We start from the raw sequence: 144,179 nt of genomic DNA, 5'->3' as shown, positions 1-144,179 counted from the left end.
AGGAAGTGAGAAAACTCCATACTGTGCAGACTATCCAGCACATGAATAGTCCCACTGAAGCCAGGAGGCTAATGTCATGATTGGGTTGGCAAGTTTCAGGATCTTTACTTTCTATCTAGCAACCCCAGTCACCAGGCAAGAGGCCAGCTAACAGGGGAGTTTGCTGTGGGTATTTCCTTCATTTTTGTTTTAGCCCTTACTCACTTGTAAGCTTGCTGAGCACCAGCTGGTAAGGTAGAGGGAAGGAATGTATAGGTGCTAATAGAAGAATGAGTGAGATGACTGAAAGATGTCACAACGTATATGCCACCACAACTGCCAGCTCTTCCTTTGCCTATTTCTGTGCAGGTTCTGATCAGGGAGTGCCACTGACCTCTAAGCTAAGGCTTAGCCAGGTCTTTGTCTGGCTTTGTGGGGAATGCAGCCTATGTGTTCCTGCCAGAAACAGCCAGGCTTCTGGTGTGGAGGTGCCTCCTGGTAGGTTCTCTCAGGAACTAGGCAGAGGAGCTGCTGGAGCATGTGTGAACACAAGGACTTGGTCAACATGATGTACAAGGAGACTTCCAGGATTGTGAAAAAGGGCCAACCAGAGAAGCTACTGGAGAGCAAGGAAGACTTGGATGCTCAGGAAGGGTCATGGATGGGTATAATTTTTCATGAAGAACAAGCAGGAGAGGGAAAAAAGGAGGTAGCATTGCTCTATCTATGTAAGATATGTATTCTCATTTTAAGCTGCTGTATGAAGTGAGAGGGTAAGCTGGTTGAAAGTTCCCAAGTCAAGATAAAAGGGGAGAATAACAAGGCTGATGTCTTTGTGGGTGTCTGTTCTAGATCACCAAATCCAGGGGAGGAGGTTGATAAAGCCTTTTTTTTTCTTTTAAACAGCTAACAGAAGTATCCAAATTGCAGGACGTAACGTTAATGGGGAACTTTAATGTGACATCTGGTGAGAGGATAACACAGCAGCATGCAGGCAATGTACTGATTTTTCTGGAATGAGTTGGGGATAAGGGGATAATGTTTTGCTGCAGATGAAGGAGAAATCAGCAAGGAAGACAGTTCTCAGTTTGATGATTACAAACGGAGGAATTTGTTGAGATTGTGGCAGTGGAAGGCAATTTGGGTGACTGAGCATGAACTGATATAATTCAAGATCCTAAGGAAAGGAAGGAAGAAGGAGAGGAGCAGAATAAAGGCATTGGACTTGAAGAAAGCAGCCTTCCACAAACTCAGGCAACTGGTGGGCACAATCCCTTGAGAGGCAAGTTTGAAGGGGAAAAGAGTCCAGGAGAGATGGTTGTACTTTAAGGAGGCCGTATTCAAACCATAAAACCAGGCTATCTCAGTGCAAAGAAAGGATAAGAAGTGCAGTAGGATACTATCCTGGCTAAGCAGCAAATTCTTTAATGAGCTGAAACTCAAAAAGGAGTCCCACAAAAAGTGAAAATGTCATATTACTTGGAAGAAGCATATGAATATTGCACAGGCATGCAGGGAGAAACTTAAGAAGGACAAGGAACAAATTTAGATGTAGCTAGCAAGGGAAGCAAAAGGCAACAAAAAAGCAGTCTATATGCAAGAAGAGGAAGGCCAAGGAAAGTGCAGGTCCCTTACTGAGCACAGAGAGAAATTTAATTCCAGATGATGTAGATGATGATGTGTTAATGCCTTTTTTAGTTCAGTCTTTACAAAGAGTGTTACCATATGATGACCCCAGATGATAGCAGGTATAGGGGAGGAGAAAGCAGCCTAGACTAGTATGGAAGAACAGGTTGGGGATTACTTATTTTTTCAAGTCATCCTGAAGCAATTGACTGAGGTAATTGCAGAACCATTGGATAGTGTCTTCGGGCATGTCTGGCCATCAGGAGCAGTTCACTTCAGGGCTGCTCCTACCCTGCTCTGCTGCCCTGCACCAGCCAGGGGGAGCTCCAGGCTCCGGGTGCCAGCCTGGAGCTGGCAGGGGGCGGGGGGGCTAGTCCTGATTGCCATGTGGCTGCCTGGACAACTGTCACAGTCAGATGGAGATCGGGTCCTAACCTGATCTCCACGTGGCTGGGATGCAGCAGTCCTGGCAGCAGGGATAGTTCTAGCCATGTGGCAATTAAGTCCTGACCCCCACGTGGTGGGAAGAGAGCTGCCCCTGCAGCTGGCACAGTTCCCATCCCTGTATGGGGCTTTGCCAGGCAGCAGTGGGCCTCCCTCAGCATAATTTGTCCTGCCGGGCTCTCGCAAATGTGAGCCTTGATAATTTTTTCAAAGACTTTGCCAAGGATGGAGGTGAGACTGACTGGCCTATAGTTGCCCGGGTCCTCCTTCCTCCCCTTCTTGAAAATGGGGACCACATTGGCCCTTTTCCAGTCCTCCGGGACCTGGCCTGTGCTCCACAAGTGTTCAAATATTCCCACCAGTGTCTGCGCAATGACGTCAGCCAGTGCCTTCAGTACCCTTGGATGGAGCTCATCCGGGCCTGCCGACTTAAACGCATCCAGTTCCTCCAAGTGCCTCTGCACCATCTCAGGATCTACGCATGATAGTCTGGCGCCTTGCTGCTGCCTCTCTACAATCCCAGTGAGAGCCTCGTCCTGCCCCTCACTTAGGAACACTGAGGCAAAGAACTCATTGAGGAGTTCAGCCTTGTCCCCCCCATCCGTCACCAATTGCTTCTGCCCATTTAGTAGAGGTCCTATTCCTCCCTGGGCCTTCCTTTTGCTCCCTATACATCTAAAAAAACAATTTTTTGTTATCCTTAACTTGGGATGCCATCCTCAGCTCCATGGTAGCTTTGGCCTGTCTAACTGCCTCCCTACAAGCGCGAGCAGAGGAGGTATACTCCTCTTTGGTGATCTCTCCCTGTTTCCACTTTTTATATGCCCCCCTTTTAGCCTGTAGACTGCTCTGTATTTCTCTGGTCAGCCAAGGAAGCCTCTTGGCCCCTTTCCCCCTTTTTCCCCGCATCGGGATCGTCTCCCTCTGTGCCCAAAGGATCATTTCCTTAAGGCACAGCCACCCTTCCTGGGCTCCCATCTCTTCAAAACTCCTACTCTGCAGTGCGTCCATGACTAATTGCCTGAGTTCATTGAAATCAGCTTTCCTAAAGTCTAGCACTTTCACCCTACTAGTTACCTTACCCACTCGACGTCTTATGATGAATTCTATTATTTGGTGATCACTGTCCCCCAGGTGACCACCGATCTGTAGGTCCCCTACCATGTCATCCCCCGTTGCCAATACCAGATCCAGTAAGGCATTCCCCGTAGTGGGACCATGTACCTCCTGCGTCAGGTGGAGGTCCTGTACACAGGATAGGAACCTGTGTGAATGGTGGGACTTTGCTGTCTGCGTCTCCCAGCAGATGTCTGGGTAGTTTAGGTCCCCCATGACTACCGCCTCCTTAGTTTTTATGCTCTCCAAGAGCTGCCTCAGGAGCCCCAAATCTAGCTCTTCCCCTTGGTGTGGGGGTCTGTAGCAGACCCCTACTACCAAATCCCTTTCTCCTTGCCGCCCATGTAACTTAACCCACAATCCTTCTACTTTCTCCTCCTCCGATGCTGTTTTGATAAGGGTCGATGTATATCGCTCATTGACATAGAGCACAACCCCTCCCCCTTTCTTCTCCACCCTGTCCTTTCTGTACAGCTTATAACCCTCAATATGTACCACCCGGTCGTGGGAAGAATCCCACCAGGTTTCTGTTAGCCCTACTAAGTCATAGGTGTTTTCTGCAAGCAGGAGCGCTAGTTCATCCTGCTTGCTCCCCATGCTCCTAGCATTAGTGTATAGGCACTTGAGCCCTGTGACTGGTGCCTTTGTTGCCCCCCGGCTCTGATGCCCAAAGGGCCCCTTATTGCTTACCTGCTTATTGCTTACCTGTGCTGTACTGCTGGCCGCCCCATGGATTGCTGGTTCCCGATGTTCTTCTTCTTCAGGCTGGGCTGTCCTTGTGGGTGCCACGTGGTTTGGTGGTCCACGGCTCCCCCCTCCCTCATCTTCCCCTCCCCCTGATGAGCCTAGTTTAAAGCCCACCGGAGGAGATCTGCCAACCTAGAAGAGAACACACGCTTACCTTTGGGGGACAGGTGAAGCCCATCCCAACTGAGCATGTCCCTCGTCGTGATGTGCGGGTCATTGTCAAGGAAGCTGAAGCCTGCCTCGAGACACCATTGCCGAAGCCGCCAGTTGGTCTCTCTAATTCAGTTCTCATGTCGTCTTCCATGTCCACTTACTGGTAGGACAGAAGAGAATACCACCTGCGCACCGAACTCCCTCAGCACGCTGCCCAGAGCATGGTAGTCCGTCATCAGGTGATCGGGGTTTCTCCTGGACGCATCATTAGTACCCACATGGACTAGGACCATGGGGTAGTAATCGGTGGGCCGAATCACGGCCTGGATCATTCCTGTCACATCCCGAATCTTTGCTCCATGCAGGCAGTAGACCTCTCGTGTTGAGGGGTCCTGGCGACAAATGGGTCCATCCGTACCTCTCAGGATGGAGTCATTTATGACGATCACTCGACGCCTCCTCTCTGCATTAGATTAGTCAAATGCACAGTAAAGTGTCTTATGTAGATGCACCCTCTGAGAGTTTGTAGAGGGTCAGGTAAGGTCCTGTGTTTAAAAAGGAAGGAGGAAGATCCGGGGAATTACAGACCAATCAATCTGACCTCAGTACATGGAAAGATTATGAAACATTTAATCAACAAATGTGTTTCTAAGCACCAGAAGGAGAAGAAGGTGATTAGGAAGAGTCAATAAGGATTCATCAAAAGCAGATCATGCCTTACCAACCTCATTTCCTTCTCTGACAAAGTGATGGGCTCTGTGGATGGAGAGGAGATCAGTAAATGCAATATTCATTGAATTTAGAAAGACTTTTGATACTGTCATCCATGACATCATGAAGCTAAGGAAATACAGTCTAAATGAAAATACTGTTATTGTGTTCAAAGAATAGCCATCAATGGTTCAATGTCTATATTGAGTGGGGTCCCCCATGGGTCTGTCTTTCTGGTATTGCTTAATATCCCCCAGTAACAAGTTAGAGGATGGGAGTAACTGCAGGGTTAGCAAATTTGCAGATAACACCAAAATGGGTTTGGCATTAGACACTTTAGAGGACAGGTTTAGGATTCAGAATGGCTTTGGATAACTGGGAAAATGATCCAAGGACACTAAACGAATGGTCTGGCTAATTGAATGAAATTCAACAAGGACAAATGCAGAGTCCTACACCTGTGACAGAACAGTCACATGAACAAATATGGACTGAGGAGTGGCCTATTAGTTTGCAGTACTCATGAAAAGGCCCTGCAAATTTTATTGGACCATAAGCTGATTGTGTACCAATAGCGTGCTCTTGTTCCAAAAAAGCCAATAGCACACAGGGCTGCATTAACAGGAATATTGCTTGAAAGTTAAAGTGATTTGTCCCCACTATTTAGCTCTGATGAAGTTTCACATAGGGTACTGGGTCCCACACTTTAAGAAGGATGTGGACAGATTAGAGAGTTCAGTACAAAGCAACAAAATTATCAGGGACCTTGGAAAAAAGATTTAGGAAGAAAGGCTGAAAGAACTAGGGTTATTTAGTCTGCAGATTTACAAGTGACACTCCTGTCAGCATCCAGGATATGGTTAGTGGGTTTTTGTGGGTTTTTTTACAGCAAGAGTGCACTATTGGCTCATATTAAATCAATGGCTGACTGTAACTCCCAGGCACTTCTCTACAGTATTGCAGCCTAGCCAGTCATTCCCCAGTCTGTAATTTTGCATGCAAGTATTCCCAAGGGCAGGGCTTCACATGTTCTTGAATGTCATCTAATTGGTTGCCCACCATTTTTTCAGTCTGGTCAAGATCATTGTGGATCCTAGCCCTCCCTTCCAGAGTATGACTCCACGCAACTTGGATGATTCTGGCTTGAGCAGAGGGGTTGGACTAGATGATTTTCTGAGGTCCCTTCCTGCCCTATTTTTCTACATTTCTTAATTCTAAACAATTTGCAAAATACAGGGCATGTCTACAAGTTATTAATGCTGTAAAATACTGCGCAGTAAGCCTTTCCTGGGAGCACCTCTATACGTGATTCCTGTCGGGAGCAAATCTGCTCCCAGTGGCCACATCCAGATAAGTGCAGATATTTCGTTCCCCAGGGACAAGTAGCAGTGCCGCTGCTGCTTGTCCCTGGGGAATGCCTGTGCCACGTGCACTCTGGTGCGTGGCAGGTTAACCTGGGTGGGGTAGAGGAGGCTGGGGCCAGGAACTGTGCTGGCCCCAGCAACTGTGCTGGCCCCCGCAGCCTTACATAGGGTCCCAGGGAGCAGGGAAGTTGCAGTTGCAAGGATATTGCAGCTAGGAGCTCCTGCAGCTCCAGCTGGCCAAGATCTGGTTTAGGGTGGCATGCACTGCTGCCACATGCACTGCCCCACTTTTTTTCCACATGGGGTTTTTTGATCCCAGGATCTCCTATGGTCAATCCCCACCGCACTGCAAGGTAGCAGTGCAGGGAATGACTGAATGCATGGTGTGTGGTACCTCAGATGAGTCTGCAGTGCCACATCTCTCATGGCCATGCTCATCTGGATGCAGCCAATAGGAGCAGCCTGGTACAGGGCTGCTCCTACCCTGCTCTGGCCCCCTGCAGCAGCAGCTAGGGGAAGCTCCAGGCTCCCCCAGGGTGCTAGCCCAGGGGCTGGCAGGGAGCACAGGCCTGGTCCCCATGTACATGGGGACAGGAGAGCTCTGCCAGCTGGCTCCTTGCCTTGTATACATCGGGGGGAGGGCCTGATGTGCATGGGACTGGGAGACACTGTTGCTGCAGAGCTGTCTTGTCCCATGCACATGGGGACAAGCCCCATGCTCAGCGAGGCTTCCCTGTGCAGCTGGGGGTTGGCTGGGAGCTGTCCTGCTTCTGGGGCAGCTCCCAGCCAGCTGTGAACTGGGTGGGAATTTCTCCGCGCAGCCAGAGGCTGGCCTAGGTGCCGTGCTGCTTCTGGGACAGCTCCTGGCTAGTCCCCAGCTGCACGGGAAAATCACCCAGCCAGGAGCTGGCTAGGAGCTGCCCTAGAAGCAGGAGCTGGGGGGAGCCAGGAGCTGTGTAGTGTCAGAACCAGGGGAGTTCCCTGGTGTTGGGGCTGACAGGGAGCAAATTTGTCCTGGTCAGCATCTACACATATACTATTGTGCTGTATGTACTACGCAGTTAGTTTACAGGTAGTAGTTAACTATGCAGTAGGCTAATTTACTGTGCAGTAAATAGTGTGCACATGTAGACAGTGATGCTTTACTGCACAGTAGATTAATCTACCCAGTAAAACGTCTTGTGTAGACACACCTACAAAATATGAAAGTAAGAATTAGGATCCCCCAAATTTACAAGGGGGTTGGAACTCAGCCCTGCACAACAAGCTGAAGCCTCAAGGTCACTACGTCACTATGGATTTGGGTAGAAATGCTGCCTATTGAATGACCAACTAATATTTTCTGTAACACCCCATGCCGAAGGAATCATTCCATCTGGTTAGAAACCTAGCCAAGTGATATGTCTGTGCTGGAGGTGTTATGTTTGTTCTTGTGCTTAGTAGTGTGATGCTTGTTCTCTTCTGCTTTCCTGTCCCTAAAAATTAACTTCTTTATACAGGACAGCAACTGTGGATGTACGCAGATTTGGATGAAAGTTGGTCATCATAAATAATAAATTAATAAACAAGCCTATACACAACCTGCACATAAATTTGTATCAGTGGTCTCTTGTGTCTATCCAAGGGCAAGAAAGAAAATCTGCATAGATGACTTGCATCTAATTCTTTTCTGTCCTGTCAGAGATTTGTTAGGGCACAAATAAGGTTGTGCACTCCATGTCTGTCCCAGGGTGCTCTTTTCATGTTTCCTTTCTTAAGTGTCATAAGTCTTCATTTTGAAGCGTTGCCTCAGTTAAACCTCTTTGTGCATTTCTTGCCATCCAAAGAAATACTCCTTTATAGACATGGGATGCCCTCCCCTAGTGCCTGCAAGGTCACTGTATTGCTCTGTTTCAGATCCTGTGACTCTGACCCACAGGCACCATTAACTGACTAGTAATAGTAGTAAATAATAAGCCAAAGGTTGATTGGGCTAGAAGATATCTAACATACACTCCCCACAAATGATTATAGTTGTTATCTGTCCTATTTATCCCTTTCATTTGTCATTTATCTTCTTGACTGCAAGCTCTTCAGGGCTGGGACAGTGCTTAATGCATGTTAAATGCTACTGTGATCAAAATAATCAGCTGCTTTCAACCAAATGTTTACTACTTTGAACCGATAGCTTAAACCTAGTAAGAGATGTTACAGGACTTTGATACATTAGGATGTGTAATTTTAGAGTGTTCTATTCACGGGGAAAATGTAGCACTTGGCTTGTGGAGGTGCTCATTTTGTAAAATAATTTATAATTTATTTGTACAGCTTTGGGTGGAAACTTTAAAAACAATAGTCAAAACAAAACAAAACAGTGGGAAAAATGTAACCTGTCTAGATCTTCTTTTCACTTGGACTTTGACAACTTTCCCTGAGATCTCTTTATGTAATGCATAGGGAACATACGTAAGAAAAATACAGCATTTCTTCATAGACAGAAACTGACACAAATCAGTGAGACTTAATCTGAAACTAAACTAGTAGTTGGTCAAAAGTCAACTATTCTGAACTTGCCAGGCTACGATTTTTAAAATGTATATATATATATATTACTCCAAGTGTCAATAGACTTCAAAAGTGTTTTAGAAATAGGATTTCAAACTGTTTCTCAGCACACACTGGCTTGTGGGCAAAATTGAATTGATTTATTGCAAGCATTTTACCAGAAAAAAAATCATGCTGAGATATTTCTTCAACGGTGTCTTGTGATACGGATTCCAAGAGTGCTCATTATCAGATGTAGTCATTATAAACCTGGCATTGCCTTCTGATAAATGAAGTTATAGAAGCAATTTATTAGGAGCAAATGTTCAAAGCATAAATCAAATCTCAGTCAAATACTTAAAGATCAAGGTTTGAATGGAGTTTTTATAAATGTCTTTGAAGTGCTAAGAAAATAAAGGAATTGTGTCAAGTATCCTTACAATGGTGCAAGCGGCTATTTTTCTCACAAGAATTTAACGCCTTCTTCCCCAAACAAAGCCTATAAGCCAATTGAGGCTGCCAGGAGTTTGAGGGTAAAACTCTATACACATTTTTCAGCTGCTGGAGCACTTTACCTTTCAGTCTCCTGGTTCAGTCACACATCATGAACAGATATGCTCCTTCAAACCTTGTTCATCACCAGATACTTGGATAATTGTTTTTGTTAGGCTAATTGAGAAACATGAAATTGTCCTTCTTTTTAAGAACAGGATAAAGATGGTACAAAGATATATGGGTAAAAGGTCATATAGGCATGCAGGGGGCAGAGATACTCTGAGAGAGAAGCTCAAAGGTAAGATGTCTTTTAAGAGATACTGCTCCTGTAATAAATATCAGCAAATACCTGCTCCTGTATAGACCACTGAAGCAAACAGGCTCCCTGCAGGAACCACAGTCTGTCTGTACACTATGCTCTTCTCCAGCACCTAGAATGGGGTGGATTTAGACATCACATTAGTGCTATTGTCAATTCTTCCAATATTTGCAAGAATATAGCCAGCTTGTAGAATCAGGTAATCAGGGAATCTTGGCTGTTCACCTTCATTTTATAGAAAAAAATGTAAATGCTAAGACTTAGGAGCTAAAAGGTAAAACAGAACAACCTCTAACATAATTATTTAAATAATTATTTTGCTTTAGTGTAAATCAAGAATAATTTTACTGAAACCACTGGATTTGCCCTGCTGTAAAATAAGTGTAAGATCGGAACCAGGTTCAGTATCTGTGCAATACTCCATCCTGAAGTTGGATTGCTATTATAGATGGATTGCTCTGTTTTGCTTCCCATCCCATAGGTTACAGATCTTGTGCGTCAGAATAACAGAAGAAACTATACCGGTGGGGGTTTGCATGGTAGGGCCAGACAAATAGGTAAGCTAGATCAAGCCACACTGGTGATATCTGCTGCCCAATACAGTGACTGACCATCATAATGGCATCAAGGAACTGATGGTAGTCTTCCTGCTGGTTAAAGATGGTCATTTCAGCAGTGAGGGCAGATGATGCCAAATATGTAAGATGTTACTGGCAGACGTAGCTGATAAACCAGTGCTAGTCAATGGCTGAACTTCAAGTGCCATAGGGTACAGATCCCTCCAATAGGAAGACGTGATGTTACCAAACTGCATGAGCAGTGTCATTGGAGTAGCTCATTGGCACATTTGAGCAAATTTGAGCTACTGAAATGAGCAAATTTTTAGAAACTACCTTCCTAGCCCTTTCCAGTTGTACCTGCTTTTGCTATTCCACTGAGCTAAAGGGCACTGGAAAAGTGCCTGTGCAAGCTGCTGCCATTTCAATCCATTCACTTGGTGTCACAGCCATGACATCTTCTGAAGGTGAGGCAGTGTGACAGGCAGTGATGCTGAAAGTCACAGTCATGAACCCGCATGGAGGCAGCCCACATCACAATCACTGAATGTCTGAGGTGGAGGTTGTCAGCACCTCCCATAATCTGCTGGGTGACTGAGCATCTCCTTTTGGAAATGCCACTGCTCACCCTGAAAGGAGAGGATCTAGAATAGGTGCTCTTCAAGAAGCCTGTCCTTCATACGGGCCTGACCAGATAGCCATGGCTGGTGAGCTGTCTTTTTCATATATTAACACCAAGGAAGAAATATTGTTCTCTTAATGTAGCACTTGGGAAAGCCTTCAAATTGCTGGGTAGATCTGAAGCAAATTGGCCTGCTTGGAGGACAGCGCTTATAAGAAAACTGGACTGCTATAATATTGATGTTATTGAGTGAGATTTGGCTGATGACTAAAACTTTTTTGGTGAGGACAACTAGCTGAGGAACTGTGTTTCAGTAGCATCAGTTTAGCTCTTTAGTCTGACCTTTGTCAGGCAGGCAGTGGCTATGCAGTTCAGAAGATATCAGTGATAGACTGATGTACATGCATGCCCCTCCAGTGCAGGGATGAAACACTGTGTTCATAATATTCATGCACCAGCACTGTTTAGTGGAGAAGAGGAGAATCCTACCTGGAAGCAACTATCTCCATCACTCCCAAATCAGACAAGCTGGTTTTCCAGAGAGACCTCAATACGTATGTCAGGATAGATTTTTTCCACCTGGCATTGTATGCTGGGCAGGCAAAGCATTGGGTCTGCTAATGCTAGTGGCCATATGTTTCTGTAGCAGTGTCAGACATAAGCTGGTTATTACAAATATGGTTTTTGGCAAGCAGAAAATAGAAAGCTTCATAGATGCATTTGCAATCCCATCAGTGCCTCATTGACTACATTATTGTGAAGCAAAGAGACCTTAATAATGTCAAGGCCATTCAAGTCATGCAAAGATCTGACTGCAGAACAGACTGTCAGATGATTTGTTTAAAGCTAGCTGAAAATTCAGTCAAAATGTTACATAATTACAGAAAAGTTTCCAAAAAAACTAAAGATGGACTGGCTGAAAAGTGAACGGAGTTATATGAAAAGCTGACTTCTGTTTGGCTATGGCAAATAGCTCGAGGCCTCACCTGTTGCTACACTGCTATTTGGGACACTGTACTGTACCACTAAAATGAACCTAGCAGCCCCAGGCCCAGGATTAAGTAGAAGCAGATAACAACGTCATTCAAAAGTTGTCAGATAAAAAGAGGATGATTTGCTAATAACTTCTTAAATATCATGACCCCCTTGTCTATTAGGGATCTCCTGAAGTGCCATCTTATAACAGGATGCCAGTAGACTTGGATAGCTCCTTGCATGCAGACAGACATATGAGATTCAAGGAGAATGTCAAGTAGTAACACAGTACCAAACTTTAGAGATGTGTATTAAGCTTGAGGAGAGTCAGCTGCAGAAGTCACGAGCCATGCATTTACTGCAGCAGTGTGAATGGCACTGCAGGGAAGTAATTGAAGCTTTTTGTCACAAATTGGCCTGTTGAGTCATGCATGCACTCATCATACCACTACAAATCCTTCAATTGACATTCGATTGAGATAGATTGATTGACTTTACCTGCTTTTGTTGGATCATTCATAAATTCAGGTGACAGCTAACAATGATGACAATTTGATTTGCAAACAGTACTTGTAAAATAGCAGTGAATACTTAGACAATTTTAACACATATGTCTGGTGACGCCTCTTTTTTACTTAGTGTTTATTTTCTTTTGAAGGTTTCAAATAGTTTTTTTCTTCCTTTTCTCAGAGTACATGCAAACATGGCTGTTTACAGTCTGTGAGCAGCTTTACAACAGTCACTTGGGAGGAGAGAATGATCTCTCTTTATGCCCTTAAATTGTTGTGCAGATTTTGTCTTTTACACAGGAAGGCAAATCATAGTTCCCACAATGCAAGGCACTTCCTTTGTTTCACCCAGGCTGCATCTACCTGTGCATTTAAGTGCAACTAAATTTAATACACATTAAGCTAATGCGCCATAAGCTATTTTTGACAAGTGTCTACATGTGCAGAGACTTGGCACCAAAGTTAGCGCACTAATTTTAGTGCCAAGTCTCTGCAGACCTGCCATGTGCTGTTAGTGGCTGGGCAGACCTGGCACAAAAGTTAGTGCTGGGTCGCGTCTAACACATGCGCTAATGTGCTTTAACTAATTGCTTCTAAATTTGATACCTGCATTTGCAGGTATCAAATTTGGGCACAATTAGCTTAATTTCTCTATTTTAATGCGCATTAAGGCCATGCATGTGTAGATGCACACCTGTAATACACATTACATGCATTAGGCTAATGTGCATTAACACGTCTTATATAGATGCACCCTAGTGTCCCAAGAACTAAGTATGCTGCCTCTGCAGAGATCACATACTTTGATGGCCTAATGGGATGGACGCCTTATCTTTCATCTTAAGATTTGTTCTCTGAGGGAGCCAATATTTTTGTGGGCTGGTGCAGGAAGACATGTTTGAGGAAAAAGTAGACTTGAAACCTCTAAAAACTGAGTGTCTCAGTTCTAAAAGTATATCCACATATTATATATTTTTTCACATTTTACCTGAATATCAATATATTATCCTAAATAATACTAAATAATCTAATATATAGGGCATGGCCAGATCAGTTTTCACTACTCAGTGACTTGGCTGAAGTCTCTGCAGCTCAAACTGCCCTGTGCTCACAGACACAAAAAGCCATACTACCTCTGGAAACAATGCTAACTTTTGGTCAGTCTAAAATTAAGTACAACAAAGATCCTAGGTTCCCGAATCAATTTTGAAACTGTGACTTAGGCCCCAAGGCACTTCTGCCCTTTGGAAATTTGATCTCTTAAGCATGTGTTTGTGCACAGGTGAGCAGTGCCAGGTACGCCAGTGGAGCTATTCATCTGTCTACAGTTAAGTACATGGTAACCTCTTTGCAGGCTGAGATGCCATCGGTGTTTACCCACGTGATGCTACATGCAATACAGGAAGAGAAAGCTCAAGGTTAGTCATAAATCCAGATTTGCCATATGACAGCCCTCAGAGGTCATTATGGAGAAATTGAGTAAATCCTCTTCCACAGGCTGTTCCTGGAATAGCCACTGTCACCCTTGTAGATGTTGCTAGTAAAACAGACTTCCAGAGTCAAGTTGCTAGATGAATAAATGTTGTGCAACAAAAGATTAATCAGAACTGTGTTATTTTAAGTACCTAGGTTAAGTGCTCTAGGTAAGAGAGTAAATTGTTTTTTCAGAAAAACTGTTCATTTTAAAGCCTTGATGCATTTAGACTTTGCTGCTTATGAAATGAGGCAAAAAGCACTTGTGTTTGAGGTACTTTAACACTGCAGTGTTTAATTCCTAGGCCTGCTGCTGCCTAGTACAATCCTCTGCTCCAAGGTCAGTGCCCTCTTGGGTTAGGACCCAAGCTATGTTGGGGGAGGGAAGGAAGGAGCTCCTTACTTCATAATGCCCAGTAGTGGGTAAAGCACCTAGCTGAATGCAGAATCCTATCTAGCCTCAGTCAGATAGTTGAACCCATAGCCCCCAGGAATGCCCTAAGCATTATGCAAATTGAATGGACTTCCCTCTGGCTGTAGTTGTTTCACGTTGTATAAATAAATGTTTTATGGGAAGGGGCACATCTACATGAGATGCTGAACTGTGCATCTGCCTGTGTGCATTCTAACTGCACAGTAAAAATGCTTAATCATGAGTAAATTTGTTGATCTGGGGGTGAGCCCCTCCCTGCCCCCTAGCCCCTGCCCCTGCCTCTGCCCCCCTTCTCCCCGCCTGGCACACCTGCACTCCCCTGGCCTTGGGTTCCCCCCATAGCACACAGAGAAGCAGGAGACAGTACCAAATTTTATTGAGCACTCTGTGTCCCCACAGCTCGGTGGTCATGGGCCTCTCACACATCAAGGAGCAGGTTGATGCTAGCTGTGATGTCCTCCTCAGCTGTGCGGGGCAGGGATGTGTTGTGCAGCCACAGGAGCCTTTCAGGTGTCAGTGGAGGTTATGGGACACTGTCATATCTCAGGGTCCTTGCTCCCCACACTGTCATAGCTCAGGCTCCTGTACCAGGTGTGCAGGTGCACCTGGGACACCATGGCCGTCATCAGCAGAAGGCTGTAGTGGGCCCTTGGTCTGCGCAAACATCAGGCATGCTTGGGACACAGCGGCAGCACAGGGGGTGCCTCCTCAGAGAAGACCCCTGTAAGGAGGGTGGGGGCACAGGCAGCTCTTTGTCCCAGTCATCTGGGAGCCCTACTCCCTCCGTGCCTGGGTGCCATAGGCTAGATGCCAGCACAACATAGGGGTTGGCCTGCAGGAGGAGGATGGGGAGTGGGGTCTGGAGCCATGGCAGGAGCCTGGCCTGTCCCACCCTGGGAATGGGGCAGGGGAAACAGGCTGCCGATGGCCAGCACCCAGTGGCCTGCTGGCCCTAGGGGAACAACCAGGGACTGTTGACCAACGACCACCTGGGCTCAGGCCTGCCTGGTTGACTTACCATGGTTCCTGGTCACCTGTGTATGCCTGACCCCTGATTTGACACCGGGCAGCACACAACCCTTGGTATTGTGCATCTTATCTCTGAAATGTTGCAAACTCTCACAAAAGGTTTCTGTCTCATAGCTCTATAGGCACGGCAGCTGTGGGAGAGGAAGAGGCTGCCCTTGGCAGCCAAGATGTAGCCTCAGGATCATTGCCACCCATAGCCGGGGCACTGCAGAAGCGCTGGCTCCACCAAAGCAGGACCTTTGTCAGGCTGGACATGTTTAAATCAGTAGGTCCAGACGCTCTTCACCCGAGGGTGCTGAGGGAATTGGCAGGGGTTATAGCGGGGCCCCTGGCATGGCTATATGAGCACTTGTGGGGCTCTGGCCAGGTACCAGAGGATTGGAAAATGGCCAATATGGACCCCATTTACAAGAAGGGGAGAAAGGAGTACCCCAACAACTATAGGCCAGTGAGCCTTACCTCGGTCCTTGGGAAGACCTTTGAGAAAATCATCAAGGAGCACATCTGCAAGGGCACAGCAGGGGAGGTAATGCACAGCGGCAACCAACATAGGTTCATCGAGGGCAGATCCTGCCTAACTAACTTGGTTTCCTTTTATGATCAGGTCAGAAAGTCCCTGGATGGGGGCATCGAGGTGGATGTTGTCTTCCTGGACTTTAAGAAGGCCTTTGGCACTGTTTCCCACCACATTCTCTTAAAAAATACTAGGTGACTGTGGCATTGATGCCTACACAGTCAGATGGGTGGCAAATTGGCTAGGTGGTCGCACCCAGAGAGTGATGATGGACAGATCATTTTCAAACTGGAGGGATGTGGGCAGTAGAGTCCCCCAGGGCTTGTCCTGGGGCCTGTACTGTTTAACATCTTTATCAGTGATCTGGATGTGAGTGTGGAAAGCATGCTGTCCAAATTCACAGATGTCACAAAGTTGTGGGGTGAGGTGGGCACGCTGGAGGGGAGGGACAGAATCCAGCTAGATCTAGACAGGTTACAGAGGTGGGTGGGTGAGAATAGGATGGAATTCAATGCAGACAAGTGCAAGGTACTGTATCTAGGGAGAAGGAACCAGCAACACACCTATAGACTGGGGAACACCCTTCTTGTCAACAAGGTGGAGGAAAGGGATCTTGGAGTCATTGCTGACTCCAGGATGAACAAGAGCCACCAATGCGAGGAAGCGGTCAGTAAGGCTAACCACACTTTGTCGTGCATTTACAGATGCATCACAAGCAGGGCCTTCTCCTCTATGCGGCATTGGTCAGGCCACAGATAGAGTACTGCGTGCAGTTCTGGATGCTGCACTTCAAGAGGGATGTGGCTAGCATTGAGAGGGTCCAGAGGAGCGCCACTTGCATGGTCAGGGGGCAGCAGGCCAGGCCCTACAAAGAGAGGCTGAAGAGCCTGAATCTATTCAGCCTACACAAGAGAAGTCTGAGGGGGGATCTGGTGGCCATTTATAAACTCACCAGGAGGGACCAGTGGGAATTGGGTGAGGCTCTCTTCCCCTGGGCATCAGTGGGGGCTACTAGGAATAACAGCCATAAGTTGTTAGAGAGAAGGTTCAGGCTTGACATCAGGAGGCATTACTTTACAGTTAGGGCTGCCAGGCTCTGGAATGGACTCCCAAGGGAGGTGGTGCTCTACTACCTTGGGGGTCTTCAAGAGGAGGCTGGACAGATATTTGGCTGGGGTGTTATGACCCTGGCAATTGTGCCTGCCCGGGTTAGGGGGTTGGACTTGATGATCTGTTTAGGTCCCTTCCGACCCTAAGCACTATGAAACTACGACCCTTCTCCTGGATTGCTTGGTCATGGTGTTGGAAAAGCAGCTGGGGGATGCTTGGGCCTGGAGGGCAGAGGACGTGGCCCACCAGGACTTGTGGTGGGCAGAGGATGTCGCCTGTGGAGGTGTGGGATTGGTGTAAGGAGGTGTGGGAATGGCCAGACCAGGAGTTCTGGGTGTAGCTCCTAGCCCAGGAAGGCAAGCAGGTGGAGGCACTGTGGGGGGCAGAATACCATCCTGGCTCGAGCAATACAGGCTATGGATGACAACTGCCAGGTGCTGGAAACTGGTGGTCACCTTCATGCTGCCTGCTGCCTGGTCTGACCCTAGCTCTGCCTGGCCGCTGGGAGCCACTTGCTGCCCAGCAGCAGGCCCCTGCCTGGACCTGGAAGGAGGTTCTGTGCCAACTCCTGTAGCCAGGAGCCCCTAGCCTGGCACCCACCCTGGGTCCAGTGCCGCCCCCACCCTCCCTGCCTGGGCCCAGCTGTGCCACTTGCCCTGGCTCCACACGGGTGCACACAGAGCTTGAGTTGCCTGCAGGAGGGCCAGGACCACACACTGGGCCTGCTGACCCTGGACATGCCTGCTGGAGGGGGAGCTGCCCAGGCCAGGGGAACACTAACCATCATTGCCCCTGGGCAAACCTCCTGCCTGCTGCACTTGCTGTGGCATGGGCACCTGCAGGGAAGCAGCCAGAGGTCAGGCTGCTGGCTGCCTGCCCCCAGGCTCTGCCCCTAGTCGCCCTCACCCCATGGCTCCCCCACCCTGGGATGTCACACAAAGGACATTGTACATAGCTTTCACAGGGAAGACGTTTTTTTTATTATTGGTGGGTGATATGGGTGGTGGAGCGGCTCTGATGGGAAGGGAGGGGACTCTGTTTGTTGGGGAGGGAAAGGAGAGGGGGGCTCTGGTTGATGTAAGGAGAATAAAAACTTGTTCTTCTGAGATGTGTCATGGTGCTGGGGGTGCATAGGGGAGGTGGGGGCATGGGTGGCAGTGCAGGTGGGCTAGAGCAGGAAGTGCTGGAGGAAGTGATGCCCTGTTCCCTGCTGGCAGATGTGTGGCTCTCCTGGGGCCTTGGTGGGGGGTGGGGACTGCTGCTGCCACTGCAGGTGGTGCTCCCTCTGCCAGCTGTTCTCTGCACTCCATGCCTCCTCTGTCCAGACCTCATGGAAGAACTCCCCCCAGGCCTCACAGATGTTATGCAGCATGCAGGCTTCAATGATGACCTGGGGGAGGTGTCCTTGGTGAACTTGAGGTGAGTGTGCTGAAGATGTGCCAGCATCCCTTGAGGAGGCTGAAGGCACACTCCACCAGGGCATGGGTCTGGCCCAGGCAGCAATTAAAGTGGGCCTGGTGGAGGTCCAGGTGGCTGGTGTAAGGCTGCATGAACCAGGGCAAGAGCAAGTAGGTGGGGTTCCTGATGAGGAGGGGAGGGACCATCATGGCACTCAGCTGCAGGTCTGGCACCCCCAGCACAAAGGAGCTGCTCTATACCAGGCCCAGAAGGCCAGAGTTTTGGAAGAGATGGGTGTCATGGGTACTGCCTGCCCAGCCAACACTTACCTGTGTGAAGGCACCTCAGTGGTCCATGATGGCCTGGAGCACCAGGGAGTGAAAGCCCCTCTGGTTGTAATAGGTGTGGGGTGGTCAGATGATGGGGATGTGGGTCCTGTCCAGGGCCCCAGGGCACTGGAGGAATCCCATGGCATGGAACCCTGCCACCACCACCAGGAGGTTGTGCATGCAGAGCACAGTGACTTTCAGCACATTCTGGAGGATGATTCATACCTTCAGGATGGCCTCCCTGGCAGTGGCCTTGCCCACACCAAACAGGTGGCTGATGTACCACACGCTGATGGACATGGCTAGCTTGAGCAGAGTGAGGGCCAAGTGGGTGTCTGCAGGGAGGGGTGGCCACATGGTGGTGTGCTGCCACTCCAGGTGGGGCTGGAGCTACTCCAGGAGATCTTGAAAGGTGGCCTGGGTCATCTGGAATGCTTCCAGCCACTGCTTACTGTCCTAGGTGTTCTGGACAACATGCAGCCACCTGTCCTTGCTGGCCCAGTAGGCCCAGAGGTGGCAGGGTTGGAGGCCCAGGAGGGTGATGGTGGTTCTGTCGGAGGAATCCTGGAGCCCATCATAGGCATCAGTGGCAGGGTCTGGCTAGGCAGATGGGGTGGAGGTGGCAGGTGCTTGGTGGCAGACGTGGGATGGTATGCAGTGGGTGGGCAGGTGGCCGCTGTGTGGGGAGAAGCCAGGAGGGGTGAGATAGCTGTGGGCCACGTGGCAGTTGGCATAGTGGGCCAGCAGGGCCTGCACAGCGGGCCAGTGGCCAGCAGGAGTGTGGGGCGCTGGTAATCACTGCCAGGGGCAGGGGCTGGAGCAGCCATGCCATGGGGAGGTACAGAAGGTGAGGAGGGCACTGCAACATGTTGCTCCTGGCATGCTGCTCCTGGCCAGGGAAGAGCAGCGAGCAGGGCTGGCTTTTCAAGAGGGCTGCTGGCTGCAGCCAGAGTCTGGAGCTCCCTGCAATGGCAGCAGGGGCCCATTGCAGGGCCCCAGGAAGCAGAAGCAGATTGGCAGCAAATCTGCTTCTGCCTCTCTGAACATGTAGATGTGTGCCTGGCACAATTTACTCGTGAGTAATTTACTCATGAGTAAACTGGTGCCACATCAAATGCATGTGTAGACGCACCCAGTGGGTGCATCTACCTGTGCTATTAGTAAGAAGCAATAAACTCTGGTGCAGTTTGGGCTGGAGTCAGCTGCTCCTGGGCACATTTACATGTTTGCCCATGACTGCAGCAATGCGAGTGCTATCCTACAGCAGAGTTAATTAATTTACTATGTCCTTATACCAGCTGTGATGCAGAGCTAATTAGTCAACTCCACAGTAAAGCGCATGTATAGATGCACCCAGGCATCTACCTCTCAAGTACATCTACACCCTCTATTCATAGGGCCATAGTTTCAGTGTCTTTCTATTGTGTTGCCTGGGAAAACTTGTTCCTGCTCGAAACCAGGCAGAGCAAGGATTAAACCTGAATTTCCCTGGTGCCAGAGGAACACTTCAAGTAGTTTATGTTGTGGTGGCATCAGATCTTAAGTGGGCTTTATGCTGTGGTGGAAACTGAGAGGCCTATTTGTTAGGAGGCATATGAGCAGCAGTTTCAAGCATTGGCAATGTGTAGGGGGTGCACATGCACCCCCTGAGATTGCTGATACCCCCTGAAAGCGCCGTGGACACTGCCAGCAGCATCTGCAGGCACTCACCACTTGACACCCACCCCCCACACCGCTGACACTGCAGGTGGTTGCTGATCAGTGCTGGCCACTGCTGAGTGTCTGCGGGTGGTTGCTGACTGCTGGTCGGTGCTCACTGCCCCCTGCCGCCAACACCACTGCAGCCACCTGTGGGAGCACCCTGCTCCCTGCCACCATGTCCCTGCTGCTGCCACCGCTGCCACCGCCTGCGGACAGTCGCCGTGCCCCCCAGCCTCCAGGGGCACGCGTTGTTCATGGTTTCAAGGATGTTAATGGTGGATAAATTGTGAACTTTGACATCTAAGAAACAGACAAATGCCTAAGTACTAGGGCTGTGTGAAGCTTCGGGTGCTGATTCAATTCGGAGGAGACTCGGCCCGATTCAGTGGCCGAATCTCTGAATCCAAATCAGATCAGGGGACCAATTAAAAGGTCCGAATTGATTTGAAGCTCCCTGAATTGATTCAGAAAGATTCAGCAATTCGGGCAGTCCCCACTGGCTGCAGCAGGGAGCTGGTACCAGACTCCATGCTGGTAAGTAGGGGGTGGGGAAGGGGAGGCTGGAGGAGGGGGGAGGAGACCCCATCCCCTGCCTGCTCCCCCAGCCCTTCTGAGTGCCTCCCAACTCCTGCCCGCTGTCCCAGCCCTCTGCCTTCACAGGCAACCATTTACACTAGGGTTCCACAAATTGCCAGTGCAAATCCTCATAGAGATGTCTATACAGCAGAAAAACAGAAATGCCAAAAACACCCTACAACATGCCAAAGATAAAACAGGGGACGTGAGGGCATTGTCAGCTATTTCAATGGCAGAGAAGTAATTGGTGCTCAAAGAACCCTACGAAGCGGTGCCCCACACTACAGAAAAGGCAAAAGTCTTACAGTTTTTGCCAATATGACCTAAAGGAAAGAATTCCTTCCTGACACCAAGTTTGGTGATTGATAGGATCCTAATTGGAAAAGTCAGATGCTCTAGCCTGGAACCTATGAGTTTTCTGAATGCTGGCAGTGTGCCTCAGTCAAAAATCTCAGTTTCAGCTGGCAAATATCCAGGGCTTCAGCTGAAAGAAGACAGACCCAGAATCTAGTAGCATTTATGAGAGGAAAAAAATTCCTTCCTGGCCTGCGGTGGCAGCCCTGAAGCATGGGATTACTAGGTACTTACAAGTTTTGGTCAGTGCACCAGACAAGATTAAATTAATCACTATTTACAATGCTTACTTTTGGAGCACATGGTGTTTGGAACTCTTTGAAAAAGACTTATTTTACTTAAATACATTTTAATTTAATGTTATTGTCAAGATAATATTTTTTTTGCAGGCCCAGGGGGAGCAGTTTTCCTAGTTGTGACAACTTCCTATGGCTGACCTTTGGGACACACAGACTTGGCAATTTATGGATCACCTGAGAAAATGGAGGTCCCAGGACTAAGTTGTATCTGGCTGTGTGACTTTCCCTGCTGGTGACATGAAGGATAAGGTGGGACAGACTACTAAAGGAGAGAAAATGTAAATGAGAAAACAGTATGGAGACAGGCAGAATAGGTCAGACTGGAATCTTTGCCAGTCCTGCATCCCTGTGAAGAAGTTAAGGAAAAGAAGAGGTTAAGACATAAAAGAAAAAAACCAAGATATGCTCATATAAGTGATTTTAATATATTTATTTCCCTTTCTTGTTGTTTCGCTGACAGTCATCTTTATCAGTGCAAGTCTTGGGAAGGAGATGGGATGGGTAATCAAAATTATCCTTTGATAAAACAGCTGGCAACTGTGCACAGCTGGTCTACGTTTCTCTAGCAGCAAAGGAAGCTGGCTGCTGCCTGAACCAGCCCTTTGATTTAAAATGAGGCTTTCAGTTTGTGAACCAAAAATGTTTTTTGGGAGGCCTTTGAAAAGTCAGTCCTGCTGCTTACCAGTCTTTTTCAGTGCTCAACTGCTTGTGCTTAAGTTTTTCCTAATATCTACACTAAATCTTAGCTCCAGGTCATTGCACCTTGTTCAATGTACTTTTAAATGAACTCATGAATAACTCCCTTTCTAATTTCTGTTGTTACCTTCGGGTTTATAGCCTCTGATCACATCCTCCCGATTATTTTTTTCTTGACTATATAGATGCAGTTCCTGCAGTGGCTTACCATGTATATTCTCTCTCCATCTTTATATTTTTTGCTGCCCACCATATCATTTTCTAGTTTTCCCACTAACCTGCCTAGAATGTGGCTACAAAAGAATACATATTTTAAGTATACTAATATGAGACAGCATATTCTCCTGTAATAGTACTGCCCAACCCATCAGCATGGTCAAGTTTACACGTTTTCCTATATACTTAAAGAAAATATTAATTTGATTTTTTAAAAATGTATCATCTACTTTGGTTTGGAGGCTAAGCAGCTCTGTTTTGTCTCCATCCCACCCCCTTCTCGCCCCATAAATATTAAATAAATCACAAATTCCTTACACATCCAAAATTAATTATCCATTCTCACCTTATCACCCCCTGATGCCTTCCTCAAAGGCCTGGAAGATATGTTTTATAACATACCCAAAAGGTCAATGGATCTGGGTTCTAGCAAATCTTGATGTATCAGTTTCAGTCAAGTATCGTTTGAATAAAATGTTCTCCCAACGGCACCCTTCAGTTTAAATTAGAACGCTGTCAGCTCAGCAACCTCCACTACTTTTATGTGGCAAAGTACTGCAACAAGAGAGTGGTTGCCTTTCAGATAAGTGAACCGGTATTTTGAACCCTGAGGAAGTATAGATTGGATGTGATGTGCTTTGGGTAGGAAACAAAAGTAAGTAAATGGATTGTCATGGACACTACTTGAAGTTCTCAAATGGATTTTTCATGCATTATTTATTTATCACAAGTATTTATGATATGGCATTGGGGCTCTGGAACTTGCTGGCTGTACCCACAGCTGATGCCACTGCCTGCTTGCTGCAGTGGAAGTCCTTGTCTGGGTCCACAGCTGAGCTTCTGGGCTCCTGGCTAACTACAGCTTCAGCTGGGTTCTAGAGGGAGGGGAAGAGAAGAGAAGAGGACATAGCCTTTTATGGGTCCCCAAAACACATTAAGTGGCCCTCCAGCTGAAATAATTGCCCACCCCGTCATAGATGATTGGAAAAGAGTGCATATAGTGCTCCCCTTAAAAAAAAAAGAAAAGGAGGAAGATCTGGGGAATCTGACAGATCGGTCAGCCTGACTTCAACACCTGGAAAGATTATATAGAAGGTTCTCAAGGTATCTATGATGAAGCATGTAGAGGAGAACAATAATCAGGAACAGCCAGCATCGATTCACCAACAGCAAGCCATGCCTGCCCAACCAGATTTTCTTCTAGAAGGTTACAGATTCTGGATGAGGGAAGACCAGTGGATATGATATACCTTGACTTTAGCAAGGTTTTTGCACACTATTTCTCAATCCGATTGACAAGCTAAGGAAATAGAGACTAGATATGGGGTAGGCAACCCCCGGCATGGGTGCCAGAGTTTGGCACTCAAAAACATTTTGCTTGGCATGCACATCTCGGGGCGGATGGGGCTGCACTGCCACAATAAGGATTGGGCCCCTCGTGGCTCTCCCACCATCTGTCCCTGGCACGCCAATATCTTACAAGTCAAGGTCACAGGTGTTTTTGGCACTCTGACCAAAAACGTGGCTGACCCCTGGACTAGATGAAAGTACCGGAAGGTGGATTTATAACTAATTGGATCATTGTGCTCAGTGAGGAGTCATCAGTGCGCATGTCTACACGAGTCACTTAATGCAGCAGCATAGTTTACTGTGCAGTATGCATGTGTGTCTACACATGCAAATGCAAGTAGCAAATTTACTTTTGATTAGTAACGGCGCAGTAGTGCTCATGTAGATGCCTGACTGGGAGCAAATCTGCTCTCAGTCAGCCATCCACCAGGGGGCGGGAGATTGCTCCCTGCCCCCAGGAGCTGCATGCTCCCCAAGCCTCCCCAGTCTGAGATCCCGATCCTGAGCACAGAGCTGGTTGGGGAACAGGCTGGGAAGCTTGTTCCCTGATCAGCTCCATGAGCATGGACCTGGGTGGGGACCAAGATGGGGAGCTTTTTCCTGCTCAGCTCCATGCTTGGAGAGCTGAGCAGGGAACAAGTTTCCCAACTTGTTCACCACCCAGCTCTGTGCTCAGGGAGCTGAGCAGGGAACAAGCTCCTCAGCTTGTTTCCCACCCAGCTCCATGCTCAGAGAGCTCTCCAGCTTGTTCCCCAACCAGAGCTGAGCAGAGAACAGGCTCTCCAGCCTCTGCCCTGCATGCAGGATGGGGGCTGGGAACTGTCCTAGTCAGGGGCAGGTTCCAGCCCTGTGCTCCAACTGGGTGACTGAAGCATGGGGCTTGGAAAGAGCTGCAGGGGAGGGGTAGGTCCCAGCTCCCTGCCCTGATCTGCCAGTGGGGCAGTTAGCAGTGAGGTAGTTGCTAGCTGCCCCACCGGCAGATTGGGGTAGGGGGCTGGGACCTACCCCTCCTCTGCAGCTCTTTCCATGTCTCCTGCTCCTACTGGGGGAGCTGAGGCCAGGAGCTCCTTGGTGCCAGGGCAGGGGGACATTGTTTCTGCCCTGCCAGCAGGCAGCACCTGAGGGCAAGGCATAATGTCCCAGGTGTCTCCTGGCCCAGTGCTACCTGCCAGCCCCTGAGCCAGCACCCAGGTGAAGCATAGAGCTCCTTCTGGGGATTCATAGATTCATAGATGTTAGGGTTGGAAGCGGGGATGGCAGGGGCCCATTGCAGTGACCTAGGAAGCGGGAGCAGTTTGCTGCCATTAGCAGCAAATCTGCTCCTGCTTACCTGTGTGTGTAGATGCCTGCCCTGGAGTGTTTACTCATGAGTAGTTTACTCATAAATAAACTGATCCTGGAACAAATGCATGTGTAGATGTTCCCAGTTGCTCAATGTCTAGTTGAGATGAGGGATCAAGTGGCGTTTCTTACGGGTCTGTCCTGGGTCCAGTATTGTTTAACATCTTTATTAGTAACTTGGACAATGGACTGAGTGCACGCTTAGCAAATTTGTGGATGACACCAAGATGGGTGGAAGTGTGGACATTTCAGAGGGCAGGGCTAGGATCCAGAACGACCTGGATAGACTGGAGAAATGATCTGTAATCAACCAGATGAAATTCAACAGGGAAGAATGCAAAGTCCTACACTTAGAATGGAATAATTGCATGCATAAATAGAGACTGGGGAATGACTGACTAGGCTGCTGCAGAAAAGGACCTGGGGATATAGTGGACAATAAGTTGAATATGAGCCAGCAGTGTGCTCACTGCAAAAGGCCAACAGCACCCTGGATTGTATTAAGAGGAGTGTCACTGGCAAATCAGCACTCATGAGGCCTTACCTGGAGTACTGTGTCCAATTTTGGGTCCCAGACTTCAAGAAGGATTTGGACAGTTTGGAAACAGTCCAGCACAGAGTAACAAAAATGAATTAGAGGCCTGAAAAACATAACATATGAGGAAAGGCTGGAAGAACAAGAGTTATTTAGCCTGAAGAAGAGAAGATAGGAGTGGGATTTGATGACAGTCTTCAAATACCTGAAAGGTGATTATAGACAGGATGGAGAGGGGCTCAGTGGTCAGAGGGGACAGGACTAAGAGCAAAGGGTTCAAACTGCAGCAGAGGAAATTTAGGTTGGAAATTAGGAAGAACTTTTTGACTATGAGGGTGGTCAAGCATTGGAGCAAGCTACCTGGACAAGTTGTGCAATCTCCGTCCTTGGAAATTTTCAAAAGCAAGATGGACAAACACTTGACTGGGATAGTTTAGTCAGGGAAGATCCTATCTTGAGCAGGGGGCTGGATTAGATGTCCTACTTTTCTATAATCTTAAAATAAGGCTTTTCAGATATTTAAGTATTAATCTATAGTATTAGGAACATTATAAGCCAGATTCTGTGCCTCCTGTTTGGTTTTGTTCTACCTAAACCTTATTTGGACAGAAACACTATATAGAAGATTAGATGGGACTGCATGGCCCTCAGCATAAATTAGAGCAGGTTCAGTGCCATTCTAATCTTGTTCATCTGCAAAGCTCCCAGAGGTTATTCTTATAGCCTTGAATAACAAGATCATGCTATACAATCTGTGCTAGAAGCTGCTAGAAGGATAGTCTATTCCAATTCTATGCAATCAAAAAAATTCCCTTTGTTCTAGTTTATTTTCAAGTATCCAGGTCCCCTGACTAGATAACCCCCCTTTCCCAAAAGACTTGTAAGCATCTTAACATACAGTGCTCCAAATGGATCTCTGGTACATGAAATTCAAGTAGATGAAAACAAACAACATATTCAATTTCTAGATATTTTTAGATAGATGAATCTCTGCAATATATTATATTAAAAAGTTTTTTGTCACAAAATCCATAGCAGAACAAAATAATGGTAAAACAGGACTTCCAAAGAGCCCTAATGTTACAATAAACCTATTATTTCAGATCAGCCTTGTCAGTAAATATTTTAAAAAGATGGTAGTGGAGTTTAGTTTTGGGAATCAAAGTAGTAGGCACTTTGTCATAACTTTATTTTTTTTAAATTGGATATAAAAAGCTGAAAGGCTCATACATGTCTGTTGTGCATTAGCCAGGCATATTTTTTCAGGGTATTTTCAGAATGTCTTTGCAGTTCTTCAATATGTGAGCTTAAAAGTTCTTCAAATTCTTTTGCTCGATTCTCTTCTTCTTCAAAGAACTTTTCTGCTGCAGTTGTAGGGAAGGACATCTCAGGGGGAGACTTCACAACACAGAGAGCAGGCACAGTTAGTATGGATTTGCAAGTACAGCAGTCTTTTTACATTACTGAAGCTTAAAACAATTTCTTATCTTGAGTGATACAACTGGTAACTCTATGCATCTTTTTCTCTCTTTTCAGTAAAAGATAGATCAAGGCTATGCCTATGCTGCAGAAGTGGCTGCTGCTGTTTGAAATGCAGCAGGAGGGCTGAGGTAAGCAGACCTGCTGGTGTGGGCACAGCTCTGCTGGCAGAAGGAGTTTTTCTGTTGCTGAAGTTGCACCAGCTCCCCCCCACCCATGATAGAAATTGTGCCACCAGGAACCACTCTGCCGGCAGAGTAACATCTGTGGGGTGAGATCTTTTTACACTCCTAGTTGACTTAGCTTTGCCAGTATAACTTGGTAATGTAGACAGGGGTTTAGGCCCAGCTCCTGCATGGGTTGTGTTAGGCATGTAACTCCTATGGCAGTTAGACACCTAAATACCTTTGAGGATCTGGGCCTTCAGCTTTTGGAGTGTCATTGCAGATAATATTACCTTTTATTCTTTAATTTGGCTTTCTGACAATGCTCCATATCCTTTGGCCAGCCAAGGATCATTTAAGTCTCTGGTATAATTAAGGGAAGACTCAGGAAAAATCCACTGTTTGGAATTAACAGCATATATTGCAGCAAACTGGCCGCGTCTATGTGAGATGCTGACTGCGCAGTCATTTAGTACTTGTATAAACAAGTACTAAATGACTGTGCAATAGCCCAATTTACTGTGGAGTAGCACTGGCAAATGTCTTTTTCTTGATGCTACTACACAGTAGCCTAATACTACTGCACAGAAGTGTTGGGTCACAGTTGTTGCCATGCAACGCTACTGCGCAGTGGTATCAGGCTACTGCACACGCAGCAGCTCATGGAGACACAGCCACTGACTCTCATGTATATTAAAACTATTAAGTCTATACAATACCAACAGCTGGTAACCTCTATGAAAACCTTTACTTAAAACTTTAATATGGTATGGGTTACACGTCATTCACTACTGCTAAGTGAAGACTGAAAATAAAGGGGATTATTTTTGCCAGTTTCTGAGCCAGTCCTGAACACTGTTGCATCTTCCCTATAATTTTTTTGTTCTCATTACAGTACTATGGGATGTTTCCTGATAGCACACTAACAGCATCTACAATTTCATTGCAATGGATCTTTTCTAGTTGGACCTCTTTTGTCTGAAGTTGTATTCTTGCTCTTGCTGGATGTTATATATTCTAAGTAGCCCCTTTAAAATTTCCATTATTTGATGCTCATTTAGCAGCAGTGATTACTATGTAACAAACCAGGTTTTGGCTGAAAATGAAATGGGTTGAACTTACAGTTGTGTAAAGAAAAGCAGAGACAAAATTTTTTGCTGGACTTGGTTTTAAGGAATTTTCCTGAGGTTTTTGTATCAGTAACATAGTGAATTTTTAGAATACACAAAATATCAGAGACTAAATTAAATTATAACATTTTCCCTAAAGATCTGTTTAACTATTTATATAAATCCATTTTCAAACTATAAAGCATAAGGAAAATCTGCTGTAGCAATGAAGCCACAGAGAAATATAGTTTTCTGTGCCAGCTGCATTAGGAAGGGTTCTTAAACCATTTGCTGTAAAGGGTCTTAAAATAAGAATTCTGATGTAAAATAGGATTTTAAAGATTTTAACTTAAATGATAACTTAAATACTAGAAATTTGTGTGCATTGTCACTGGTCTTTCCTTCAATGCTAATGTATAATATCCTTTAGCTATGGCTGCTGGGTTATACCTAACATTATGAGAAGATTGCAGACACAACGGTAGACAATGTATCTTTGTCACTTTAAACAGTATATTGCGAACACCCTGTATACTAGGCCTGTGTGGCTGATTTGGAGGACAGTGATTTGATTTGGAGTTTCAGATCACTGTCCTGAATTGATTTGGCTGAATTAGATTCGGAGATTCGGCGCTGATTTGGAGAGATTAGGATCAGCTGGGGAAAGGCAGGCACAGCTGGGCAGCAACAAGTTCTCCCGCGGCTCCTCTGGCTGTGCCTGCCTCTCCCTGGGTGGGGGGAGCTGTGGGAGAAGCCCCTAGGGCTGCCCTGCCTAGCCCCAGCTTAGTCCCGGCACTTTAAAAAAAAGCAAAAAAAGCCCCACACTCACTGGCAGCAGGAGCAGCAACTGGGGCTTCTGGGAGCTCATGGCAGAGCCCCTCATGCAGCTCGGGGCAGTGGGGACAGCAGGGATCGCCCCCCCTCACCTGGCACCTGTGTGGCAACTGTCCCATGGCATGGGTTCAGCGCGGCTCAGCAGAGCGCTGCGCACTGTCTGGGAGCTGGGGCCACTAGGGCTGAGCGGTGCCAGGCTCCGGCTGACACGTGGAGCTGCCCCAGCTCCCAGGAGAATTAAACCATGGGCTGGGGAATCGAACAGGGGGCTCAGGAATTGTACTGGGGCAGAGGAATTGAGCCAGAGGCTCAGGGAATATTCAGGTCCCTGAACATTTCTCCAGTACCCAGTTTGATTCCCCAGTTCCCCGATCTTTCCTCCAGCTCTTCCTACAGGGCACAGGCTCCTGGAAGATGCATGATGACAGTAGGCTGCCACTGCCAGTTGGTGGTGGCTCTGGGCTATTTCCCCAGCTGGCAGCAGCAGCCTGCTGAAACCCCATGCAGATCCAGGGGCCGTGCCCCCTGGGAAGAGCTAGGGGAATGATCGGAGAGCTGGGGGATCGAACCAGGAGCTCTGGTTGCCAAGCCACGCTGCACCCACGCCATAGGGCAGCTGCCATGCAGGTGCCAGGTGGGGAAGTGGGGGAATCCTCGCTGCCCTGTGCTGCAGGGGGGCTCTGCCATGAGTGCCCAGAGGCCCCAGTCACCACTTCTGCAGCCAGCAAGTGCAGGGCTTTTTTTTTTTAAGTGCTGGAAGGCTGGGGATGGGGTCAGGCAGGGCAGCCCAGGGGGCTTCTCCTGCAGCTCCTCCGGCTGTGCCTACCTCTGCCCCAGTGCAGGGAGCCACAGCCCACAGGGGCTCTGCCCTGCTGCCACTTGCCAAGCTGGCATGGGGGTGGGGAGAGCGCGATGCAGGCTCAGTTAGCTCTAGGCAGCAGCAGGGCATAGCCCCTGCTCCCATTGCTATGGCACCCACATCAGCAGGGGCTCTGCCCTGCCACTGCTTCCAGGTGAGGTGGGGGGGGTGGGATGTGGGCGTGGTAGCACTGGGAGCGGGGGCTATGCCCTGCTGCCGCTTGCCCCCTTCTGCTTGGAACAAGCCGTACCCGCATCCTGCCTCCCCCCTCCCCACCCCAGCTGGGCAAACAGCAGCAGAGCAGAGCCCCCACTCCCAGAGCTGCCGTGCCTGCATTCTGCATCCCCCCCGTGCCCCTCCCCAAGTAATGAATCCCCCCACCCCAGCTGGGCAGCTTGTCCCAGGCCCAGCCCCAATCCCTCTCTCTCCCATACCCCTCTCCTTCCCCCTCCCCCAATCTCAACAGATTTACCAGCTGGAGGCAGCTGTCAGCTGCCTGTTTAGTCTATGGCTGAATCTTCAAATCAGCTGAATCTTTTTCCAAAGCTTTCCAAATCAATTTGGATGCTTTGAATTGATTCGGAGCTTTTACTTGGTCTCCCAATTTGATTCGGATTTGGAGATTTTGTCCCTGAATCGGTCCGAATCTCCTCTGAATCGAATCAGCTACTGAAGCTTCACACAGTCCTACTGTATACCTCTGTAGAGACTACAAGTTCAAAAAGAGGGTGTGCTGTATTGAAAAATGCTACCTGTAGCAGATGTTAACCTATCAGTATGTGATTTACTCCTGCCAGAAAGTCTGCAGGAGGTTTATTTTCATATTCTGAAGTTTTGGGGAGAAAATACTGTATTGATCTCATGGAGGAATTCTTCAGAGGCCTGAGGTCCAAAATGGCCAGCATGTCATTATTTCTCTTTATAACATATGAATCTTATGTCCTTTCCAAAATCTCTCTCTCTCTTTGGAACTGTTTCTATGGCTCTATTGTGTACAAGATAAGAGTACTGTATTTGTCATCTGCTGATGTTACAAAGGATCTTATTGATAGTATTGGTTTATTTTATTTTACTCTGAAGAAAAGATAAACTTGTCCCAAGGACAACAGGTTCTACTTAATATCTTACCTTGACCATTTTAAGTACACATTTTATGAGGCGGCTTACTCCTAGATAAGGGCTCACCCTCAAATACTGCCCAGCTTTGGGAATCCCCAAAACAAGAAACACTTTTAAGATTTGACAGTTTTCCAGATATCCAAGCCTGAATCCCCAGAACATGTAGCTAAGGCCTCTGAATTCCTGGAGCTTGGAGGAGGTGGGTCTTCATAGAAACACCTTTGTCTCCACTCTCCCTAAAATGCTCACTAACAAAATATTTGAAGGATATGAAAAATGTTTCAACTGAAACTAGAGATGCTTTTGGGACACCTCTTTGTAAATTTGAATCTACAACAAATCTGATTCAAGTGAAACATCAGTCCTGAAAAGCCCTTAAGGAAATCTAGTTTAAAGTAGATTTTATATTATGTTTATTCCCATCTCACTGTTGTTTGCATGATAGCTTCAGTTGAACAGTCCTCCACAGTAAGAAACTGCCGTTGATAATCTCAGCACTGTGGCTGCTGTATCCATATTTAATCTGAATGATGTGTTCAGCAAGAATAATCCTTTAGCTAGTATAAATGTGGCTTTTTCTAATGAGGTTTAGCTTTAGCTAGAGTAATGAAGAGTTTTTAGTCTTTGGATATAATCAGGTTTTGACAGGGATTTCCTGCTCCATATTAATCCACCTCTTAGAAACCAGGTAAGGAATCACATAGCTCTTTTCAACGTTGCAACTTTTTTGATGTTTAATTTCTTAAAAAAAACACAGCACCTAGGAAGTTAGGCTCAATTTTTGTGGTTAATTTGATGAAGTTGAGCTAAGAATCTGAGTTAGCTCACTCAAACCTCCTGCTTTATAGATTTTTTCTTTTTATGGGAGACTCTTTCATGAGAGGCTAAGAGACTGTGCTGTTTTTTAAAGAGCTGACTGTGAGCAGTATACTTCACCATTCCCTGTGTAAAACTACTAGGAGGGGGCATAAACCTTTGAGGGGGGATGACAGTATGTGGGAGATTCCAAGGACAGTCTGCTGGCATGGATCCTCTGTAAGGAAAACAGTACCACTATGTGGCTTTCTATAGGACTCCAGGGGCACTTGTACATGTCACATTTTTGCCCTCTCTTGAGCTGCAGTGGCATGACTGTTTGCATGAGTGGGTTTTCTGGATGCTTTAAAAGTCTTTCTGGTGCATTAAACTAAAACTCCTTGGACATAGTTTAGTTTGGCTCACCACAAATTAAAGTGTTGCACCCATGGATTTATTGCGTGCAAACACAAGGGCACCCAATGATGTGTAATAAGCCTCTTTGACCACCAGATGGTGATGAGACTTTTTTGTAGTTCACCCCTTTGTTCACCCTCTGCTGCTTTTTTCCCCCCCCTTGTGCTGTGTGCTGGCTCCCTGCTCCCATAGCTGTGTGGGGGGCCCTGGGCAGGCCTGGGAAGCAGTACATCCCACTCTCCTGTGGCATCAGCCAGGGATGGAGCCCACAGCTGCAGGGCAGGGCATGGGGTCAGGGGCCCTGGGCTGGAGGGGCAGTGCAGGACTGTCCCACTCTCCTGCAGTGTCAGTCAGGGACTGGGCTTAATTTGTTCGAAAACCTAGCATGTACAAACACTGATGCAATGCTCCAAAATAAACAAGTTTAAATTTTATAAACCTATTTAATTTAACAAGGATTAAACTCTGTGATTTTTATAGGCACCCCGGCACCTGAAAAGGGAGAAGAGGGAAGTCTATTTTTTAGAAAAGAAGAATTGCTTCACCCCATGTTTTCACATTGAGTGGAGAATGAATGCTGAGACTGTGTTGGAACAGTTGGAGAAGAATTACTGTGGTATCAGAAAGGCCATAAGAATTGGTCCTTCATGGCTCTGTACTTGATACAGGGGAATATTTGACTAGAGCAGGTGGGAGACTTACACCTAGTTCCATGCTACAGCTTCTGACCTGGTTTTAGTGGTGGGAGCTCTCATCTCGCCTACCCCACTGTCTCAGTTTAGGTCTTGCCTTGGGGTTGTCACTGTCTATAAATTTATGAACAGTCCATAAAATAAAGGCTTAAAATCCTTGTACGTGAAGTCCATAAAAGATTGAACTGTCCATAAAAACTTAAACTCTGAGCTTGATTGAAGATTTGTCATCATAATGAGGCCGGATGGAAGCATTCATGGATAGACAGAGTACAGCAGCATCACCTTGTGTCTGAGTGGGAGCACAGTTTGGCATCCTGCAGGAAGCTCTGTCTCAGGGCTTTGTGACCCATGGGAGCCTTCATAGTTTCTACCCTCCCCTAGCTACATACTGCCACTGTGTCCCATCAGCTGCTTGCTTGGATGGTAGACAGGACCACAAGGCCCTGGGCAGTCAGACACCAGCTGGGACAAGCATGGAGGCAGTGCATCTAAGACAGAGCTGCAAGGCAGGGAATGGGGAGAGGTAGTAGTTGGGGGTCCATGCTCGGATTGGGGGGAGGGGGAAGTTGAGGCCAGTGGAGGTAAGGTTTGGGGGTGGGCTGGGGTGAGGGCAGGGCAGCATGGTGTGGGAAAATCAAGGTATGGGGTGATTAGGGAACTCTCGGGGTGGAGGAGGCATGGTGTAAAACCACTGCTGCAGGCATGTAAGACTTTAGTTGGTGTTAAACCCCTCAATTTGAATCTGACCCTTGTTACTGCTATTTAGGGCTTGGCATGTAAGATATCCATCAGTAAAAAGTATGGTTGTAAGTAAAAAGTTTGCAGATTGTCCTTAACATTGTTTTGAGAGTTGGCAACTTTGTCTTGCCTACCTAGAGTTGAGGGCAGGTTCATTGCTGCCTGCTCAACTATCTCAATATAGGTCTTGCCTACCCAGTGCTCAGAGATTAATTTCCCTGCAGCCTGCATAACTGCCCTTGTGTAGGTGAGGGCTGCCAAATTCACCTTGTGGGTTGAATGCGTGGTGTAAAGCTAGTGAGTAGGCTGGGAAAGTCCCACTTCTCCCTTCCTGTCCCACTCTCCCTCCCATCCTCCCCTAGCACAGTGGATCTCGTGCCTGCTCCAGCCAGTCTGAGATCTGTGCTGCGTGCAGCACAGATCCTAGAGTGGCTGGAATGGGTGCTGCATGTGGCACAGCTTGGCCAGGGGCATGTATCATGGATCCCAGACTGGCCAAAGTGAGTGCTGAGTTGCATGCAGTACCCTCACCAAAGGCAATGACCACTCTGGGAAAAGGCCACACATGGTGTCCTCTAGCCAGGCTGAGGTCCATGCTGCATGCATTGCTCTTAGGTGCCACATGAGTGTGGGTCCCAGGTGCCATGTGTGCTGTAGTGTGGCACCTGCTCCTGACAGTCTGGTGTCTACAACACACACCCCTGGCTGGATTACATTACATGCAGCACCTGTTCCAGCTGCTCTGGGATCTGCACTATGTGCTCACCTGTGCAGAGCAGTCCTGGAGCATTTGGGATGGGTGCTACACATGGTATGAACCATGAGCCCTGCCTGCAGGGCTGGTTCAGTGTGTGCTGTGCCCTGGGTGGGTCTGTTTAGAATCAGTGGCTACACTAGGGGCCAGATGGTGGGGCTGTGCAGGCCAGATCCAGCCTGTGGGCAATATGTTTGACACCCCTGGAGTAGACTTTGCTCCAAGTGCTTCTCTGCAGCCTGCACCTCTGTTTCAATGAGGACGTTGCCCAGATGCTGTCTGGGAGCTGTGTTCTTGTGGCCTGCTCTGTTTCTCATGTCTGAACGTGGAATGGTGATGAGTTGCTGTCAATCAAATACTTCTCAAAAAGGAAGGAGAATTATTTATGAGAACAGCAAATGTTGAGGAGGAGAAACCCCAAACCAATGAAGAAACCAAGAGATGTTGAGTTAAAAATCCTATGAAGCTTCTGCTATTAAGGGAGAGCTGGAGCCTGCTCTATATGTAGCCTGAAGGCAGTATCACTGGAAGCTTTCTCCCTAGTACTAAGTGTAGGCTCAGAGCAAAGATCTGGTCTACTCCCACTGGCAATAACAGGGACTGAGAATTCCCCTTTTCAAAAATAGGGATTACAACTTTCAGCAGCATTTTCTTTCTTTTTTGGTTGCAATGGTTTACAGCTAGAATAACAGGTACAGATGTTCCTTAAATTTATCTACCAGTCTGCTCTACAGAAAATGTATTTGTTAAAAGAACATGTTACTTAATGTAATACATTTGTTCTTTTTATGTGAGAATTGTTACAACAGGGTGCCCCAGTTGAAAGCTATATTGGGAACTTGCTAAAAGTTTTAAATCCACACCTCTTTAGCACAAAGTGCTTTAGACCTGAAGTTTTTGCTGGACCATTGCTGTATGATGAACACAAATGTCCTACCTTTTATGATCCCATGGGATGCATTTGGTTCAGAAATCAAATTTTTTTTACATGTGTGCTGAAGAAACATAAATACTCACCAGTGGGTTTTCTTCAGTGCTATATATATGGCTCAGTAAAACATCAATCCTCTCCTTTCCAGGAAATGGCTTGTCAACATTTGAAGTGTATGCCATTGGTGGTGATGGAGATTCACCATCTAGGTTCTGTTCCTGATCGCTACTAAGTCTATGAGAAGGTAAACTACTGCCGCTTTCAGATCCAATAATATCACCTTGGCCATGTGAGGTAGGACTAGGGTTTTGGAAACATCTAAAGGTTTTGAACATAGCTGTAGCTGTCTGTGTCTGTTTCATTTGCCATTCATTTTCATTCTGATAATTTCTAAAACAACAAGAAAAAGATTTAATGTTAGCAAACTATGACGACTGACTGACTGATTAGGTCCTGCTCTTAGGATGGAACGATCTTGTGCTCAAATACAGACCAGAGGGGGCGAGGGGGGATTCATAGATGTTAAGGTTGGAAGGGACCTCAATAGATCATCGAGTCCGACCCCCTGCATAAGCAGGAAAGAGTGCTGGGTCTAGATGACCCCAGCTAGATACTCATCTAACCTCCTCTTGAAGACCCCCAGGGTAGGGGAGAGCACCACCTCCCTTGGGAGCCCATTCCAGACCTTGGCCACTCGAACTGTGAAGAAGTTCTTCCTAATGGCCAATCTAAATCTGCTCTCTGCTAGCTTGTGGCCATTATTTCTTGTAACCCCCGGGGGCGCCTTGGTGAATAAATACTCACCAATTCCCTTCTGTGCCCCCGTGATGAACTTATAGGCAGGAGGGAGGGTGCATCTACACATGCAATTAATGCGATGAAATAAACTCAGGAGCAGTTTGAACCACAGTCAGTTGCTCCTAGGCGCAGCACATGCACCTGGGACAGCAGCAATTTGAGCTGGCGTGGAGCAGGCCCGTGGTTGGCTGGGTTGACCAGGTGAAATGTATGCCCATGGTCAGCATCTACACATGCATTTTGGTGCAGTAAAGTACTCTGCCGTAAAACAGTACTGTCCCCAACAGTACCATCCTATGGTGGAGTTAATTAGTTTACTGTGCCCTAATACCGGTGCATGTACAGACTGACACTTTACTGCAGAGCTAATTAGTTTATTCCACAGCAAAGTGCATGTGTAGATACACCCAGGAATGACTAACTATGTGCTCTTGTGCAAAAAAAAGAAGTCAACATCATATTGGGCAGTATTATCAGGAGTGTCACTTGAAAGTTAAGGGAAGTGATTCTGCTGCTCTATTTGGTAATGGTGAGGTCTTACCTAGAGTACTGTACAGTACTCACCCAGGAAAATTAGAAAGAGTCCAATAGAGAACAACCAAAGCGATTAGAGGTCTGGGAAACTTGATTTATGAGAAAAGGTTGAATGCATTGGGATTATTTAGTTTTGAGAAGGCTAGGGAGATGCGGACTGGATAACAGTCTTCAAATACTTGTAGGGTGGTTATAAAGAGGATGGTGATAGTCTATTTTCTGTGGCTGTGGGGACAGGATGATGAGCAATAGTCTTAAATTGCAGCAAGAAAAATTTAGGTTGGATATTAGGAAGAATTTTCTTATTTTGGAACAGATTACTGAGGTTATGGAAGCTCCATTCTTGGAAATTTTTAAGACCAGAACAGACAAATATCTGGCTGGTATGGTTTAGTCAGGGATTATCCTGCCTTGAACATGGGATTGAACTAGGTAACTTCCTGAGGCCCCTTCCAGATCTACTTTTTGATGAATATGAAATACAACAAGACCATGTTTTCTGTTGGATTATATCATTTTGCCCATTCTGCCATTCAAATTACTTTATATGTCAGTTCCATAATAGATCATTTTAAATTATTTTAAAGCAGCAGTAGGTTGTTGCCAGGCACTTTTGGAGAATGACACATGTGCCTGAAACTTCTTTCCCACTTTAGTCTGACATAGTCCAGAATCATCGGCCTGCTAAGATCTTTATTTTGTCATGCTTTAAGTGATTCAGTGAAATGGAAGAGGAAAATGCAAGTGAGATGAAAAAAGACATTATTAATAAAAGTCTGGAATGTTAATGAATTTTGACCTACTCAAACTTTGCTTGAATATTTTTAAACAAATAAGTGAATGTGCCTAGAAGTAAGCATAGAAGTTTTAATAAATCAAAAAACTTTATATATTGTATGAAAACTCTCATCTGTACCACTAAAATCAATGTGAGCTTTTTGCCATATTGTACTTCAATGACAGCAGGATCAAGACCAGAATAAGAAAATGAACACTTGCATGTACTTTTTAACTGAACAGGAATTTCTTTTTCTAATTATAACAACTGAAAAAATGCAAGATTATTCAATTCCTCGAGCACTTTATGAGGGTGTTCCATAGCCCTTCAGTCTCATTGACAGTCAGATGCATGTAAAATAAAATATTTTTATCTACTTAAAGCTCCACCAAGTAAGAGATACTGCAATTAACTGCAGTTTATGAAAGAAAAGTTACTACCCACTGCAAACAACTTCTCCAGGCAGCTGTCTGAGGAACTGCTAAAAAGATATTGGTGAAGTTTTGCAGTTCTGACTTCCACTAACTTAATTAGATAATAATTTCAAAATGAATGCTATTTGTACAGTAGAATATGAAGCAGAATCTGATAACTTCACTTTTTTCTTGCAAAACAGGTTTTTCTTTACATTTTTCTTGTAGTGAAGAGAGGCTCTGGTGCATAAAAGTCTGTGCTTATGACAAAGTAAAGATTCTCTTCTTGAAGGTAGCATATGCAATACCCAATACTTACTTTACTTAATTCCCATAGTAACTTTAATTCCAAATGATCTCAAAGCACTTTACTAACATAAAATACAGGTATGCAAATCCTACTAAAGATCAGTTCATCTGCCGCTGAACTATAATCACATTCATAGAGAAACATGACAGGTGTTCCAGAATGCACAGCGATACTACCCAGGAAAGGGAAACTGGCTTAATAATTCTCCAGGCATGGAACAACAGTCTCTGCTCCCATAAAAGAAGGGACTGAAGCAGTAGGAACTATGAGCCATTTTATAATCTCAACTTGAACATTTGGGAAAGGATGCCTCTGTAATGCTAGTGGGTGTTGCTTTTCTAGAAGCTCCCTAACACAAGCAGCAGAGATTCAGAAACCACCTCGAAGTAATAGAGAATATATTTTCCAATTGCATATGAAATGGGGATGAAAATAGGCATGATGCATACTCTGGATGCAATATATCCAGTAATTATTATCCACTCCAAGATAAGACTCCCTGAGAATATTCACAAAACACTCCAGTATTCAGATTCATTATATTTAGTATTTCTTTAAAGGAATTTTCCTTTTTACTCTTTACCTCTCATTGAATAGATACACTTTGCTCTTTTGAGCCAAAACAAATCCTTCTTTTTTCTGTTTTAAAGCCCATTCTGTCTGCTGTGGAGTAAGGGCATTGTGAAGAAGCTGCCATAAGTGAAAAGAGCTGGCATGAATAATAAAAACATGGAATTGTTCATCTTGTGTTCTGACCTTTTGGAAAGTAATTTTCTTTAAAAGCCCACAGCAAAGGTCTCTGATCTGTTTTTTTCAAAACTGATTCTCTATATATTTAATAATAGTTATTACTGTTATGTTGTAACTTACTTCACTAAGGCCAAGATTTCCAAACCCTGCTGCCTGCAGTTATGATTTCTTTAGATAGTAAAAACAGAAAAAAAAGGAAACAAAACAATACATTGAGATGCTTAAATAAGTGGCCTGGCTTTTCAAAGCAACCCCAGTTCCCATCAATGTCCCTGGAGCTCAGCTGCTGCTCAGTGGGTGAGTCTACACATTAATTAATGTGCTGTAGTTACTGTGCATTAAGTTTAGTGCTTGATAATCAAGAACTAAATCAATGCACAGTAACCAGTGTTACTATGCAGTAGTGCCAGTGCATACCTTTTTAGTGATGTTACTGCACAGTAGCATATTAGCACTGTTTGTGCTGTGACATGATACTGTCACAATAATACATGAGTATTATTAGGCTACTCATGTAGATGCACCCATTGTTTTGAAAAACATTTCAGCTATTTTTAGGTGCTGCAATATGGATTTTGTGCCTTGTCTTTAGGCACAAATGTCACAATTTTGGCTTCAATTTCTGTCAATATAATATCATAGAATCATAAAAAAATAGGGTTGGAAGGGACTTCAGGAGGTCATCAAGTTCAACTCCCTGCTCAAAGCAGAACTTTCCCAACTAGATCATCCCAGCAAAGGCTTTGTCTAGCTGGGTCTTAAAAACCTCCAAGGATGGAGATTCTACTGCTTCTCTAGGTAACCTGTTCCAGTGCTTCACTACCCTCCTTATGAGAAAGTTTTTCCTAACCTAAACTTCCCCTGCTGCAACTTGAGACCATTGTTCCTTGTTCTGTCATCTGCCACCACTGAGAACAGTCTAGCTCAGGGGTGGGAAATTATTTCAGGCGGAGGGTCGCTTACTGAGTTTTGGAAAGGCATCGAGGGCCACATGACAGGCAGTCAGGGGCAGATAAATATCAATTTTCTAAATTTTTTAGGGGCCCCACAGGCCGGATAGAATGGCCTGGTGGGCCACATCTGGCCCATGGGCTGCATTTTGCCCACCCCTGGTCTAGCTCCATCCTCTTTGGAACCGCCCCCCCGCTTCAGGTAGTTGAAGATTGTTATTAAATCCCCTCTCAGTTTTCTCTTCTTCAGATTAAATAAACCCAGTTCCCTCCTCATACGTCCTATTCCCTAGCCGCTTAACTATTTTCATTGTCCTCTGCTGGACTCTCTTCTCCTTTTCCAATTTGTTCACATCCTTTCTGTAGCGGGGGGCCCAAAACTGGACAGAGTACCCCAGATGTGGCATCACTAGTGCCAAATAGGGAAATAATCACTTCCCTTGATCTGCTGGCAACACTTCTACCAATGCAGCCCAGTATGCTGTTAGTCTCCTTCACAACAAGGACACACTGGGCACATCTATATGAGATGTTACTGAACAACAAGCTACTGCACAGTAGCTCATGGCTACCATACAGTAGCGTTGCTGGGCAGTAACTGTGAGATGACACTACTGTGCAGTAATGTTGGGAAAGAACCATGTGGCAACGGTACTGCTCAGTAATGCCGTTACTGCGCAGTCATTTAGTACTTGCTTGTGCACAGCAATTTACAACTGCGCAGTCTGCCACACATGTAGACACTGCCATGGTTGTGGTAATTTGTAGTGTGAACCTGGGTTAACTGAAATCAATGGGAAAACTCTTAGGTGTGGAGCCTTAGACAACAAACCAGGGATAACATTCCTACTATAAATAAACACAGACAAGGGATCTTTATGACTACAAGGTTCAGAAGCTGATCTTTATGTCTCATTTGATCTTTACTACCATCAGCACATGCCATAGCATTCAGAAACTGGATTCTGACAGGGCAAATGCTATCTTTTAAATGGTATCCTAGATTTTCCCTGGATGTTTTCCAGCTAGTTACAGGTACAGAACCTCTCAGATTCTGGTGCAAACACAGACCATAGAGACATGCCTGAAGGACATTAAAGAATATACTTGCTTGCAAGCTTTTTTTCTATTGTGAAAACATTTCCAGGTTTATGAATACAGGGGGGAAAAAACTTGGCATCTGGAAATTACCACTTAAAAAACCCATCAGCACCACATGTTTTCTATTTTTACTATCTAAAAAATATCTTTTCACCCTTTCTCCAATGCTATAATTACCATGGAAACAGAATAGCAAATTAAAACAGAAATAACATGGTTTATGTTCACAATAAAATAAAATATACCCTAGAGTCAAAATGAACCAGCAACAATTGCCTGGTTCATCTGCATACATCTGATGGTTGAAAATGTAGCTCTCATTTTCTGGGAAAATGTTGCTGTAGTTCCTTGCTTGGGAATTGAAAACTAGCAGGTACAACAGACTTAATTTTTACAAAGTCTGGTATGTTAATATGTGTACAAATTGCACATGGAATTTATGCATTTATTTTAATTATGACATTTTTAGGCATGAATACTCAGTTTGTACATACATTTCTGGTGACTGAATATGTGTAAAGTGTGTGCTTTACTTTCTGAAAATCAGGCCCAGAAAGTGTATACTGCTAACCTTTGGGCCACCACTTATTTTAGCTTCATGACCTACTCAAAGAAACATTTGGCAAGTCACAAAAGCTCGAATCTTTTAGTGGGTTCATAAGTTCAAAAACTATAGGTTTGGCTCCTTCAACCTAACATGTACACAAGTAAGCAGGAGTTAATACAGGATTTTTCTCACTTTGATTTTGCAAACTAAACTGACCCGTTACAGACTTATCAGGGAAAGGAGGTCATATTATACATTGGCCGCTTCCCTTGCATTTTGAATTTTAGTGAACATGAGGGCAAAACAGTAATCAAAACTATTCTAAAATGTCAAAATTCATTTTATTTTGCTTACTTTGAAGTGCTTAATATTGTTAGTTAGAATTTCAGCGGGCACATCTACATGTGCATTTATGTATTTTTCCTAATGCGCATTAAATTTAGTACTTCCAATGTGAGGTACTAAATTAATGTGCATTAGACTGTACTAGCAGTGCAAAGGCACGTGTTTTTAGTGACACTTGATATGCAGTAGCTTATTTTACTGTGCATTAGTGTAACAGCACATTTTTTTACACGCCACTTTAATGCGCAGTAAAATAGGCTACTACACATTAAAGTGCATGTTTAGATATGCCCAGTTAAATTTTATTCCCTTGCATTGCTTTAGCCTTCACATATGAGGCTTGAGCTTTTGTGACTCTCCAGATTCACGCTAGATGCATCTACACATGCAATTAATGCTCATTAAGGTTTTTGCACAGTACTTTAAGGTACTGCGCAGGTAACATGTGGCTGGGAATGAAATTACGCATGATCCTGTTGAGAGCAAGCTTGATCCCAAAGGAAGCAGCCCCGGGCTGGCAGGAGGCATGGGGGGTCAGTCCTGGGCTCGGGGCAGGGAGGCGAGGGCTGTCCCACTTCTGGGGCAACTCCCTGCCAGCCCCATGGAGATTGGGGCTTGCCCTGATCTGCACGGGGTGGCTGGGAACTGTCCTGCTTGTAGGGCAGCTCCTGGCCAGCCCTGTGCCTAGCCAGACAAGCAAAACTCAGCACGGGGTTTGCAGGGATCTGCCCCACAAGCGGGACAGTTCCTGCCTACCCCCTGCTGTTTTGGCTGACTGGGAACAAACTGCTCCTGGTCAGCTGTTTACATGCACACTACTGCACTTATCCTTGTTGAATTCCATCTGATTGATATTTCAAAACCCGTTCCAAAAACCCCTCATCCCAAACCACAAAAGTAACATCATCCATGTACATCAAAAGTGTCACCTGGTACTGGCCAAAGGGGATGATCTAGTCAGTGACCTGAACATTGAAGGGGAACAAGGAGACAGTGACCATGAGTTGATCACTTTCTCTATTCACTGCAAAGCTGGCAAGTTGGTCCTTGACTTTAGAAAGGCCAACTTCCACAAGCATAGGAGGCTAGTTGTTCAGGCCCTGAGAAACTATAATCTGGCAGGGAGGAATGTCCATGATGAATGGCTGCTCCTCAAGGATGCGATCCTTGAAGCACAAGGGAAGTCCATTCCAACTCACAGAAAAAACAGCAAAAGGGCTGGACAACCCCCTTTGGCTCAGTAGGGAACTCAAGGACCTCCTGCACCTAAAAAAACCAAACCAAACCAACCAACCAAACAAACACAAACTTAAGGGATGGAAGATGGGAAACATCACTAAGGAGGAGTACTTGGCACTAGCCCACATCTGTAGGGAGCAAACTAGGAAAGCCAAGGCTGAAATGTCTATGAAATCTATCTGGGGCTGGACTCGATGATCCTTCAGGGTTCCTTCCAGCCCCAAGGTCTATGAATGAATGTCTATGAACCATTTTTTCAGTCTATTCAGGCCATTCTAGATCCTACCCCTACCCTCCTGGGTGTCTGGAACTCCAGTCAACTTGGTGTCATCAACAAATTCGCTAAGTGTGGCCTCAGTCCCATTGTCCAAATCATTTATAAAGATATTAAACTACACTGGACCCAAAACAGACCTCTGGGGAACCCCACTGGGGAACCCCACTTGATACCTCCTCCCCATTAGATATTGAGCTATTGATGACTACAGTATAAAATGCTTTAAAACTAAAATTCTTCTATCGTCTTCTACAGCAAGATTCTTATGAGCCACAAGAATAACAGTAATTCCTAGTAAAATAAAGCAACTAATAATTATTTTTTTTCTTCCCTTAAGAATAATGCTCGTATTGTATGAGAAATCATGTGTGACAAATTGGACTGATTTTTGATCAAATTACAAGGCCAATGGACACATGAACATGGTAGATATTCTACACATATCTGGGGCTTAGTGAAATTCGTGGTCTTACAAAATCTAAAGGTATTAAAGCTCCTTAAGAAAAAATCCTTAAGCTCCTTAAGAAAATATCCTTTATATTTGTAAAGCACCTAGCATAGTATGGATAACCAAGAAACAATAAAATACTACATTTTTAGTATGAGGATGAGGCCAGTCAGTCTCACCTCCATCCTTGGTAAAGTCTTTGAAAAAATTATCAAGGCTCACATTTGTGAGAGCCTGGCAGGACAAATTATGCTGAGGGGAAACCAGCATGGGTTTGTGGCGGGCAGATCGTGCCTGACCAATCTAGTCTCTTTCTATGACCAGGTTACGAAACACCTGGACACAGGAGGAGGGGTGGATGTCGTATACTTAGACTTCAGGAAGGCCTTTGATACGGTATCCCACCCCATACTGGTGAACAAGTTAAGAGGCTGTGATGTGGATGACTACACAGTCTGGTGGGTGGCGAATTGGCTAGAGGGTCGCACCCAGAGAGTTGTGGTGGATGGGTCGGTCTCGACCTGGAAGGGTGTGGGCAGTGGGGTCCCGCAGGGCTCGGTCCTTGGAACAATACTCTTTAATGTCTTCATCAGTGACTTGGACGAGGGAGTGAAATGTACTCTGTCCAAGTTTGCAGATGACACAAAGCTATGGGGAGAAGTGGACACGCCGGAGGGCAGGGAACAGCTGCAGGCAGACCTGGATAGGTTGGACAAGTGGGCAGAAAACAACAGGATGCAGTTCAACAAGGAGAAATGCAAAGTGCTGCACCTAGGGAGGAAAAATGTCCAGCACACCTACAGCCTAGGGAATGACCTGCTGGGTGGCACAGAGGTGGAAAGGGATCTTGGAGTCCTAGTGGACTCCAAGATGAACATGAGCCGGCAGTGTGACGAAGCCATCAGGAAAGCCAATGGCACTTTATCGTGCATCAGCAGATGCATGACGAACAGGTCCAAGGAGGTGATACTTCCCCTCTATAGGGCGCTGGTCAGACCGCAGTTGGAGTACTGCGTGCAATTCTGGGCGCCACACTTCAAGAAGGATGCGGATAACCTGGAGAGGGTCCAGAGAAGGGCAACTTGTATGGTCAAGGGCCTGCAGACCAAGCCCTACGAGGAGAGACTAGAGAACCTGGACCTTTTCAGCCTCCGCAAGAGAAGGTTGAGAGGCGACCTTGTGGCTGCCTATAAGTTCATCACGGGGGCACAGAAGGGAATTGGTGAGTATTTATTCACCAAGGTGCCCTCGGGGGTTACAAGAAACAATGGCCACAAGCTAGCAGAGAGCAGATTTAGATTGGACATTAGGAACTCTTCACAGTTCGAGTGGCCAAGGTCTGGAACGGGCTCCCAAGGGAGGTGGTGCTCTCCCCTACCCTGGGGGTCTTCAAGAGGAGGTTAGATATGCATCTAGCTGGGGTCATCTAGACCCAGCACTCTTTTCTGCTTATGCAGGGGGTCGGACTCGATGATCTATTGAGGTCCCTTCCGACCCTAACATCTATGAATCTACATCATTTAATGATAGCATTATCAAAACATTTATTTTAAAGGAATTTTAAAGTTAAGAATATCAGCAGATAATTAGATAAATTTGCTGGTATAAAGAACTGGAATCATCCTGTAAGATTAGAAATGACAAAGGACTAATTATGCAGGTTCTAAAAACTTTATCCTTCTTAAATCTTTGCATACGAGTTATTAAAATCTTTGCTGCAACAAATGATTTAACATTGCTGTTGAAAACACAAGTTTTTCATATTAGTAAGCAAAATATTTAACTTTTCATTCTATTTTACTGTTCTCCACTGTGCTAAGTATATTTAATGAGTACTTTATTTGTATATTGTATGCTAATGATAAAACTCGATGTTTATCATATATCTGAAAGTTAGTCTGTACTTCAATGATTAAAATGAACTGAGAACTAGAGGAATAACTACAGTATACTTTTTTAAAGGCTGAATGCACAATATCTTTATATCTCTTACTGTTTTTCCCTAATAGGGAGTTCAATGTTTAATTTATTTTGGACATATGAAGTTTCATTTCTTTTTAAAATCAGGTCACAGAAGAACACCAAAATAAGACAAAGCATTAAAACTCATTTAATGAAACTTCCAACAAATGAAACTGGTAGGAAACAAAGCTCTATAACAGGATTTGTACTTCAAATTGCTTATTAAGCTAATCTCCTAGAGCAGTTTACCTCTTATGTTGGTTTGTATATCCCTTTGCTGTCTTGTTTTTATTAGGCAGTAGTAACATATTCTGTACTGTTTTGCAAAACAAGTAGCAAAAGAATAACCTATGCAGAATACAGTATACAAAAGACGTTTTAAAAAATATTCAATGATAAAATAAGCATAACAATTTTTATACTTTTAAATAATGAAATACCAATCAGATACTTCTGAAGCTTTATTAATTGACAAATTCCTACAGTATCTTAGAAAGATATAACAATTTATTCCAAATGTACTAGCTGAAGTGACTGTTGTTAGGGCATGCAAATGAAAAGTAGGATAAAAGGTAATCTTTGTGGATTTACTGGGAAAATATTGTTATCATATTGGCAACAGAGAAACACATCAGTGTATAACCACAGTCTAATTCCACAGCAGACACCACAGGCACAGACAGATGTGATCATTTTTGCCCAATTTGGTGACAGAAAGCAGTCTATAGCTGTGACCAAACACAAGTGCATGGCTTCAAACTGCTTCAGAAATGGCTGGCTGGGTGAAACTCTGAACCCTTGCATGAGGGGTCAGGTGAAGAGGGTATAAACAGACATTGCCAATGAAATAGATTGGCTGTACTGGGACATCCTGGCAAGTCTGATTTGCTTCTTGCTTGTTGTCTCACAAGGTTGGCCCCTGCCACTATCAGGAGTGGTTGGGGTCTGATTCTTCAGGACAGCACTCAGGGCATGCATCTCAAACTAGGATACCTTGGGGTTTCCTCATTTGTAGAGACCACAGATCAGATTCTCTGGGTGCCTGCCTCAGCAAATGGGAAGGGGAATCTGACCTGGGGCATGTCTCTGCAAATGGGGCAACTTTGGATTTCCCCCAGGCTGGGTGCAGCAGTGCAATATGCAGCTAGGGAATCCCCTGCTAAGGGACTCCAGGGGTGTGCCTCTGCAAATGGGGGAACCCGGACAAGTGCTTCTGAGGTGTCAGGGGCCCAATCCTGTGTGCCCAGGAAACTCCCTGGCAGGGCTGGGCCCCTGAAGCCCTTGGAGGACCTGCGTGGGAGCACTTGTTTTGGGCTCCCTGAACTCTTCTGCCTAAAGCAAACAGACCACTGCTGCAAAACAGCAGCACAAATTCATACCACCTATGCTGCAGGCACAAATTTGGTCATTTTTGGTGCAAAAAGGGGTATGGATATCTGTTTGTTTGGCTTTTTGCTGCCACTATGTCACTTCCTATCTTCATTATAGACATGGCTGCTTAGATGGATTTGCCCCAGTAGAAATAAAGCATGATTGAATACATTATAAGACCTCCAGTGACATTTCTATATAGAAAAAACTCAGGGTGGGAGTAGTATACAGCTTTCCTAGCTGCACAGATCAAATGAAGGGAAGTTTTGTATCTCTAGTTCTTTGCAATATACTGTCCCTATGCAAAGGCACCCCTTGTGCCTAAGACTGAAGATATTTTTGCTAGCAGTATTTGCGTGATCTGTGTACACATCCTAGTTATGTCACTCTGCTTCCTTCTCAACTGAAAATCCCATCTGTGTTCCATTCTGGCAGTAATTTATACATAATGGTGGATGCTTGGTGTCCTACCTATGACCAACAGACTGCCCTACCAAAAAGAGGCATCTAATCTAGAAGCCTGTACCAAGCATTATGTCTGGAGGAAGTTTGTATGGAACTCTGAGAAAGACAAAAGGCTAAATCCTCTTTCTCCTTCTGTGCCTAAATTGTATGTATGTAGTCACATCACTTTTGGCACTTATGCCCAGGTTATGATTCTGCTCAGCATACGCAAGCCCATATATATCTACTGAGGAAGCTGAGTAGAGCTGTGCTCCAGCTGGGTAGCTGTTCAGCAAGGTAGGGTGGCTCAGGTAGGTATGTAAGACTATGTAAGTCTTGAAATTATAGTCACAGAAATGATAGCTGGAGACTCCAAGCTCCCTCTCCCTCCTCCAGCTGCTGCTTCCTACCTCTGCCCCTGTCCCAGGGAGCAGTGTGACAAAGCACAGGGACTGAGAATGAGTCTGGGCTGTGTGTTGGGGGGCAGATGGGAGATTGTGCCTGCATGGGGTAACAGTGAAAATGGTGCCCAAGCGCAGTGGTGGGGAAGCAGTGTGCCCAAGAGTTTGGGCTGCAGTGGGAGGTGGGGAATCACATTCATGCAGTGTAGTGGGGGGGGGGGGGATGTATAGTGCAGCAGTTGGCAGGGTATATGGAACAGCTCGGGGGGGTTGAGAGGAAGTGTCTGTGCAGCCCAGGGGCTTAGAAGTTGGACAGCTCTGATTTAAAATCATGAAATCATAGTGCTGGAAACAGATCTAAAGAAATCATCTAGTACAATCCCCTGCATTGATGTAGAATCAAATAGACCTAACCTAGCCCTGACATTTGCCTTACCTGTTCTAAAGACCTCCAGTAAAGGATATCTCACAACATGCTTATGCAGTCTGTTACATGGCTTCATCAGCCTAACAATTAAATGTTTTTTTCTAATATCCAACCTAAATATTCTTTGTTGCAAATTAAACTGATTTCTTCTTGCTCTCCTTTCAGGAGCAAGGGAGAAAAAATGATCACTATCATCTATAAAATCACTTTTTACATATTTTCAGAATGGTATCCTCAGCCCTTGTTGCTAGACTAAACAAAACTTTTCTTTCAACCTTCCCCAATTGGTCCTGTTTTCTAACTCTCTTATCTTTATTGTTGCTCTCCTCTGGGGTATCTCCAGTTAGTATTTCAGTATCTCCAGCATTTTTCTTGTGTGTGGTACCCAGCAGAGAACTCATTCTACTCTACTCCACATGTACAACTATTTCCCATTGCTTATATATGACACTTCTGTTAATAGATCTTAGCCTTTTTTACAACAGTATACAGTTGTGATCCATTACAACCCCCAGATACTTTCCTGCCATACCACTGCCTAGCCACCTATCTGCCATTCTGTATTTGTGCATATGATTTCTATTTCCCTAGTATAGCACTTTGCACACATCTCCATTGAATTTTAACATTGATTTTAAACATCTTTCCCTTATCAGTATCAATTTGAAATCTGATGCAGTCATCAAATTATTGCCCATTGGCAACAATCCCTCTCAACTTTATCACATGAAAATTTTTATAGGTGTACTTTCTGTTTCAACTTTCAGGTTGTTAATAAAAACAGTGGATAGGACCAAGCTCAACACCCCCTCCACCTGCAGGAACTCACTGGGAGTGATTTCGCATTTGACAGTGAACCGTTGATAATTACTTGTTGAGAGCAATTTTTCAACCAGCTGTGCACACACCTCATCATGATAAGGTTCACGGTGATTATTTCTGGACTACATTTTCTTACTTTTTTATGACTATTTCTCCCGAGACAGTGTCAAAAGCCTTACTAAGTTAAGACATGTGATACCTACTAATTCCCTTTTCACTAGCCCAGTCACCCTGTCAAAGAAGAAAATTAGATACGTTTGTCAACAACACATCATGTCAAAACCAATGTTGTGTGTTTTATTATCTTATTGTCTCTTAGGTATTTTATAATTTGTGCAACCTTTAATATACTATAACCATTATATTTTTTAAATACTTTTGGATCTTCATCATAGTAAAAATTAATAAAATAAAATGGAGAATCATATGAAATCTAATCACATTTTACAATGTCATGTTACATTCGTATTTAAAACATTTATGATTTTAATTAATTCCTATTATTAGTCTGATTCCAAGCTTTCTCAGGCTGTTTTTAAGACACACTGCTCACCATAGACTTCTAGGGAGTATCACGTTGTTTCCAGTGCTATTACAAGCATCAGAATAGACCAGGGGTGGGCAAAGTGCAGCCCAGGGGCTGGATGCGGCCCGCCAGGTCATTCTGGGCCACAGGGCCCCTAAAAAATTTAGAACATTAATATTTATCTGCCCTGTTCTGCCTGTCATGCGGCCTTCAATGACTTGCCAAAACTCAGTAAGTGGCCCTCTGCCCAAAATAATCGCCTGCCCCTGGAACAGACCTATTGGGTGTGTACCCATAAGCGGAAATATGCATTTCCCCAGGGACAGATAGCAGCGGCACATATTTGTGCTGCTGCTAGTTGTTCCTGGGCACACCCGTACACATGTGCACTGGCATGTAGCAAATTGCCCTGGGTGGGGTAGGGGAGGCTGGGGCCTGCACCTGGGCTGGCCCCAGCAGCCTTACCTAGGGGCCTCCCAGGGCTGCAACAACAGTGATCCGGCTGCTTGGAGCCTGGCTAGCAGCCAGAGCGTGGCTCTGGCCAGCCAGTCTCTGGTTTCTGGCAGTGCCTGCTGCAGCCATGTGTGCCACTCTGCTTTTTTTTGGCATTTTTTTTAGATACTAGGATTTCTGTATCAGATTAATGTGCATTTTGCAGAGCTTCAAAAGGCTTTGAGGTACCACAAACCACGTTTCCACTCATGGGGACACAGCCACCACGTTTCTATAGAATACCTACTCTCTGGGAAAGAGCTATTATACTATTATGATTTCCCATTTCTAAACTACATTTATATTACATTGCATGTGTAGAAAACTGTCTTTCAGAAAAAATATAAGAAATTAGAAAAAATGTTTCAGGTAAAAGTTACTTGCATATTCGTATTGTAGAATAAATATAGAAGTAATTTAGCAATTTAGATACTTCCCAATCTATGTCTCTAATTAGCAGTATATGAGTAAAAAGCTAGTAAAATATAGTATAGGATATAAAAAGCATCTTAGAATAGCTTTCTAAATGTTTGGAAAGACAGGGAACAGGGTAAGATATTTTCAGATAGGAGCAAGTTGTTAGTCTGACCTTCATTTTATTGGTAAAAATAGCTATTTTTCAGTTTAAGAGTTATGAGTGAGTTTAATATTTTATATTCAGATGGTGCATGATTCTGCAAACCACTTAGTGCAGTAATGTATGTTGACATATGAATCATCTAGTATACTAAGAAAGTCTTTCTTTAGTATCTTTTGAAAAAGCTCATTTAGTTAATATAAGAGTATTGTTTATCCCTATGAATTTCAAGATAAAATACACCTTTTAATTAAAAATAGTCAATGGCAACTAAAGATGTTAAGAGCAAATCAAGGTAAAACCAAGCTAAACTTGAAACTAGTTCATAGTCATTCATTTCAGAGGTTATTGGATTAAATCCAGCCACACATTTGAAGAAAAAGCCAGAGATGTAACAAGCAGTTTTGGTGGCCAGGGTGGTGGCAGCAGCTGGGCTGATGGTGGTGACTGCGGCAGCAGCTGGGCTGGGAACAGTGGCTGCTGTAATTCTTGTGCCCCTTTAAAATCAGCACCTGAGGCTGGAGCCTCTGTCACCCACCATTATGCTGCTGAAAAAAAGCTATCAACAAAAAGCCCTTACAGATGCAGGGAAAACAAAGGACAGATGAATGTATGATGCTGTTACATAATCTGATGAGAAATGTTACCGAGAGTGGAGGAGAAGAGTGAATAATATGTATATCCAAATTTGAACCTGCTCTCGTAGGTAGAGGTTAGGTTAGATATCCAAGCCAGTTCTCCCTGAAAAAACTAAGCAAGAGACAGTGGTTCCTCCCTGGTCCTTTTAGTCAACTGTCCAGTTTTTGGGACAGTCATCTGATTGCTGAAAGACCTGTTTCTCAAATCTCTTCTTTCCCTCATTTAGATCAGGGACTTGACTCCATATCTCCTTCATCCCAGAAAATTGCCCTAGCAAGGCAATCTTTTGCAGAAGCTTTTCCACGGCATATAAATTATTATTAAATATCAGTGTGTGTAACTATCAGCTATAGAGACATAGGCTTCTGTAACCCAGTGGTTAGAATACTCACCTAGGATTTGTCAGAGTTATGTTCAAATCCCTGTTCTAGTTAATATTAAATTATTTATACAAAGTAGAATAGTGAAATCAATGGGAGTTAAGTGCCTAAATACCTTTAAAGACATGGGCAAACTGCATAGTTACTGAACTTTTAATGTTTAAAAGACTTCAAAGTTACATACAAGTTTGTTTCGAATTGTAGGGCTACTTACACAATATATGCATTTCTCTCCTACTTGTCAATCCATCAAGGTGAGTTATATACTGGAACTATTCTAGCAAACCATTTTAGAACTCGCTTAACACACAACATGTGAGTAATCCTACTGACTTAAATTTGAGCATATAGATAAAAGAGACAATAATTCTTCATCTGATTCCCCTAGGGCCCCTAGGGGTACCATAAGTTACCATAATCATCATCATTCCTTTTAAAACCTGCAAAATTCTTTAATCCAGTTCAAAGAATAATATGCTTCTAAGCTTCTAGTTAGAAGTAACTAGACTCAGTAGGGACATCTGCCTAATTAGCGCTGCAGTAAAGCATCACTGTCTACACTTATGGAGCTATTAGGCCAGAGTAAACTAAGTAACTGTGCTGTAGTTTAGTTCTGCCTGATACAAGTACTATCCTATGCTGGAATTATTTACTCTGCCACAACACATGTGTAGACAGTGACCGGGGCTGGCTGGGGCATGAGGGTGCTACAGTGTTGGGGCTGCCTGCTGGAGCCGGAGCCTGAGCCTGGCTATGACCAGGGAGCAAGCTGCCAGTGGGCCAAGTGGCTCCTGAGCTGCGGAGAGCCCTGGTCCTTCCCTCTGCAGTGGCGGCACCCCTTGTGGCTGCCTGGCCAGCCTGGTAGTGGGCCAAGTACTGACCCAGCTTGGAGGCAGCACCCGGCCCAATCCAACTCTTCCCCAAACCCAAGCTGGGGCAGCACCCAGCCTGCTAGCAGCCTGTCCGGACGGCCCTGGGGTGCTGCTACCATGGAGGGAAGGACTGGGGCCTCCCATAGCTCAGGGACCACTTGGCCCATTGATAGCTTGCCCTCCGGCCACAGGAGAGGTGGGGAGGCTCCACTGAAGAAAAGAAAAAAAAAAAAAAGGATCAGGCCCCTCACTGCTTCTGCCTTCAGCAGGCTCCTGCAGCTGACAGGACATCTGGGGCTGCCTGGGAACAGGCTGGCTTGCCCCTGGGGCAGTTTGGGAAGGAGGCAGGAGGGTAGCTGAGTTTGATGGTGGCTGGAGACGGTGGTGGGGACAGTGCACAGGGCGTGGGGCTGCCTGGGCAGGCTAGTAGCTGGCTGGGTGCTGCCCTAGCTCAGAGACGTCCGTTCCAATGCTTCCTCAAGCCCATCCAGGCTTCCAGGGTCTCATGCACCATCTTTCTCTGGCCAGTGTGACACCATTAAGCCAAAAAAGTGGCATTTTCATCACGTGTACATGGTGATAGCATCATGTTAGATGCGGGAGCGGCGAGAGACGCGCGGGTGATAGCTCGCTGTGCCCCCGCTCCCCCGGAGCCCCCCAGAAACCCTCCAGCAGCCGCGGAGCCCCCCGCTGACCCCCAGCACAGCTGGGGTAAGCGGGGCCCGTGGAGAGAGGGGGCTAACCCCTTAGTGTGTGTGTGGGAGGCGGCGGCTGAGTGGAGCCGGGCCGGGTCAAGCCCCGCCCAGGCCCCTACTTGGCCCAGACCCCCAGGGAGCCACGTGACCGGACCCTCGCGAACAGGCTGCGCAAACAGGCGCGCTTCTCTGCCGGCGCGTGAGTTAGTGCAGTGTTCGTGCGGGAAGACGTGTGGGAGGGCGCCGGACCCTGCCTGCGCACCCCCCAGGGTAGACAGCCCCAGCCGTAGCCAGCCTACCAGAGGCATGACACGGATGGGCATGTGCCACACCCCTCGGGTCCCCTCGGGCTCCGCAGCCCCCCCATCTGGCACCTCAGAGACGGCCACCCAGATGGAGGCCCTGGCTCTCGGCTGCGGGGGCTGCCTGTCCCTTTTTCAGGCTCTGGGGCCTGGGAGCATGGCGACCTCCCCTTGCGGGGTCTGCTCCCTTTTGGGGTCTCTGGCACGCCAGCTGGAGGAGCTCCAGGCCACAGTCCAGAGACTGCGTGCCATCAGGGACTACGAGCAGGAGATAGACTCCTACTGCCAGGCCCTTCTCCCCCGGGAGGCAGAGGGTAGATCACAGTCTCCCTCCACGCCAAAGGAGGACTCTGGTTCCTCCTGCTGTGTCCAGCCAGGGGCATGGACCAAGGTGGTCAAGGGCCCTAAGGCCCGCTGCACCAAGGCCCACCCCCGCCAGAACTGAGCAACAAGTATGCACCTCTTGCTGCCCCAGCAGAGCCTGCTGAGTTGCCGGCCCCCACAGGCAACATGGGCCTAATTGCAACTCCCGCCCCTGCTCTCCCCAAGACAAAACGTAAGGTGTTTGTTGTGGGAGGCTCCCTCCTGAGGGGGACGGAGGGGCCAATCTGCCACCCCGACCCCTTAGTCCGGCAAGTCTGCTGCTTCCCAGGGGCCCGCATCTGGGACATTGCGGAGAGGATCCCCAAGCTCCTCAAACCCACAGACCACTATCCCATGCTCCTTATTCATGTGGGCACCAATGACACGGCTCGGAGCACTCCCAGCCAGGTCATGAGGCGCTACAGGGATTTGGGAGCAGGGCTTAGGGGTCTGGGGGCACAAGTGGTGTTCTCGTCGATCCTCCCAGTCTCAGGCTATGGGCTGAGAAGGGACAGGAGGATCTATGTGGTCAGCCAAAGACTGTGGCACTGGTGTCGTCAGGAAGGCTTTGGCTTTCATGACCACAGCCCGCTCTTTGGTGAGAGAGGCAGTGAGCTGCTGGGAAGAGATGGTCTCCACCTCTCTCCCCTAGGGAGGAGGCTCTTCTCAGCCAGACTGGCTGACCTGCTCCACTGGGCTTTAAACTAAGCCTGCTGGGGGACGGGGGCACTACCGCCACTGCTGGCCCGCTGAGCAATCCTTGCAAAGCCAGCGGATCACGGCACTCAAGGGAGCCCACCCCAGCCCCAGCCCTGGTAAAATCTGTGGGCAAGGAAGGAGTCCCCCAGGGGACACTTGCCTGCCTGTACACAAATGCCAGGAGCCTGGGGAATAAGCAGGAGGAGCTCATCCTCCTGCTCAGTGCAAACAATTATGATGTCATAGGGATAACAGAGACCTGGTGGGACTCCACCCATGACTGGACCACGGGTATAGATGGCTATACCCTGTACAGGAGGGATCGTGTAGAGAAAAGGGGCGGGGGTGTAGCTCTCTATGTTAAGGAAAGCTACGCGTCCCTGCAAGCCGATATTGGCGACCAGGGTGGATGGCTGGAGACCCTCTGGGTTAAAATCTGTGGAGAACATGGCACAGGGGACATAATGGTGGGAGTCTATTACAGACCTCCCACCCAAAGTCCTGAGCTTGACCAGGAGTTTGCCCAGGAACTGGCTAAGGCAGCTTGCTCCAGGACCATGGTTGTCATGGGTGACTTCAATTACCCAGACATCTCGTGGGAGGATTGCTCAGCAAAATCTGAGCGGTCGCAGAGCTTCCTCTTGTGCGTGGATGACCTCTACCTGACTCAAGAAGTCTATGGGCCAACAAGAGGCAAAGCGCTGCTCGACCTGGTACTGGCTACTGGGGATGACCTAGTCGGTGACCTAGAGATCGATGGGAAGCTGCATGACAGCGACCACGACCCGATCACCTTCACCATCCGCCGAAAAGCTGGCAAGTCGGTCAGCAACACGGAAGTCCTTGACTTCAGGAAAGCCAACTTTGACAAGCTCAGGAGGCTTGTCAGTGAGGCCCTAAGGGACTGTGACCACAGGGAGAGGGGAGTTCAAGAAGAGTGGTTACTCCTCAAGGGAGCGATCCTCAATGCACAAACTAAGTCTATTCCATCTTGGAGGAAAGGCAGCAAGAGGGCACAGCAGCCCCCCTGGCTCTCCAGGGACCTAGCAGACCTCCTGAGGCTAAAAAGAAAGGCCTACAAAGGATGGAGGATGGGAGTCACCTCCAAGGAGGATTATTCTTCACTGGTCCGGTCCTGTAGGGAGCTGACCAGGAAAGCCAAGGCTGCAACTGAACTCCAGCTAGCTTTGAGCATCAAGGACAATAAAAAGTCCTTTTTCAGATATGTGGGGAGCCGGAGGAAAAGCAGGGGCAATGTTGGACCCCTGCTGAACCAGATGGGGCAACTGGCAACTAATGCCCAGGAAAAAGCCAGCCTATTAAATAGGTACTTTGTGTCGGTCTTTCATCAGCCCCATGGGATGCCCATGCCCGCTACAGGACCGGGAAGTCCGGGAGAGGGTGATCCCCTGCCCTCCATTAATGCTGACTTCGTGAAGGAACATCTTGAGAAGCTGGATACCTTCAAGTCAGCCGGCCCTGACAATCTTCACCCCAGGGTACTCAAGGAGCTGGTGAGCATCATAGCCCAGCCTCTAGCACGGATCTTTGAAAACTCTTGGCGCTCTGGTGTAGTGCCCGAAGACTGGAAGAAGGCCAATGTGGTGCCTATCTTCAAGAAAGGGAGGAAAGTGGATCCGGCTAACTATAGGCCCATCAGCCTGACTTCTATCCCGGGGAAGATCTTAGAAAAGTTTATTAAGGAGGCCATCCTTAATGGACTGGCCGACGCCAACATTTTAAGGGATAGCCAGCACGGGTTTGTTGCGGGTAGGTCTTGCTTGACCAATCTCATTTCCTTCTACGACCAGGTGACCTATCACCTGGACAAGGGAAATGAGATTAATGTCATATATCTTGACTTCAAAAAAGCCTTCGATCTGGTGTCCCATGATCGTCTCTTGGAGAAACTGGCCAATTGTCGCCTTGGGTCCTCCACGATCCACTGGCTGGAAAATTGGCTCCAGGGTCGGACCCAGAGGGTAGTAATTGATGGAAGTCACTCATCGTGGTGTCCTGTGATCAGTGGGGTCCCCCAGGGCTCTGTCCTTGGACCCATACTGTTCAACATCTTCATTAATGATGTGGACACTGGAGTCAGAAGCGGACTGGCCAAGTTCGCTGATGACACCAAACTTTGGGGCAAAGCATCCACACCAGAAGACAGGTGGATGATCCAGGCTGACCTGGACAGGCTCAGCAAGTGGGCGGACGAGAATCTGATGGTGTTCAACGCTGATAAATGCAAGGTTCTCCACCTTGGGGAAAAAAAACCTGCAGCATCCTTATAGGCTCGGCAGTGCTATGTTGGCTAGCACTATGGAAGAAAGAGACTTCGGGGTCATCATTGACCACAAGATGAACATGAGCCTGCAATGCGATGCTGCGGCTAGTAAAGCGACCAAAACGCTGGCTTGCATCCATAGATGCTTCTCAAGCAAATCCTGGGACGTCATTCTCCCCTTGTACTCGGCCTTAGTGAGGCCGCAGCTGGAGTACTGTGTCCAGTTTTGGGCTCCACAATTCAAAAAGGATGTGGAGAAGCTTGAGAGAGTCCAGAGAAGAGCCACGTGCATGATCAGAGGTCAGGGAAGCAGATGCTACGATGACAGGCTGAGAGCCCTGGGGCTCTTTAGCCTGGAAAAGCGCTGGCTCAGGGGTGATCTGATGGCCACCTACAAGTTTATCAGGGGTGACCACCAGTATCTGGGGGAACGTTTGTTCACCAGAGCGCCCCAAGGGATGACGAGGTCGAATGGTCACAAACTACTACAAGACCGTTTCAGGCTGGACATAAGGAAGAATTTCTTTACTGTCCGAGCCCCCAAGGTCTGGAACAGCCTGGCACCGGAGGTTGTTCAAACGCCTTCATTGAACACCTTCAAGATGAAACTGGATGCTTATCTTGCTGGGATCCTATGACCCCAGCTGACTTCCTGCCCTTTGGGCGGGGGGCTGGACTCGATGATCTTCCGAGGTCCCTTCCAGCCCTAATGTCTATGAAATGTGTACAAGAGCCCAGAGATTTCAAATAGGAATTTATAGTTTTAAAAACATTCTGACCTGTCGTGATCTTCCTGTGTTCTCTGCAACAGAATTGCTCTATTATTTGTTTGCAGCCAAAAAGCAAGTGAAAACTAAAAGCTAGTGTTTTCTGAGGGGTGCCTTGATAATAATAGTTAAATTAATAGGAATATATATGAAATAAAATTATTTTTAAAAGTACTGAAAACATAAAAAATTAATAGCAAAGTTAATAGGAATATATATATGGGAATTTGGTGTTGTTCTATATCTGCTGAGCTCTTTGAGAGTTTTAAGTGGATAGAAGCTGAGTAAGGATCCTTGGGTTTGGCCTCTTTGTAAAACATTTAAAACGTTTATGGAAAAATTAATTTGTCTGTGGGACCCTAATTTTTACCTCTCTTCCTTTTCTTCCATTTGGGTTTGGTTGGTATACTCTGTTTCTTCATATGTATCCAACCTAGGCAGTAATGATGTTTCAGTATCGTTCTGTAATTTAACAATTTTACTTTGTAACCTTTCATTCTCACTTTCCAGCTGGTGAATAGAAGTTGTGTAATTCTCATTTTCTTTGTTAGGTAAATCTATATTCTGTGGAAGGAAATAAAAGTAATCATTGATTGGGTATTTTTTCACAGTAACAAAAATTAACTTTTTAATAAGCAAACACAAACCAATATTGTTTGCTAAATACATAGTTACTATCTGTAGTCATAAAGCACTTATAAAAAAATGATACACCAACAGAATTTGCCTTTGGAAACAAAGTTCTATTTAAATGGGATAAAGGGGATAATAGTCTTTGTAACAATAAAAATCAAATACGAATTTCTCAACAAATCATATATCCAAGGTAGTAATGTTTTTTCAGTGTGTCTGAATTAGTAGCATTACAAAACTTATGACAAAAAAGCAACTATTAGGTCCCAAAGCTGTAATTGATTTAGTTATATTTCTCCTTCAAGTAATGATTCTACTAAAGTATAACAAGAGAAAATGCACACACTCATTTTCACACTTCTTCTACACTATGTACAATAGCAATGTTGGTCTCAAGGGCAAAAATATCCAAAATGTTGTCAAACAACTCATACAAAAGAATTTTTTGGATAATTTTTTAAAAGATATTGCTTATAAACAAGCAGGTTTCCCTGGAATACAAAAAGATGCAGTGGGGAAAATGGTAAGTGAATATAGGGAAGGACATGCAATTTTAACTCCACCCAAAGAAGTAACTTCGTAAGAGTGCTGTTACAAAAGCTGTAAAATGACTTTACTGGCAGTGTTAGAGCTCATTTATTCCATCACCAAGAGGTATAATCATGAGGAAGAAAACCAAAAAGATCCTGTTAGATTCTTGGGATTAGAAGAGTCAAGATGGCTCAGGACAAGGCCAAAATCTGCAGTGCTACATATTCCTGAACATAAACAATGGCATACTGACTCAGATCACAAGTCTACCTAGCCCAGTACCCAGTGGGCGCGTCTATACGTGCCCCTGACTGTGCAGTTGTTACTGCACAATTATTTAGTACTTGCTAAATGCTAAAGCAAGTACTAAATGACTAAGCAGTAACAGCCATTACGGCACAGTCCTGGCAGCGTAGGGGTCATTTACAACCCTACTGCACAGTAGCATCAGCATCACGGTTCATGCCTGCTGATGCTACGTTGTTGTAGTGATGAGCTACATCACCATAGCTTATTGCTACAGTGACACAGTATCTCGTGTAGATGCCCAGTATGTCACACTGGCACAGAGCAAATGCTAACTAGAAGAGTATTTGTGCATGGCCTATCCAGACTGATCTGTTCCATTTCCCTCTTCCCTTACAGCTTTCAGCATCTTCATTTTCCATCAACTCCACAGATGCTGAAGAAGCTCTGCACCCAAGAAGAGGTGCTCCCAAGAAGAGGAGCTCAACACTTTAGATAATTGGGCTTTGTGTTAATGATCAGAGATCAAAATCCATGAACGAAACATTTTTAAAAATTACAGATTCCTACATAGTTTGTTTCATAATTTTAGCTGCAAAAGATGTTTGCCTTCCACTAATTAATACACCCACCTGCTGCTTAATAGGAAGTGGGCTGTAATAAAATTAACTGATGCATGCATATAAAATATGCATGTATCTAAGAAAAAATACAGGCATCACCACACTTATTGTGGTAATGGTCAGGAAGCTCTTTTATTTAGTTGAATTAGAGCAACTCAGAATTTTTCTGTTTCTGCAAAGAAATCTTTGCACAACTTTTCAGATCACCTCAACATTTGTCCCATACTCTTTCTGAAGCCATTCTGAGAGAAAGTTCTGTCATGAGAGTTAAAGTATATGAACATCTAAGCAGGGCTGGATTAATGCACGGGCCAACTAGGCACATGCCTAAGGCTCTAAGTGAAGAAGGGGCCCAATTGTGCTTATTTTACATATTATAATTATTGAGTGCAAAAAGTAATATAAATATATACTATTAAGTAGGGGCCCATGAGTTTGTTTGCCTAGGGCCCACTAAAGGGTTGATCTGGCTCTGCTTCTAAGACATCAAAACTTAATCAGGACTATAAACAAAAACACATTTAAGTTTCAGTCTTGCACAGACAAGCTTACAACATTTTAGATGTCAGTGAAGTGAAAGAGATGGGAGGGGGAGGCATGAAAGAGAGAGAGAGACGATGATGGCTGTAACACTTCGGAGTGTTTTTGACAACCCTGTGGGCGTGTTCACACATACAGACACATGCTTTTCCATCAGCTCAAATAGAAGTGAGGTAAATTTGAGCTGGGGCTTTTTGCCTCAGCACATGTGCCCAGACATACACTTTGGTCTGGGGCAAATTGTACTACTTGAGGCAAAATAACCTTCCTGGCTCTACCTGGTTGTGCAGCCAGGGTGAGCTATAGGCTGGGGCCAGCATCTGGGCTGGCCCCAGCAGTACAACAACCTGCCCTGGTGTAGAGGGATGGGGGGGGGGGGTGGTCAGTGTGTGGGGACTGTGGGTATGGGGGGGCCCTGTGTGGCAGAGGCTGCTTAGAAGGGGTGGGTCCCCTGCTCCCCACAGGGCAGAGCCCCCATTCACAGCACATGGACTGACTTCCCTGAAGGGCCCGAGCCCCCTCCAGGGGCTATAGCACTCCCCCTAGAGCCCCCCTCACCCAGTCCTAGTCCCCCCTGCTGCCCCACCTGGTTTCTAGCCCCCTGCTCATTCCGGAAGGCTGGGGATGAGCGGGAGGCTGAAGACAATCAGGAGAATGATTAGGGGGGTGGAGAGGAGCAGGGGGCTGGAGAGGAGCAGGAGGATGAGAAGGAGGCTGGAGATGAGCTGGAGTTGTTCTCCTGCTCATCTCCAGCCTCCTACTCGTTCCCCTGCTCCTCTCCAGTTCCTTGCACATTCCCCTGCTCTCTCCAGCCCCCTGCTTGATCTCTTGCTCATCTCCAGCCTCCCAAGGCTATTGATGAGCAAGAAAATGAGCAGGGGAATGAGCAGGAGGCTGTAGATGAGCAGGAGAACATTTCCCGCTTGTCTCCAGGGGCTCATCTCCATCCCCCTCCTCCAGGGGCTTGTCTCCAGCTGCTCCCCAGCCTGCCCCACCCACTGTCGCTCCCCTGCTTGGCTCCAGCCTCCCAACACTCAAAAAAAGAAGCAGCCCTGCACTCACTGGCTGTAGCAGTGGCCATTGGGGCCACAGTGGACACATGGCAAAGGCCCCCCACCTGGTGTGGTGCAGAGACCGGCCCCGGCTACCTGGCACCTGTGTTGCCGCTGCCCCATCCCATGGGTGCAGTGCAGCTTGGCAGGGCACTGCACACTGTCTGGGAGCTGGGGCAGCAACCTCAGCTCCCAGACAGTGTGGGGAGCCGTGCTGCACCTGTGCAATGGGGAAGCGGCAGCGCGGGTGCCAGACGGCCGGGGCCAGTCCCCACTGCCTCCACCTCCCTGTGGGGGGGCTCTGCCATAAGTTTCCAGTGGCCCTGAGGGTGGCTGCAACAGTTGGTGAGTGTGGGGCTTTTTTTTTTTTTTTTGAGTGCCAGAAGGTTGGGGCTGGGCGGGGCAGCCAGTGGGGAGCTGAGAGCAGGTGGGCAGCGATCAGGGTGCTGGAGAGGCGAGCGTGGCCTAGGGTTGGGCGGGGGTCCCCTCCCCCCTTCTTCAACTCCCTCCATTTCCTACTTACCTGGCACAGAGCCCAGGTCCCAGTCGCTGCAGCCTGCACTGCTGCTTGCCCTGCACAGGCAGGCAGCATGCTTCAGCACTGGGCAAGGGCCAGTCATAGAGCCGTGTCTCTGTGGAGGACCTGAGCCTCTGGTTGCCTCAGGGCATGGTCTGGGACCATGCCTTGCCTTGCTATTTTGTAGTGCGGTTTTTTTTGACCCCTGGATATCCAGGGGTCTAATTTTGCCCAAAGGGGCAAACCTTAAGGGGTTTGAGATGCTGCAGGAAGCACAAGTGCGCTCATCTGGATGTGCCCTGTGAGGTCCTGGAAGATATATATTCTTAGTGAGTCTTGTGGAGCTTGTAGAGACTCCTCTGACAGAATCCAAAAGCTTGCTAAGCCCCACAAAAACTTAGGAACTCTACAGAACTTCTCATGGAGCTCAATAAACAGCTATGGTCTATATAACTTTCAAAGTTCATGGATTCAATGGTTGAGACTTTAAAGCTTCATTACAACTTTTGGTATTTAAAAGCTGTGCAAATGAAGCTAGCTTCTAAATTCTGTAACTCAAAAAGCTTCTGTTCAAGGAATGTGCAACTCTGCTATGAAACTAATAGAGCTTTGCAGACTCTGTGAATAAAACAGCTGTCTTTCCATAATTGGTGCACAGATTTTTTTTTTAATATAATACAGAAATTCTGCAGATGAGCAGGCACTAGATTGTGTCAATGACTCTTTTCCCCCCTCCAACTTCAGGTCCTGCATTCATAATCAGCATGGAACAGAAGTGCATTTTTATTTACTGCTTGCCATCATAATACTTGACTTGCAATTTCAAAAGAAAAAAATGTGAATGAGGGAAACAATCTTAATTTTGTGATCCTGTTTTCCTCACCACTCTACCGATATCCCTGAAGACACTCTTATATAGCATACCTTTTCTACATACCCTTAAAGCATCCAGACTCAAAATTGTAACAAGGCCACAGCTCTGCATAGAGAGTATTTAGAACGGACGCGGAAGACGGTATGAGAACTGCATCCGAGAAACCAACTGGCGGCTTCGGCAGTGGTGTCTCGAGGCAGGCTTCGGCTTCCTGGACAACGACCCGCACATCAAGACGAGGGACATGCTCAGCTGGGATGGGCTTCACCTGTCCCCCAAAGGTAAGTGTGTGTTTTCTTCTAGGTTGGCGGATCTCCTCCGGTGGGCTTTAAACTAGGCTCGTTGGGGGGAGGGGAGTACAAGGGCGGGGGAAGCTGTGGACCACCAAACCATGTGGCACCCACAAGGACAGCCCAGCCTGAAGAAAGAGAGCATTGGAAACCTGAAAGCCATGGGGAGATCAGCACTACGGCACAGGTAAGAAACAAGAAGGTAAGAAACAATGGGCCCCTTGGGACTCGGGGCGGGGGGGCAGCAAAGGCACCAGTCGCAGGGCTCAAGTGCCTATATACTAATGCTAGGAGCATGGGGAACAAGCAGGATGAACTAGCGCTCCTGCTTGCACTAAACACCTATGACTTAGTGGGGCTAACAGAAACCTGGTGGGATTCATCCCACGACTGGGCAGTACATATTGAGGGCTATAGATTGTACAGAAAGGACAGGGTGGGGAAGAAAGGGGGAGGGGTTGCGCTCTATGTCAGTGAGCAATATACATCAACCCTCATCAAGACAGAATCCAAGGTTGAGGAAGTAGAAGGATTGTGGGTTAGGCTACATGAGGGGCAAGGAGAAAGGGATTTGGTGGTAGGGGTCTGCTACGAGATTCGGGGCTCCTGAGGCAACTCTCGGAGACCATAAAAGCTAAAGAGGTGGTAGTCATGGGGGACCTAAACTACCCAGACATCTGCTGGGAGTCACAGACAGCAAAGTACCACTGCTCACGAAGGTTTCTAACCTGTGTACAGGACCTCCACCTGACACAGGAGGTACATGGTCCCACTAGGGGGAATGCCATACTGGATCTGGTATTGGCAACAGGGGATGACATGGTAGGGGACCTCCAGATTGGTAGCCATCTGGGGGACAGTGATCACCAAATAATAGAATTCACCATAAGACGTCGAGTGGGTAAGGTAACTAGTAGGGTGAAAGTGCTAGACTTTAGGAAAGCTGATTTCAATGAACTCAGGCCATTAGTCAAGGACGCACTGCAGAGTAGGAGATTTGAAGAAATGGAAGTCCAAGAAGGGTGGCTGTGCCTTAAGGAAACGATCCTTTGGGCACAAAGCAAGACGATCCCCGAGCGAGGCAAAAGAGGGAAAGGGGCCAGGAAGCTTCCCTGGCTGACCAGAGAAATCCAGGGCAGCCTAAGGGCCAAAAGGGGAGCACATAAAAAGTGGAAAGAGGGAGAGATCACCAAAGACGAATATACCTCCTCTGCTCGTGCTTGTAGGGAGGCAGTTAGACGGGCCAAAGCTACCATGGAGCTGAGGATGGCAACCCAAGTAAAAGACAACAAGAAATTGTTTTTTAGATATATAGGGAGTAAAAGGAAGGCCCAGGGAGGAATAGGACCCCTGCTAAATGGGCAGAAACAATTGGTGACGGATGGGGGGACAAGGCTGAACTCAACGAGTTCTTTGCCTCAGTGTTCCCAAGCGAGGGGCACGACAAGTCTCTCACTGGGGCTGTAGAGAGGCAGCAGCAAGGCGCCAGACTGCCATGCGTAGACTCTGAGATGGTGCAGAGTCACTTGGAAGAACTGGATGCCTTTAAGTCGGCAGGCCCGGATGAGCTCCATCCGAGTGTGCTGAAGGCACTGGCTGACGTCATTGCAGAGCCACTGGTGGGAATATTCGAACGCTCGTGGTGCACGGGCCAAGTCCCGGAGGACTGGAAAAGGGCCAACATGGTCCCCATTTTCAAAAATGGGAGGAAGGAGGACCCGGGCAACTATAGGCCAGTCAGTCTCACCTCCATCCTTGGCAAAGTCTTTGAAAAAATTATCAAGGCTCACATTTGTGAGAGCCCGGTAGGACAAATTATGCTGAGGGGAAACCAGCACGGGTTTGTGGCAGGCAGATCGTGCCTGACCAATCTAGTCTCTTTCTACGACCAGGTTACGAAACGCCTGGACACAGGAGGAGGGGTGGATGTCGTATACTTAGACTTCAGGAAGGCCTTCAATACGGTATCCCACCCCATACTGGTGAACAAGTTAAGGGGCTGTGACGTGAATGACTACACAGTCCGGTGGGTGGCGAATTGGCTAGAGGGTCGCACCCAGAGAGTCGTGGTGGATGGGTCGGTCTCGACCTGGAAGGTTGTGGGCAGTGGGGTCCCGCAGGGCTCGGTCCTTGGACCGATACTCTTTAATGTCTTCATCAGTGACTTGGACGAGGGAGTGAAATGTACTCTGTCCAAGTTTGCAGATGACACAAAACTGTGGGGAGAAGTGGACACGCCGGAGGGCAGGGAACAGCTACAGGCAGACCTGGATAGGTTGGACAAGTGGGCAGAAAACAACAGGATGCAGTTCAACAAGGAGAAATGCAAAATGCTGCACCTAGGGAGGAAAAATGTCCAGCACACCTACAGCCTAGGGAATGACCTGCTGGGTGGCACAGAGGTGGAAAGGGATCTTGGAGTCCTAGTGGACTCCAAGATGAACATGAGTCGACAGTGTGACGAAGCCATCAAAAAAGCCAATGGCACTTTATCGTGCATCAGCAGATGCATGACGAATAGGTCCAAGGAGGTGATACTTCCCCTCTATCGGGCGCTGGTCAGACCGCAGTTGGAGTACTGCGTGCAATTCTGGGCGCCACACTTCAAGAGGGATGTGGATAACCTGGAGAGGGTCCAGAGAAGGGCCACTCGTATGGTTAAGGACTTGCAGACCAAGCCCTACGAGGAGAGACTAGAGAACCTGGACCTTTTCAGCCTCCGCAAGAGAAGGTTGAGAGGCGACCTTGTGGCTGCCTATAAGTTCATCACGGGGGCACAGAAGGGAATTGGTGAGGTTTTATTCACCAAGGCGCCCTCGGGGGTTACAAGAAACAATGGCCACAAGCTAGCAGAGAGCAGATTTAGACTGGACATTAGGAAGAACTTCTTCACAGTTCGAGTGGCCAAGGTCTGGAACGGGCTTCCAAGGGAGGTGGTGCTCTCCCCTACCCTGGAGGTTTTCAAGAGGAGGTTAGATGAGTATCTAGCTGGGGTCATCTAGACCCAGCACTCTTTCCTGCTTATGCAGGGGGTCGGACTCGATGATCTATTGAGGTCCCTTCCGACCCTAACATCTATGAATCTATGAATCTATGAACAACAGTGACACGGTTAGCTGCAAATGCTAGCTATTCTGCCCCCCTGGCATCCCACCAAATAAGATGGAATCTGGGACTGCTGCCCTGGTCATCCCCTCACTTAAGCTACTGTCCATACTCTTACATTTGAGCCATGTGCCTGATCAACTTGATTGCCTTCTATGATGAGATGAATGGGTCTGTGGATGCAGGGAGACCAGGGGATGTGATATACCTCAATTTTAGCAAGAGTTTTGATACGGTCTCCCACAACATTCTTGCAGGCAAACTAAGGAAGTATGGGATGGATGAATGGACTGTAAGGTGGATAGAAAACTGGTTGAAGCATCAGGCTCAGAAGGTAACAATCAATGGCTAAATGTCTAGTTGGCAGCTGGTATCAAGTGGAGTGCCCCACGGGTTGGTCCTGGGGCCAGTTTTGTTCAATGTCTTCATCAGTGACCTGGAAGATGGCATAGACTGCACCCTTAGCAAATTTGCAGATGACACCAAGCTGGGGGGAGTGGTAGATATGCTGGAGGGTACGGCTAGGATTCAGTATGACCTAGACAAATTGGAGGATTGGGCCAAAAGGAATCTCATGAGGTTCAACAAGGACAAATGGGAAGTCCTGCACTTAGGATGGAACAATCCCATGCACCAGTACAGGCTGGGGGCTGACTGGCTGGGCAGCAGCTGTGCAGAAAATGACCTGGGGGGTACAGTGAACAATAAGCTGAATATGAGCCAGCAGCGTGCCCTTGTTGCCAAGAAGACTAATGGCATACTGGGCTGCATTGGTACAAGTGTTGCCAGTAGGTTCAGGGAAGTGATTCTTCCCCTCTCTTCAGCACTTGTGAGGCCACATCTGGAGTACTGTGTTCAGTTTTAGGTCCCCCACTACAGAAAGGATGTGGACAAGTTGGACAGAATCCAGCGGAGGGCAACAAAAATGGTTCCTGAGCTAGGAGAAATAACTTATGAGGACTGGCTGAGGGAACTGGGCTTATTTAGTCTAGAGAAGAGAAGACTGAGAGGGGATTTAATAGAAGCCTTCAACTACCTGAAGGGGAGTTAAAAAAAAGGATGGAGCTAGACTGTTTTCAGTGGTGGCAGATGACAGAACAAGGAGCAACAATCTCAGGTTGCAACAAGGGGAGTTTAGGTTAGATATTTTCTCACTAGGAGGGTAGTAAAACACTGGAACAGGTTACCCAGAGAGGTGGTGAAATATCTGTCTCAGGATGTTTTTAAGACACGGCTAGATACATTTTTTGCTGCTATGATCTAGTTGGGGGTGGTCCTGCTTTGAGCACGGGGTAGGACTAGATGATCTCCTGAGGTCCTTTACACCCCTCATTTTCTATGATTCTATGATCTGACAGGTGGTACCTCCCATTCAATCTTCCCATTATAGTATAAATGTCAAACTAATTCAAAGTCTATTCCTATGTAACTGACACCTTATAAAGCAGGTGCCTGTGGAGAATTATAGGCACTCCCCATCCAGCCCACAGGGCAAAAAAGTTGAGCACCACTGGTCTAGTACAATGGTACTCAATCTTTCAGTCCTCTGGGATGGATGAGTGGTGTTGAGCTGGTTCACAGGCTGGATCCCATGTACAGAGCTGGTATGTAGGTGCAATTCTGTGTACCAGCCTGACTCTGCATGCCAGAGCCAGTGCTAGTTCAACCAGCCTGCCAGACCCATGCCAGAGCCAGTGCTGATTCAACCTTGTGTGCTGGATCCAGCCATGAAGCGACACTGAGCATTGACTCAACTGTGGAAAAGTGATCTAGCGTTCAGGACTATGTAATTCAGTGTGGGGTGCTCCCCACAAGTCTGAAAATTTGATAGTACTGCTGTCACCACTTCACCACCATCAAACTTCTAGACCCATGTGGAGCACTGTGGGCCAGTATATATGGCTCTGTGGGATGTATGTGGCCCACAGGCCAGAGGTTGAGTACCACTGCTCTAGTACAATTGTGTTTGCAGATCTGGTTGGAAGGGCATTACCAGATCTGAACCACCAATACACAAGGATATGTATCATACAATTTGTATGCTGTGGGCCTATATTTATACATTCCTTTCCATAGATGGATCTAGGATTTTGTTCTCAGGTCATTGCAGCAGCTGTGACTGATGCCACAGAGGTGGCTGTAAACCTATCAGCTTTCAGCACTGCCCTTCTTCCCCAACCTTGATCTGTGCCACAGCTGTCTCCAGCTTGAGCTGCTCCACCAGGCACTACATGATGCTCAGGCTGGAGTTGGAAGAAATGCTGGCAGCTCCATTTTCCTGCAGCCCCAGAAGCCTGCGTCCCCTGTGGAATCCAGGGAGCAGAAACTGAGATCAGACCCTGGGAGAGATGGGGACAGGGCATGGCTGGAGCAGCTGGGCTGGCCAAGTATGGTAGAGAGGACCAGGAAGAGAACAGGTTCAGAGATAGAAGACCTATCCACCACCACTGCACCAGCTGACCTGGCAGTGAGGAAGTCCCTGGGCTAATCCTGCCTTGCTCCATCCAGGGGTTCTGTGGAGTGGCTGCAGTGGTTGGCTGGGGACAGTGGCAATAGCAGGCTTCACCTTCCTGCACCTAATCCTTGCATGCCTCCCTAGGTGTCTCCCACCAGCCCAGGAGCAGGCACAGGAAGGGAGAACCCACCCTCCACTGCTGTGCCCAGCCAGATGTTTCTCCTGTCTATCAGCTACTCCTGATAATGTCTCTGCTATTTTCAGAACCCTGCTGTATTATTTTAAGCTAACTGTTATCATTTACATATAGAGTTTTCTATTTCTATTGAATATTATCCAATTTATTACTTATCTCAAGCTATGTCTGCTTCTTTCTCAGACCTGATAAAGGGTCTCTATGTCCAAAAGCTTGTCTAAAATCTCTCCTAGTGATAGTTGTTCCAAAAAATATATAAGCTCCCCAAAATATCTTTGCCTCTTGCATAAACAGATCACCATCCCTAAAAGAAGGCCTGATGATTAGGAGTGCACCAATAGAGATTTTGGGGGCCAATACCAATAGCTGATATTTAAGGAGGCATATTGGCCGATACTGATCTGATTTCTGATACATCTGCCTCCAGCTGGTAAGTCTGTTGTGGGGGCAGAACAACACCCCCTGTGGTGAAGGAGGGGGTAGGCACTGCCCAGGCAGGGTCGAGGAGGCGACAGCTGAAGCTCGTGCAGGGAGAGAGGCAGCTCCCACCACTGCTTGCACCCTGGGAGGGCATGGGGAGGTGCATGTGACCCCAGTTCTGTGTGGGGTAGGGTGAGAACTGGGCTTGGAGTGGGTGCCAGTGGCGCTGGGAGGATGCTGCATCCCGGCGGCACTGGAAATGGATGCAGCAGCACTGGGATTGGAGCAGCGGTGAAATCTGGGGTGGGTGCAGCATCCTCTCAATGCCACTGGCACTCACCCTGAGCCTGGCCCCAGCCCTGGCTGCATCCCGCCCCACCCCACCCCATGCAGATTCGGGGGGGGGGGGCATGTGCCCCCCCCCATGCCTTCCTTGGGTTCAAGTAGTGGTGGGAGCCACCTCTCCCAATGAGCCATGGCTCCCTCCCTCCCCCCCAGGCAATGCCTGCCCCTGCCCCCTCCCTTACCACGGGGGGGGGTGTTGATCTGCCCCCCCCCCCAACGCTCCTTCCTTCCCCACTTCCCCACTCCACTTCCACCACACCGGACTTACTAGCTGGAGGCAACTCTCCACGCTTCCAGCTGTGCTCCTTGCTGCCTGACTGCTGTGCTGCAGCTGCACGGGCGTTTATCAGCCAAATTATCGGCTCCATCAGGCCGATATCCGATACAGCCAATTGTCTTTATAACAGTACTGATCTGATATCAGACAGATGTATCGGTGCACCTCTAATGATGATTGTATAGTATTTACAACAACATCCCAATGTTTTTTCCAGTGAAATATTAGACACAATCGTAGTGGCATGTCAACATGAGTTTGGCTAGAAGCTTGTTTGTGGAATGCACTGTGGTTCAAACAATATATGATGATAAGGTTGCATTTACAGACTGCTAATTTTCCATGGTGATTTTTCATATGCTTTTATGAATTAACTTGTAATATCACCTATTTGAAGACAAATGGGTATTGAAGAGCTGAAGGGGGCAAGGGCCAGTTTCAGTTTATGTGCTATTATTTAAGCTTCATATTAGCAAAATTAGTGACAATAAAAATGGGTTTAGTGTCCATCTCTTAACATGGGACGATGACTGTGCATAAATTAATGCTTTGTGAAAAATGATTAAGTGAAGTGATTTACAGTGAACAGACAGTCAGAAACTCTAGTGTCTAGACCAGTATTTCTCAGCCTTCTTAGATTCAAGGCACCTCTTGTCAGAGTTGAGACACCTCTACATAACTTCTGTGAACTGAGACACACCCCATTTCAAAAACTAATCTATTTATTACAGGGCCTACCTCCTTCAGAGGGGACAGACAGTGAGGAGAGGGGAACAGCTGGGTAGGAAAAGCCTGAGCTCATCCTTATCTGCTTATCTGCTCACACCTGAAGTCCGAGCCTGCCTTTATCTGCTTATCTTGTCGCACCTTACTTATCACCTCACATTTCCTGCAGCACCCTTCAAAGGATCTTGGGACACCCCAAGGTGCTCCGGCACCCTGGTTGAGAATCACTAGTCTAGGCATAGATAGATATTGAAGAGTATAAGTTGCTCTAAGTTCAGAGTTATCTTGTGTCAATGGAGTTTCTAAACTATCCATCTGTTTCAAATAATATATGGCTTGATTTGCATTTTACTCATACCATTTGCTTTTGATTGGGTTACACATCCTTTCTGGGGCACTCTTAGTACAAACATAACAATTTGTGGGTTTGGAGGTTATTTTCCTTCTAGCCTCTTATCAGTAAATCTGTATTTTGGTGCATAAGATGCTGTTGCTGCACCATTATATATGTAAATGTATCATAGTATCATAGTGCTTAGGGTTGGAAGGGACCTAAACAGATCATAAGATCCGACCCCCTGCCCTGGGCAGAAACAGCTGCTGGGGTCATATCACCCCAACCAAATATCTGTCCAGCCTCCTCTTGAAGACCCCCAAGGTAGGAGAGTGTACCAACTCACTTGGGAGCCCATTCCAGAGCCTGGCAGCCCTAACTGTAAAGTAATGTCTCCTGATGTCCAGCCTGAACCTTCTCTCTAACAACTTGTGGCCATTATTCCTAGTAACCCCAGGTGGTGCCCAGGGGAACAGAGCCTCCCCCAGTTATCGCTGGTCCCCCCTGGTGAGTTTGTAAATGGCCACCAGATCCCCTCTCAGCCTTCTTTTGTGGAGGCTGAATAGGTTCAGACCCTTTAGCCTCTCTTTGTAGGGCCTGCCCTGCTGCCCCTTGACCATGCGAGTGGCCCTCCTCTGGACCCTCTTAATGCTAGCCACATCCTCTTGAAGTGCGGTGCCCAGAACTGGATGCAGTCTCCAACTGCGACCTGAGCAACGCCGCATACAGGGGAAGGATCACCTCCCTGGACCTGCTTGTGATGCATCTGTAGATGCACGACAAAGTGTGGTTAGCTTTACTGACTGCTTCCTCGCATTGGCGGCTCATGTTCATCCTGGAATCAACAATGGCTCTAAGATCCCTTTCTGCCACCGTGTGGTCAAGAACGGTGTTCCCCAGTCTATAGCTGTGTTGCTGATTTCTTCTCCCTAGATGCAGCACCTTGCACTTGTCTGCATTGAATTCCAACCTATTCTCATCCGCCCACCTCTGTAACCCGTCTAGATGTAGCTGGATTCTGTCCCTCCCCTCCAGCGTGCCCACCTCACCCCACAAATTAGTGTCATCAGCGAATTTGGACAGCGTGCTTTCCACACCCACATCCAGATCACTGATGAAGATGTTGAACAGTACAGGCCCCAGGACTGAGCCCTGGGGGACTCCACTGCCCACATCCCTCCAGGTCGAAAACGACCTGTCCACCACCACTTTCTGGGTGTGACCATCTAGCCAATTTGCCACCCATCTGACTGGGTAGGCATCAATGGCACAGTTACCTAGTTTTTTTTTTAAGAGAATGTGGTGGGAAACAATGTCAAAGGCCTTCTTAAAGTCCAGGAAGACAACATCAACCCTAACACCCTCGTCCAGGGACTTTGTGTCCTGATCATAAAAGAAAACCAGGTTAGTCAGGCAGGATCTGCCCTCAGTGAACCCATGCTGGTTGCCCCTGAGCATTACCTCCCCTGCTGGGGCCTTGCAGATGTGCTCCTTCGTAATTTTCTCAAAGGTCTTCCCAAGGACCGAGGTAAGACTGACTAGCCTATAATTGCCAGGGTCCTCCTTTCTCCCCTTCTTGTAAATGGGGACCACATTAGCCCTTTTCCAATCCTCTGGTACCATTGCCAAGTTCCAAGGTTTCACATTGCATATTGCAAGGTATAATAGGCCTGCCACTGTCTAAGTAGACAGCCTTGTGTAACACGGGGCCTGCTTGCGGCCGACTTCCCTGTGGCCCACTCACCCTGTTTCTGGGCTAACTGCCCACCTTCTTGCCCACTGCACCTTGTTGGAATTAATTAATAGAAGTTAATAAGCGGGAGACTGCCCATTTCCTGCCCCAATGCCAGGGGGCACTACCTGCAGCTCTAATCCTCCCCTACACCGCAGCCCAAGCCTCGCAGATGGCATCCAGATGTTCTCACTATCACCGGCCCCCACACTGGGCCCCAGAATCCTACTAATTGAACCCCACCTGTATTCCTCTCTTCAGGGGGCCTATTCCACCTTCATACTGGGCAGCATAGCTACCTGAACTGCTTCCCCTTCGGGTGTGGTCCCCCCCTGGGACCTTTGGCTCATCTAGCCCTGGCCCACCTCCAGGACAGCCAGAACCCCAGTCCCTCAGCTCTTGAGTGTTCCTCACAGTGGGCCCCTGGCCCTTTGACCCTTCTGGTTCTGGCCCCAGCATTGACCAGTCAGGGGAAGTTCAGAGAGGCGTGAGTCTATGGCCTCACTCTTTCTCTATGGGGTCCACCTTCCAGACCCTCCAACCGGTAACCCACCCGGTTGTGGGGGCAAGGAGTTAAGGTGCCCCGACCTGCCTTTCACCGGGGCGGTCACTGGTCTGGCATTTCTTGGGGGCTTCCGTGCCACTGGGAGCCCCACCAGGCCACCCACTCCTGGCAGGGTGCAGTTTTAGGTTGTTCCCAGGACCAGGAGTCTCTTGACCATCCCCTACAGCTCCTCCTTTACCTTCAGATGATACCAGCAGCCCTCCAGCCAGGTGATGTTGTTGCCTGGCCTCCAGCAGCAAAACTGCCCGGTTTATACGGGCAGCCCCAGATTCAAAATGGCTGCCTCATCAGGCACCTGGCAGCTGCCAGCTCCAGGCCCTTAAAGTGGCAGGCACAAACAGTATCCTGCCACACCTTGCTAATGTCTCTCCCAGAGTGTGCATAAATTCTAAAAAACTACTAATGGTACCTTAACATATCCGCCAGTGAACTCTTTTAATTTTAAAAGGAGGGATTCACTGTTGTTAAGATTAAGAACCTTACTACTTACTACTGTCTTTTTATTCCAATAGTGAGACAGGAAGAAAGCAAAATAAAGATTTTTCTAGTGCATATAAATCATTAAAATGACCTCTGGCTCAGACCTTGGTAACTTCTCTTTTGACAAGATCCCAATCTATACTTATTACAAACATCAATAACTGTACATTGCACAGATAAAAAAAAAGTACCATGCGTCTTCTAGATTCCCAATTTTCCATAGTCTCTTTCAGATGTGTGTTTTCAGGTTTGATAGTTTCGTAACTCAGCCCTAATAACTGGTGAAAGATTAAACACTTAGTTGAATGCAACAATACCAGTGACATGTAGTGACTAATTATGTAGAAATTTGAATCTATAGTTTTATTCAAAGTATTCAAGAAAAATTATCAGTCTATACTAATGATGAAAGCAACATTAAGATAGAAAAAGGTACTAGGTTCCATATTAAAGATATATGTGCTAATTATTATTTTTTTAAACCCATGTTAAAAAGAAGCACAAGGTGGAGCAGGTACACAGCTGAGTTAATGAAGTGTCAATTGTGTGCACTACAACATATCCTGCAGCCTGCTAAAATTGGGTTGAAGCCAGGGACCTGGCTCTTCTGTGTAATCCACTATGGTGGATGATATTGTAGGTAGCATGGACATTGTGAATAGTGCCATGTGGTAGCAGATGGTTTACACCCCCTCTTAAGCACTTTTTGTCTTATTTACAATATTAAAGGGTTCTGTTAGATCACAGTGTTTCTATGTACACGCAGAAATGAGCTCTAACCCTCCGAATTTCAGGGGGGTTGGTAAACTATATTTGCTTCTCACATATACTCAACATATCAGTAATGGATAGGCCATATATATATATTTAAACCTGAAGTTTGCAATGATTTACAACAGGACTTTAATTTCTGAGTCGTTAGGGGCCACAAGCCTCTTAGGCTAGGACAGAAGTTACAAAAACTGGTTTAAGTGATCAGAAACTGGTTTAAACCTGTAACAGAACAGAAGTTCAGTACACATAAACCAGTTTCAAAATGGCCAAAGCCAGTTTGAGATAAGTCTGATACTATATTCAACCAGGTTTAACTGATTGAGTTCAAACTGGTTTATGGAACTTGTGTCCCAGACCCCTTCCTGGCTTAAGTTAAACCAGAGTCCCCCAGCATCTTTACATGCTCTGCAGGCCTGGGCGGGGCTGTGCTTTCTACTTCACTGGAGCAGGGCTGGCCCTGACCCTCTGCTCCCTAGGGCAGGGGCAGCGGCATGGCCAGATGCCGCACCCCGTAAGGCAAAGGGGGCAGGGAAGAGGTTTATTCCTCCTTCCCTCCCATCTCACCAGCATGGACCTGCCAGGCATTTCTCCACTGGCTGCTCTAGTGGTTGAGGCATGGCCAGCCCTGGCAGTAGCCTCAAGTGAACCGGCCAGGGAGAGGGTTTAATTTCCACCTCCCTGTCCCACTGGCATGGATCAGAGCTGGGGTCCACCTGGCACTCCCCCCTCACTGCTGCAGCAGTGGGGGCATGGCCAGAGGCTGGCTGGCATGGCCCCTGAAGCAGAGGGGACAGGGAGGGGGCTTATTCCCCTCCACTTTGTCCCAAGGGAACTGCAGCTGGGGTATGCCCATCCTGACTGCCACTGCGACCAATTGCTTCTTGCACAGGGTGAGTGGCAGAATAAACTCCAGCCCTACCCCCTCTGCCAGATGCCAGACGGAGTGGGGAAATAACCCCTCTCCCTGCCCTCTTGCCCAAGGGGGCCATGCCAGCCAGCCTCTGGCCACTGTCCCACCCCTGATGCTGGAGTGGCAAGGGGGCAAGGATCCTGATGGGGGCGGCTGTCATTGTCATGGTTTCCTGGGGAGTACAAGCCTCTTCTTGGCAGGGGGCTGTGTTGCAGATGGGAGCACAGCAGGGCGGAACAGGGCAGTGAGAGCTACTGCTAGTGGTGGCAGCACTAAGGAGGGCTTGGGGGGCTCTGGCCACCCCTCCAAGCTCTGATGCCATTGCTCGCTCTGCGCAGTCTGTGGCAACTCTGACCGCCCCATCTTGCTCTGCTCCCACCCACAGTGTAGCCCCCACAAGGAAGAGGCTTGTGCTTCCCAGGAAAGCATGACAGCAGCTGCCACCCCCATCAAGCTCCCTGCCCCCTCACCACTCCAGCAGCAGGGGTGGGGGCGTGGCCAGAGGTCAGCCAGAATGGCCCTCTTAGGTAAGGGGGTAGAGAGGGGGGTAATTTCCCCCCTCCCTCTAGTATCTGGCAGAGGGGGCAGGAAAGGAGCTTATCCCACCACATGTGCTGCATAGGGAATGATTGGCAGCAGTGGTGGTTGGGATGGACAGACCCCAGATGGATTCCCATGGGGACAGAGGGGGTGGAGGGGGGAATAAATCCCCTCCCTACCGCCTCTGCCTTAGGGGGCCATGCTGGCCAGCCTCTGGCCATGCCCCCACTCCTGCCGTTGCACCCAGACTGGGAGCCTGGGGGTACTGATTAGACCCCTCATTTACAATACTGATTGGTTAAAAATCCAGCTTTAAAGTTGATAATTTAATTTTCAGTCTGAACATTTTTTAACAAAATCATAAAGAGCTGTGAAACGTAAGCAAAGCTTGATACTGTAATAAAAAAAAAAATCGAATGATACTGGGTACATCTACACGTGCAAATGCTACTGCATGGGTTTACTCTGCAATAATTTACTGAGGAGTAAACCTACCCTGGGGAGGTGTCTACACATGCAGGTATTTAGGAGCAGATTTGCTCCCAATGGGAGAAGCCCAGAGAGGGCTACTTCCACCCTGCTTTGTCCCCTGCAGCAGCCAGAGGGAGCCCCAGGCTCCCCCTTGGTACTAGCCCAGGGGCTGGCAGGGAGCACAAGGCCAGGAGATAGCTGATTCTCAGCAGGGGCTGGGAGATTGCTCCCTGCTCCTGGGAGCTGCCTGCTGCCAGGGTGGGCTTTGATGGTGGATCCCTTGCCGGGACAATGTCCACCTGCCCCAGCAGCAGGGAGCTCCCGGCCCCAGCTTCCCAGTTGGGGGTAGGGGGCTGGGAAAAAGCTGCAGGGGAGGGACAGGTCCCAGCTCCCTGCCCTGATCCACCAGTGGGGCAGCTAGCAGTGAGCCCCCAGCTTGGTAGGGATTCCCCACCCAGCTAGGGGCTCGCTGCTAGCTGCCCTACCAGTGGATCAGGGCAGAGGGCTGGGACCTGTTCCTCCCCTGCAGCTCTTTCCAAGCCTTGTGTCTTGATCACCCCATCAGGACATGGAGCTGGGAAAGAGCTGCTGGGCTGGGACCTGCCCTAGACTGGGGCGGGCAGTTCCCAGGCTGCATATACAGACTTCCCTGAGCAACCTAGGGCTGGCCAGGAACTGTCCCAGTCTGCATTTGCAGCCCAGAGCTGGCTGGGAACTGTCCTGTTTCACATAGTTCCCAGCCAGCTCCAGGCTGCATGTGCAGACTTCCCCGAGCTGCCCAGGGCTGGCTGGCAATGTCCCATCTGGGGCAGGTTACAGCCGGGTCCAGGCTGGGCAGGGAACTCTCATCCCCAGCTCTGTGAAGCCTGCCCCAGCAGCAGGCAGCTCTCAGGGGCAGGGAGCAATTTCCCACCCCCTGCTGCCTGGCTGACTAGAGCAAATTTGCTGCCTGACAGCCATCCACACATACCTTATTGCACAGTAACTACTTGGCAATTAATTTGGTACCTGCAAATGCAGGTAGCAAATTAACTACGGAGTAAAGCAAATTACTGTTCAGTACGGGTCTGCATGTGTAGATGGTGATGGTTATTGCACAGTAATTTATTCTACTGTGCAGTAAAGTGTCTCATGTAGATGCGCCCAATATAGTTATAATTTTGTCAGACCAGAATTTTTCAAAATCTTCCATGTGCTGGAATGTTAACTTCAGTAATAATCATCAAAATGGACTATATGTTAAGATTGCATGTTGTACAACTGACATTTACTGGTCTTTTATTGTTCCAGTAGAATTTTGGCTATTTTTTGTATTTTTTCTCAGGGTTTAAATATAAAGTATGGCCGATGAAAACTAATGCACAAGATGTAGTGCCGTTATTAGCAGATCATGTAAGTCATCATTGATAATAAGCAGCAGAATGACCAGAGCTGTTTTTTTGTCTGTTTGCATACCTGTTGTGCTCTTAACAATTTTCTTTTTATCTCTAACTCCATTTTTAACTGTCTTTCCAGAAGAGTAGCTTTCTGTGAGATAGTTGCTATAGTGATCTCCTTCTGATGAAGCTTTTTTGTCAGGTCAGAGATTTCTGTCCTCATTCTTTTCTGCTCAGAGCTATGGGACTGCTCCTCAAGATAAAGATGGTCTCTTATCTGCAGTAAATATGTTCCAAAAAGCAAAAATATTTTGCAGTGTATTAGATTGTATCACTTATCACCTACTAGTGACTTTTTCGCTCCCTGGTTCCAATACACCAACTCCTCTAGCCATGTCAGTGATTTTAAGGATATTTTAAAATAAAATATCACTATGATTCAGTGCAACCAGCTTTGTTAAACTGATTCTGGGAAAAGAAATAATCTGCAATTTATGATACGATTCAATGTCAAATGTGAACAAAGGATGTACTATTTTAATTCACAATAAGAAAATTAATGATATGGATAGTGTTTATAAACACTGATGTTAAGAATTAGAAACTCTTTAACAAGAAAAAACCAAAAACTTTAGAAATAAAGAAAAATAACTTATTTTGTATTATAAAACAGAGCTGTTAGCTATTAGGGAACAAAACAATTTCCCAAGCCACTTTATGACAACTACTACTGCTATTACATAAAATATTTAAGGTGAAGTTTTCTATACACTCTAATATCTCCAGAGAATCTATAAAGAGATTGTGGGTTTCATAATCTTTCTGCCAATAACAAATAATTCAATACCAGTAGATTTTCATATTACTTAAAAGAATATTACACTATTGGGTACTGCAACAACCAAAGCCAACATAACTGTAGTCAAGCTTGTATTAATTAATTTTCTCATAATACCATGCACAATCAATAGTAGATGGTATTTTCACTTTATTTGATTTGCACAAAAAACAAAAGATGTAAGCAATATATTTAGACATAAATATCTAAACTGCTGCATAATTTCTCCCATAATTTTTGCAGAGTACTGCTTACAATATTGGTCAGCAGCATAAACCACACATGTGAGAAGAATTATGTTTAACCTCTCCACCCTGAAGGAAGTAACACAGCTATATTTGGTATTGGGAATTGCCAAATCATATTCCACCCCAAACTGTTGCCTGCTATTGATGCTACATAGAATTTAGGTGGCTACTGTGTGAGTAGTGTGGTAGGCAATTCAATGAATAGAGCACTATGGGTGTGTCTACACATATGCTAAAATGCACAGTAGCCTATTTTACTGTGCATTTATGTGTCACGTAAAAAACATGCAATTACGCTAATGCATAGTAAAATAGGCTACTGAACATTAAGTGTCACATAAAAAATGTGCGCTTTCAGTATTGTGCATTAGGGCAGCCTAATGCGCATTTATTTAGTACTTTAGGGCATTTATACACATACCTTCTAGTTCTTGGATGTGCTGGAGATCCGCCGCTTTCAGACAGAAGGGAAACTAACAGCAGACTCTATCGAGTCTGCTCTGCATAGGAGCTGACATGTGCCGCACTGAGCACAGTTGTATAAGCAGTGAAATGCACGCCAGCACAGAGAAAATGGTGGCGGTGCACTTTTGAGCTAAAGCACCTCTGAGATGTTTTAATTTACAAGTGCACCACCGCTATTTTCTTTGCGCTGATGTGCATTTTCCCACTTACACAACTGTAAGTGTTGCAGCGCTGGGTGCTTTTCAAAGCACTCAGCTCTTGCACAAGTAAAAATGCCCTCTCACTGGAGGTAGTAAATTTAATGTGCATTAGGAAAAGCACATTAATACATGTGTAGATGCACCCTGTGGTGAGCTGTGTTGGTAGCAAAGAGAAGCCTGGGTTCACTTGACCAATGTACCCTCTCTGGGCATCTGGCCTGTTAACTTTATCTTGTTCACCCAGTGTACTTTATGTTTGGGGTCACACACTGCCTATTACCTGCTGTTATTATGCACTCCATGTAGGTATTAATTCTACGATGGTACCCTTTTGGCATGGATAGCTGTCATTATTTATGCATGCTGTGCCCAACTCTATTGATTTCTCAGTGCATGTGGGTGCTGGGTGCACAGCTGCTCAATTCCTTCTGGGAACATAACATATGTGTTAGTTTCCCTTCTATCTGAAAGCATGCAATTTATTCTCCAATATACTGTAGCACACTCACATAAGCAAGGCTATGATTTTGTACTATATACTTAAAACAAAATCTATATAACAAGTAACATTTCAAAATTTTTGTAAATACCTTATTTAGATCTTCTTGCTGACTTTTTTGATGATGTTGTAATGCTAATAGCTCAGTTTTTTTATTTTCCAGGTCTTCAACACGTTGTACACAAGCTGATTGAAGACTTTACATAAAAAAACCCCACAAATTACTGAGGATCAGATTGCTCCCAATATTAAAGAAAAACAACGCATTAGGTAAACAGAAAATACCATGAGCTTCATCTAAAAAAAATTCTCTTCCTCATCAATCCAGCTGGGACTGAAAGTTTCACTACTTAAACCAGGGTGGATATTGGTGGAATATGGAGATCCAGGACCATGCAGTATGCAGTAAGAATACTGAATTTATTTGTTAACCTATATGTTATGTTACTACATATGGGCAAGGCAAAACATTCATTCTACTAAAACAGCCATAAACAGATACTCATTTTAATCAAAGAGGGTTAAGAAATCTTGGTTGTAATCATTTTATATATACAATATATAAAATGTTATATTAACAAGTACCTAGTAGAAAGGAAATGTGCTCCTTTTCATTAAATAAGTATATAAATCCAAGTAAATAAAATATAATAATGTGTAAAGAATTAAGCAATATCCAGGCTATCAAACAGAGTGCATAGATATTGCATATAATCTCATAATATAAAATTGCTGATTAACATGTTAATAAAAAATATTTAGCATCTGACCTAATCCAGAATATCTTTTTAAAACAAACTAAACTAAAATTAAAGAAAATAGTTTTAATACATAAGTTTTTTACAATGCAAATGTTATTTTTAGAATACCTACTTTATTTGATTTTCCTGCACATTTCTATTCTCTCCGATTTTCAATAATTCTTTGCGCAACTGTTGGCATTCCATTTTTACCCCCTTCCAGAGAGCATCACGTGTCTGCAGCTCATTTTTCATCTCCGAAAGTCCGGCTTCCACGTTCTATATAAACAAACAATCAAAATGACTCAGTAGTGGTTCTAAATTCCAATTCCTCATAGTATTAAAGACTGACATAGAGTTTACATATTTACTATGAATTTAAGAGGCATTTTTTTACCTGGTATGTTGCTTAATTTTATTCTGAGTACAGTTCCTGCTTTGGAGAATGCTTTGCTTTCCTAAGGTTTCCCAGTCAGTCCCTTTCTCTAGAAATGTCACTCAACAGTAAAGTACACAAGGTTCTCTGGGTCATGCAGCATTATGATGCATTTGCCTGTGACATTATCATAAGAAACCTTCATCTTTTGTATGCTTAATGTTATACCTGAGTCTTTCTTACTCTCTTGAATAAACTTCCACATTTATTCACTTAAATGTGTTCCAGACTACACCCCATGACAGCAGGATTCAATAGCATCATTAACTGGTATTTTGTCTTTTCATAACATTAGGGACACATCAGCTTTTGCACTGCAGGAATTCTGAACAAGGTGTGGGCTAGGAAGGGTTGAATCAATCTGAGGCAGAAGATTTCATGAGCTTTATACAGTCTAGTGTTGGCATATGCCTCAATCAACCTGTTTAGCTCAAATGTGAGAGAAATCTCTTCCAAAACTGGTTCAGCTGCCTAGAGATTATAATTTTTTAAAATTGGCACCTAGCTTGCAAGCTGTCACTCTGTGGACATGTCTACATGTGCTATTACTGCACATTAATAAACTGTGGAGCTTATTGCTCTGGAGTTAATTGCTCCTGGGAGTGCCATTTGAACTTGTGCCTGGGAGCAATTAACACCGGAACAGTAAGTTCTGCAGTTTATTCATACATGGCATGGCATGAATAAACTGGCAGGTAGCCCCTCCACTGAAGCACCCTCATGACCCAGCCAGCCCCTCCAGTGTTTACACGTGAACTGCTGTGGAGTTTTTTACTCTGCATCAGGTTAGTACTTATATTTACAGGTACTATCCTGCTGCAAAGTAAATTAATTTACTCCATCTCAATAGGGGTGGGTGTATAGATGCTGAGATGTTTTCTGTACAGCTAATTAGTCAACTACGCAGCAAACATCTCAGGGGGACATGACCTAGGACTTTGCCTTAAGATTCCTTTAGTACAGTGGTTCTCAACCATTTTTGTACCAGGATCCATTTGTAAACATTGATGACCAGTCCCGACCCAGTGTCCCTCACTCCTGACCTGCTGCCCTCTGCTCCCAGTCCTCAGCCCTCCAGTGTGTGGGGCAGAGAGTGGGTGTATAGGGAAACGAGGATGGGGAGGGGGGGAGCCCAAGCAGTGCCTCACAGACTGGAACTCTACCAGCCTGCAAGGGAAAAGCCATAGTTTCCCATGTTTTTCTCCTTTAAAGGAGAATCCATTTAAAAGTTTGTTGATCCATTTTTAAAGTTTATTTGCGACCTTTCATATATTCTTGTGACTCACTTTTGGGTTGCGATCCTGCTTTAGTGCTGACCCTACTTTACTTTTCAGTTCTTTGCACTGAAAATGTGACAGTTTTCAGATGGATATACATTATACTTGAAATCAGAGTATCTGGGCACATCTACACAAGATGCTTAATGTGTAGTAGACTAATTCTAGTGCATATTAGCACGTCAGGACAAAATCTGTGCTAATGTGCAGCTGAATTAGTTTACTGTGCATTAAGCATCATGAAAAGAACATGTGCCATTATTACTGCACATTAGCACCAGCTACTATGCATTTATGCAGTACCTCATATTAGAGGTACTAAACTTAATACACAGTAGCAATGGCACATTAATGCACGTTTAGACGTGCCCTGTTTGTAAGTCCACATGAAAATCAGCACAAATTATGCACCAATAACTTGAAAACACAATTCTCAAATGACATAATAGCAACCATCAGAGCCCTGCAGTAGTAAAAGCACATGGAACATGTCTTCTTCTATTCATCCAACTGCCAAATACGAAGTTGTTAATAGAAGAAATGTTGGGGTGAAGGGGTTGGACTTTACCTTTAAGATGTCACACTGTGGGAATGCTACTGTTTTTCATAGTTTTCCCATTTTATTTCAATATTTTCATATCTTTAGAAGTGAAAAGAACATTTTAAACTTTCCAAAGTGACTCTGGATATTCACAGCTCAAAAGGCTGAATCTAGACAGACATTGCGAACAAGTCTTTTCTTTTTAGGGGTTTATTCTCCTCACAGAAGTCCTTAGGGCACTGTGATAGAATGACCTTCCTTCTAACCAACGTGGACTATAGTCTTTCTCTGGAAAAATGGGCTACTGAAGAGTAATACGAAGCACTCTCTCTTTTCTTCAGGGGCTGGAGACAGTTCTTATAGCCTTGCTGACGAGAGTAATGGATCAAGCTTGTATTGTGTCCAACATTTAAAAGCATTGTGGTACCACTCACCAATTGCACTGACCATCTCACATACTATTCAAGGGTTAAAACCTTTGTTTAGAGGCTGAAAATCATCTTTAAACATTTCCAAGTAAAAATGAACTTGTATTAGGAACTGCAAGGGATTTACCATGGCTATCTTAGAGTTTGTTCCTTTCAAGAATACCAATATATGATTTTAAATATAGGAATATATTTGCAAGCATTTACTGTAGCTTCAAAATGCTACAGAATGGCTTAGCTTGTCTGCTGGATCCTGCATACTTTTCAGCTGAATTCATAATAAAACTGTTATTACTTCTAAAGAAGCAGAATTATTTTGGGCTCTAGGATTCTGTTACTTATTTTGGGTGGACATTGGCGGATGGATAAAAACTCCGATTATTCAAATTCTCTTGTCACTGCTTTGAGTTAGAATTGTAATAAATTGAAAAAGCAGCAGCACAGCTTTACAATTTGCAGAATTAAAAAAATAGCTAAGTTAGAAATTTAGCTAGCTAGTAATTTTTCTGGCATACACTGTTTTACCCTTTAACTATGGGTGAAACCCAGATTGGTCATATAATCGCCTAACTGGGATTTAGCTCAAATTTAGCTCATTTTTTAAAACTCAGAATAGCCTTGCTCCAGCAGCCACAACACCTTTTGGGCACCTAAATTCTTTAGATGATTTACATGTTGTGCTGTGAAGATGCCTCCATGTATAAATTTAGGCTTCTTTATACAGTATAGTTAAAAGTTGTAAGACCCAGGAAGGCTGATGGATCTTACAGTATTCCTGGATCTTACAGCTGCACCTCCAGAAATGTAATATATCTCATTCAATACACCAAATGCCCTGATGGAAAATATGTAGTTGAGACCAAACAACAACTGTGCATCAGAATGAATGCACACCGGAAATCTATCAAAGACAATACCCAATTACCTGTGGGGGGCACATTTCTCACAAGAAAACCATTCTCTCTCCAATCTCTTAGTTCTAATTCTAAAAGGTAATTTACAAAATGCCTTTCACAGACAAGCCTACAAACTTCACTTCATCAACCTACTGGATATAAAAAAGCATGCTCTAGATATAGACACTGGATTTATGACACATTATAACCTGCCTAACACCTGACTCCCCAGGTACCTCTCCAATATTTACCAGCTACATTCATTCCCCCCTCCACCTCCTCCCAATCTGTCTCTCACCCACTGACTCCTCAATTTACATCTTCACTGACTGCCCATCTTGCATGCATACCAGCCTCTGGCTTCTTTAACTATTCTGGGATTGGCCGCTAGGGTCCCCCCCCCCCCCACAGTTGCTGACTGGTGTCACGGGGGGCACAAGAGGCACTAGACACCTATGCCCACTGAGGTGTTGGGGCTTAAAGCCCACTTTATGGAAATGGGAGGTTCCCTCCTAGCTTGCTCCTGCAGCCATGTGGCTGACGGCAGGTGAAACTTGGGGGCATCTGAACCTCAAACCTCTGGGCTTGGGCCTGCATGTAGGATGTCTGCCAAAAGACTCTGGAAATATCTGAAACCCCTGGTGGGGGTGGAGGATGTTTGCCAGTTGTAGGGCCACTTATGGTTCTGGACTGACTCATGGATTTGGACTCGATTTGGCTTGGAACACAAAACATTTCTTCAAAAAACCCCCAAAACCTTCATGTCACTGAGTCTTTTTAAGAGTCTTTAAGAGACCCCAGACACTCTGATCTTCCACTCAGATACCTTCATGGGTTCTCCTATATCAACTTATCCTTCTAAGATGGCTTTAGTACAGAATCCAACAACTTTTCAGGTAACTTTCAGCACCTATCCATCTGCCACAACTGCAAAGTTTCGTGCTTGCCCCCATCCTAAGCACACCAATGCTTGAGGCAGCACATATAGACCTTAATTAGAGCATTTATGGTTGGTCAAACAATATCTGCTTATATGTAAGTATTTAATGAGTCAATTTAAAATAATTTGCATATACATAAAACACACGGTGTTGCAAAATTTTGAGGAAGGTCATTTACATACACCATATTGATGTTGATTTGTTTATGGCATGTTAGAGCAGATCAGATGTGATTGTAGAGAAATAAAAGATTAATTGAAATAGATTCTCTCTCCACAGAAAGGGTTAAGAATCATTGCAGACCCCCCACTACAAAAATGAAAGGATAAGTTTCTCAGTTCTGTTCCATCCCCTTTATGCCTGATAAGAGTCTTCACTGGCATGAAGGGGCATAATGTTTTGAACTTCTCTGGGAAAGCTAAAAAAAACAGAATTAATGAAAGTAATTGATACACAAGTTGAATGAAGATGGGTTCCTGTGGATATTCTGTGAGGTGTAAAAACTTAAATAAAGAGACAAGGCTAAAATGCATGACAACATTTTATATTCAAAATATTTTTGGTTTCTCTTGTGTGTCATTCAAAAGCCGGTAGCTTATTGTAGTTTTGTTAAGAATGTACTTTATTTAAAGATCATTCATGTAAGCACTCCTTTTCAAATTTTGAAAATGTATTACTAAGTAATTAATGCTATAGCAATAATTCCACTGTAATTGTAGAAAAGATATATTACTACTAGTCATTACCTGGCACTGTTTTTGGTACATTTTTAGTTCCTGTTGGAACTTCAGATTTTCCTCTTCTAGTTTATTTCTGTTTATGGCTATTTCATTCACAGTAAACTTTAATTTTTCAATAATGAACTCATCCTTCTCAACTCTTGGCTGGCTGGAGGTAATTGTGTCATCTTTTTTCTGCTTCTTGCTGCTGATTTGGAATTGATAATTCTGCGTCTGTTTCTACATAATAAAATCATTTCAGTGAAATTTCATAATTATTTTAATCCCTATTTTAATCTACTTCATTATTTACAATTAATAGGTGTCTTTCCATTGACTTCAATGGGAATTGGATAAAGTGTCACAGAGACCCTGGCACACTTTTGACAATTTACTTGCTATTTTTTCAAAGGACAAGGATTGTATCATTTTTGTCTTCTTTGTAATGCCTCAGGTACTTGGCCTTTAGTAGGAAAATGTAAAAGAGATTCTGAAAATGTAAGAATGAAGGGTTTCCTGAAGTATTTTCCCATAATGTAAATAAATACTAAGGTGATCATATCATCATAGGGTTGGAAAGTATCTCAGAGGTCACCTAGTTCAACCCCCTGTACAGATGCAGAATTTCCTCTTTCTAAACCATACTTGGATGAGCTGGCTACAGAAAAATAAACACTAAGCGGAAAATATTAGAAAAACAAGCATAATATAGCATCACAGAATCATAGAGAAGTAGGGCTGGAAGGGACCTTTCGAGGTGATCTAGTCCAATGCCCCCTGCCTGAGGCAGGATCATCCCTATCCAAGCCATCCTATATGAATCCCTTGTCTAACCTTTTAGCAAAATGACACGGTAAACCCTGACACAACCACAAGATATAAACTCTAATCTGCCACCAGTAAAGCAGACGGACCATGGTGGCCAAAGTCCTGCTGCTGCAAAGGTTGTTAAAATAGCAATTGCTTGAGAGATCCAAGGAAGAGTGTCATGGCCCCTGCTACAGGCAAAAGCAAAATCCTCCACAGTCTGCACTAACCTGACCATGGGGTAAAATTCTAAGATGGCAATCAGTCTAACCCTGGGTGGAGGGGCAAGATCCTCTAGCTGTAGCCAGGAACCTCTGGGTTTAAGTCTCAGCAGGAGCATAGGCACACTGCAGTCAAAGTCACCAGCTTTGGCTGCAACCAACACCCAATGCTTCTGGGGAAGGCTTAAGAAAACCCAAAAATCTTGGCATATAGCAGTAGGAAGCATAGGTGCCAACTTTTATTTTTGCTGGGGGGGGCCTAAAATGATACACAAGTGGAAAGTTTTACACACTTCAGGTGACAGCCCTCTTCCCAAGAGGGGCCAGGGCCCTCAGGTCCCCACGTACTTGGCACCTCTCTGGCAGGAGGAGAAAAAAAATTCCCTCCTGGTCTCATGTGGCAACCAGTAAAGGCCAGAAGCATGGGAAATACCCATAGTAGAACATAAGCATAGTTACTCCTAGATCACCTCTGACCAATGCCTATCCAATCTCTTCTTGAACACCTCCAACGATGGAGGTTCCACAAATTCCCTGGGCAGTCCATTTCAGTCTCACTTATAACAGTGAAAAGGTTTTTCCTAGTATCTAATCAAAACCTACTTTGCTGCAGTTTCAAGCCATTGATCCACATGCTACTCTCTGCAGCAAGGGAGGAAAGGTGTTTTACCTCTTTTTTATGCCAGCCTTTTAGATATTTGAAGACTGCTATCATGTCCCTTTATAAGCACCACAAGCTAAAAATGCCTATTTCCTTCAGTCTCTCTTCATATGACTTGTCTTTTAAGCCCTTTATCATTTTTGTCACCTGCCTCTGGACCCTCTACAACTTCTCCACCATCCTTATTAAAATGCAGAGCTCAAAACTACATGCAGGACATGTCTACATGTGAAATAAATTTGACACAATACATTCTGGTGGCACAGTTCATGCCAGAGTTTATTGCTTATGGGCACAGCATTACAGAGCGGCTGGCAGGGGCATGAGGGTGCTACATTGCGGGGCTAGCTAGTCGGCAGCCTTGCACTGTAGCACCCTAATGCCCCAGCCAGCCCTGGTCACTGCCTACGCATGTGCTACAGCAGAGTAAATAACTCCACTGTAGAACAGTGCTTGAGTTGGGAGTACTATCCTATGGCAGAGTTAATTAGTTTATTCCAGCCTAATAGCACTGCTTGTGCAGACAGTGAGGCTTTATTGAGGAGCTAATTAGGCAACTCCCGCAGTAAGCATCTCATTTAGATGCACCAACAGTATTCAAAACCAGGCCTAACCAATGATGAGTAAAGGGGCACTATCACCTACCTTTCACCTAATGAATTAACCCAAAACCACATTTACTTTTTGTGCAGCTGTATCACATTACAGACTCGCATTGAGACTGTGATCTATCAAGACTCCCACATCCTTCTCTGTAGTGTTGCCATCCAGTCAGATGTCACCCATTTTGTATTAGTGATTATTCTTCCCAAGGTGTAGCACCCTGCATTTGTCAGTACCAGACTTTGTCCGCTTAGCTCCAGCCTAGCTTTCTAATCTGTCAATATTCGTCTGAATTCTGCTCCCACCCTCTACTGTGTTCACAATCCTTCCTAGTTTCATGTTTTCTGAAAACTTGCTCAAGAAGCTTTCTACGTCAGCATCCACACAGATTCACAAGTTTAGGGCTGGAAGGGACCTTGTGAGATCATTGGGACAAGACCCCTGCTCTGGGCAGGAAAGACTGCTGGGCTCAAATAACCCTAACAAGGTATCCATCCAGTCTCCTTTTGAAGATCTCCAGGGTAGGTGCCTGCATCACCCCCGCTGGGAGTCTATTCCAGAGTGTGGTCACAGGAACCACGAAGAAGTTTTTCCTTATATTCAGTCTGAAACCTAGGAGTTTGTAACCATTGCTCTTGGTTTTCCCTTGGGGCACTTTGGTGAATAGTTGTTTACCTTACCTCTGATGCTCTTCCCTGATATATTTGTAAGCTGCCACCAAATCTCCCCAGTCTTCTCTTTTCTAGGCTGAAAAGTCCCATGTCTGTCAGCCTTTCTTCATGCGGCTTGCTCTTCAGGCCTCTAATCATATAAGTGACTCTTTGGATTCTCTCAAGCTTCTCCACATCCTTCTTGAAGTATGGCACCCAGAACTGGACACACTACTCCAGCTGAGGCCTCACTAATGGCGAGTCGAGTGGGAGAATAACTTCCTTAGTATTGCTTGAGATGCATCAGTTGATGCATGCCAGTATATTGATGCTCTGCTAGCTGTAGCATCACATTGGTGGCTCATATTCATTTTATGGTCAATTGTGACCCCCTAGGCCCTTTTCAGATGTGGTGTTAGTTAGTGTAGCATCACCGAGCCTGTATGTTTGTTGCAGATTTTTCCTCCCCAGACGGAGCACTTTACACTTCTGTGTTGAACTGCATCTGGTTCTGGTCTGCCCATCTAACTAATCTGCCTAGGTCCACCTGGATCGTCAGACTACCCGGAGGCATGGCTACACTTCCCCACAGCTTAGTGCAGGGGTTCCCAGTCCCTGGGCTGCAGCCTGGTGCCAGGCAGTGAAGTGTTGGCTGCTGGTCCGCAGGAGGGCTGCCTGCCAGACCAGAAGTGACCGTGGACTGGCAAACCGCAGACTGGCAAACTGCAGACTGGAAGTGTCGGCACACTGCGGATGATGAGCTTTAGTTAAAGCACTGCCACTGCCATTTTTCATTATGGGGATGCTGATGTGTGTGACGCTCTGGGCATAGGCAGATTAATTCATGGACTAGCAGGGCATGGGCCCAGGAGCCTCTGGATACATAGGTTTTGCCCTGGATGTCTGGGAGCCTTTTTTTTTAATACATATATTTTTATTTTTAAGGAAAATTTTTCGTGTTCCAAGCCAAATCAATTCCAAATCCATGTCATTCAAGGACCATAAGCGGCCCTACTACCAGCAAACATCCTCCATCCCACTTGGGGCTTCAGATGCTTCCAAATAATTTGGTGGGTATCCTATGTGCAGGCCCAAGCCCAGAAGTTTGGGGTTCAGGTATCCCCAGGTTTTGCTTGCCCTCAGCCATATGGCTGCAGGAGTAAGCTAGGGAAGAGTCTCCCAGCTTTATAAAGTAGGTGTAAAGCCAAGATCTTCCCAGTGGAAAATGAAAACTAGAGAATAACTATACACTACCTCTGCCCAGGTACTAACCCATGCCAGAACAGTGGTCACCCCCTACCAGTAGAAAAACCACTATGACGATCATGGTATTTACCCTGCCAGGGAGCCCCCCAGATGTCTAGGTTCAATGTTATTAGATATTTGGTAACTAGTCTTCAATTTTGACCCAATTCTCATTCACTTATTGGCCAGTTAGGGTCAGCAATATAAAGAAAATAAGAAGAGGGCTTATTTGCATACTGTAAATATACAAATAAATACTCTTCTTATTTACTTACATTGCTCACCATAACCATCAGTGAGTGAGTGAGAACTGAGTCTCACACCTCCACAGCAGCATCACCAAAAGGGGAAAATGTCCTTTCCCCTGCTAGAGTCCTAAGGCTCTGAAAAAGTTTTGATCTAGATCTGGTCACTTTAACTAGAACAATTCTTGGAACTGTTTTAATTAAAGTGGTGTGCCCCTCCCACTCCCAGAGCATGTTTACAGGCACTCTGGGAGACTGCCATGGGGGACTGAGTCACTATGTTGGGCTTCATGCACTAGCACTTGTGTAATTGGGATCTGAGAAATTTTGTGCTGAATTCCTAAAAATTTCATGTCTTGACATTTACATTTGGCATGGCAAACATGATTTTTGGGTTTTGGCATAAAATGTTTTAGGTTCCAATCATAACCTTATATTAACATCTGCCAAGAATCTGGATGACAGGAAAACTCAGTATTTTAGATAGGTTCAAGTTAGTGATGTTATGGGGGGTAATTTTGTAACATAACTGGATAATGAATTTGATGGCTTAGTCCACCAAGGCTGTCCACCTTTTAAGCAGCCATGGGGCTGCCCGCCACGCAGGCTATGTGGACCTTCCCACCAGGGGTAGAGCAGGGACAGGGAGCAGAAGCTGGAGGAGGGAGAAGGTAGGTGAGAAAAGGGAGGATGGCACTCAGAGACCCCAGCTGTAGCAGTAGCAGATGCAGTGTAGGGAGCAGCGCACAACTGGTAATCCACTGACTACAAATTAACCATGGCCACCAGTCGCACGGCCCTGGTTTAGTGTATGGATAATACATGCCTGTGGTATTATCTGTCAGGATGTGGACATATTTGGAAATAAAAATAAATCGGTCTTGCAAGCCAAGCAAAAACTTCTCCACTGCAGTAAACTAAGTGGAACTTCTTCTCCTGTAACATTCATCAAACTTGAACATTAGTGTTACCAGGCTATCTTGCACAGAGACAACTGTAAATATTACTGAAGAACCTAAGGGGGGCAGAATATTCTCTTTGTCTCAACTGCAAATAGTCTTGAATGTGCTGAGGCACTATGGCAGATGTCTTGACTACCAAAATAGGAAGGTACATATTATGCAGCCAGTCCTGCAGAGACCTCCCACAGTCTAGCAAATGGAATTATTTGCTGCATTAAATTATAAACCCCAAAATGATGGGGGAAGGTGGGAGAACTTGAATGCTTAGCAATAAATAATTATATTAACATGATAGGTATCTCTGAAACATGATGGACTCTACATTAGCTGTTATCACACAGGTAAATGATTTAGAAGTCAATGCAGACAGTTTGCTAAAAACATCAGTTCAGTGCTCAGCAGCCATAAAAAAGCAAACAAAATGTTAGGGATTATTAAGGGAACTGTAAACAAAAGTATTATCATGCTCCTTTATAAATCCATGGTGTGTCCACACCTTGAATACTGAGCCCAGTTCTGGTCCCCATACATCAGAAATGATATAGAAGAACTAAAGGAGGTCCAGAGAAAGGCAACAAGGATGATTAGTGGTGTGAGGGGCTTTCATATAAGGAGAAACTAAAGAGGCTAGGCCTATTCAGTTTAGAAAAGAGATGCTCGGGGGGGGGGGGGGCAGGATAAAGGTTTACAAAATACGAAATGGTGAAGAGATAGTAAATAACGATTTATTATTTACTCTCTCTCACAGTACTAGGACTAGGGGTCACAAAATGCAATTAGTAGGTAGTAAGCTTAAAACTAACAAATGGAAGTTATTTTTTTCCACACAGCACGTTATTAAAGTGTGGAACTCATTGCTACCAGATGTTGTGGAAGCTGACAGTTTAGCCAGATTCAAAAAGGGATTGAACAAATTATTGGAGGAATGGGACATCAGTAGCTATTGAACATGGGAGTTACAGATACAGCCTGTGAATTATAGTTTCCTAAAGAGTAAATGCTAGAGGCTGCAAGGGAGAGAGGAGCAGTGGAAAAAAATCCTGGTTATCCCCAGTTCACTTTCCCATTCAGCATCCATTCTCGGCCATTCTTATGCTCTTAACATCGATAAAAGGATTGCCAGACTGATATCTCATCCTATCATTAATATTCTATCTGTTGTTTCCTGAATGGCATGGAACCCATCTTCAGGCAAGAAAGGTTTCATCATTGGATAGTCTGACCCAGTGATTTTCAAGCTGTGGTTCTGCACTCGGTCATCAGGGGTTCTGCAAAGAGATTGGAGGTAATGATGGAGTAAGCCAAGAGGCGTGCACTGCCATTGTCAGGCCTGGTTGATTGGGTCCATGGAAAGAAGTAGGGGTTTCGTGGCAGAAGAAGTGATAGGAAAGGGTTCTATCACTAGGAAGTTTGAAAACCACTGGTCAGTCAGGACTCCAAGGAAACTATCATAGGAACACTGAAAAGTAGTACTTGAACAGACTTCATAAGGTCATTTAGTCCAGCCCCAGCTCAAGGCAGGATCACTCTCACAGGCATCTGATAGGGGAGATGCGCCCACGCTGAGATTGGCCTCCGACTTGGCACCGTTTAGGACAGGGCAGTTATTTTGCAGTGTGGGCCAGTGCTGTGTGGGTTGGGGAGAGGTGGGGGGCACTAAGCTGCAGCACAGAACTATAGGACTGGATAAGGGGCTTTTGGCCTGCCCCCAGGTCTGGCCACAAATTGTGCCCCTGCCCCCCCAGCTCAGGAGGCAACAGTCACCCCTGATCATTCTTTACTAACCCATCTCAGCTGAGTGGTCTGTGTAATCTGCTCTTGAAAGTTTCCAAGGAAGGAGATTTTACTTCTCAGTAGCCTGTTCCAATGTCTGACCACTTTCATAGTCAGAAAGTTCCTCCTAATCTACCTAAATTGCCCCTACTGCAGCTTAGGGCCATTGCTCCTAGTCCTGTCTGCTACAGCCACATAGAAAAGCCCGTGTCCATCCTCTTTATAATCACCCTTCAGTTATTTGATGACTGTTATCAAATCCCCTCTTCTCTAAGCTAAATAACCCTAGCTCTTTCAGCCTTTCCTCATAAATCTCATCTCCCAGGCCCCTGACAATTTTTTGTTGCCCTGTGCTGGACTCTTTGCAAACTGTCCGCATCCTTCTTGAAGTGGGGGGCCCAAAACTGCACACACTACTCCAGGTGAGGCCTCACCATTGCTGAATAAAGCAAAAGAATCACTTCACGGGGCAGGGAGGGGGCTCTCTGTGCAGTGCTCCCCAGCCCAGCTCGGCTCAGCTGGGGGGCAAGGAGTAGTGGTAACGCAGCTGCAGCTGCTGCGGGTGGCCCGGCCCCAACTTGCGGCTGCCAAGCCCAGGGCTAAGAGAGGCTAGTTGGGGCTGGGGACTGCCACACAGAGCCCGACACCCCCCAGCACTGAACAGAGCCCCTCCAACCCACCCTGTGAGGGTGGAGGGCAGGGAAGGAGGGGGACGAGCCCCACCCACAGCACTGTGGGGCGGGGAGGAGCAGGGGGAAGAGTCCCCCTCTGGGGGCCAGGCACAGCAACCTTGGTACAGCAGCAGACAGTGAGGGGAGGAGGAGCAGGAGTCCCCCTCCAGCACTGCACAGAGCCCACCCCCCCACCCTGGGGGGAAGGAGGAGAGGGAAGAATCCCCTTCAGCACAGAACAGAGTCCCAGCATGGCCCTGTTAAGGTGAGGCTGGCAGGGAGAAGGGCTAATTACTCCCTCTGTTCCTTCTGCCCTGCAGCCAGGGTCTGCCTGCCACAGGGGCCACCGCTGCAGCCCTTTCACCTCCGCTCCCTGGCAAACTGGCAGGCCCTGGTTGCAGTGGGGAAGGAGGGAAGAATTAAGCCCATCCCTGCCCACTTTGCCTTAATGGGGCCATGCTGGCTGCGCTGTCTTCGCTAGTGCCAGTCTCTGCTCAGACTAGAGAGCACAGGGGTGGGTCAGCCCTGCTGGGCTGGAGCAGAGTCAAGCCCAGAGAGCATGTTGGGATGTTGAAGGACTCTGGTTTAAATTAAGCCAGGAAGGAGTTTGGGACAGATATTGTATAAACCAGTTTGAGTCAAATCAGTTAAGTCTGATACTACATTCAACCAGGTTTATCTCAAACTGGTTTCAGCCATTTTGAAACTTGGTTATGTGCACCGAATGTCTGTTCTGTTACAGCGTTAAACCAGTTTCTAATAACTTAAACCGGTTTATGTGTAATGTCTGTCCCTAGCCCATTAGGCAAGCACAGATGATGATGGTGGTGTTTAGAAGGACCTGGAAAGTGGTTTGGGCCACTTCCACACTTATAACCCCAGGAGAAAGAATGAGTAGACCTGATCAGCATTGTTTTCTAAAAGATTCGGAACTTGCATTGTAGGAAAGCTTTTATCCAAGAATGGAGATCACTATGGGTAATTACTGAATGGAAATATTATTCTGTTGGCATGTCTACATGTGCAGTAATGTGCCATAATTATGGCACATTACGTTTTGTACCTGTAATAATAGGTACTAACTTGATGCACTGTAATCTGCGCTACTGCACAGTAGCACCAATGCATGTCTTTTGCGTAAAGCCAATGCACAGTAGACTAGTTCTACTGTGCATTAGTGCATTAGCATGACTTTTGCTGTAACACACTAATGCGCAGTAGATTAGTCTACTGTGCTTTTAGCATCTTTAGACATACCCTGTACTACTTTATAGGTTTTCTTGCAGGAAGATATCATCTTAATGAATTGGATATTAATAAATAGTACATAAGAAAATGTAGCCTAGACAAGACCTGAAAAAGATCATTTATAAAATATTCTAATATAATAAGAGCCTTAGCATTTCCATCTGTCTGTCCATAACACTCTGGGCCAACTGCGCATGTGTGGCCTGGAGCCTTAGGACAGAAAACAGACAAACAGGCAGATGTGGAGGTGGGCACCGAGGGGGGCAGGGCCAGGCTGTGCTCCCTGCTGCAGGGACCGGCCATGCAGGGGTGTGGCTTGCCACCACAGGAAGCGTGGCTTGATGCTGCGGGGGGAGCACGCTGCCATAGGTCGCCATGAGGGGTGGGGAAGGGGGTGTGTGCAGTGCCTGCTGAATGCACCACACGGTCGCAGGGTGGGGCATGCCCCCCTGGTTCACTCCCTGTGTGGCACCCTGCAGCCATGCCCCCCCCCCGGCATAGGGAGCACCAAAACACGGGAGGGGCATGGTGCGTGGCCACAGGGTGCTGTGTAGGGAGTGGGTGTAAGGAGCGCGCCCTGCCCTGAGCCACGTGTTGCAGCTGGTGGGTGCTGTCTGCTCCCCTCAGGGCTGCCTACGGCTATACATCCACCCCCTGCACCATGCCCCCTCCGCAGCTGGCAGGCGCACCCCACCCCACATGCTATAGGGGGGGGGGCATGGTGTGCAGCTGCAGCATGCTATGCAGGGAGTGGGTAGGGGGCGCACCCCGCCCCACATGCTATAGGCAGTGGGCATTGCCTGCGCCTCATGTGTCCCTTTCCCACGCGCCCTGCAGCCGGTGGGTGCTCCCAGCATGGGGGGGTGGGTGGGACGTGGTGCAGGGTGCCACGAGGGGAGTGGGCAGGGGGGTGCAGGTAGTACCCGCTGAATGCAGCACATGGCCATGGGGTGGGGCATGTCTCCCATGCATGTGCCACACCCCTCCCTGCACCGGGAGCACCCTCCGGCTGCAGGCAGTGGGGGCGGGGTGTGCAGTGGGTGAGGCTCTGTGTGTGTGTGTGTGTGTGTGTGTGTGTGTGTGGTGCGTGGAGGGCGGGGGGCGCATGGGGCCAGACACAGAGTGGGGGGAGTGTTGTGCGCGGCCGGATGCAGTGTGACGGCAGTGCAGGGTGGTAGTGCTGTCCCCGCCGCCCGCCCGTCATTCTTGACAGGCACTTTGCTAGCGTTAATATAAAAGAGTATATGTTATTTTTGATATGTTATACCATACTTACTCAAATATAACACATCCTTGATTATAAGATGATCCTCTTATAGTTAGATTATATATATGGAAAATTTATAAATTTGATCTAATTTTCTAGGTATAGAATCTAATTATTGGAGGTTTGCCTTGAATTTGTCCCTCTCCCACCACTACAGCAGGGAAAACACATCTGGGGGATCAGGTAACCTCTTTGATCCCCCATAACTTCTTTCCCCTATAGCCTTTTCCCCTTCTTTTTACTGTCAGACATTGCTCTTCCTGAGTACATGGAAGCGAGAAGCAAATTGAAAAAAAATGACCTGAAACAAACACAATAGAAATTTGTATACAATACCCACAGACTTAACTTATCTATAATTCATACATTTTACATTTTTTGAAACTGCTGAAAGCTTTAGCGCAGGTATTTCATAAATATAATTTTAAACAACACTTTAGCATCTATTTATACAGAGTACAAACCATGCATAATATTAGTCTAAAGCCAAAAGGCTCATGATTTATCATTGGGCTGGGCCCCACCAGAGTCAATGATGATCCCATAGCTCAGAACTGCTCAGTATGTGTGTGTACTCAAGATACCCCCACTCATTTATTAATTAGTGTTCCTTTGCTAATTAGCTCCCACTCATGACTTGAACTGGGTGTTCTTGTCATAAGTCTTGGGACCCTCCAAAATATATATACATGAGATGCATGGTTGCCTGGTCCAGCATGGAGGGTGGGGCCACACTAATGATATGCGGCAGGCTGAGAAGGGGCAACAGTGAGATTCTGGGCCAGATGACACCCAAAGAACTGTTAGGGGCCCTGTTCATTGATATTTGTCAGATATTTAAGGCTGGTGAGGAACAGGAATAATTTGAAATGGGAAAGAAAGGTGCAGTTCAGTTGCAGGAGTGAAGAGGAAGTTGGAATGTCTTCAATGTAGTGTCATAGAGAAGTAGGTTGGAAGGAACCTCCAGAGGTCATCTAGTCCAACCCTCTGCCTGATGCAGGATCACCCCTATCTAAATCATCCCATACAACCATAATCTAAACTTTACATAAGACTATTCTCAACCATGACTCAACACAGACCTAACACCCTAACCTGCCACAGGTCAAGCAAGGAAACCACGGCAGCCAATATCTTGCTTCTATAAAACATTGTCAATATATGCTTAAGAGGTCCCAGGTAGAGGGCCATGCCCTCCCGCTACAGAGAAAGGCAACCCCCCCCACAGTCCATACTAATCTGGCCATGGGGTAAAATTCTTTCCTGATCCCAAATATGGTAATCAGTCTGACCCTGGGTGGCGGGGCAAGACCCTCTAGCCAGGAACCTCTGGCTTTGCTCTTAGTAGAACAGGCACACCTCAGTTGAAATCCGCAGCCTTGACTGTAGTCAATACCCAATGCCTTTGGAGAGGCTTAAAAACACTATGATACCTATAGCAAAAAAAATAGATCCTTCCCTACCATGGGAAGGATCGATGAGAACACCACTTGTGCTCCATGCTCCTTAATTCTTCTGCCAAGTACCTCACAGCTCAAGAGCTCACCATGACTTGAAAAAGTGTTCCCAGTGAGGGTGGCTGAGCTCAATTAGTACTTCAGTATATTTTAGATGGGTTGTACTAATCCATCCTTACACAAGGTTCTCATGAGCATATTTGTCCAATGTAGCCCACGTATTTTATAGTGTTGGCTATGTCTAGTCAACTTCGTAGTTGGTTTCCATTACTGAGCACATGTGGCTTTTAACAGCAGTTTAATTGGGGAGGGAAACCTTGTCTTGTGTGTGAGTAAATACATTGTTTTCCAATTTTTTTAATTTATTCATATTACATTAGAAAAATGTGAAAAAGTCTATACCAAACAATAAGTGGTAGATAGTTCAGGGTGTATTCACTTGAATTTACAGCAACTTGTATACATTTATATTCACTGTAAGCTTAGCTTAGTTAAAGATATTTTCCTTCTAAAACATCTCTTCAGCTGAGCTTTTAGGTTCATTTAATTCTAGTTCTCTCTCTAAAGCAGGAACATAGGAACTGTACCTGAAATAAATTACATTTCTCAGATAGTAATTTTTGTTGAGCATCTAAAGAAACTAAATGGTTTTGAAATAATGTCTCCTTCTTATCCCATTCTCTTGATTTTGCTTTAAACTCCTGAGAAAAAGGAACACAAGATTATTAAATTTTGAATTCATAATCTTTCTCTAAGTTGTAGCAATGAACTCTTGAAAGTAATACTGAGCTTTTATAACTCTAAAAATAAAGTCTTTTGTTGTTAATACATATGCAAGGACAATTTTATCTAAAAAAATAAATCAAGTGGAAAAAAGTCTTTTCTCCTTTTGCAGCAAAAAAGTTGCTGTATGTGAAAAAAGGCATTAATATGATCAATTTGGCTAACATGTACAATAACTGAAGTCAAATGTTAGAAACATTTTAAACTTTTATATTATTTCAGGATCTTAGGAGCCTGATTCACCATTATGTTCCTTCAGTTGTATGAGGGTAAGTTCCTTGATTTCAGTGAGTTTGCATCACTGGAAACTGAATTAATGCATCAGTAAATAAAGATTTATAGTTTTCTGTCCGCAGAAAATGGGGTGGCCAATGGAAGGGAATACATTTTCCTTCTTGCCCTCTTTTCTGCCATTGTTTCTCCCTGGGTGCATCTACACATTCATTAATAATGCACAATGGTTACTGCACATTTAATTTAGTACCTGTATAATCAAGTACTAAATAAATGCACAGTAATCAGAGTTCTTGCACAATAGCACTGGTGAACGCCTTTTTAGTGATGCTACTGTGCAGTAGCCTCATAATACTGCTCAGTATCATATTAATACTGTCTATGCTGTGACACGCTACTGCACAGTGTCATTAGGCTACTGTGCAGTTACTGTCTCATGGAGACACACCCACTGTGGGATTTTTAAAGGGTAGGAAGAAGATTTTAAACCAAAACCTGATTTGTAATTTTTAATGTAATCAAATTTCTGTGATGGAGGTTAATGCTTTTCAATTGCTTAATAACATTAGAATTTAAATATTCACAACTAAGCTTTGAAGATAATATCTAAAAAAAATAAGTAAATAGAGCTCCATAGCTATTGGAGATTACCTCTCTTTCAGGGAAAGATGAAAAATCAGCCAGGTTACATGGTCCAAGTTACAATAACTTTACCAGCTAGACTAAGAATATAATGGAAAACTAGGTTCCGTGATCTAGATTAACTTGCATAGTTAACTTAAATCAGTGTGAGCTGTGAATTTTCAACAATCAGGTTTTGTTTGCTGCTGACAGTGGGCATGTCTACATGAGATGTTTACTGTGTAGTAGACTAATTAGCTGTGCAGTAAACATCTCAGCATCTACATGGGTGCCCCTATTAGGCTGGAGTAAACTAACACACTCCACAGCTGGACAGTACTTGTAATACTATAAACTATATCCTATAGTATACTATAGTATTTACAAGTACGGTCCGGCTGTGGAGTAAAAAAACTTCACAGCAGTGCACATGTAGAAGCTGCCCTGGCTGACTAGGACACAAAGGTGCTTCAGTGAAGGGGCTGCCTGCCAGCTAGCCCTGCACTGAAGCACTCTTGTGCCCCAGCCAGCCCCTCTGCAGCATATTGAACTTGAGGAAGCAGCCCCAAACTGGCAGGTTAACCCCTCCCCCCTCCCCCATGGGCCTCCTGCCAGCTGATGCTGCTCTAACCTGGCTCAACATGCTGTGCTCTTGGCTACACGTTCAAACGGCAATAAACTCCGTAGTTTATTGCTCCCAGGTGTACCATGTGAACGTGTGCAAGAGTCTCTGGAGTTTATTGCTCCCAGGCACACTGTTTGACATGTGTATTGCTCCTGGGCACACTGTTTGACATGGAATTTATTGTTTTGCATTAACTGCACATGTAGACATGCCCAGTAAATAGCAACAACTATGCCTTTTAACATTAAATGATCCATAGCCTTTCTATATTCTTTTCTTACTTTCTGTTTCTGCATTCAAGTAAATTCAAACAACCTTTCTTTTAGCTCTACAAAGTCATTTACAATGGATATTCAGATTACAAACTGAGGGCTATAGGTTCAAGGTTCTATTAAAGTATTTCTGATCTTAATAGATTTTCACTACAATAATTATTTTCTTAATAGTAGAATCTGCTGAACATATTCCAAGCATTCATTTTTCCTACTACATAATTTACCAAATGGTAGCGTTGTGTTCCATTGTATTCATATTCTAACATTGGATAAGGTCACTCTTAGATTAGCAGGGTCTATAGATGTCATGGCTGTCATGTATTTAGCTCTTAGTAACAGTTATTATGGTAGTAGTAATAACTGTTAGTATCTCTGGTGAATTCCAAATCCTGACAGATTTTATAATGGTACAACAGCCACATTAATTTGAGAAGGCGGATAATGTAGCTTATCAAGCAGAAACTATCATATGAAGGAGGAAGGTTGATGCTCCTATATCAGTAGTTCTTAACCTTGATAGATCCAAGACACCCCTCAGAAAACACCAGCTATTAGCTTTTGTTTTTTGACTACAGAGAAATAATACAGAAAAGAACTCAGAAAAATCATAACAGCTTGGAATGTTTTTTGACATTGGGAGCACCTACACATGCAATTAATGCAAATAAATAAACTGGTTCAATTCGAGTCAGAGTAAACTACTCCTGACATCACCATCTACATGTGTGTTTAAGCACAGTAATTTACTCTGCTGTCAGATAGTACCTGTGTCTGATGGGACTATCTGATGGTGCTGTAAATTAGTCTACACTGGCCCAATTTCCACGCATATGTAGATGGCGATACTTTACTGCAAAGTAAATTAGTCTACTGTGCAGTAAAGCACACACGTAAAAATGACCACTATTCATTACTATTTGAAATCTCTTGGCTCACCTTGTGAATCATGTGCTGCTGTTTGAGGAGACACCCTGCCCTATATTACTTATGATGTCAGACTACACTCATAAAAAGTTTTAGGCATTTAAGGCCAGCCTAACTGCTAGCTTAGATGCCTAAGTCCAAAATATAGATTTCTAAAACTGTTCAGTTGATGCTTAAAGCTGGAGTTATTCCAAGTCCTAATGTGCCTAAATTAAACTTTTAACAGTGCTGAATGTATTGGAAGCTCATGTCTAAGATTCACTGAAATCCCCAAATCAGGCATGCCTTTGCCTACTACATTGGTTCCTACAACTGAGATAGGCATTCTCAGAGCAAATTAGGTACTTTCAAAACAAAGCTGCAGGAAGAAAAAGTAGTGGATACCAGGCTCATCTGCATGAAACATTTACTGTGCAGTTGACTAATTAGCTGTGCAGTTAATGCTTCAGTGTCTATATATGTGCTCCTATTAGGCTGGAGTAAACTAAACTAATTTACTTTGCAGCAAGAAAGTACTTGTAGCAGGCTAGTAAATACAAGTACTATCCTGTTATGGAGTAAAAAACTTTGCAGCAACACACGTGTAGATGCTGCTTGGCTGGCTGAGGCACAGGGGTGTTTCAGTGCACTGAAGCACTGTTGTGTCCCAGCCAGCCCCTCCACAGCACATTGAGCTGTGGGGAGCAGCCCGGGCTGGCAGGCTGGCCCCTGGAATCCCCTGCCAGCTGGGAATGCTCTGCCCCAGCTCATTGTGCTGCACGTGAATAAAAGACAAAGCTTATAGCTCTGCAGTTTATTGCTCTGAGGCACACATTCAAATGGCATACCCAGGAGCAATAAACTCTGGAACAAAAAGCTCTGCAGTTTATTCATGCACCATAATTGCACATGTAGATAAGCCCACCTAATTTTATTCCATATCTCAGTGGTTAGGACATGCAGGAGAGACCTGAAGTCTATTTTTTTCTCTGCCTGAGTATTTGAAGCTAAGTGAATGCTCTAATCATCAACTAACTGAATATCTGTAGGTCTCTTTCTGTTCTTCCTGTTGAAGCTATGCCACAGGAGCTGGGAGCTGAGCAGTGCCAGAACTGGGGAGCATTTTGCTTCCCTGCTCAGCTGGGGGCTGACTAGGAGCTGTCCTGCCAGTGGGGCAGCTGAACAGCTCTTGGCCAACCCCCTGGCTGGGTGGAGATTCTCTGTTAAGCTGGGGGCTCACTGGCAGCTGCCCCACCAACAGGACAACTCCATGCCAGCCAGGAGCTTGGTGGCAGCTCCCACACTGGTGGGACAGCTCCCAGCCAACCCTGAGCTGGGCATGGATTCTCCTTCTGAAGCTGAGCCACTAACCTCAACATTGGTTTACTCCTTTCCTCCTGGCCCCACATCTCCCACAGACCTACCTCTTGTGGCTGCCCAGGGTGTCAGCTTCAAAATGATGACACTACAAGTAGGAAACCGCCTGCCTCACTAGGAGCAAGGGCCCAAACTGGGCCAACTCAGTTCCAAGCCAGCAGCTACCTCACTTGGGCCAGACATGCTTTGGCTTCTGCTCTTCTTCCAGGTCTCACATATGCCCTTCTTGTGGCTGCCCAGAGAACTTCAAAATCCAGGCTGGATAGTGACTGACCTGTGGCGTGGTGATTAGAATGCTGAGCTGAGCAGAGAGACTTGGGATCAAACTCCTGTTGGGTGAGAGGAGACTAGGACCCAGGACTTTCAGCTTCCCGGTTGGGTGCATAATGATACAGCTATTTAGGAAGTGGCTTCAAGTCAGTCCGTGGATGACTATTACGCCTGTGCAAAGCAGCAAGCATTCGATTCGGATTCAGCCAATTCGGAGGGACAGTGATTTGATTCGGTGATTCAAATCACTATCCTGATTTGATTTGGATTTGGAGATTTGACCATAAACTATTGTCCCGGGGGCAGCCCATCCCTGTGGGAAAAACCCTGAAGCCAGGGCAAACTTACTCATTCCAGGCTGGGAAGAGATGAACAAGCTGCGCTGGCACAAAGTGCCCGCGTGGTTTGTGAGCTGTGTCTGTTTCCAGTTGATGCCAGCATGGGTGGGTGACGTCATCCCCGGACGCCTCCCAGCTAAAATAAAAACTGGCACCGGGGAGACCATGGGGGAAGCACCATGGGGAGCAGACAGCGAGGGTGCTTCCCATGCCAGACACGAGCAGCGCTGGCGGATGCTGAGCAACTCAGAGCTGGACCCACCGGAGGGGTCCACAACAGACGAGAGGAGCCAGGACGATGTCGGAGGACTTGTCCTGGATGGAATGAATGGTAAAGATGCCAGAGGCTGGTATTTTCCTGCCTAGAGTGGGGGGCCTGGACCTGATGATCTGCAAGGTCCCTTCCAGTCCCTAACAATCTATGAATCTATGCATGCAAAAAAGCCAGTCAGTGAAAATGTAAATTTAGGTGTCAGGGGTCCAGCCCCCTCACTCTGGCAGGAAAATACCAGCCTCTGGCTTCTTTACTATTCATTCCACCCAGGAAGAGCACACACCAACTGCAGATGCTTCTTTAGCCTGACGAAGGGTTTTTAAACCCGGAAGCTTGCCAAGATATATTTCTCCAACTATTTAGTTGGTTTAATAAAAGATATCGGATTAACCCAAAGAACCTTCCAGAATACTTCCAAATATTGAAAGAATACTTCCAGAGTTACCGCTTGTTGGTTGACAGTATCCAACATGCACATTAGCAATCAAGGATAGTGAGCTATATAAGCTAAAAGCTTAAGACAGGAATTGTGTGCAATTTTAAACTACATTTAATCCTAAAGTTATATTAATTTCTTATAATTAAAATATGCTTACCTCCAATTTCTGGTTTAAATTGCTGAATTCAAATGGAGCTTCTTGATTTTCTTGACTTCTTTCTTTATCTTGAACCCTGTCTTGTTTTAGTTGGTGTAACTGTAACTTTTCATAACTATGTGTCAGTTTAGAAAACTAAAAACAAAAGGAGATATAAATATGATAACGTGCGTAGCTGTTCCATCCTATCCAACCTACTTGCCTTTTATCTAAATTATATTGGCAAATTAAACTTAAACATTCTAATTATTCAGACTGTGCAAAAAAGTACCACTTACGAGTTGTTAAGATGACCAAGACCAAGTTTTCAGCCAACCACAAATGTTTAGAAACTGCCCAGATAAACACAGATAGACTTGATAGCTGTTTTATGTTACTGCAGTTTTGTACAATACTTCTTTTTAACCATATAAGTTGCTTCCTGTATTATGTTTATATGAACTGTTTTGCATTTGTTTAGTGCCATCTTGTGTTGACAATTTTAAAGGTACTTCAGTAAGTAGAATGAAGGAGTTACTGGCTTCTGTGTACTTATTCATGAAAATCTTAAACTGTTTAAGATGCTTAAAAGCTTAATTTTAACATGAAACCTGTTGAACTATTAGGAATGTGAGGACTCCATTAATTCAGGATCATCAGGTGTCAAAAATGCCTATTAATCTTTGGATACTAAATATTACTTTGCACAGTATCACCTACAATGAAAGGATGGCTCTTCAGCCACAGATGGCAAGTGGAAGATGCCAAGGGGAGGAGCACTTAAGTGATGGGTACCACATGGAAATAGGCAAACTAAGTAGCAAAAGACATTTGCCACAGGATAAGAGGAGAACGGCAGCCAGTAGGAGTTGGATTCTCAAAGGAATTGAGGTGGAAGGAACTGGGCCATTATTGAAATGGCCATTGCCATCACAATTGTAAACATTTTATAAATTTTAACAAGGAAACTTTTTCAAATAATCTACTGCAGGTACTGGTAACTTTTGCCACCATAAGGTACTGCTTGCAATCCAGTCCTAGCTACAAGCTGCACCCCCATACTCCCCCAGTGATCCACAGATCACTATGAAGGGAACAGATAAAAAAAAAGGTAGGTGCTAGGACCCCAGGGATGCCTCCTCTGCTTCAACAGAGAGATTAAACTGAAAACCGCAGGCAATAGGACCCTGGAGATGCCTTCTCTAGTGCTGTAGCTGAAGCGTGCTGCTGATTCTCTGAGCAACCACAGGCCAGATCCAGTCTCTTCATCATGGGCTGGATCTAGTCTGTGGGCCATAGTTTGCTGACCCGTGATTTAGGGGACTAAAAGCTATAAGTCCTTCAGCCAAAATGTTTTGTGCATACATGCTGGTAAATTTTAGTCGGGCAGAAGTGTTGCTGTAGCTGTAATAATTTAAAGAATATCTGAGAGGCAAGGCTTTTTTTTTTGTGAGTTGATGTTGGGGGTGTAATACCTTTGGCTGGACCAACTGCATAATAAGTTTTTGGGTACATGGTGCCTTTCCTCAGGTCTAGGCCAGACCTCAGAAAGGGCACCATGTACTTACAAGGTTGTCTAACATCCCTCCCAACTATGCAGGTGGTCCAACCAAAGGTATTACCCCCAAAACTTTGCTTCTCAGTAAATTTTAGGTCATTTTTAGTATTAATTTAAATCACCCAAAACTAACGTCATACTGCATATGGATGTTACCAAACTCCTCCTAAACTGAAAGTTCAGGTTAAATGACTGATGTTTAGCAATAAGCTATAAGAGGCCATTGGGACAAAAAAGAAATCTGAACAAAGGCGATGTTATACCGACTGAGAGGTTTCTCAAGGACTGACATAGTAAACACAGGGCATATCTACATAAGGCGTTTACTGCACAATTGCTTAACGAGCTGTGTAGTAAACATCTCAGCTTCTACATGTGTGCCCTTATTAGGCCGGAGTAAACTAATTTATTCTGCAGCAGGATAGTACTTGTAAATACATTAGTACTTATAAATACAAGTACTGTCTTGCTGCAGAGTAAAAAAACCTCCACAGCAGCACATGTGTAAACACTGCCCTGGCTGGCTGGGGCATGAAAGTGCTTAACTGTGGGGGCTGCCTGCCTGCACTGAAGTACCCTCATGCCCCAGCCAGCCCCTTCACAGCACGTTGAATGAGATCGGAGCAGCCCTGGGCTGGCTGGCTGACCCTCCTGGGCCCTCTGCTAGCTGGGGCTGCTTCGACCTGGCTCAACATGCTGCGGTTCTGGACACATGTTTAAACATGGCACTTGGGAACAATAAACTCTGGCACGATGTGTACTGGAGTTTATTGTAGTGCTTTAATTGCACATGTAGATGCGCCCACAGAGGTTAAGGCATGGATTGGTACAGTTCTTTTTGCTTGTATTTGAAAGAAGCAGAGATGAAAAGACCAAAACAAGAACTGGGAGCATGGCCCTGGAAAAAAACTGAGAGCGCTTCTATACTAGGGGCTGATGGAAAAGGAGAGAACTGTGCACACAGTCATTTGTTTGGTTCCTGTTGTGTTTGGGGCGAGAAGATTTTGTAGATTTTTTGTAAATAAACATAAATGTGTCAAATAAGAACCTGATTGTATAAAGACCTTGTTCCTCCCAATTGGAACTATCTGAGAGATCCTAAATTTTGGGGTACTTAGATCAAAAGAGGTCTATATTATAGTGTATTGTTTTTCAGCACTGAATCACAGTGCTAAACACTATACAAAGAAGTACAGGGTAGGGTGTTGCTTAAAGACAGCATGAAGGGAGGCAATGCTGCTTTCAGCATAGAAGAAGGCAGGGAGGTAGGAATGCAAAAATTAAATGAAGACGACAAGCCAGGCGTCTCTAGCAGAACACAGGATATGGGAGAAAGGAAAAATAAGATTGTTGGAGATGCAATCTAGAAGTAAGAAAGGTGTGGTCTGAAAAGCCAGAAGAAGAAGTCCAGACTTTACATACATAGAACAAAGGGGAACCAGTGAAGAGGTTAAAAGACTTGAGTCATAAAGAGAATTTTCATAAGGTCCTTTTTGTAAGGACAAGACAGAAGGAAGTGACACTAATAGAGATGAGAGATATTCAGAGTATAGAGAAATTGTTTAGTTATTTGGATGGCTAGGCACAGTCAAAATGATTTTTAAATATTATGAAGCCATAAAAAGAAAGAATTTTATCATGGCCTGATGTATTGGGAAGAAATACCCTGAATGGTAAAAGTGTCATGAAAGATGACCCCATGTTGTCAAGCCTCCCTAACAAGGAGCAGCAACAGAAAGTTGTGATATAGTGAAAAAGATATAGAGAAAAAATCTGGAGCTCAGATTTTCCAGTTTTTGAGATGACAGTAAATTATTCATGATGTCAGGGGATAGGAGGAAATCTGAGACTGGAAGATAAGAAACATATCGGTTATAGCTGAAGGATGTGTTTGCTATTCTAAAACAAACCCAACAACTAGAGCTAAGATTTAGTGGGCACATCTCCATGAGATGTTTACTGCAGAGCTGCCTAATTAGCTCCCCAGTAAAGTCTCAACAACTACATATGCAGCCCTGTTAGGCTGCAGGAAACTAATTAACTCCGTCACAGGTTAGCACTTTAAATACAAGTGTTATCCTATGGCAGAGTTCTTTAGTGTGCAGCAACACGTGTATGTAGATGCTGATTGGGATGGCTGGGATGAGGGTACAGTGCAGGGGCTCCCTGCTGGCTAGCTCCACACTGGAGCACCCTCATGCCCCAGCCAGCTACTCTGGAGCCCATTGAGCTCAGTCAGAGTGGTCCCAGGCTGACAGGTTGATTCCCTCGGGCTCTCTGCCAGTTGGGGCTGCTCTGACCTGGCTCAACATGCTTTGGTCCTGGGCATATATTCAAATGTGTTACCTGGGAGCAATAAACTCCAATGTAATATGTAACAGAGTTTATTGCTCCATGCTAATAGTACTGAATGTAAATGCGCTCGGTGTTCTTTTTTCACTCCATTATGCTTAACATATCATGCCAAGATGTAAATCTTCTTACTAACACAGGGAACCACTTCAGGTTACAAAACAGCTTTTGTTCCATAGCCACTTTCTTACATGGTTGAAAATATTAATTGGGTAATAAGCAAAACATTCCAGCTTGCTTATAAATCTGTTTATCAAGTCAATTTCCCCACCTTACAAAGAGAAACAAATTCAAAGAGATGACAGAAGAGATAACAAAAATGTAAAAAGAATAGGTGATCCTTTGGAAGGCTTGATGGTATGAGTGAGGAATGTTGTTGACTTAAGGTCAAAATCATGGATCCGTACTTGGGCATGCCAAGTCCAAGTTTCATTTCAAATTTGACTGGAAAGTGCATTTGGAGATTAAGTTCAAATGCTGGATGAGTTTTCTTCCTATTTCTCACCTATAGACATTACTGAAAATAGCATTAGATCAAGGGTGTCATACTTATGGCCTGTGGGCTAGATCCAGTATATGGATATTGCTCATGTGCTCCGTGACATTTGTAGAAAGGTGAAGGCCTGCTGCTGAAATCAAGGACACAGAGACCCATTGGTGACGTGTCACTGGTGGGGATATGATGGTCTACGGGTTTTTGGTAATATTTCTGTGTTAGCTGTGTTCATGTTGTAATAATGTTGCATGGCTCAGTTTACCTACAAAGCTAGTTCATGGGAAAAGATTGGGTTAAAGAGATAGTGAAGCTAGAGTTACTGGCTTCCCCAGGTGACAGAAGACACATCCATCTACAGAGACTTGAATAGCTTTGTTGACCCTTCAACAAAAGTGGGGATTTCAGGCCTAGAGGAGAGAGAGAGAGAGAGAGAGAGCGAAACATGACAATGGACAAAGCAAGGAATGGACAAGCAATGTGTTGTCTGTAGGACACATTCTGGTTAGAAAAACCTGTGGAATAGTTTTGAGGCTTTGAAACTGGGAGACTGAAGAGAAAAAAAGCTGAGTTACTTTTATGTGTGCTCTAAATTGTGCAGGGTTGGTTACTTAACACTTTGGAGGGGGGCACAGGACCTCTGGCTGGGTGGCCTTTATTCAAAAGCAGTTGTCTGTCTGTCTTGATGATTGGAACTTTGGGTTGCATTCGTTCTTCCCAACAAGAGATAAAGTCCCTCTTTCAGGAGCCAGGACTACCAAACAATCAGGGAGAGTGAGAGACTGAAAGGACAAGGTCTCAGAGCAGGAAGGAGCCAGGGCTCCATCCCCTGCCCCTCAAACTCTAAAAGTCATGCATGAACTGGCTTCAGGGGGTGCTCTCAGAGATCAGACATGACCACAGTTGTGTCCCAAGTAATCATTCCCCAGGGGGATTCCATGATGAGGAGGCACAGGGGAGAAGAGAGAACGAGTGATGTCTGCATTAACCTCTGCCACTGCTACATAACAATCTGGCCCATGAGGAGCTCCGTGGTCTGGATCCAGCCCAGGGCAGATGGTGAGTTTGACACCCCTGCATCAGATGAATAACATTAAGACCAAACTTAGAACTATCTAGACCAGGGCTGTCCAACTTCCAGGAAGCTGGGGGGCACACAGCACAGGCAGCAGACACAGGAGCTGTAAGCTGTGCAGGCTGCATGCCCCTCCCCTGGGTTCCCCTGTCACATGGGCAACCTGGCTCCATCATTCATGGCTGTGCACACTAGGTAGGCAGGCCTTCCCCCCGCTGCAACACAGGCATCTTGGTTCCCCACTACTTCAGCCACATGCAGCACCCACCAGCAATCTAGGCTGCCCGGCTCCCTCTTTTCCTGCACACACACAATGCAAGCAGCCCAGGCCTCCCTCCCAGAACATGTGCAGCACGGGCACTTCAGCCCCTTTCTGCTGTGCTGCCCCACCCCAGGAGTGGGAGCAAAAAGTACAAGGTGGAGGAGGGTGAGGAGCCCTCAGCAGGAGCAACTGTGGGGAAATGGTGGCTGGATGAGAGGAAGGTGGGACACATGCAGCTCCCAGGTCACCAGTTGGACAGCCCTGGCCTAAATTACATTGTTAAAATCTGAGAAGCACCAGAGACTGAAGCTCAGCAAACTAAACACACAATATTAAGTAAATTAAGCTCACAATATGAAATGGCTTTAAACTCGGTTCAAGAGAGGACAGATGCCAAAACCTGGAGGTAAGTAGAGAGCTAGGTCACTGGCTAACAGCCAAGCAACAGGAGGCAACAGCAGGAGCCTTAGCAATGTTCTCAGAAAGAAATCAGGACAATCAGCTAGTTACTTAAAATGTTTATAGACACACGTAAGAAGCATGAGGAGTAAGCAAATAGAATTGGAAATTTTAGCTCAATCACAGAAGTCTGATGAAATTGGGATAATGAGGAGTTGGTGTGATAGTTCATATGACTGGATACTGTGATGCATGGTTATACCATGTTCAGGAAGGATTGGCAGAGGAAAAAAGGAGATGGTTTTGCTTAATAGGAAACAAACACATGCTTGCTCTAATGTGACATAAGTGGGAGGCAGGTCCACTGAAAGCCTCTGGGTTAAGGTCAGAGAGGAGAACTGAAAGCTTGATTCATAGATTCATAGATGTTAGGGGAGGAAGGGACCTCAATAGATCATTGAGTCCGACCCCCTGCATAGGCAGGAAAGAGTGCAGGGTTTAGATGACCCCAGCTAGATGCCTATCTAACCTCCTCCTGAAGACCCCCAGGGTAGGGGAGAGCACCACCTCCCTTGGGAGCCCATTCCAGACTTTGGCCACTCAAACTGTGAAGAAGTTCTTCTTAATATCCAATCTAAATCTGCTCTCTGCTAGCTTGTGGCCATTATTTCTTGTAACCCCCAGGGGCGCCTTGGTGAATAAAACCTCACCAATTCCCTTCTGTGACCCCGTGATGAACTTATAGGCAGCCACAAGGTTGCCTTTCAACCTTCTCTTGCGGAGGCTAAAAACATCCAGGTTCTCTAGTCTCTCCTCATAGGGCTTGGCCTGCAAGCCCTTAACCATATAAGTGGCCCTTCTCTGGACCCTCTCCAGGTTATCCACATCCCTCTTGAAGTGCGGCACCCAGAATTGCACGCAGTACTCCAACTGCAGTCTGACCAGCGCCCGATAGAGGGGAAGTATCACCTCCTTGGATCTATTCGTCATGCATCTGCTGATGCACGATAAAGTGCCATTAGCTTTTCTGATGGCTTCGTCATACTGCCGACTCATGTTCATCTTGGAGTCCACTAGGACTCCAAGATCCCTTTCCACTTCTGTGCAACCCAGCAGGTCATTTCCTAGGCAGTAGGTGTGCTGGACATTCTTCCTCCCTAGGTGCAGCACTTTGCATTTCTCCTTGTTGAACTGCATTCTGTTGTTTTCTGCCCACTTGTCCAACCTGTCCAGGTCTGCTTGTAGCTGTTCCCTGCCCTCCGGCGTGTCCGCTTCTCCCCACAGTTTTGTGTCATCCGCGAACTTGGACAGAGTACACTTCACTCCCTCGTCCAAGTCGCTGATGAAGACATTGAAGTGACTCTGCACCATCTCAGGGTCTACGCATGGTAGTCTGGCGCCTTGCTGCTGCCTCTCTACAATCCCAGTGAGAGACTTGTCTTGCCCCTCACTTAGGAACACTGAGGCAAAGAACTTGTTGAGGAGTTCAGCCTTGTCCCCCCTGTCTGTCACCAATTGCTTCTGCCCATCTAGTAGGGGTCCTATTCCTCTCTGGGCCTTCCTTTTACTCCCTATATAGCTAAAAAACAATGTTTTGTTATCCTTTACTTGGGATGCCATCCTCAGCTCCATGGTAGCTTTGGCCCGTCTAACTGCCTCCCTACAAGCGCGAGCACAGGTATACTCCTCTTTGGTAATCTCTCCCTGTTTCCACTTTTTATGTGCCCCCCTTTTGGCCCTTAGGCTGCCCTGGAGTTCTCTGGTCAGCCAAGGAAGCCTCCTGGCCCCTTTCCCTCTTTTTCCTTGCATCAGGATCATCTTCTGTGCCCAAAGGATCATTTCCTTAAGGCACAACCACCCTTCCTGAGCTCCCATCTCTTCAAAACTCCTACTCTGCAGTGCGTCCTTGACTAATCGCCTGAGTTAATTGAAATCAGCTTTCCTAAGGTCTAGCACTTTTACCCTACTAGTTACCTTACCCACTCAATGTCTTATGAAGAATTCTATTATTTGGTGATCACTGATGTCATGGTGAGCATCAACTATAGACCACCAAAGCAGGAAGAAGTTGTTGTAGCTTTTTTCAGACAACTGATAGAATTTTCCAAATCACAAGACCTGGTGCTCATGTGGGACTCTAATTACCCTGACATCAGGTGGGAGGGTAATAGCAATGCAGAGGGAGTGCATCAAGTTTTGGGAGTCTGCCAGGGATAACTTTTCGGTGCGGTGGCAGAAAGCCCAATAGGACAAAGCTTTTCTGGACCTGTTGCTCTCCAACAGGAGATTTGGTTGAGAATGGGAAGATGGAAGGTAACGTGCGACTGTGACCACAAAATGATAGAGTTCATGATCCTAAGGGGAAGAAAGGAAGAGAGCAGCAGAATAAAGGTACTGGACATCAAAAAAGTGACTTCAACCAACTCAGGGAACTGGTGGGAGGATGCTAACTCAGTTTGTTAAGCTACTGGTTGGCCATGTCTACACAAGACACTGACTATGCAGTAGGCTGATACTACTGCATAGTAGCGTCATGTGGCAAAAACTGTGATGTGACGCTGTGATCTCATGTAGACATGGTTGTTTAATTGGAGATGGTCCTGCCTTGATCAGGAAGGTTACACCAAATCAGGAGTGGCCAATCTGCAGTACATGTGCTACAACTAGCATGGGCAGCCTGTGTGTGAGGCACATGGCAGATCAGGGAGGCGACACTCAGCGTAGAGGCATACAGGACAGGAAGCAGAAAGCAGAATAGCAGATTGGGCAGGTGAAAGGGATTGGAGTGGCACTTGGGGAGGGTGAGGGCCAAATTTGTGGCACATCTGTCTAAAAAGTTAACCCCCCCACTGGACTAGATGACCTCCTGAGGTCCATTAAAGCACTACTTTTCCTACGTTTTTATGAAGTTACAATGATAAAGTTAGAAAAACAGTTCAATATCTACTAAACTAACCTGAATATATCACAACCCCCATAACATACTGAATCTGACTTTTTCCTTACTTGGGATTTCAGAGCTTGAAGTTGAGCTTCATAATTCTTAACCATTTCATATTTTGTCTTCTGCAAGTTCTCCAATTTTTGTCTGAGCATCCCTACCTACAGTTGGAATACATATTCTGGTTTATTTTTTCAAAATACTTCCCAAAAGTTAATATTTAAAACAGACAAAGTTTCATATCAGACTACTGGACAAGTAAATATTTTATAATCTAGACATTTAAAAATTTATTCAGAAGTAAAACTACATACCACAAACTAAATTGCATAAACATTGTGTGAGATTTTATGAGTATCAAGTCCATTGTGTGGTTGCATTGTGATTTGATTGTAATAATACATGACTGTAATTTAAGATTTTTCCTTGAAAGCAGCCCTATAGGCCAACATCTAATATGAACTTCATTTCACTAAACTGTAATTACACTTGTGGAAATGATTTGAAGACACCATCTAAAATTGCACTCTGAGTTCATACTTTGCAGATAAATCTTTGCATCTCTACAAAGCACAGAACAGCTTTGGGCTTTGACAAGCAGTTATAAGTAGTACTGCAATACAAATGAATAAATAAGAACAACAATATTCATAATAATGCACTTGGAATGGAATGCATGAGGTCCTAATTAGACCTGAAAAGCTTTTATAATTATTGAATATGCATAAGAAGGAAAAAAAGCATTTGACTTTCAAATCCTGGATGGAGTTAGCAAGGCAGCACTTGAAAAAAACCTACCAGATAACCTTTTTTTAAAAATTGTAAATGGAGCTTATTTGGTCTGTGCATCATTGCAATAGAATAAATATGGGACTTCTCAATGGGATTTTTGTAGCAATTTTTCAGAGTAGAACCACTGATGTGGTTCAATGAGCAAATATATTCAGTGAACAAGCTACTAGTAAACTCCCTCAAACATGCTATCTTTGTACGGGATGGCATTCATTAAGTACCTCTTGACCTTTCTGATCCAATTTGCTTTGGGCCTCTGCTAATTCTTGATCCCGGACATCCATCTTCGCTTCCAAAGCTCGCATCTTCCTTTCCCATTCCACTTTTTTGTTGCTTACCATGATGTCAATTTGGTGCATTAATTCCTGAAGCTCAGCTTCACATGGAGAAGCTCTAATAGTATAAACAAATTAAAAATAATTTTTAAATATAGTTTTTGAGAGGGAAAATATGTTTATTTAATAACTCTAATTTATTTCCTTTCATGGGAAGATCAGGTCTTCAACATAGGGGGAAAAAAAGACTGAAACCTAAAGGACGACCTCAAATATAGATGGAATTTCAATTTATTGTTTTTTCTTAGCTTGTAAATTGGAAGCTAGAATGTAGTCTGGATTTCTAGGAAGCCAGACTGCACCTGCCTTTCATGGCTTGTTTTTGTTAACTTCTATTAGCTAAGGCAATGCTTGTTATGCTTTATCACATGATGTAAGGTTTCTTCTCCTTTCTTGTACCCACATGGAAAAAATATGTTTTCCCCCCCTTAAACTATGGATGATTCACTACTGCATTACTTAAGATTTACGCTATAGGTTTCCCTCACTCTATGCTGTACATGTGTTCCTGGAAAGCAGCTCATAACTCAAATTCGCATAAAGGGAACCCACTTTACAACGTAACAACTAGGGATACGTTCCAACACCTTGACTGTACTGACTCCCAGACCCATTTCTACCACTTTTACAAGACAGTTTTGGTACTTGCCAACAGCAGACAGTGCACACAAGCACAGGGTGGTGGTGAATGTTTAGTTAGTGTGAAGACAGGGTGGTGAAGGCTTCAGTGATGGACCAGGGAGAGGGGTAGGAGATAAGCTAGCGGGACGCTTAGAAGCTATAATGGGGATGGCAACCACAGAAACACGTGTCACAGACAATGAGCGAGGAGCAGAGATCACACAGGAGACTATATTTTGGTGCGTGTCACTCCCACAATGTACCACACAAAGCATCTGACTGCGGGCTTCTACAACACCATTTGCATAAGAGTGAATTTACTTTGCATATAATGAATTTTTGGTATAAAACGGTCATTGCATAAGTGTGAATTTGCTCATACAGAACCCTCATACACTGAGGGAAACCTGTAATATAATTCTCTTTACATCATGTGAAAGATAAGTAACACATTTATGGAACAGGTCCTATAAAATGAGGAAGCATCTGGAAAATCAGCTTGGTAAAATTTGATAAGCTAACTGAAGAGAACATTGTTGATAGGTTACCTATTAACATGAAAGTAAGTGTTTTAACAAATGCTACCCTGAATATTTTACCAGTCCTGTCTTAAATTATCTAACTGCTTAGACTACATAAGTATAAATGGCTCATCCCCAAAGAAAAGCTATCTGCTCTAATTACTTTAAGGGAAAACTATCACATCTAAATGAACTGATATTTGCAGAAACTCATTAACTATTTTAATAAAAGAACATTTTAATTGGAAATACTTGATATAATATTAACATAATTATTTTGGTTACAATGTTTAAACTTCCCTAAGTGTTTAAGACACCTAAGTTTGCTGCATTTTTTAGGGAATAAACCATTCAACTAAAAAATTCCACTTGGCTGATGAACACCTTTGAGTAGTACATGGAAGATGAATCCCCCACGGCCTAGTGATATCAACTGGTAAATCGAAATAGTCCGAACCTGCACTGTTAGCACAGAAACAACTTTCAGAATGTCACCAGAACTAGGGTTACTAGATTTCATTTCCAGCTCCAAAAAAGGGGATACCTGACAGGGGAACACCTTACTCTCAACCCACAGCCCCTTGTCCCTGCTGCTGCCCCTTACTCCCAACCTAGTCTCTCACTCCCTCGGGCTATGCTGGAGGCCCTCAGTCCCAACCTGCAGCCCCCTGGCCCAAGCACCTCACTCCCAACCCACAGACCCCTCCCCCTCCCCGCACCCCTGGCCCTGGTAGTGCCTTGTACTCCTGACCTCCAAGTCCCCAAGTCCCTCCCATGCCCTTGCTTCCCAGCCACAGCCCTGTTGGTGCCCCTCACTCCCAATCTGCAGCCCCCTGCTCCCACCATCCCTGCTGAAGGGGACCCTCAGCTGCCCCCATTCCAACTGGGCTGGAGCATGGCGACTCCAATTCATGCGGGTGGCAGCGGAGTGAGTCCAGCTCCAGTGGAGGGAAGAGGAGGGGAGACCTGTGGCATCCCTTGCCTTGGGAAGGAGCTCCTGTGCTACACCAGGCAGCCTGGCTATGTCCCCCTACACCCCCGGGCAATGTCTCCTGGCTGACCCACCCCCACCAGCATGGGCACTAGCTCCTGTGCTACAAGCTTGGCCACAGGGCGCCCTGCTGCCCTCAAAAGGCCCGTCCCCTTCCCTTGCTGGAGGGGCAGGCACTTCCCCCTGCCCTGGCCTGCCCCAGCCCCAACAGGTACCCACTCCCCTCACACACCCATCCCCTCCATACACCTCTCCAACACACATGCAGCCCCCCCAGACAGTCCCCAAGCCCTGGCCCTCCAACCCCCCCCCCCCCCGCCGATTTACCTGCATTCAGCTTCTGGGGCTGTTCCCACCACTCTGCCGGGCTGCACGCTGTACAGTTGTGCGTGCACACACACACATGGGCTGTACAGTTGTGCGCGTGCGCACACACACACACACACACTGCTCCTTGCCTCCAAATGCCTACCCCCTGCTCCCACCAGCAGAGCAGAGAAAAATGTCAGACACTGGTTTAGATTTCAAAAAAACACCTGGACAGAGATCGGAGGACTCAAAAAGAGGACATGTCCGGGAAAACCTGGATGTATGGTAATCCTAACCAGAACATAAAAAATAGCAAGCTGTTTGTGATCAGTCCATGTGTTTATTGACCAGTATGCGGGTGAAGGGCTGTTAAAACTAAGTGTAGGTAATAAGATTTCAGTCACTTGACTTTCCCAGTATGACTGGTAAATGTACTCCAGCAACAGTACATCTCATATAAGATAGGTAACTTTATTTTTCTAAAGAGGGGAGGATAGGGGAAAGGAGAAAAAGACAAATAATGAGAAAATGATATCTTTGAAACATAAAGAAACCTCATTTCCATTATACTTGTGCTCTGCCTAAAGGCAGATTTTCACAGTATCTTCAACATAAAGCAATAAGGTTTTCAAACTTCTAACGTTAAGTTTGAAATTTGTTCTTTTCAACAGAACTCATCTGACACTGATGAAAGATATCTGACAATTTTACTTCAGGCCATGAACCTTCATAAGGAGGAAGACTGTTTTGCCAAAAATTCTAACAGAGCTTTACCCTGCTTTTTCATACGTCTACTGGATATTAAAAGGGTTAAAAGGACATGTCATCAGCATATCAATACTAAGATGCCTTCAGGATATAATATTACTTTTTATTTTTAATTTTAGTATTTTCAATAGTTTTCAATAAATTTAACATCGTACTTTTGCCAAGAGCTTCAATTCTTATCCAATATTTATACACTATTTATTTAGGAAATGTTAACAGGTTTACAAATAATTGCCACATAAACATCAGATATAAACAATTAATTGTTATGAAACTGATTTTTCTTGGTTTGTTTAGAGAACCATTATGCAACTTTATGGTAACCACACTTCTCTGCTCTCATTAGAACGAGCTGTCTTATAGACGCTCATGGAGTGGGCTTTTTTACACCACCTACAATATGCTGTTTCTGGTGATTTTACTAATTGAGTGATTCTGTTCACATTTATCAAATAGGCACATCAACCATTAATTTTTTAAAAATGGAGACGTATGCTAGATTTTTGTACGTGAATATATCTTGTCTGAATATTATAATGAACTACCTAAATTTGGAAGAACTGGATGCTCATTTGGAAGAACTGGATGCCTTTAAGTCAGCAGGCCCGGATGAGCTCCATCCAAGGGTGCTGAAGGCACTGGCCGACATCATTGCAGAGCCACTGGCAGGAATATTTGAAAGCTCGTGGCGCACGCGCCAAGTCCCGGAGGACTGGAAAAGGGCCAACGTGGTCCCCATTTTCAAAAAGGGGAGGAAGGAGGACCCAGGTAACTATAGACCTGTCAGTCTCACCTCCATCCTTGGCAAAGTCTTTGAAAAAATTATCAAGGCTCACATTTGTGAGAGCCTGGCAGGACAAATTATGCTGAGGGGAAATCAGCACGGGTTCGTGGCAGGCAGATCGTGCCTGACCAATCTAGTTTCTTTTTATGACCAGGTTACGAAACGCCTGGACACAGGAGGAGGGGTGGATGTCGTATACTTAGACTTCAGAAAGGCCTTCGATACGATATCCCACACCATACTGGTGAACAAGTTAAGAGGCTGTGACTTGGATGACTACACAGTCCAGTGGGTGGCGAACTGACTGGAGGGTAGCACCTAGAGAGTCGCGGTGGATGGGTCGGTTTCGACCTGGAAGGGTGTGGGCAGTGGGGTCCCGCAGGGCTCGGTCCTTGGACCGATGCTCTTTAATGTCTTCATCAGTGACTTGGACGAGGGAGTGAAATGTACTCTGTCCAAGTTTGCAGATGACACAAAGCTATGGGGAGATGTGGACACGCCGGAGGGCAGGGAACAGCTGCAAGCATAGATTTCATAGACATTAGGGCTAGAAGGGACCTCGGAAGATCATCGAGTCCAGCCCCCCGCCCAAAGGGCAGGAAGTCAGCTGGGGTCATAGGATCCCGGCAAGATAAGCATCCAGTTTCATCCTGAAGGTGTGCTCGGACAGTAAAGAAATTCTTCCTTATGTCCAGCCTGAAACGATCTTGTAGTAGTTTGTGACCATTCGACCTTGTCATCCCTTGGGGCACTCTGGTGAACAAACGTTTCCCCAGATACTGGTGGTCACCCCTGATAAACTTGTAGGTGGCCATCAGATCACCCCTGAGCCTGCGCTTTTCCAGGCTAAAGAGCCCCAGGGCTCTCAGCCTGTCATCGTAGGGTCTGCTTCCCTGACCTCTGATCATGCGCGTGGCTCTTCTCTGGACTCTCTCAAGCTTCTCCACATCCTTTTTGAATTGTGGAGCCCAAAACTGGATGCAGTACTCCAGCTGCGGCCTCAATAAGGCCGAGTACAGGGGGAGAATGACGTCCCGGGATTTGCTTGAGAAGCATCTATGGATGCAAGACAGCGTTTTGGTCGCTTTACTAGCCGCAGCATCGCATTGCAGGCTCATGTTCATCTTGTGGTCAATGATGACCCCCAAGTCTCTTTCTTCCATAGTGCTAGCCAACATAGCACTGCCGAGCCTATAAAGATGCTGCGGGTTTTTCTTCCCCAAGGTGGAGAACCTTGCATTTATCGGCGTTGAACACCATCAGATTCTCGTCCGCCCACTTGCTGAGCCTGTCCAGGTCAGCCTGGATCATCCGCCTGTCTTCTGGTGTGGATGCTTTGCCCCAAAGTTTGGTGTCATCTGCGAACTTGGCCAGTCCGCTTCTGACTCCAGTGTCCACATCATTAATGAAGATGTTGAACAGTATGGGTCCAAGGACAGAGCCCTGGGGGACCCCACTGGTCACAGGACACCACGATGAGTGACTTCCATCAATTACTACCCTCTGGGTCTGACCCCAGAGCCAATTTTCCAGCCAGTGGATCGTGGAGGACCCAAGGCGACAACTGGCCAGTTTCTCCAAGAGACAATCATGGGACACCAGATCGAAGGCTTTTTTGAAGTCAAGATATATGACATCAATCTCATCTAAGCAGATCTGGACAGGTTGGACAAGTGGGCAGAAAACAACAGAATGCAGTTCAACAAGGAGAAATGCAAAGTGCTGCACCTAGGGAGGAAGAATGTCCAGCACACCTACTGCCTAGGAAATGACCTGCTGGGTTGCACGGAAGTGGAAAGGGATCTTGGAGTCCTAGTGGACTCCAAGATGAACGTGAGTCGGCAGTGTGACGAAGCCATCAAAAAAGCCAATGGCACTTTATCGTGCATCAGCAGATGCATGACGAATAGTTCCAAGGAGGTGATACTTCCCCTCTATCGGGCGCTGGTCAGACCGCAGTTGGAGTACTGCGTGCAATTCTGGGCGGCGCAATTCAAGAGGCATGCGGATAACCTGGAGAGGGTCCAGAGAAGGGCCACTCGTATGGTTAAGGGCCTGCAGACCAAGCCCTACGAGGAGAGACTAGAGAAACTGGATCTTTTCAGCCTCCGCAAGAGACGGTTGAGTGGCAACCTTGTGGCTGCCTATAAGTTCATCACGGGGGCACAGAAGGGAATTGGTGAGTATTTATTCACCAAGGCACCCCTGGGGGTTACAAGAAATAATGGCCACAAGCTAGCAGAGAGCAGATTTAGATTGGACAATAGGAAGAACTTCTTCACAGTTCGAGTGGCCAAGGTCTGGAATGGGCTCCCAAGGGAGGTGGTGCTCTCCCCTACCCTGGACGTCTTGAAGAGGAGGTCAGATGAGCATCTAGCTGGGGTCATCTAGACCCAACACTCTTTCCTGCTTATGCAGGGGGTCGGACTCGATGATCTATTGAGGTCCCTTCCGACCCTAACATCTATGAATCTATGAAATACCTACTTGTTATCTGTTTTGTTGGGTACGTAACTAGTATATTAATTTTTTCCATAATGACAATTTCCCCATGTTTTCTTCCCAAGGTGGTAATCAGTGGCCTAGCAATTACTAGCAGATGACAGATTAATTTTTCACTTCTTTGAGTGTGGCATTCATGTAAGGAATCCTTGGGAGAATAACTATAAGGACACTGGGTAATAAATATCCAACTGTTTATAATATTTAGTTATGAACCATATCCCAGTAATGGAAATGCCCATCATATAAGCACAACATCTCTTCATTCACAATTTTTCCAACATTTATTCCCATTTAGTTTATCTATATACTTTAACCAAACCAACGTGAGGTACTATTGAAAAAAATTAATAAAGAAACATTCTTTTATCATACTACAGAGATTTCTGAGTCTCTTTACCAGATCAAAAACCATTCCTGTAGGCCAATATGTCCATCCAAATCCTTGTCCTGCTGTGTCGTATATGGACATCGCTTTATTAGGAAAGATATCTGACGAGACTGATATAAATTAATTATATTTTTGTATCCTAATGAACAGATAACACCACTTCTATTAAAGTTAACTTTCTGTATAGAACCAATTACATAGGAATTTAAGAAATACAATACTTAGCATTAGAGATACTGATACCAAGGGAAAAGGGGCATATTAAATTTAGCTTTAATTTCTAAATAAATTAGAAAACTTTATTTGGTGAATGAGAGCCAACAGTATACAAGCCATTATTCTCTGTTGTTAAAACTTTTTGGTTTGTGCTTTGGATTTAAATCTCAATTTTCTGTAATGGATGTCAACAATGAATTAAAAGAATTAGAATTACAGGGCTTGAAATTAAGGAAGGGAGCTGATTGGCTTTCTTGTCCAGTCCTCTACAGAGGTTTAGAGGGATATTTCCTTTCTTTAGTTATTATCCCAAACTCACAGATGTCACTAAAGAATATATAAATGCTTCTATAAGGTGTGATTTTATATTAATCCATGGTAATCTAGAAATATTTACATTGACACAGTTTTCTTCCTTATTAAGAGACAAGCGTCTGGCTAGATTTGAATATTTCTAATCCACAATGGTTTGCAACCAACTGTTTTAATAATACCAAATAATCTTTAGAATATTTAGAGAGAAAAGAGTTTCTGTGGGTGATATACTTTACTGGCCCAATGATACGGTTAGGATAGACCTGAAGAAGAATGCATTGTATTTGAAAGCTAGTCTAAGTCTATTCCAACTGTGCAGTTGATCCAATAAAAGATATCACCCAGAAAAATTGTTGCCTCTTGCATATTTCCTGGACCACCATGGCTACAATATCACTCTAACCCTGAAATATTCAGTCTATTCTCATTTAATGCACATGTACAGTATTTGATCTCAGTCTTTCCTTATACCATATAAAATTTAACAATATGCTCCTTATTCCTGCAAGAATTTTGCCTGTGATGAATATAGACAAATTCTGAAATTGGAAAATGTCCTTGGCAGAATATTTGACAGCAGCTATTTTTCCTAGCCAAAAAATTGCATATTTCCTCTATGTTTCATTTTCTTTGGCAAATAGGTCTTTGACATTTAAAACATACAGCCAGCTCTTCTAGTATGTAGCCTGAATTCCTGTGTGTTGTATTGTACCTAAATATTTTCTGTAGCAAATATTGTGAATCTGGCAAAATTACAGCTGACATTTTATATTTGGCATGATTTCCTTCAGTGTTTTTCACTCTTTTGTAGAGTCACAGATTTCTTTAGATACTCCCTTTAGGGATATGTTCAGGCTAGTAAAAACGTATTACATCATAGAATCATAATCAAGTAGGGCTGAAAGTGATCTTGTGAGGTCATCTAGTCCAGTACCCTGCTCAAGACAAGATCATCCCTCACTAAACCACCCAGCTAAGTGGCTCCCTAATTGGCTCTTAAAAATTTCCAGGGATGAAGAGTCCATGACTTCTTCAGGTAGCCTGTTCTAATGCTTGGCCCCCCTCATAGTCAGAAAGCTCTTCCTAATTTCCCAACTAAACTTCCCCTGCTGCAGTTTGATGCCATTCATTGCTCCCCTAGCCCTGTCTCCTACAGCTACAGAGAAACATCCATCCTCTCTATAATCACGTTTCAGGTATTTGAAGACTGTTATTAAATCCCCCCTCAATCTTTTCTCCAGACTAAATAACTCTAGTGCTTTCAGCCTTTTCTCATACATGTTGCCTCCCAGGCCCCTAATCATTTTTGCTACTCTGCACTAAACTGTTTCCAAACTGTCCATGTCCTTCTTGATGTGTGGGCCCAAAATTGGACATGATATTCTAGGTGAGGCTTCACTGGTGTTGAAGAGTGGAAGAATCATTTCCCCCGGTTTGCAAGTGACACTCCTTTTAATACAACCGAGTATGCAGTTGGCTTTTTTTCTTTCTGTCAACAGGAATCCATGTTGGGTCATAGGAAACTTTTATACATGTTCCAGGGGTGCGGGGTAGGGTGCTTAATTAGAATAGTACTGAGGGCCGCTTTAATTAAAGCACCACAGTGTCTCATGTATCAGTGTCCCTGCACTTCAAAATGGTGGTGAGGGCACTTGAACTAAAGCTTGTTTGATGAGCTTTAGTTCAAGCACCCCTGTTGCCTTTTTGAAGCGCAGGGACACTGATACATGAGACACAGAGGCTGGCTGGAGCACAGTAATTACTATGCTCCAGCAGACTTGATTAATCGAGCTGTAATTGCAGCTGTAATTGTGCATGCAATTATTCCCTTCAAAGTGCAGAATGTCTCACATTTCCTTGTTGAATCTCACCCAATTGATTGGAGACCATTTCTCCAGTCTATTTAGGTCATTCTGGACCTAGTCCTAATCTCTGGAATATCTGCAACTCCTCCCAATTTGTTGTCATCCGCAAATTTGTTAAGCATGCATTCAATTCCATCATCCACATCATTAATGAAAATATTGAACAATATCAGATCCCTGGGCAATCCCACTTGACACTTCCCCCCAGTTAGGCATAGAGCCATTGATGACTACTTATTGAGTTTGATAATCTAACCAGTTACATTACTGTACTTTTGTCTATTCTGTATTTCCTTAGTTTGTTAATGAGAATGTCATGAGAGGCAGTGTCAAAAACCTTGCTGAAGTCAAGTTGTATGACATCCACTGATCTGCCCCCATCCGTAGAACCTGTCATCTTATCATAGAAGGAAATCAGGCTGGTCAGGCATGAGTTGTTCTTGTTGAATCCATGCAAGCTGTTCCTGATCACTGTCTTCTCCTCTAGGTGCTTCATCATAGATTCCTGGTAATCTTTCCAGGTATTGAGGCCAGGCTGATTGGTCTGTAATTCCTTGGATCCTCCTTCTTCCCTTTCTTAAAGATGGGCACTATATTTGCCCTTTTCCAGTCATCTGGGATGTCAGCTGATCTTCACAAGTTCTCAAGGAGGACAGCCAATGGCTCTGAAATGACCATTTCCATCAGTACCCTAGGGTACATCTAATCCAGCCCTGCTGATTTGAAAAAAATCTAGTTTATCTAAATAATTCCTAACTTGATCTGTTTATACCCTAGGTTGTTTGTCGTCTTCCCTATGTTTGCTGCCAGCTGTACTTGTCAGTTAGTAGCTGCCCCTATTTGTGAGAACTAATGTTAAAGTTATTAATACTGTAGGCTTCTCTGAATCATCTGTAACTAGATTGCCTTTTGCCTTCTGTAAGAGACCTGCTTTTGACATACTTGTAGAATCTCTTTTTATTGGATTTGTGCCTGCCTCTGCTCTACCAGGTGTTCTTGTGCGGCCTTAGCCTGGACTATCAATCTTGCCTGTCCTGGGCTTGCGAGTGGACCCCAAAGGCTACTCTGGCTGACGTCCGGGGAGCCCCTTAACTCGCCTGCCACGACTTAGAATGGAACCTCAGTGGAGTGGTTCCCCTTCGAGGTGGCCTCCAGGGTTGTCACGCCTCTCAGAGGGCACTCACGGGGCTCCGACCTCCCCTACACTTGCCATTTTGGGTCGCAGGTCTTCTGGCCCTTTGGCATCCCTGGTTCCACTTGGCTTCTTCCCCAGCCTCCCATGGCCCTCCAGCCACGAGTCCCAGTTTCCCCGGGTCGCAGCTCGAGCGTGAAGGCTTCAAGGCCCCTGGACCTAGATCCAAGTAACCCGTATCCCTAGTGCCCTATTCCAACCACCCTGTGACGTAGCATGCGATCCCCACCACCGTGACTGCCAAAGAGATGCGACCGGTGAACCTGAAGGCCACAAAGGAATAAAGAGGGCCCTTAACCTATGGGCCCCGTGTCTTCCCTGTGCCTAGATGCCCCAGCCCCAGGTGCTTACCCCACTTGGGTATGGTGTCCCGGCCGACTCTTCTTGGGACGTTGTGGGCCCATCCGTCGCTTAACCGTCCCTGCTTGGGGTCTTCTGCCGCACCCCGCAGCTATCCCCGTTGGAGTTCCTGTCAGCCCCGCCCTTGTTACTTCCTCTCTGGGGCTTCCCTGCCAGCTTGCCAGTCGGTGCCTCTGCCGGTTCTGCAACTGGCTTCACTGCCTCTGCCTCCGTTGGCCTCACTGCCGATGCTGCTGCCGGCTCCGCTGCCGACTTCTCTGCTGGTGCCTCCACAGGCTTTGCTGTCGGTGCTGCTGCCAGCTTTGCTGCTGGCTTCTATGCCAGTGCCTCCACAGGCTTTGCTGTTGGTGCTGCTGCCGGCTTCGCTGCCAGCTTTCCTGCCGGTACCTCTGCCGGCTCTGCTGCCAACTCCGCTGCTGGTGCCTCCGCCGGCTTTGCTGCCGGTGCTGCTGCTGGCTCCACTGGTTTTGTGGACGGTGCTGCTGCTGGCTCCACTGCTGGTGCCTCTGCCGGCTCTGCTGCCGGCTTCTCTGTCAGTGCCTCCACAGGCTCTGCCCCCGCTGTCCCGGGCTGCCTGATGCAGCGGCTGCGCCCCTTGGGGTGTGGGCTTCCCCGTCGAGCCTCCGCTCATCAGCCGCCTTCCTGTGCCTCTGGGGCCGCCTTTTGTTTCCACTGGGTGGTGTCTCCAGCTGATGTCACCCGGCACCAGCTGAATATGAACGTGGCTGACGAGCCACGTGGGTGGTTTCTCTGCCCGTGCCGCCTCACTCTTTTCGGCCCCTGCAGATGGTAAGTTGGGGCTGCCTTCTATTTTGGGTTGGGGTTCTCCTGCAACCCTGGCACCCCTGGGACAGGATTTTATGTCCCTTGCCAGTTGCATCTCAAATTGTGCCTTGGCTTTCCTCATTTTCCCCCTGCATGTACATGCGATACTCTTATACTCTTCCCTAGTAATATGACTATGTTTCCATTTTTTGTAGAATTCCTTTTCTGAGTTTCAACTCACTGAAGAGATAGCTGCGCAGCCAGGATGGTCTCCTGTTGTACTTCCCATTCTATCATTCATGAAGTCTCTCTTGGACTCCTTTCCCCACTCAGACTTGCCTCCCAGGAAATCCTCCCATCAGTTCCCTGAGTATCTTAATGACTGTTTTTTTTGAACGCCAGTGTCTTTATTCTGCTGCTTTCTTTTCTTCCTCCCCTTAGGATCATTTCATGTCACTTTTATCTAATTACCTTCCACCTTCACATTGTCAACCAATTTCTTCCTGTTTCTGAGCATAATATTGAAAAGAGCTTTCCCCTTAGCTGAATGGTCTACAACCTGTACCAAAAATTTATCCTCAATGCAGTGCAAGAATTTGTTGGACTGCCCATGGACTGCTTTGTTTCCCTTCCAGCAGATGTCACGATAATCAAAGTCCCCTATGAGAACTAGTTTCTGCTATTTGGAAACTTCTATCAGTTGTTTAAAGAAGGTCTCATCTACTTCTTCCTCCTAGTATGGTGGCCTATAGCAGACACCCACTGTGACATCACCCCTGCTGCTCTCTCCTATGACCTTTACGCAGAGGCTTTCAACAGACCCACCTTCCACTTCATACTGTACCTCAGAACATGTCTACATCTCTTTTATGTACAGATCAACACCTCTTCCTTTTTCCCTTACTTGTCCTTCCTGAATAAGTTCTATCCATCCATCACTATTCATGTCATGTGAAATATCTCATCATGTCTCCATAATTTCAATTACATCATAATTCCTCAATTATACTAGGACATCCAATTCTACCTGCTTATTTCCACTCTTCTCACATTTTATATTAATGTTTCACCTATCTAACAAACTGCCCTATTTTCTCCCTGAGAATAGTGCGAAGGCTTTGCTATTACCTCCAAAGAACCTTTCCTCCCCTTACTGAGCTTTTACCCAGGCCCCTTAGCTCTTTACTTACATCTGGACTTCTGTCTCCATCAGTGAATAAAGCTGTTTTCTCATATGTTTCTGCAAGTTTTATTTGTCACAACTCCTTTAATCCTTGTCCACTGTGAAAAAGGCTCTATAGACAATGGAAGAAAGTACAGGAGGGCACATGCATCAATGCCTAGTTCCCTTAGGTAACACCAACAACAAAGGCTTAATCCTATTCACTCATACAACTGGTTTTGGACAATTACAAAGACCATTTATCATATTAGAGGTACAGGCAGCCCTCGATTTGCACCGTTTTGAGTTACAACATTTCGCACTTACAACATTTATAAATTGACACTTTGTTTCAACTTTAGGATGTCAGTTTTGACTTTACAATGCTTGATCTGATGCAACGCCATGCCAGAGAATAAGTTTGCTGTCTCACCCATCTCCCTGGAGAACATCTATACTAATTTCCTTGGACACTTTCTTTAAGAAAGCAGACAAGGCTCTAGAAAAACCTGCAGCCAAGACTCCTGAAAAGACTCCAGCCAAGAACCCTTCAAAAAGTCCAGCAAAGTCACCTCAAAGAAGTCCTTCCAAATCAATAAGATTACTATTTACAATAAAAATACATTAATGTAACTATGGCAGACAAGGTTCTTTGGGTGAATCTGATATCTTTTATTAGCCCAACTTAAATAGTTGGAAAACAATTATTAAGCAAGCTTTCGGGTTCAAAAACCCTTCGTCAGGCTAAGGAAGTATCAGCAGGTGGCGTGTGTTCTTCCTGGATAGAAGAGCACACACCAACTGCTGAACTGCTGAAACTTCCTTAGCCTGATGCTCTACAAATATTATCTGACATTTACCTGTTTCTAATGAATTTAGTTTGCTCTGGGTTTGTGTAAGTTTTGACCAGGGATCATTATTGTCTTGATAGTAAGTAGGATTGTTTTTGTTTTTGAACCAATGAATGTCTACTGTAAAGTATATAAGCAGTCCTGGGACTAGGAACTGGAAACTCCTTCTGCTATAGCTTGGGCCAATGGGTACCCAAGAACTGAAAAATCATGAGGCTAGGTCAGCAAGCAGAAGCAGCCCTCCCCTGTAGCCTAGTAATACAGGTCCTCCTCTGGGACATGGGAAAGACATCAATTCTGGTTCCTGCAGTCAGATTTATTTCTGTATTTTAACCAATGATTTTCTAATACAAGAAATGCATTCTCTATCTGGATCACTGTCCTAGGACCAGGCACCTAATTCTTACATGCTGCAATGACTATGTGGAGGCTCAGTTACCAGTCTGCATTTTGAACTTAGCTCTTGTTTATATAGGCAATTTAAACTGGAATAAACCTGGCTGCACTTATGTAAAGAGAGTTGTGTCCACAGAATACAGCTTCTTGCATCACAGTAAATCCAGACTAAATCTGGAAATTATATTTTTGTGCTGATCAACCTGATTTAATTCAGCATGTTATATCAGAGTAACATTTGAGTGCACAACTCTTCTCTGAAGTATTTTGTTAGTCTGTTTGCTCTTTTCCCATACTGCTTTTGCCATGCCCTAATCAACTGCTCTTTTTACTTATGTGGTCTTGTTGGGTTATCACAAGACCAATCTTGCAACCTTTCAACAGTCTGCAGCATAACTAGCTACATGCTCTATCCAAGCACCCACTGCCATGCCATCTGCTCAGATCTTGACTACACCAGATTCAAAGGACAGTTCTTTGACATTGAAATGTTTTCACTAAAGACCAACACATGTACAGTTCTAGAGCAAAGGATGCTGCTTTTTGATAATTATCAGAGTAATTACATGGGTTTTTTTTACATTTACAACCTCATCATTAAAATCTCATCATGACATTTTTTCAATAAAAGCTCTGAACAGTTTTATTGTAATAACAAATCCTACAAAGCTTTTTAATATCAATATTAATCATGGGATGCCTCTTTTAATATGAATGTAACTCTTAAAGGCTTTTTAATGGCAAAATATTTAGTAATGCAATTTTTAAATTTACTATAAGTCATATAGTCGGTAATATCCAAAGTTGTAGCAGGCAACACACTGTAAGAGAAAATAACAAAATACAAATACTGACTGAAAGTCATTGCAAAACAGCATTAATACTTTGAGTTTGTCTGTAGAGAATATAAAATGTCATTTTAGAGACAGATAGTGCTCTAATGCTTTAGAGACCGAGAGAAGTCTAACATCACAAGGCAGTGCTACCTTTCCCCTGGTTCTTTGTGAAGTAAAATATCAGTGCGTATCTTGCAGGATATTCATTAGCTTTTAGAAATAGATACTTGCTTGCTATTTCATCTCTCACTAATAAGGAATATGTCCCCCAGTAGCAGTACTGCCTACAGATGAAATCACTAGATTGAAAGTCCCCGGCAGAATGCACCTTCCAAACTGTCTCCAGCCAGTACAGCTCACTTGTGCTATTGATTAGAAAACTGGTCCCAGGGATTTTGGTCTTTTGCAGCCTCCCCAGTGAGTGATATTCAGTACAGCAACAAAGTAGAATGCAACCAACTCTGTGATTCTGGATAGGACGACAACCACAACCAGCAGCACCAGCACCAGCACAACAGCCTACTCCACCCCTATGTCACTTCCCATGCTGAGCCTTCCACTGCCAGAGGAAGAGCTGGTGCTGGATCTGGATCTGAGTGCCATAGCAAGGGAAATTCTGAGGAAGGAGGGGGAACCAGCTGAGTTTGTGCTTGACACCCCTCGAGTTTCCCTTACAGCCAGGTCTCCTTCCCCAGAAGGCACTTCGGAGGAGGTTGATATAGAGGTGGAGGCAAGTGGCTCAGCTGAGTCCACTCCTCCTCTTGCTGTGCCTCTGCCTGCTGAGAAGAGGGAAAGTGCAGCAGCAACCACAGATGTACCCGCATCCCAGAATTGAATGTGTAGTGTGGTCTGGGATTGTTCTGAGCTGGCAGATGATCCCACGTACTCTATCTGCCTGCACTGCCGAGCCCAAACCAGCTGGGGTAAGGGAACAAAACACGTGAGCACCACAGGGATGCTGATGCATCTCTGCAGGCACCACCCCCTTGCCCTTGTTCCTTCTCAGCCTGGCACCAGTGAGGGCGTGTCCAAAGGAAATTCCCCCACTCGCTCCAAAGCCCCCGTTCCCCCAAAGCAGAGGCAGGCCAGCCCAGACCAGTGGGGGAAAGGCAGACAGGGAGGGCGGCACATTCCAAAGGCGAGCAAGCTCACCCAGAGAATTGGGGAGCTGCTTGCTGTTGATGGCGAGCCGTTCTCCCTAGTTGAGCAGCCAGGGTTCAGGTGGCTCATGGTGCTTATGGTCCCATCATACTAAGTGCCCGTATGCACCACCTTCAGTATGACGGTGGTGCCATCCCTGTATGAAGCATGCACGGAGTACTTGAGGGAGGAGTTGCGCAAGGCAGGTCCACAGGTGGCCTTACAGTTCACCTCGGACATCTGGAGGACAGGTGTTCCTGGGCAACTGTGGTCAGATCCAACCACACTTGGCTGCGGCTTGCCCAGTAGGCCACCAAGGTGTGAGCACCTGTCCTGTCCACTGACCGGTGTGCCGAGTGAGAGGGTGTTCAGCATTGCTGGGAATGTAGTGATATCCCCACTGTACCTGCTTGGATGCTGGTTTGGTGGAGCAGTTGGTGTTCCTGAAGGTGAACCTCCTGCTGCTGGGGTTCCCCAAGCTCCAGGTGCAGATGGACTGAATGCTACCTTCCTCGCTCCATCCACACCTATTTCCTTTTTTCCTTTTTTAAAAAAACAGGTAATGCCCTGCTCTCAGCTGGAGGGGGCACTAACTGTATCACCAGCCAGCAGGGGAAGAACATGTCCCTGCTGAGTTTGTTCCCCTGCCAGGACAAACTTGGAGGTATGGGATGGGGCTATGGGGAAGGAGGAGACCCCAGGTCCTGGACATGACCACTAAAACTGCACCCTGCCAGGGTAGGGAGGCCTGGTGGGACTGCTGGCAGCACGGCAGCCTCGTAAATGCCAGGACCAATGATCACCTGGTGAAAGGCGGGTAGGAGGTGCCATAACCTCCAGCTAATGCACGCATGCACGCAGTCCTGGCTGGGGAAAGCCCAGACCTGTCATGTCTTTGACAGGCCTGAGGCTTGTTGGTTATAGTTCAGTTGTTAGGCTCCCAGTGTGCTTGGCTTAGCTGCCCGGGATGCCAGCTTTTGGGTTGAAAAACCCTTTGTCAGGCTGAGGAAGTACCTGCAGTTGGTGTGTCTCCTGGTCCTGGATGGAAGGAATAGTAAAGAAGCCAGAGGCTGGCCTGGCATGCAATGCAGGCAAGAAAGCCAGTCAGTGAAAATAGAAATGGAGGCGTCAGGGAGCGAGGGACAGGCTGGGGTAGAGGGGAAAGGGGGATGTAGCAGCGCAGGTAAAATTGCAGAGGTACCTGGGGAGTCAGATGCCTGGCAGGTTGCGGTGTGTCAGAATTCCACTGTCTAATCTATATTGAGTCCATGAGAAGACTGATGAAGTTCATAGGCCCGGCTGTGAAAAGTGGTTTGTAATTTGTTCCCTCTCAGGATCAGGCCTGAGAGACTGAAGGCACAGTGTATTTTTGGTGAGGAATGTGCCCCACAAGTAATTGGGTATTTTTGTCTTTGATAGATCTCTGGTGTGCAGTTTGTGGGGGTACTGGAGATAGTTGGCAGGTTTTATGTTTTGAGCTGTAGGAAGTTGGCTTCAGTTCTGGTGATGAGGTTAGGTGCTTGTTTGAATGTACAAACCACTTTTCAGAGCTGGGCCTATGAACTGCACTTCATCAGCCTCCTAGGTAGTAGGTACAGAAACTCATGGACTCAATATACACAGTGGAATTCTGGCACACTAAAACTTGCCGGACATCTGACACCCCAGGTACCTCTGCACTTTTACCTGCGCTGCTACATTCCCCACCCCACCCCACCCCAGCCTGTCCCTCACCCCCTGACGCCTCCATTTCCATTTTCACTGACTGCTTTCTTGCCTGCACTGCATGCCAGAGCAGCCTCTGGTCTTTACTGTTCCTTCCATCCAGGACCAACTGCAGGTACTTCCTCAGCCTGATAAAGGGTTTTTCAACCTGAAAGCTTCCTAAGATATATTTCTCTAACTATTCTGGGTTTTTTTCATAATAAACATATAAACATAAAAACACAAGATAAGCCATCACACACACCATGAGTAACATATATCCCTCCAACACATCTTTACTTCTTGCTGTCAATTCCTTTATAACAATAAAGGCTCTGTGACAGTTCTGTTTGGCTACATTTGATGCTGCTGGTGCTATTGGTGTTGAGTCACCTATGCTATTTGCACCTGCTGTCATTCACAGTGGTGGACTGAGCTGAGGCTGTAGGGGAGAAGTCCTCACTGGGGCACACTGCTGTGTTGTACAGAGGCCCCAGCACCAGGAAGGGCACACCTGAACACACACAGAGTGTCACCCACCCATGTCACAAGTTTTGCCTGTCCACAGTCAGAGGTGCAGGGCCCCAGAACCCAAAGTCCCCCTGAACCTATCTCGTTGAGAACCGGCAGGCTCCATGGTCACAGGAGGGCCTAGCAGTCAGGCCTTCAGTGGTTTCCCCCCGCCTCTGCCCCAAGATGGACACAGTTGCACAAGCACCCATGTCATGAGGTTTGCTTGTTGGCAGCTTGAGGTGCAGTTTCGCTGAACCTCCTGCACCCATCTCCTTGAAACTTGGCAGGCTTCATGCCCTCAGAAGGGACTACCACTCCTGCAAGTTTCATCAAAATCAGGCCAGAAATGACAAAGTTATAGCCTGTTTTGACCTTCCCAATTATATCTTATGGGCGAAATGTCAAAACAGGCTTGAAACGCAGAACTGTTTCGACAGAACGATACGGAAGAGCCGTTTCAACTCAAAACAGAAGTCAAAACGGAATGCTGTTCCGTCAAAATGAAATGCTTCCGTTTCACACAGCCCTATTTCTCAGTACTACTAGGTGTACCAGCACAGTCCAGCCAGCCTCCTACATCCAGCCATGGACACTGTCTGCTATTTCAGAGAAAACCAAAAAACACCTGTCAGGTGAAAAAATTCTTCCTACCCCAAGCAGGCAACATCACAGTCACTAAGAAGTTGTGAGAGAGAGGGTTGAATTTGACCTGGGAGCTCAAAGGGGCAGACAATGCCTTGTGATGTCACTGGAGCCTGGCTGCAACAGAGACGACAATATAAATAGACATGACATACAGTAATGGCTCTGGGACAATGTTGTTCTCCTTGTATCTCCCTGATCAGCACCCCAAAACAGGTATCACAGAGAATATTCTATGATGATTTTGAGGAGTTTGAAAATGGAGTTGATTACCCCCCCCAAAAATAATCATGAGATGTCAAGAGAAGAATTGTGGGATTTTAAGAGTTTGACCTCTGATTGTGAAATGTACAAAATTTTCTACATATTCCACCATATGCCATGGGGAGAAAGGGGTGTGAGAAGACATTTACCATTCATATGTGGAAGCAATGATTTGTAGAGAAGAACAAGTCACAATAAAGCCTTTACATCAAATCTTTTATGTTGGTACATCTGACTTCAAAGTAAACCCACCTAAATAGACAAAACTTTACTCTCTTGTTCCATTTAGCAGACTAGCGATACTATTTAGAGACTAGCAAATTATTGGTCAAGAATGACCTGGGGGGGGCGGGGGGGGAGGAAGAAGGGCAACAGAGGTCTGCGTCTGGCGGAGGCGCTCCCCCCCCCCAACTTCAGGCTGGGGCCACAGCTGCTCCCCACCTCCCCCCTGCTGCTTTGGGCCAAGGCCGGGGTCACTCCTTGCATCCCCCCACTGCTTTGGGCCAGGGCCGGGGCCTGGGCGTGAACCTGGGCCATTCCCCTCGTCCCCTTTGGGCCAAGGACACTCCCCACCTCTCCCCCCACCGCTTTGGGCCAAGGCCGCTCCCTGCCTCCCCCTACCACTTTGGGCCGGGGCCTGGGCCTGGGCTGTTTCCCCCCTCCATTTTGGGCCCGGGCTGGGGCCATTCCCTGCCTCCCCCCATTGCTTTGGGCCATGGCCGGGGCCTGGGCCCGTGACCACGGTGGCAGAAAAAGACCCAGGGGATAGATCCGAGGGGGCAAGGCCAGCACTGCTGGCCTTGCCTCCTCCTCCTCCAGCTCCATCCCCTCTGGCCCCTCAGTCCCCACTGCAATGATAGCACTCCACCATCTGTCTCTTTCTGTGTAGAGCACTCTGATTGGCTGCCAAGACAGCCAATCAGAGTGTGGTTAAAGCATTATGGACAGACAGACTAAGGCTGTTATAATATGAGAATAACCCATATTCTGTTTTCATTTGCACCCTTTAAATCTATTGACTGGCAAAAACACACACAAAACAGAATTTTCTAGATTCTAACAAACTGAGCCTCAGCTAACAATTCCCAGCTCCAACCATTCCTCTGCTTTCTATTTTCAATAGTAGTTGAATTTATGCACCAGCTGGCCCCTCTATCCACTCTCCAATTCCACTCATGTCCTTTTCATCAAGTTTTTAAAGAGTTCTTTATTTTTTCCTAATGTTTCCTAATAGATATAAGAAGAATATTGTTTTCTTTATTCTTTAGAGTAGTTAAAATTTTAATTTAGAAAGCAATATTAGAGACAAATTCTGAGTTAAGGGCTCCAAACTTTTTTTTCATGCTCTCTCTCTTTGTTAAATTAAGGATTTAGAGATGCCTTCAACAGTGTGTATGAGGTTATATATGTTAACATGAATCAAAACCTATGGAGAAAAATACATTTTAAGTACACAGTTACATCTTAAATCATAAATTCACTTAGTTTTAGATCTTTACCCAGATACTTTAAAATAAAAATTATTTTAATGATACATTTTCAAGAAGGAATGATGGAAACTGATTTAAAATGCAACACTCCATTAGGACCGGTACCATTAAGTTCCATTAAATTAATCAGAGTTTATTTATTTAACAGTTAAACTTCTTCCATCAGCAATTCATATACATCTGCAATAAGCAATTTGTGTAATATGAGTGCTATATGAGTGAAATAATCTTCATTATTTCTTTAGCCATTATACAATTTATCTTTCAAATGTTCAGGGAATATCCATTTTTCTGGGATATTGCCACTGAAATGTTCATATTGCTAGACACAATAACAATGCATATTAAAATCTTTAACAAAAAGCAGCATCAAGTTTCTTAAACATCATTCTGGTTGTCTACTTTTTATTGCCAAAGGAATTAGTTTATAAAACAGATTAACAATTTACAAATCTTTCACGCTTTAAACTGAAAACTGATTTTGATTTGAAATAAATTACAAACACATCTGAAATCTAAAACAAGCCCAATAAATAAGAAATAGCTTCCATTTACGAGTAAAGGTATCAGGATTTGATGGTTTTTACTAAAGCAGGTTTTTACATTATCATTAAATATATTATAAAAATAATAAACTGTTTAAGAAAATTGTAAAGGTTATCGAATGACATTACCATATTTATTTCTCTTATCACTTACAAAATCTGAATACTTAAAAGCAAAATAGACCCAGATATACTGTATTTACTTGAATCTAAGATGACCCCCCAATAATTAGATGTTATATATGGAAAATGTATACATTTGTTACGATTTCCCAGGTATAGAATTATAGGAGAATTGCCTTGAATTTGATTTCCTCTACTGCTACAGCAAGGAAAATAAATCGGGAGGTAGGCGGAGGTAGCCCCTTTGCTCTCTGTCCCCTCAATTTCTTCCCTCTGCAGCCCCTTCCTTTCTCTGTCAAACCCTGCTCAGGCTCTGTTTCTCCCTGACCCTGTAGAAATGAAGAGCAAGAATTAAAACACCGGGCGTATCTCCATGTGCAATTAGTGCATGTGAATAAGCTGCATAAATCCCCCTCCACTGCCCCCTGCCTATCCTCCTCTGCAATCTCAGGCTCCTGCTTCCCCCTCTGCTCCCTCCTTCTCCCTTCCCAACAGGCTCTGCTTCCCCTTTCCCATAGGCGACAAGTAGGGTGGGCACAGGGGGGCAAGTGCCCCCCCCGAGATTGGTCGCTGCTGAAGCCACCGCCTGTGGGTGCCTATGGGTGCTGCCTGTGGGCAGTCACCACTCACCGCCACCACTGCCATACCCCCGCTGCCAACACCACCACCACCTGCAGGCAGTCACCATGCCCCCTAGCCACCAGAGGCACGTGTCGTTAATGCCTCTTCCCCCCCGCCCCAGGCTCTGCTGCCCTGTTCCCACTGCTTACCCTTGCTCCACACCAGCAAGCTCCATCCTCATTGTAGCTTGGGACACTGAGCATGCCCCCAGACCAGCTCTGTAGCAGCAGTGTGCAGTCTGCACAGCTGCTAGGGGGCTGAGCTGGGGAAATGGTGCTACAGTGGGATTCATAGATGCTAGGGTCAGAAGGGACCTCAACAGATCATCAAGTCCGACCCCCTGCCTAGGCAGGAAATAGTGCTGGGGTCAGATGACCCCAGCCAGATGCCTATCCAGCATCCCCTAAAAACATCCCCTAAAAACAGGGGATGTGGGACATGTTTTGGGAGTGTACATATGCAAAAGGAGTGTGGGAAAAGGACTGCTACTTTCTGAGTGTCACCAAAATAAACCTTTTGTTAGTGCAGGAGATGATACTATACGGACTCATACCAAAGGGACCAGAGGAAACATTATTAAGGACTTTATTAGCATGTTTTAAAACTAGTTTATGGGAAGTAAGAAACCTTGGAGTTTTTAGGGATTGACTTTCACTGAAACAGAGTGCCTGAAGCTGGGGCTGTATGAACTGAAATACTACATCCATCAGGACAACAAAATGATTGGAGAAGAAGAGGCAGGGAAGAAATGGAGAAAAAAGGACTGGACATACTTGTTTCACTGAACCAATAGAGAGGACTGGTAGGAGGGCAAAGAGTTTCAGGTAGTTACTGAGGTAATCGTTTTTCATGGGGTTCTGTATGGAGAAAAGAAGTTTTGTAAGAGTTTTTTTGTGGGAAGTTGCTGTATGTTGTTTAAGGGTTTAATATATGTAGTTGTATGTTTTCAATATGTAGTTGTTTTTGTGATATGTGACACTATGCAAGTGTAGGGTGATAAATGGGTTTTTTAAATAAAATTTGTAGATGAACACCTTTTATTTATTTATTTATCAGCATGTTTGGGTCATGTGTTTTATAGGCATGCTCTCTATCGGTTGTATTCAGCCAGCTTCATAGTTGGTTTCAACTACTGAGCACACATTGCTTCTGGCAAAAGTTTAATGATAAGCAATATATTTAATGATGTTTTCTTGTTTATGACTATAAGTGGAAGGGCTTTGCTATGCTGACTGGGAAAAACCCTTGTCTTATATTCAAGTAAATATGGTAATACATTTTATTAAGATGTAATATATTACATATAATTTTCTATTAAATAAATGCATTACTTTTATGAAGTATAAAGAAATGCCCGTTTCAGAACAGTAAAACAATTTTCTGACCTGCAATTTTAAATAACTGTCTTAATGTGTTATATTGATTTTTGTATAATTTTAACAGTGTTAAATGGAAAATCTCAGTCATATATATAGACAGAATATTTTACAATTTACTTAGAATTACTATATGTTGAGAATAATTATGTGTGTTATACTGTTGATTTATAGATTATGGAAGATCATCAGTTTGCCTGCTAGCCCATAATAAGACCAGCCTGGAAAAGGTCAGGGTCTGGAGCCATGGAGTGATGAACAATTATGCTGAGGTAGAGTAGGGAGGGTCTTAATCACTCATGAACATGCCTCTGTTGATCCACTGCAATTGTTTCATCAGTATTTTCCCATCCCTCAGAAAGTGTAGCTAAACTGAAATGATTTAACCCTGTTTAACTTGGAGGTAAGGTGCTGTGATTTCATTTCCAGGATAGAAGCAGACAAATCAGTGATAACAAATAAGCAGTAAATTGCTTCCTTCTCCTATTAAAATAACACAGTTCATTTATTCACATGCAAAATCACCCCCTTGGTTTTTCTACTTCTCCAAGAAGAGAGCACACGACAACAGCTCTATTACAGCTTTACAGCATAATACAGCAACAGCATCACTACACCATACAGTGTGGCATCAACTAAGGATAAGGGCGATGGCCCTGCTTTGCGCCGCAAGCAGGAAGAAACACTATGGGACACTGGTGGAAGGGACTAAAGAGATGCTTTATGTCCCTTTGTGTTCCTTTGTACCAGTGAACAGGATAGACTGCAATATAGTTATAAACATATTAGGTAGTGTATTTGAACTTGATCACTATATAGGGCCAGATCCCACCACTTTTAAGAAGTAATTGATTTGTATGGTATTGTTTATCCCTTGTACTGAATTCATAATCTCACCTATGTTTCCATTTCTTTTTTTTAGAAATATTTTTTGTTGTATTAATATTTTGAGACTTCTGGTGGAAGAATGGTATTTATTTTGTATCAAAGAAAAGACTGCTCAGTTGTGAGGAAAAGCGCATTTTTACTACTCAGCGGGCACATCTATGCATGCAATTAACGTATATACATAAACTCCGGAGCTTACTGCTCTGGAGTTTTATTGCTTCTGGGTGCACTGTTGAAATGTGCACTTGGAACCGCAGCACATTGAGCCAGGTCAGAGCAGCCCTGGCTGGCAGTGGGCTTGGGGGATCAGCCTGCCAGCTCAGGGCTGCTCCCCCTTGCTTAATGTCCTGTGGAGGGGCTAGCTGGGGAAAGAGGGTGCTTCAACATCATGCTAGCAAGTGGGCAGCCCCTGCACTGAAGTGCCCTCTTGCCTCAGCCAACCGGGGCAGTGTCTACATGTAAAAAAACTCCATGGCAGGATAGTACTTGTATTTACAAGTACTAGTCTGCTGCAGAGTTAATTAAGTTACTCCAGCCTAATGGGAGTGCATGTGTAGAAGCATGATATTTACTATGCAGCTAATTAGTCTACTGTGCAGTAAATGTCTCATGTAGATATGCCCAGTGGGTGCATCCACACATGCAATTAACATGGAGCAATACATTCTGGTACAATTCACACCAGTCAGCAGCTCCCAAGCACAGTGCAAACACGTGCACCCAGAACTGCAGCAGTTAGAGCCAAGGTACAGCAGCCCCAGACTGGCGTTGGGCAGTGGAGGGGCTGACTAGGGCACAAGGGTGCTACAGTGTAGGACTAGTGCAGCCCTCACACTAGCACTCTCATGCCCCAGTCAGCCTCAGTCACTGTCAACATGTGTGTTGAGACACCATAAATTACTCCGCTGTAGTACTTGCCCTAGACAGTACTATCTTACTGCAGCTAATTAATTTACTGATCCCTAAATATAGGAGCACATGTGGACCAGGACACTTTACTGAAGAGTTAATTAGTCAACTCCACAGTAAAGCACATGTATAAAAGCACCCAGGATGAACAAGGAGTTAATTATGTGAGCAATGTCTGATTATACCCTTAACAATTAATTTCCTTGCTTTTAGGAGCACAGGTTTTGGAAATAACTCGATATTTAAACATATGTTTTTGTTGCTTAGCAACAACTTTTTAAAAAAAAACATTAAAAAAAAGTTATAAGCAAAAGCCCTCACCACTTTCCCTTTTTTATTAGGGAAGTAAATAAAAATGCTTATTTTTACTAAATACATGAAGAAATGAAAATACCAAAAATATTATAAACAAGTAAATAATAAATGCATAAAATAAAAATAATAAATAAATATATAAATAAAAAATTATGAGAACAGTCCCTAGTTTATTAGATGAATCTTTTATTAAGCTGGTTCACAGTGGGCATGTCTACATGTTCATTAATGCACTTTTGCTAATCCGCATTAAGTTTAGTATCTTCATTGTGAAGTACTAGAAAAAGGTGCATTAGCTTATCTTAATGTGCATTAGCAACAGCACACTTCTTGTGACACTTAAATATGCATCAAAATAGGCTAATACGCATTAAAATGCATGTGTAGACACACCAAGCCACTGCTTCCTCTCTACAACAACCGTTACGACACATTGCAGGTAGACTTGCGTGCCACACTCCGGCTCCTGCTACATGCTACATATATTATATAGTTAACTGGTTAATTCCGCAATAAATTTAGACTGGCCACACATGCAAAGTAATTATCACTTACAGGGGCAGATCTAGGATTTTGAAAAAGGGGGAGAGGGGTGCAGATGCTGTGGTGCATCATATAAAACAGAACACATGTTTCTCTACAGATAAAGATAAGCAAGATGCTTCATTAATAAGGCGGGGACTACAGCTAGTTATTCACTTTGAAACTGAAGCAAAAAACAAACAAAAAACTTTGATGGCATGTGGATTATATCATATATAATGGCATGTGGCATATCATATATAATGGCATTTGTTGGCATGTGGCAATATCATATATAAACACACAACAAACAAGGAAAAAAATAATCCAAAAATGCTGCTTCATTAATCCTGGAGTCACTCATGTTAAATGCGTGTGTCTTTTTCAGATTCAGAGAACAAAATCATGCCTTCTGGAACACCCGCAGAGCGCCGCCGATGCTCCGCGGACAGCGACTTCTGCACCTGACCTAACGCGCACCCGAGTTAACATTTCCACACCTGAGTTAATGTTTTTAGCTAAAGTTAAAAAAAACCCCCAAAACTAACAGCGCACAGGGCTGTGAAACAGAAATAACCCGACTAGGAGCAGAGCTCTGCTCCCTGCCCTGTTACAAACCTGCCCCCTGTGTCCTTCTTCTGGGGACCAGCGGGCACGTGCCGCAAAAGGCAGGCGAGGCGGCGCAGGTGACAAGGAACCAATATCTGATACTGGGAAATCCCAGTCTCTTAAAAAAAACAAACAAACATGCCACAAAGAAGTGCAACAGCGCAGGCAAAACCAGAGCCTGGCCAGCCAGCGCCCCGGGAGGCCCCCAGGACCCAGGGAAGGCTGCTGGGGCTGGCCCAGCCTGCCCTACCCCACCCGGGGCAACTTGCCAGGGGGCTCACGGCTCCGTGCGGTCACCGGGCGCTGCGGGGCCCTGTCAGGAGCCGGCCCGCGCCACAGCTGCTCACCGGGCCTCCATCCTCCGCGCCGGGCGCTTCCCGCCGCGCTCCCGGCCCCGGCTCCCGCCGCCGTTACCGGGGCAACGCGAACACGCCGCGGGAGCGTCGGCGGGACGGGGGCGGGGCCTCGGCGCTGGGGGCGGGGCGCGGGAGGGGCAGCGAGGAGGACATGGAGAGGGGGTCGTGGCAGCGTTGGGGTGAGGGGTTATAGGCTGTGAGTGCACCAGGTCTGGGGCTCTCTGTCTGGAGGCGGGGTGAGGAGAGTAGGCTTGGCTGGAGACTGGGCAGTAAAGGGGCAAGTGTGTTGTCTTGCAAATATGCCAGCTCGGGCTCTGGCTGGGTTGCATGGTGGAGGCTGAAGTGGGCCCTGGGTGGTGTGAAGAGCTGGCCCTCCGGGGAAGCGGCACGCCCGGGTGCAAGGGGACATGGAAAAGACTGTGTGAGACCAGGGCAACACCGTGAAAACACAGTCAAAACTTTGCGTCCCAATAAAGGAGGCTTAATTTGTACCGTTGTGATACCTTGGTGCGGCTTGAAATCTGCGCAGACAGAGCCAGCGTGTAGGAGCGGTACCGTTTCCGTGCGGCGGGAGGTTACAGCCATGACTCTGGCCCACAGCTAGGATGAGCCGTGCTAGCCGGGCCCAGCCTGAGGTGAATTTTGTCTCGTTGAGCCCGGTGTAATTCACCCAGGGAAAAACGTTTCCTTTTGGTTTGATGAGCACGATGAGGGGAAGCGGAGACGCAAAGCTGTATGTGGAAGCGCTGTTATCGGTAGATAATACAATAGGCAGAAGGCAGGCTACAATGTAATTACCATTTTTCTTCTAAACAAGTAACTGCGCTGGTGCAAAATAACCTGAAACGGTTTTCACATTGCTATGCAAATAACTTACGGTACTTAGATGGTACTTATTTTCATGGGCTTTGATTTAATATAGTATGGCTTTTATGTGAAGGAAAAGCACTTTCTGAATTCCATGTATTTTCATTCTTAAAACAGGTTTATTTGCACTTGAATATCTGAATATCTTACATTTTCTGTCCATTGTAAGGGATTTTCTTGATTTCTACTGATTGTGCATAGGCAGGTATAGATTCATAGATGTTAGGGTCAGAAGGGACCTCAATAGATCATCGAGTCTGACCCCCTGCACAGGCAGGAAAGAGTGCTGGGTCTAGATGACCCCAGCTAGATGCATATCCAACCTGCTCTTGAAGACCCCCAGGGTAGGGGAGATCACCACCTCCCTTGGGAGCCCGTTCCAGACCCTGGCCACTCGAACTGTGAAGAAGTTCTTCCTAATGTCCAGTCTAAATCTGCTCTCTGCTAGCTTGTGGCCATTATTTCTTGTAACCCCCGGGGGCGCCTTGGTGAATAAAACCTCACCAATTCCCTTCTGTGCCCCCGTGATGAATTTATAGGCAGCCACAAGGTCGCCTCTCAACCTTCTCTTGCAGGTAGTCCTAAGTTCACTAACCTTCTCTCTAACCATGTTTTTCATGAAAAAATAATATAAAAAAAAAACAAAACCTGAAAATTAAACACAATGGTTGGTCAGATTTCTTGTTAGGCAGCGGCTCCAGCCACCCTCCCCCAACTCCCGTGCAGCCACTGTCACCCCACCCCTACGTCCAGCCAGAAACCTGTGTCTCGGGTAACTGGCACAGCGGCACTTTTAGTTCACCAGCACCACCCATTTTTCAGTTCAAATCCCTGTTAACTGGCACAAGTGGGGAATGGGCCATTTGAACTGAAAAACGGGTGCAATTAGTAACAACCAAATGGCTTTAAAAAAATCAGGAAATTTATTAGTGAAAAATTGGTAAAAACTGAGAATGCGGAACACTATTAATTAAACAATGGCTTCTTGTCTTTTTGCTGCAAACTCCCTTGGCTGTCCTGCTGGCGTGGAGGTGGGATTCATGCTGGCCTCGCTCACTGTCCCACTGTCCCCAGCCCCAGCAGCTGGCTGGCTCCTCTGGACAGCATGGGAGCTAGGCAGGTGGACAAGCATTCTCAGCCAGTGACCAGGTGTGCACTGCTGGTGGGGAAGAAAGGGAATTGGTGCTGCCTAAGTGATGCCCCCACTGGCTTCTTCCCCACTTCGCTTGAGCCCTCTGGTTCCCTGAGCCCCAGCAGCTGCCTACAGTCAGGGTTTTCTCATAGGCACCAGATGAGAATAAGGGAGGTTAATTAAATAATGAGGTCCTGCTACTTGCTTGCGTGCCCGCTGCCCAGCTGCTACCTCCCTAGTATCCCCAAGCTGTTATGCTAGCTTGGGGGATTCATGCTGGCCTCACTTGCTGTCCCAACTGGCTTATTGGGTGGCTGGCACCTCTGGCTAGTATGACAGCTGGGCACCTGGGCACGTGCACACCACTGCACTCAGCCACTCAACCAGTGGCCAGTTGTGCGCTGCTGGCAGGGAAGGGGGTGGAATGGGTAGTGCTTGAGTAAAACTCCTCCTCAGCTTTCCCCTACCCTTGGCTTGAGCCCTTAGGTTCCTTGAGTTGCCCCGGCTGCCCAGTCAGGCTTTTCCTGCACTTAGCAGACTGCTAAAGATTTTAAGAGGTAATACCAGGACAGAAAAAGGCCCAAGATTACAGGAGATCAAAAAAGCCCTGGCTGGTTTAAAAAGGAGTGCTCTCTCAGGAGAGGTGGTACTTGTTTTGGGAAATCAAACTAGTCTGATCATTGTAACCAACTGGTCACAGAATCTCAAAAGGAATAATTGCAAGTGCTTGAATTCATCTGTACCTCCTGGGTCATCCTGGTTTATACTCAAAGTACTCTAACCCTAACCTGGGACAGAGTGGGAGGGTATTGGTACATTTAGAGAAATCAGAAAACAACAAAGCATCTACATGTGCTTTTCAGTGCACTAAATAACTCCGCCATA

General features: G+C 45.6%; 1 protein-coding gene and 1 long non-coding RNA gene across 11 annotated transcripts; one reads left to right on the top strand and one right to left on the bottom strand.

Annotated features, from left to right (window-relative positions):
- Positions 1-26,666: 26,666 nt before the first annotated feature.
- DEUP1 (deuterosome assembly protein 1) lies at positions 26,667-141,359 on the bottom strand. 7 transcript variants are annotated; one of them, XM_059721288.1, is made up of 14 exons: positions 141,287-141,348; positions 127,224-127,328; positions 114,320-114,491; positions 113,372-113,467; positions 104,248-104,382; positions 98,539-98,652; positions 86,169-86,381; positions 81,037-81,182; positions 80,255-80,360; positions 77,993-78,190; positions 74,034-74,120; positions 58,272-58,465; positions 35,475-35,778; positions 26,667-26,892 (listed from the first exon to the last, which is right to left on the bottom strand). In XM_059721288.1, the coding sequence occupies exons 2-14, from the start codon at positions 127,265-127,267 to the stop codon at positions 26,719-26,721; spliced, it is 1,983 nt and encodes a 660-aa protein (XP_059577271.1). In that variant the 5' UTR covers positions 127,268-127,328; positions 141,287-141,348; the 3' UTR covers positions 26,667-26,718. The 7 variants fall into 7 exon arrangements, with proteins under 7 accessions (XP_059577271.1, XP_059577276.1, XP_059577278.1 ...); XM_059721293.1 differs by lacking the exon at positions 127,224-127,328 and having other exon boundaries at positions 141,287-141,359; XM_059721295.1 differs by lacking the exon at positions 74,034-74,120.
- On the top strand, positions 60,848-117,802 carry LOC132248288 (uncharacterized). Of its 4 annotated transcripts, none has more exons than XR_009459456.1 (4): positions 60,848-63,198; positions 77,862-77,929; positions 80,327-80,568; positions 117,547-117,802. It is a non-coding gene; the product is annotated as an uncharacterized LOC132248288 (long non-coding RNA). The 4 variants fall into 4 exon arrangements; XR_009459454.1 differs by lacking the exon at positions 77,862-77,929 and adding an exon at positions 66,570-66,646; XR_009459455.1 differs by lacking the exon at positions 60,848-63,198 and having other exon boundaries at positions 77,077-77,929.
- Positions 141,360-144,179: the final 2,820 nt, after the last annotated feature.

This window comes from Alligator mississippiensis, chromosome 1 (genome assembly GCF_030867095.1).
Source record: "Alligator mississippiensis isolate rAllMis1 chromosome 1, rAllMis1, whole genome shotgun sequence".
Classification (NCBI taxonomy): Eukaryota; Metazoa; Chordata; order Crocodylia; family Alligatoridae; genus Alligator; species Alligator mississippiensis.
Note: the sequence above shows the minus strand (reverse complement) of the source record. Positions and strands in the feature narration are given on the sequence as shown.

Coding starts and splice junctions, on each gene's coding strand:
- DEUP1 (XM_059721288.1), bottom strand. CDS start 127,267: ATGAGAAAACAGCTTTATTCACTGATGGAGACAGAAGTCCAGAT. Junction 113,468..114,319: donor TGGATCAGAAAGGTCAAGAG/GTACTTAATGAA, acceptor TTCCAACTGTAG/GTAGGGATGCTCAGACAAAA. Junction 35,779..58,271: donor ATGGAAGAAAAGGAAGAGAG/GTAAAAATTAGG, acceptor TTGTTGTTTTAG/AAATTATCAGAATGAAAATG.